Consider the following 144,179-nt stretch of genomic DNA (forward strand, 5'->3'; position numbering starts at 1 on the left):
CTCATTATTTTGACGCTGTTGTAAATGTTCTGGTCACGGGTCATCTGGAGATGGCGGTGGCGGTGGATGTAAACGATTATTACCAGCCACAAATCTGACTTCCTGGTCTTTTTTGTAGTTTCCCCGAGCACATATTTTAACAGAATATTATTCCATACGAAATATAAAATACACTTAAAATCAAAACTGTATAATTAAGTTCCATCAAGAACTTACAATACAATTAGCTAATTATGTAAACTATATAAATGATACCATACGTACCTATATCAATAAATTTTTCTCCAATATATAGCAGAAGAAATATTTAGAATAGGCGTATATATCCGTGGCTTTCCTCTTTATACTGAAGCTGGGAAAACACCAGCTAGAAATGAAGTGTGGTTTTATAAATGTTATTATTTATTTCCCTATGGCGTTTGTTGTTTAATAATAAATACGGGATACGTATTTGCTAGAGATTCAGTATTTAAACTGTTCATTATTTTAAAAACTGTATGGATTATAAATCGGTGTTTGTATTCTGCTAATTCTTCTAATATTAGCAGCTGACATGAAGCACCCGTAGTTTAAAGGAGCTTGAGCAGGGTGCATCGGTCCAGCTGGAGGTCCGTAGTACATTCCTGGCTGGTACATTCTTGTATTATAAAAGGCAGACTTCGCTGATTGATTGTAGAACCCCTGAGTAGGAGCATCGTGAATGGGAAATTGATGATAGTATGATGGACGTTGCATTCTGGAAAAGGAAATAAAATATTAATTGATTCATACATAAAAATACCAAGAAAAATTATTGTTATAAAATTCTATGAGAATATTTTATAAATATTACACTTTCATTATAGAGTACATCATCTTTATCTTCTGTTTATTTACATATGGGCATATCAGCAGTGTTAAATAATATTATTTATTTGAAAACGACACTGTATATGATATGAAAATATTACATTACTATTAATATATGCTATATTAGTAGTAATCTAATATTTTCATTTATGAACTCCGGTTATGTATACAACACATCACTAACCTTCATAAATATTAATTTATCATAGATAAGAAATATATAAGTAATATTTGAATTTTACTGTTATCTTTAGTTAAAATTAAATAACCACTTTTTTAAAATTTAATAAACTATTTATTATTTTACCAAAACTGTTAGATGAATATATACTGACTTGATAGAAATTTCAGGTAATTCCGAATGAGAACTGAAGGTGTAAACACTACACTGTATTGCTTACTTTGCATTGAATCATCGACTGCAATACGTATTTATATTAAAATGTTATCAGATAATATTTTAGATTATATCTATAACCATTGCAGATTATGTCAACAAAAAAATTGTATACTTATTACCACAGTTATCATTGAGTACATTTGTTAAGCGATTTTGGTAGGCAAATTCGGGAAACAATAGTAATATTGCACGTACTTATATTTAATACTAGCCACCCCCGCGGTTTCGCCAGTGTTAAATTTCCGTATATAAATTTCAATATAAAACATAGCCTATGGGTTATTCTGATGCAAAAGCTATATTACTGTAAAATTTCATAATAATCCGTTCAGTAGTTTTTACGTGAAAGTGTAACAAACATCCATACTGACAAACTTTCGCGTTTATAATATTACTAGCTGACCCGGCGAACTTCGTAACGCCTAACAGTCTATTCTTTATTTTTTTAATACTTATTCTGCTCTGATTTCTTTAATGTTGTACTTCGGTCAGTTGTTGTTCAGTCGATTTACTAAATACTATACTATGTTAAGTAAGTATATGCCAACAATATTTACACTCATCCTACAAGCTCATAGTCCAAACATGTAATTTCTAATAATATCTTCTAATATATAAAATTCTCGTGTTACAGTTTTTATAACAGAACTCCTCCGAAACGGCTTGACTGATTCTTATGAAATTTTGTGTGTACTTTCAGTACTTCTGACAGTAGGATATACTAGTAGGATAAACTATTTTTCATCCCTTATGGATAAGTCTGGTCCACCTAAAAATTATGTTTCATTACCTACATGGACATTATTATTATTTTTACCCCTCTATAATTAATCCCCATTTTTAATAGCAATATTATTACTTTAATTTATATGACAGAACAACAAGTCAGCGAGCTATATAAATAATTTAAAGATATATTTATCTATATAGCATATATATGTACGTCGATTGAGACATTAGTATGCATTAAATTCTTTAACAAGTTAACTGCACATTCCATCACGCTCAGTCTCAGTTTTCCGCAGTAAGTTCAATTTTTTAATTAAAGTTTAATTTAATATTCTGTTCATGTATATATTAGAAATTAACTATTTTGGAGTTTACCATTTTTCGAAATATGTAATTTGTATATATAATCATTCAAGTATGCTTATACTTTGCACTATATTATTTATTATTATTACACTCTAACTAGACTCAAAACTAATCGATACTCTCCATCCTATAAAGGTTGCCTGGAAGATTTCGCTTTTCAGCGTTACGACCGCCCGCTGTTGCCTCTTTCTCTTGCTCATTGTTTATTCTATTAAGATTGACAATAAAGGTTTTACATTTAGTTTCATTCTTTATGACAAGTCTTTTTCCAGTTTACATGGTACCACTTCAATGCAGATATTTATCTGTTACAAAAGCTATGCGTTATCCATCTAGACAGCGTCTGTTTCGATGCACACACAAGTAGGTATGCTTACATACAGTATTGTTACAAATCACTACATCGCATCAAAGTTTTCGATACTAATATTCTAACGACAAAATGTCGTCATAGTTTATTTACTTATGAATCGATATTCTGTTATTGTTTTACAATGATAAGTCTGTCTGTCGCTTTTATATCATTACTGTCAATCTGATAACAGGTCGTCCCAGTTACAGGCTGCATAACATTAATGAAACATTACATTGTTTGCATGCCGAACAAATACTAAATATGCATTGTTTATTTCAAACAAATCATGTTTAATCGTATAAGCATTTGAGTCATTGTCTTCAGTCATAGTACCAAAGATATCGTTTCAGTTTATTATAAAGTATAGTATTATATATTTTTTTAATAAAATCCCTGAACTATTCACACAGCACCATGAAGTCCCAAGGTAAGCAGGGCTTGTGTTATGGGTACTAGATAACTGTTATAAAGACGTAGATATTTTTTTATAAATACATACATAACATATGTACATAGAAAACACCCATCATACCCATGAATACAAATGTTTGTGCTTGAATCGTGAACCCGCGTCCATCGGAAGTAAAGCGGTATGCCAAACTGCTAGCATATCTAGTGTGCTAAACCGTCAAACATTATCTACCTATAATGAATACAGCACCCAATTCTGCAGCCAATAACTTACTTTGCCAACTGTAAACGCAGTTGAAGGATACGGAAATAAAGGTATGAGCTACGGAGGCATAGCACTTTATTCCTTCTGAGAAACCGCGTCATATTTTATGACGTCCTTAATGCTCTTTATGTACCCACATATGTATATGCCACTTTCTGTGATTTGCTATTCCAGTTTCATAAAAATTAATATAGGACTATCAGAATAGATAAAGAAAAAATAATTTATCCACTGTTTACAAAATACGAGCTGAGACAATAACGTTTTATTAGGTATAGTTACTAGTTACTAAAGAAAAACTACAATGTGCAACGGTTACCTGACAAGCTTGATATAGTAGCGAAATTTACCGTAAGCTTAAATAAAATTCAATATATAGGTATATATTTTTTAATAGCATCATCGCTTACACATACTTTGTTCTTTGTCTATAGGCCTTGAAATGTCTTTGTGACATCTTTTTTCAATTAATTACGTACCTTTATTACGTGCAGATACGGATATGGATATGAATTATGTTTGCAGATGTATTTAAAACAATATAACTGCATAAGTATTATATAGTTTATATGACATTTTTATAGCCCATAAAAATAAAATTAATAGCAAAATATCAGTCAGCCTTCCATATCATCTTAGCCTAATCCGAACATTCTATTTATAGAAACGTTTAAGTACTATTCACTGTTTGTTCTAAAAATGGAAACAACGTAAATGCTGCTATTTATTGTGATAAATTTAAGTACGACGATAAAGAGTAAATACGATAAGATTATTCCCACCTATTTAAATATAGTGTCCATTCAGTGCATTCGCCTAATTAATGCATACTCAAATGAGAATATGGAAATAAACTCAACTATCTATCCACTTTTGGATATAGGCCTTTCCTTTAGGGTGTTCGCGTAGTTTGTACAACATATCATTACAATAATTTATATTATAATTTTCACTTTCATTCTTAGAGCAATAGTGAAAGCAATGTGCATAGGTTATTTTATTTAACGGCTAAAATATTTTTTATATCCTAACTCACGACACAAGGCCATTTTGCTCTCTGGTTACTATTATTGTGTGTGGACAAAAATATTATCAACTCAAAACAAAAAAGTAGAAATTTTACTATTTATTTTAATTGAGGCGCTTCAAATGATTAAAACCAATTTTATACAAAAAAAAATTATTTATTATATTAACAAATTTGACTACTATTTTTCTAGTTCACTCGTATTTTTAAAACGCGATTCACTTCTAAGACTTCTGTTCTCGTCAGTTTCCTCATCTTTCCTTAATTTTCTGACATCATCTGATATCTCTAGCTGTATACTTTTTTTTTCGTTGACATTATCTTCTGTTTTTCTAGCCACTAATAATTTTGATGATGTATACGCCAACACTTGTATAATAGCAATGCCAATACCCGGTAGTAACCACGCATCAGGCATTGTTGATACGGTTCTGCTATAGAGTAGTGAGTAAAGGGGTGAAGTTATAGTTTGTGTTGCTGATTCCAGTGCTCCTAATACACTGTATATTTTACCTGGAACAATAGAAAATATATTACATATTAAATAAAAAGATTTTGTTTTATAAACGTAAGTAAAAGGTTCTAGTTTTTACAATAAAAAATATACGTATTTGAATCAGGTGTCTAGTACCCAAAACAAGCTCTGCTTGGCTTGAAACTAGTTTGCGCTGTGTGAATTGTCCAGGATTATTATTATACATATTATTAGGAGAAATAACAAAATGCATAAAATCATAAATCATAGGGCTATTAACCTTGTACATATTTGGGCATTTAGGTATGTAGAGCCAAAACTCTTAAGGATGTTAAGTTGCTTCCAGAAGCTTAGAGGTTTTCTTGTAATAATCTCTCTTCTCACTCTAGAGGTTTCGAAGCTACATACTATATACTGTTTAGAGAATTTGTTTCGGAGACCACTCCATTCAGGATTATATGAACTTTTAGTAATCTATCTATACTATAATGGCTCTATAGGCACTTTTCCAGTACATTAAATAATTTAAAAAATCTATCGGGAGACGTTGCAGAGATAGTCCTCAACATGTTATTTTTTTTAGAATTGTCCTTTGTTTAAACAGTTATCACTTTTAAACCGGTGAACGGTATTCACGGAAAGTATTACAAAAAATGGTATTAGTCATCATACAAATAAACCGTGTAGTACGTGTTATCAGATGTAAAATTAGTTCGTAATATAAAGAAATCAGAATGAATAAATCTTTATCGATGGTTGAAGTCGACATATTGTCTTTGTTTTTGTACATTAAACGCAATATGACATTCGTCATTTACAGGGAAAAATACTATGAGTAGCTGTTTAGCTGTAAACGCAGGCTGTAAACAAAGTAACGTAGTTTTCAATATTCATTAGTTTAATATCAGTGATAAATGAAAGGAAAAAAACAGTAAGTGTAAACAGTCTAAAATAATAGAGTGGTTGTCATGTATTCAGGAAATAAACAATACAAATGTTTATTGTTCTTCTCTATAGATAAAAATAATGGCGACGTGCTTACAGTCACAAGTAACGGTTTAATCATTGGAAGACATCTAACAATTACTCATGTCTCAACCCATGTGACCAATGCGGATTTCATATCAACTCATACGGCGCAAGTTTGTTATTATAAAACGGGAATGGTCAACAAGCTTACGGCCTGCCTTAATGGTAAGTGATAGGGGGAAGCGGGTTGTTAGTAATGGGAACTAGTAATCCCCATTGCTAGCAATGTACCATGTTAGGTCGGCCTCCACGCGGTTTCTCCTGGAAACCATTGTGATAAATTCCTGGTGAATTTGTCAAGATGGGCTAACTATAAAATTTCCATTGCACTGGAATTATTAAGTCATTTTGCATTTTTTACTCAGGAATGGTGATTATTGCTGACTCATGGTGACTACGCCAAGAAAACCTCCTCGCGGTCCCTCCTAACATTAATCGGACTAGATTATCCTATCATTGTTTACTGGTGGCCCGCCAGCAAATACCATTAGTGCAAGCGAGTGCACTGTACCAGTCATCCACAAAAATAAATCTACACGTGAAGAAACACTGCGTAATATTTTGTGTTTCTTGATTGTTATTTTATATTTCTGAACAAATAATGTGTTCATCATAAATAAAGGTAATATCCTGGAGATATATTGTTGTAATCATCAACAATTTATAATACTACCTTTAAAACAAAATTAATCAAATTCTAAGTAATGCGATACAATGAATCGTTTTTTTCTATATATTCAGTGAGTTTTAAGGTGATGAAGTAATGACGTTACTTGTTTACCCACAATTCAATAACTGTAAATACTGATATAAAACTGAGGCGTCACGTACACCTAGTTTATTTGTAAAGTCGACAACAGTTAATGGTATGATTTTGGGAATTTTCAAGATCACTCATAGAACAACTGTAGGTACAAAATGACAATAATAAAAAATGTTAATCCTATAAAATTTCGACATAAAAGACGATGATGAAAAATCTACAATTTTATTCAAAATATATAATATAATATATATTTTGTATAAATAATACGCATTTTGTTTCAAATCAGGCAAAACATTTGTGTTAAAACAGTAGCAGACATTCTGCTGTGAGCAATATAATGCATATTACCACAGGCGCACTCCACAACCACCTCTGATCGATGGCAAACGTCGCGTCGATGACGGCATCACACAGTCGACCAGGAAGCACAGTTCATCACCCGATATATATGAGCTCCAAACAAAAAGGCCCCCCCCTTTTTGTTTGGAGCTCATATATACTCCACCCCTATGTAATTTAAAAATTGTTAAGTTGTTGCAATAAACGCTTCATGAGAAGAGGTCACAAGTTTCATTTAGAACACTCTTCCTTACCACAAGGCCACTGATACGCACTCCAGGATTACGTGAGCGGCCGTTAAAAATTGTAGTTAAAATATATATATATATGTATAGTTAAGTACTGTTATCAGTTATCTAATAGTCTGTTTATTAACGAATGTTTAAGTATTATATATTTAAAGTAATAACTATATATGTATATACTCTTACCTTGTTCAGTTGGTAAAATTTGTTTATTCATTAGAGGTCTCTGCACCACTTGAGATCCTTGTGAAATTATCCCAACTATAGGAACTGCAAAAAAGAAAAGCATAATCTATATATTAATATATGAAGAAAAAAAATTTGTACCCCGTATTACGAATATTGCTCGGAAGAAGGAATATGAGTTTCGCACAAATACAGTTTATATAGAGCGCAATGTTAACAGTTAAAAAATATATGCCTAAAAATTATTGATGTAATACCTAATAATAAAAATATTATACACACTACAATACTATACTATACATGTTATAAAACAACCCGCTGCGTTTGTCTGTAAGATCAATAACCTCTAAAATGTTGGACGGCTTTTATACTGGAACTGAGTCTTTTATATATTCGTAATGTCACATATGATACAATACATAATAATACAATAATAACGATACTCGTGTGTTGTTATTCCAGAGTATTAAGATGTCTACAACCAAACCACAGCTTACAAAGTAAGCTGATTGGCGACTGAAATACGCAGACGACTTTTTACAGTCTGGTGAGTGATTTCTGAGGGAGGTATATATGTAATATAGTCAGGGCCGGTTGTAATAAATTAGAAAATCCTTTTTTTAAATAAACTTCATTAAAACATTATTGAATAGTCATAGTTTTTTTTTTCAAATCAACCACTCATTCGGTAAGTGTTATAAATTGTACTTACTTATAAAGACAGCGAGGGTAGTGGTAGCAAGAATGAGGCCAATCGAAGCAATCCCATGTGTCGCACAGCTGAGGGCACCAACAACCTCATCCGAGAGACGTAGTCGCTGTTTCAGAATCGACAAGATTATAAGAGTTCCTGAAAGACACAGTACGTATATTATAAACAAATTCAAAATAAAATTGTATAAGTAGCAATTATGCCTTAAATCTTATAATAAATTAATGTCTCACTACCTCGCTCTCTATAGCTCTGTTTAGTCATAGAACGAATGACGTTCACCACATTTATATCATACGTTAAATTCAAATTACTATAATTTGCAACAATATTATTCTAAAGATCTTCAATTGTAGAATAAATTTGCTACAAATTATTATTGCAATGGCTGTTTTCTTATTATTATTTAGGTATATTAATATTTATAAATAAACCGATATAATAATATAATCTCAATTATATCCAGTAAATTGTGAAAGTATCTATTGTTTCCGTCATTTCTTATCTGTAATAGTACGTGTAGAATTTGGTTAAAGTTGGAGAAATTATGAACCTGCTTTCTTCAACTTTAACCAAATTGTATAGAATACTGCTGTTTGTTTCCTATGGATGTCGAAACAATGATGTAGTAAACATTAATGTGATTATGTTAATGTTTGTGTCGTATGAATATCGAACCGGAAAATCATAGGATAAGGTAGTGTGTTAATTTATTTTAGTTTTTTCAAGGTTTATCAATCGTCGTAATGATTTTTATAAATAATTCCTTGACAATTATTTAAGACGTATTTACCATAAAGCAAGCAAAGTCTTTATAATATGTAAAAATATACTTACCGAAAAAGCTAATTACATTGCGATAAGCAAGAAAACCTCCAAATAAAACGTCATCCCAATGAAATTTGTATCTGTAGTACATATATGATAATAACACCTCCGCTGCGAACAACATGCAATAAAAAAAATAAGCTCTTGATTAAGTTTCATAAACCTATTAACCTTTCTCTATATCAGACCCTTAAATCAGTCAGCTACACACTCAGCCAAAATAATTTCATCACCTTAACTTTTGTTGTATCTTTTCTGGTGTTGTATCCATTCAATGATTAATATGAAATGTTTCCAATTCATTAAACCATGTACAGTTCATAGCTTTATACTGTCAATTTTTTAATTGATTGTTATGGATGTATACGCTAGTGGAAGGCAAAAAAAGAATAAAGTAATGCCAGTTAGCCACGATGAAGAATTGATTACGACGGTGTCCAGGTGATCTTAACCTAACCTCCCTAGCCCCTATTATCATTAATTATTTTTCCATCACTGCAATTACCATTAAATTAACAAGAAAAGACCAGACACTTTATACACTTGTTATTGGAATCTATATCATTTTTAAATAAAGTTTGTTAACGAAAAAACATCGTTGAAATCAAATCAAACAATTCCAACCTTGTGTCAATATTACATAAAGCCACACAAATGACAACACAAAATGAGTGATTCAGGTCTATTGATTAATTTTAGCCTCTCTCATTATTTTAACAAACTTAACTTTACGATTTTATTGTAAGTTATAGTATCAATAAGAAAATTAATTATGTTTTAATAAAAGAATAATTTACCAGATAGGAATACTCTATCTCCAAGAGTAACGATCAATAATAAAAATATTATTTTTCTTCGGTTGCCTTCTCTCTTCCGTGTCAGGCAATAGAATGCATTTAATGGTAGCTTCCAGTTTAAGACGGACACTTTGTTATCGCTGTTAATATTAACATCTTTCACGGCGTATATCACATAAAACAGGGATGACAGCTGAAAATTTAATTATGGGATAAATTATATCATAAAGAACAATATTGCACATAAGGATACTGAATAGACATACAAATTACTAAAATAAAATCATTACGTATAATATTATGATATCCAGATAATTATTTATCATTAATAGATTGATCTATATATCATTTTCCAAATTTCAGTTTGGAAACTCAATGGAACGACTTTTTAATTGTGGTGCAAAACTAAATTAAGTTTGACGGCCTCGGTACTCCAGCGGTTTAGCACACCACCTTACTTCCGTACTTTGGTTCGAACCCGCAACCATCCTTTTCCTTTCCTTGCACAACATAAACATTTGTTCTCATCAGTATGATTGTTGTATTGGTCTGGGTGTTTTCTATGTATAATATGTATGTATTTAGGAAAAAAATCTATGTATTTGTATCAGTTATCTAGTACCCATAAAACATGCTGTAACTATCTTAACTTCTAGATAGCGGAAACTTGATATAAATACATTATTTGGTAAATAGATAATATACGAGCACATAGAAACATCCAGACCAATATCTACAAACGATCATACTCAGGAATTGTTTGTGCCGTGCGAGGAATTGAACCCGCGTCCATTCGTCTGTTAGACCACCGAGACTATCATATGATCAATACATTTTAATGAGTAATCAAATGTAATACCTGTAGTAATAAAACAAAAGGGAACACAGCGTAGAATCCTAAATTTCGATACAGAACAGGGCCTAGTACTGCGCCCACCACCTGAGATATTTGTATAACGGCGCGATGTCCGCCCATGGTACGAGTGACGTCACGACCTGTTGCATGGCACACCTGAAATGAAGTTTAAATATATCCACATAAATACATTAATAAATATTCAAGCGCCTGCATATTATAGGTAAGCAAATATTTTTAGAAGAGCATTCATTATTTATAAACGGAAAGTGATATTTCCACACTCATACACATTTGCCGTAAACTAACTGAGTTACTTGCTAACTTCCGTTATTATTTTATAATTGATTCAATTATTATATAAATGCCAATCTTTCTCGACTTCCCACGGGTCTACAATTGATATAATATACATGTAACTATGTATTGCTACTACCTATTATTCATATAAATTATTATAACATAAAGGAAATTCTCGAAATGGCAATGAAATCTGTATCAGAATGGTAAACTTGAGAGAGAATGATCTCATTAATTTGTTTAAACAGAATGAATTAGTAATAGCGAATGAATACAATATAAAAATGGAACAAATAATAAAAATCTTGTTGGTGCGAAGAGATAGAAATTAATTACTGTTGTTAGTACATTATTTATCAACAATAGATGAGATTACATCTTATAATTCTCTACTTTCTAAATACCTAGTACAGTATAGTTTAAACCACGCAACGGATTTTGATTAGAATTTCGATTATAATTTTCGTATAATTTAGTAGTAGTAGTAATAATAATTAAAAGATACTTCAATCAAAGAGGAATATCATTTGTTTAATGTTTTATAAATTAATGTTAAACGCTAACTGTATACGGAAATTAGATTTTTTCTTACCCAATGTATCTCTATAATAAAGTTCATAAATTTTAGTATACCGATAGGTTGAACCTTGGCAAAGCACTTAAGCCACTTATTGTTATTATATGTGGTTAAAAATAACCTTGAAGGGATGAAATAGGGAAACAAGCTTGGTATAGCTATAGGGAATCAATAATTTTAAGTATATTGACATATGTAATGTATCTTGTATAAAACTCGTAATAATTATACATAACGGTTTCAGTATGAAGCATTTTTTGCAAAAATGTATGTGTATAATAATAGACGACCTGTTAATATAAGTTTTCTCACAGTCTGAGTGCTAAGCAATTTTTACTACACTCTGCAAAAGCGCTACGTAGCAAAAGGCGTACTAGGACATGAACACGTACTACGTAAATAACGAGTATCATGTAGTAAAATTATAAAAATTATTATACTTACATCTCCAATATGACTAAAAGCAGCTGCCAAAAGCAAACCAAAATTTCCACCCAAGGATATTGGTATCTGAACAGTATATAATACTTGTGCAGTAGAGGCCCCTGGAAATATAATCATCAATAGAACTCCAGTGGTCATGATGCTCATCCCTATTAAGGGCATTATGAGTAAGGGTTTTCGGCGCCCACTGCAATCGCTCCACGGACCCAAGAATAAGAGAACTATAGCGGAGATCAGAGAGCCAATAAAGCTCCTACTAACGTTGACATTTGTCACAACCACTTGACTTGCAGCCTAAAATTTCACAAATAAATTAGAAATGTAAAGAAATGAAGATAAAGTATTCTTCAATATTTATAAAAACGATTCTTTATATAAAACCTATTATATCCTGTTTTTGTAAATACATACATAATATACATAGAAAACTTCCAGACCGATACAAACAATCATACTCATGAATACAAATGTGTGTGCCGAGCGAGGAATCGAACCCGCGACTATCGGAATTAAAGCGGTGTGCTAAATTAATCATTAATCAATGTATTAATTACGTAATGCTAAACCCCTAGACCATGGAGGCCGTCAAAGTTTTAGTTTAAAGTATTGATTGATTGAATTCTTTATATTTGATTGCACTAAAGCATTATACAGTTTTAGTAGGAAAAATGTGTACTACTTAGATGATACTGAAGTAATCAAAATCATATATTTATAAAATATTGTAAGTAGATAAAATATAATTAAGGTAGTGCACTCATTGATACATTTGGTATGATTTCGTTACTGAATTACTTCTAAAGTCAATTCGCAAAATTAATTATACGAGTATTATCACACATACATATATTATAACACGATATTTCAGTGAAATAGACCTTCAGGTGCTCAATGCAATAAATGCCGAATGCTAAGATTGAAAAGATAGTTAGACCGTAACATCAAACGAAGCATGACGGAATATAGAGTTAGTTTTAGAGCGCATTGTACTGTTCAGTATAACTAAAAAAGATTTTAGATATATACGGAAGAAGTCTACTTTAGATGAATATCTACATCGATATGATTATCTATATAATTAACAATTGAAACCGGCTGTTAATTTTGTACCTAATTATGTAGGTCATAAGTACTTCAATGACATGTGTTGTAAACTGATTCAAAATTTAAACATTAAATAGTATTGTTTAATTACATAATATAAATCATACTACTTAGTCATCGTCTACATAATAAGTAAGAGATATATTATATTTGTTATGCAATATTACGCATTGTTAGATACTTATGTCTTTATATGATAATGAACCAAGGAGTTTAAATAGTATTGCGGAGGCACTTTCTTACGTATTTCAGCTGCCTAGCAGCTTGCGATGGCTTGCGTTGTAAATTGTGTTAGCTTTGAATGTTGGGGTATTGCATGAAATTACGGGGGATGCATGAAACTTTAGTGCCCTGGAGTCGGAGCTATATACAGCGAATGCCACTTACCATCAGGTGGGACATCAGTTTACTTGACAGTTGAGTCATTCGAGTTAGTTATATTCAATAGTGTTCTATATAAGTTGAGTCACTTATAATTAATTTCTTGAATGCTGGACTAGGCGCCTTCCTGAATTGGCATGTATTTTTAAATGCTTGGTAAAAGAATCTATACCAAACCTTACTCGTTACATCGTCAGGAAACTCTCATTAGTTAAATGCGCTCAGTAAAAAACAAACGAAACGAATTCGTCCCGCCAGGAAGGCGCCTAATGCGACTTTACTCGTGCGGAACCATTAAATTTGAAATGTACTTTTAAGGTAATATTTTCTTAGTAGAAAATATTACCCTAGAACTACCTCTAAGTAGTAAAGTAGCTTACTTTACTTTAGATAATGGATCCATGAAGCGTGTATATATATGTACATATGTTTTTCGTAATACACTCGACTAATTTTTATCTAACTTTTGAGAATGAAAAATGAAATTTGAGAACTGTAGACAAACATCAATATTTACAGAACTTTCTTAAATTTTCGAAAGTTACTAACATTTTTTAACACATAAACTAACTTTACTATGATATTTTAAGTATGTATACTTTTTTTTTTTTTATTGGGTTGTTTGGGCTATTGTCAGATGTGTAGCACCTGTAGCACTGCGACCTACATAGATCTATTGTGCTCGCCCTTTTCAGAGTACGCTACCTAGACCCGTCAGGGACAAGAATTGAAGGATATTCTTAGGAGCGATCGTTTTTATCTCCTCGGGAAAGAGTGTAAACTTTCCAAAGGAGATATTTCGTTTATGCATGAGTGGGCTACAACCACATAGGATGTGAAGCGGCGTTTCCTCTTCAGTTTGGCAGAATCTGCAGATACTTGACGTGCATAGGCCTAGCTTAGCCATATGCTTGTTCAATTTGCAGTGTCCTGTGAGGGCCCTAGTCATCATGCATATGTTGTTTTTACTCAATAGCAGTAATCTATTGGAGTATTTGGTCGAGAAGCCCGATATTAGGTCTTTTGAATGTATTAATCCTGGCATTTCTTTAGAAATATATATGCATGCATGTATACTTTAGAAATATATATTATCCATGTTTTTCGATAAGCATTTTTGCATTTAGTTGGCTATCATCTTATTAGTAGCTGCTACTACTATTATTGATTTATTATCTAGTATCAGAATGACATGGCGGATTGATATGTAAACTATAATAGTAGTATCCCAGTAGATTTACGAATTTTACGAAGAGAGCACAGAAATGGAAAATATAGTTATTCTTACCTCAGCTGTTCGAAACTCTTCTCCAACACCTTTACTACATATTTCTGTGGAGTATCCCAAATCTACCGTACACGCTGTGCGTAAATAAAAATTCTGCAGCGAAGTTTGTCCAAGATTTATCGCTATCATGGAACCAGCCAAAGCCGGTTCCAAAAGTAGTCGCCATTTTTTAGGATCACTCTTCTTTTGTGCGTTGTTATTCTGAATTTGTGATTGTGCATCTCTCGTTGAGTTTGGGCTAGAATTGAACATTATAATTTTATCATTAATAATATGAGATAATTAGACAAACTACACATTTTTACTTTGGAGTGGTTAGTACGGTTAATATTTGTATATTAAATATTATAGTAAAGTAGTAGAAATGTCGAATACGAATCAATTGTATGTTTTTTTAAATAATGCTATGGTAATACAAATTTTATTAAGTGACTACACCTCTCAATCCTTTTTTTTAAACCTCCCTATATAACGTCAATTTTATTTATATATGTATTTCTTAGTACCAGTTGACATAAAGGCACCGAACAATTTTGAAAATTAATCTTGGATTGCAGTACGTAATTTGCGTGCTGTCATATCGACACGCACAAAGGTAGACTAAAAACCTAAAAGCTGTAAAGAAAAACACGATAATTTGTATAGTAGTAGCTACTCGCCCCGGATTCGCACGTGGTGGTATTATATATATAAACCTTCCTCTAGAATCATCATTATCATCATCGCAGCCCGGAAGACGTCCACTGCTGGACATAGGCCTCCCCCAAAGATCTCCACGAATCACTCTATTTAAAAAACTGCTTTAAAAACCGTTGCGTAGTTTTAAAGATTTAAGCTTGCATAGGGACAGACAGCGACAGCGACTTTGTTTTATACTATGTAATGATGATGATGATGTACAAATGGGAGATGTATGTCAGCTTTTTGTATTGATTTATTTCTTTTGGGAATTTGCAAAATGGTTATCATCTAAATGATTTTTTTTTAAATATACAAGTGTACAGAAAATAAATATAATTATATAGCAATAAACTTACTATACAAATTAACATCTTATAATACATATTTAATGACATTGATAAATATATAAAAATAGAAAAGAATAATACAAACCTCAGTTGTTCAAATTCCTGCGGATCAGGTGTTAATTGGGACATGTTCAATTTTTAAGTCGGCTCAATGTAAAATATAAATAAATAATATTGCATAATAACAAATATAAATACCTAAATTATACCACACATCACATTGTAAGCGTACGACGCGTGTGTAGCGGCACACAACACTTTTACTAATACGACTCGATAAGATAGTGCTTGTTTGTTAGTTGCTAATGAAATGCTAACTCAAATATTGATAATTTCTTTGATCACACAATGAATGACCTATTCGAAGTGCACGAACTGTTGTCATATGACAGATAAAGGGGTACAGTAGCGCGATATTGAAGTTCATTTCAGGACAATTTAGCTCTATTGTATCAATTGAACTCGGTCAAAGAGATAGTAACAGATAAAGGATACATGCAACATTATCATGATATGATAGCCGGTAACCAAGTTATATCCTGTTTTGTTTTGTAAAGCATTGTCTAATCTTTGGTAACGCCGATATAATTAGCAGTGAGTGAATGTCCTATTAAAAACTGTGTTTTTTGTATGTGTAATATCTATTAAATAACCCTTATTTAATAGATATTACACACACAAAAAACAATGTTTATTCTCGGCTATAATGGTTTCCTGTACGACAGAAAGAGGTTAGATAGCGAAGAGGGACGAAAAGAAGTCTACATCTAGCTTCACTTCGTCACTCTTCGCTATGTAAGACTTTTTTTAAACCCTTATTTAAAAATGTGCATATATATATTAGTTATCTCAGATAGTCTAATCAGTATAAGTCAACCCAAATTATATGTATATCTACTCATACGTAAACATATATTTGTATAAGTACTAATACTTAGTAGTAATATATACATAACAAGTAAAATGTATGAAAATATGTAATAGCTGGAATAAATAAAAGGCTTTTATCATTACGCTTCCGTCATAGAAATTCACATATTTAATAAAAGGACAAATATGTAAAGACAGACTGACATTTGATGCACTGATAATTCCGAAAAAATAAAATTTTAGTACTTTTAGTATTAACTTTTTTTAACATAATTCCACAATCTTTTTTTATGTTTTGAATACATAAAAACATCTACAATCATTTAATTATAACGTCTTATTCTGGCGCACATATACGAATAATAGAATATTTATACTTTTTCAACATTTATCATATCATTGAGATTCAATTTAACAAACCACAATTAATTCTAATAATATACAATAATTATTAGAATTAATTGTGTATATATAAAACGGAAGATAATATGATATATATTAATAAACGCTAGTACAATCTTTTTAATTTACGCCAGTCATATTTAGTACCTACGTGATACGAATCACATTCACGCTTTAGTGGTCATCATTTATTTTAAATTTAAAATTAACAATATTGATTTCTCCTATGATATGTTTTCCTACATAGATAAGTCAGAGGCATCGGCAACCATGGATGTCATTGTTATAATCAACTGAACCAATATGCTCATATTCGGTGTGTATGTGTACTTAAATACAACGCAGAAGAAGGCGAATCTACCACCATCTCTCGAACTTTTTATTAGTTTTTTATTTAGCTGTCTATAACAAGAAAATGTGTGAAAAATGTATGGTATCACATTAAGTTTTATTTTGGTTTCGGGCAGTTTATTATAACTATTGAGTCCAAGTCAGATTGTAAACCACTAGGCCACGACATCATCTTATAATTACTAACTATATATGAAAGTTGTTAATTGAATGATTGTTAAAAATCAACTTTAATATTTAATTTAGTCGGAATATGCTATGTTCTGAGATTATTAAATATGTCACTTTTGACTACACATAGGATTTACTTTGTATAATCCGCAGATGAAATAAGTATCTATCATATATTTGTCCTTATTATCTCATCAACACGACAAGTCTACAAAGCGATTTCAATTATGGTTCATGTACATGTTTATATTCATGTATATTCCCTTCTTGTTTTATGAACAAGAAGGGATTAAAAAATAAATCTGCCCACAAATTTCGGATTATTTAAATAAGTAGATACTTTAGTCTCTTTAAACCGTCAATATTTTTTTAATTATTTTAGACCAAAAATAGAAATTTATCGAATTTCCAGGTAATACACACGGCCATATCAAATGTCTTAATGACAAGCTACTTAATATGAGTTCACTGACCGCTCGCATGTTGCAAACTTAAAGAATGTCATTTTTGATAATTTTTATGTGTAGTTCCTATTATCTCATAGAAAATAGGTACTTACACAGTTTACTATATAATATAGATTTTCTAACTCTTAATGTATAGTTTTATATTTAATCTAACTAATCATGATTTTTTTTAAATAAAAAAAATGAGCCCGATGCAAATAATTTCCATAGGACTCAGATGGTTTATTTATGTCACTGATATTGATAACAAGAATTGTACTAATGGGAACCAGGGGCCCTATAGGTAATAATGTATCCTGTCAAATTAACCTCCACGCGCTTGTTTATTGTTTATTAAACTTTTTATTAGAAACATACAGCGAATGTATTATAAAAAAAATATTTTGGTATGACGAAAACGTTCAAGGTTTAGAAACAACCAGTTTTCGAACAACTTTTAGTCATTGCTATCATTTTTGTTAATTGAAAGGATTTGCTACAATATTGATCTTAAAACGATTCTGTCACCATTGAAGACCGTTTGTTGGTAAAATTAAAACAATAGAGTCAGTTTCCAGATAATCTCATCAATTTTGCGTTAATTGTTAGTTATCTTTGTAAAAGCAGGCAGTTTACTAATACTTATTTATCTCTAAGTAAAGCTTAAACTATATATCTTATAATCTCTTACTATGAAAAATTACGAGATTTAGAATGTATTTTTTACATAAAATGACAGAAGACGTTTTCAGAACTACACCAAAAAGATTTGTAGAAATAACATTGAATGTAACATAATGATAATGTTCTTCGACAATTGACAGAACAACATTTAGTCACAATATAAGCAGAGCTTAAGTTATGAAACAACTAATTAATATAATTAGATTTTTTGTAAATATAGACATAATATACTTTGAAAACAACCAGACCAATATAAACAGTTATACCTACTGATAAATACAAATGTTTGTACAGTGCGAGGATCGAACCCGTTACCATCGGAAGTAAAGCGGTGTGCTAAACCGCTAGACCGCCAAAGCCGTCAAAATACTTACATAATATGTGTCCAAAAGCATTGATAAAATTATTAATTTAACTATACATTACTTTAGATATCGAGTTTTAATTTATGCAACTAGAATGACATTCCTGAAATATACCTTGGCAATAATTTAGAATTCGTAATGAAAAAAGAAAGAGTCGAAGTCATAACTCTCGTATGTGTCTTTAACAATTCGAAACAATACAACCGTAACAATCGATTCCACGCCTTTATTCTAGTAAAATGGCACTAATATATTTGTCGATTAATAATGTATGACAAACCACAGTGAATGAACGACACTGGACATTGCGCATAGGATCTGAATAGTAACATACACCTATGCAATATTTTCACGGTCGTGTTTGAAGCCAGCTCTAAAATAAAACAGTCGAGTATTCGAACTTGCGCGTGCGTCGGTCGGTTGGCACGCAACAATTTGCAGTTACGCGAAGTACGACCCATTATGTATTTAATTATCTGATAATAAACTAAGCATATCAATTTATTGCTTGTCTGTATATAATTGGCTATTATGACCTGTTTACTTATGTATCAAAACAACACAGTTACTAAGTGCATATAATATTTAATAGTTTGTCGTTCAATCATAATCGAGTCTAATAATATGTCTTGAAGTGTATTATGAGGTGTTGTCAAATTCGTTTATTCCTTTTGCTATTTTTGTTCCTTTTTTCAGTGTCATCGTTATTATTATTATTATTTTATATTATTAACTGATGTATATGAATTGAATGTATTTTGCACAGAATACATGACATAGCTAAGTCTTTCACTCACAGTATTCAAAGTTACTAACTTTAAAGCGTTTTTGAATTATGCGTATTTTAGTTTTAGGTTTATAGACAAGTTTTTGAATACTGTAGATACATTCATATCAATGGCAATCAGATGTACCGTGTAATACTCTAATATTACAAGTATGCATGAACTGTACCTACTACTCTATCAGACTGAACGTATGTTTGAATGATATTCATTGTATATTATTATGTAATAAGAGTATAATTTGTTCCACAAAAACTAGCTATAGTTTCTAATTATGCTTTAATTTATATATGGAAAGTAGGTATAACTAAATAAAAAATCTATGTTATTAAGAAAATCTTTTAGGGGTTAAATAGTGTAGTAGTTAGTGTGAAATAGTCAATTTTACGTGCGGTCAACAAAATTAATATTCTATATTATGAATAAAATACATATAATATCCAGATTCCATATAATTTCTAACGTAAATAGTCATATAAATATTTCTTACAACTAGTCAGTCAAATTAACGATGCCTTAATAATGTTAATTAAACTGCTATCAGTGTCTAAAAACAAGTTTAGAATCAAGTGTTTCAGTCGGAAAAGCATTTTATGCCAAAATGTACCCTAACTACAAAGTGAAGAAGAATCATTTCGTTTAAAAGTAAATAAATTCAGAGTCATACAAAACGACTTTACATATCCAGTTCGTAGGAAATTTTCGTTACAGGCAGCACACGTTTATAACTGAGTGAAATACTGTGTCATGTATAAGTGCAAGTGTAGTAATTAGTGCATATTCTGGATTTAAAAAATAACACATCATATAGGAGTTGGCCACAGGTAAATTTAATATAATTACCTATTTGGAAACATATATATTAAAACCGAAGCAAATTTATAAATTAAAACAACTGAATGTTTAATGAACAGATATTTATACAATGAATTTGCAATTTTTCAGTTGTAACGGTTGGATTGGGTACATATAGTAATGCCTATACCACAGAATTACAGTAATATAAAGAATTATTAACCAAAAAGTCATAGATTCCACAAATATAATATCTGCTGTCACCGCATTCCTTACGGGGTAGCTAGAGAGCACTGAAAGTCAAGGTCTCTATTCCTATGCACATAGGTATTGTGCATAATACACTTTGATGAATGTATTTTATGTATTACGGCATCCTTGGGAAAATAGTACAATAGTACTGTATCTCAATGTAAAGTATCTAACAGTAAAAAAACTGCGTAAAGTAATGATTACAACATAAGGACATAATAGCTACGACAATGAGCAGTAAAAAATTATAGGTATGGAATTCAGTTCTGAAAACATTTTAAAACATATAAAGCTTGTACATGTAACAATACATGAACAGCCAATTTTAATGTAACAAATCCTTAAATACTCGAATGACGTTCGCGATCATTATCATTGAATGTCGGTACTGTCCTTATGAGGCAGTAGCCGGCCTTGTAAAATCAGATGTACTCAAGTTCTCTCTCCTTCAAAAACTAGGTAATACTATGTAATATTATGTTATCTGTGGTAATACTAATTTTGTGTAGGTATTTATAGGTAGATATAAAATAACACATTATACAAAATAAACAGCAAAAACTTAAAAACAGATGTACGTTTCTCCTCACAGATAAAAACTACCGGATTCCAATAGTGTAAGCTGGATAGAAACTGTGCTAACAACCCCAATTTTGATTGATTTCTTGATGAATGAACAGACAACGAAAACAAAAGCAGGAACTAATTAAGTAGACATATTATAATGCTGAATTATCAGACATACATATTTCTGTATTATTTTCGTTCGTGTGTTTATTACTTTTCACAACGAAACAACAGGTCTTAATGAAACTCGAAATGAAGATAACATTGTATCACGAGTATGGGGAAACCTATTTTTTATCTTAAAAAATGCAGCCAAAGTCGCGGTAACAACTAGTACAAAATGTAGCCGGGAGTTGCCACTTGCCATCAAGTGGTCCATCATCCTATTTATCTTATTTATTTATCTACCATTTCAGTTACATGAAAAATATACAACGTGTATAACGTTATTATCAACGTTTGCGGGCCGCAGTTTATGCTCAGCTTCTAAATATTATCGACCACGCGTATTGCGCATCCGTTAATTACCTAGAGACTGACTAAGCCCAGACTGTTTTGAGATTAGGATATTATTTATATAACTTAAGAAATGACGATATTTTATATTAAAATTGCGTTTATTAAAGCGTTGCGTTTTGCGTATATTAACGTTTTAAAACTATTAAAAGAAAATCGTGAATGATATTAATTAATATAATGTAATTCAACGTCTTCAATATTTAAAATGTATATATAAAATAGTAAAAGAATTAAATAGATATATATAATAATATCAGACTTAGAAATTCCGAATATGAATATAAAATACAATCATACCGAGGATCTCTGTTCTGTCTGAAGTTAGTTGGAAATAAACATGTTATACGAAACTGATGTCTATCAATAGAATGGTATATAAATATTCTTATGTATGAGTATCTTCTAAACATTAACTTACATTTCTTCAAATAAAAAAATCTTATAGATAAATAATATTATCTAGTTTTGTAAATATAAAAGAATCTTTCGAGATGCAATTTTTGAAGGAGAGAAAAGTATTTATGGATAGAGGCGACAATAGTTTATTCTTCAAACTAAAAGGTTTAAATAAGAGAAGATCAGAACTACAGAAAATAAGAGTAGTTGAAATTTATAAATAGACCTGATTTAGATATATTTATAACTAGATGCATACCTATTTCCGTATCCGGAAATACATTCTCCTCACTCGCTCTCAATGGCATGACGTCATAATATCGATCGATCCTTCTGTCAGTTGGGATTCTGTAGTTGCGATTGCGTACTAGTAAAAAAATCTCTAATTACAAAATTTTAAATTTTACCCATATATAAAAACTATTTCGGTTGCAATATTTAAAATTTATTATATTAGACTGGTAACACACCACTGTAATATGGAGTACGGTATGGTAGTTAGTGATTGCTTCATACGAGAAAATTAAGGCGCATGCGTGAAAAACATGGCGACGACCTCTCCGCAGGGTGGTAAATTTCCAGGGACGAACTCAGTTATTTTAGTGTTCATTTATTAGTTAATTTGAAGAAAATATTTTTTATAATATTAAACACATAAGAAGTAGGTATAAGTTACTATACATTCAATGCATTTGTGCGGTTTTTGAAATTGTACGCTGAATGTTGGTATGGCATGCATCATTGCATTAGTCGTAAAATATCGTGTAACTATTGCATTATCGTAATATTTTACGCAACGTTACAAACAGTTAACTTGCCAATAACAGAACTTTGCTGTATTTATTTATATTTCTAATATTAAAATAATTAACAGAAATTATATTTTTATTGACAACATCAAAGTATTTACCGGTTGGTAGTAAATTTCTGTTAAGATATATAACATCATGTCGTTGAATCTGGCTGCCAAATTGTGTTAGCACTAGAATTCATAGCTATATCTACCTACATATACACTTAAACATACATGTAAACCTGATTCCTAGTTATTTTTTATCAGCTTCATCAGTATACTATGGCTTGGCTCTCTTTTAAGATTAAAGTAGTGTAAGAATTAAATTGAAAAATAGAGGTACTAATTGTTCTATTAAAGAGGTCACAATTCTAACTCCGACACTGTCTGACATTTACATTCGGCCCCTATCGGCAGTAGTCGGTTGTTTCCGCAGGCTAAACTTCCAACCCTTAACGCGATGCCTCTGCCATGGTCTGAAAAATCTTTACAATGTTATCCCTAATGTTTCCTTTAAAAACGTAATATTAATCAGTGAAAATCATGTGATTGTTAACCAGTATAAAGATATCAAACATAATTCTATGTACTTCGTTCAATTGTTTCCGTTTTGTGTCAGTGTTACTTAATCTGTTGTGCTTATAGTGTTTCTAACGAATATTTCGCAATTTGATAAGGTACGACTTTATTCGCAGTTCTGTTATTTTAACTACTGTTATAATGAAACACAATATTCTTAATAGGTACATAACTATGTTCCATGTAACGTAATGCTGTATTTTGACAATATTAGAATTAATATTATACTTATAATGAATGGATTAGGTACGTGCCTATATACGTACTGACTGGAAAATCGGAAAATCAATTTTTACCACCAACACCCTCGTATCTCCAAACGTAGGGCAATGTTACTTATTTATTTTTGTTTTCAAAAAAATATGAATATGTATACCTACGAAAATTAAATATATATATGTAGTTGTTTCATATATTTTAATAATATTTTTATTTATTTACAGGTCTAAAGTGTCGTTCGAAGAAATGAATAGCTTGGATGAAGAGGATGACTGAAAAAGGAGAAATTAACAGAATGTTGGGTAAGTTTTAATCTTTTTTTATTATTTTTTAGAAGTATATCAATATTTTATATCTTCTTATTCTTCATATTTCTATTTTGGTATATTACATACCTGAACCTGAAATCTAAAATTATTATGAAGTAAGAAAGAAAATAATGTTATTATATATATATTACAGTTATGGCACAAATTTTAGTCTGCTTTTACATTTTTTAGATCTTGCGTATTGAATTACAACATATTTGCAAATGCCAATACTAAACACTTTATTGTGATTTTCTAAATACAAAATTAAATAATATTGAATATATATACGTACAATAACTTGGTAATTAAAAGTTGTAACAAGTATAAAGAGTTATACTTATAAAGTAGGTAATTATAATACAATCCATGTACGACGGAAATCACGATAGTTCACGGAACTTACTCCCAGTAGGAAACTTACTGCTTAGATATACAGCGCAATAATAATTTGTATATTTTAACCATATCATATATGCAGTAAGAAGGTTGGCGCCATCATCAAGGAAATTATGACTGTTATGGTAAATTTACACTAAGCAAGTGTATCCCCACTTTTCCGGATTTCTTGCGGATGCACGCGCAGATTCTACATTCCAAAACGGAAAAGGGTTCCTATAAGCTATAGGACCTTTTTCCGTTTTATACGTTATTCTTGTTATAAAACCGGGTTTATTCTATTTTCTTCGTCTTGTTCTTCTCCATCTTATGACATTTAATTTCGTTGATTGTGGAGTACACTATTTAATTAATTAGAATGATGACTTCATATGTCTGTTTGTTTTGCACATGTAATGCTGTGTATATAAATGGTTATATTGAAGTTTAGTGTTCTATAAAAATCCATATTTTTTTATTAATAAATATAGCATATACTTCTCACAATCAGTGATAATGTAGCGTTCCCTTTAGAATGAAAGAATTAAATAAACTGTAATACAGCTATACATATATGACTTCATTGGGATATACCCAACTGATAAGTTATAATGGTACATTAAACCTTTACATTCATTTGACATTGACGGAATGTCTCGTCTATTCTAACGTAGATAAAATAACATTCCGTTCATTATGGAACTGCCCAATTTTCTCCTATTTTTACAATTATTACGTGTTATTTAACTACACCTATTACTAGTATTTATTAAGTGTTATGTCCCTGTGTATTATACCTCGTAAACCTATATTATGTATAGAGAATAGAAATCATAAATGCTATTTAATACAAAAACTTTCGCCCCATATATGACTTGGTAAAAGCGGACTGTTACACTTATGAAGTCAAAGCACATTTCATAGAAAGCAAATAGAATGTATTGACACTCTTATGTATTATTAAATGATATAGATATATTTATTTATTATAGTGATTAGGCGCCCACACATCCTGCCAAGTAAACGTGAAATTATCATTACCTCTCATTATTATCACGATTTTTTTAACCCAAAATTTCCCTTTTTTGAATGTCTAAGAGTATATTTGATATCCTGAAAAGTAACAAATTAGGTAGAACATGACAAAAAAACAGTCGTCCTGATGTGATGCGCTCAACAGTTGGTAATTAATTTTTGTTCATATAGAAGTTATAGAAGTATAGAGGAAGTATGAAAGTGGCACCGGTGTCAGAGAGGTTGAAGAGTAATCGTCTATCATGGTATGGACATGTAATGCGTAGGAACGAGGAGAATATTTTAAGAAAGGTGTTACATATGAATGTGGATGGTTATAAGGGCAGAGGAAGGCCGAAAAAGAGATGGATGGACTGTGTGAAAGATGATATGGTAAGAAAGGAAGTAAATAACGCGATGACTGCGAACAGGGATGAATGGAAGCGAAAAACATTACACCGACCCCAAATAAATGGGATAAGGAAGAAGCAGATGATGATAGAAGTTATAGAAGATTATCAATTTAAAATCAAAATCATTCTAAATTTAATTCTATCTACTATTACATAAGCCTTGTAATAGTAGATAGAATTAAATTTAGAACTAATAATTTGTTTAAATCCTTCATTTTCTAAATTCTACTATATGTATTAGCATACTTTGAACAGTAGTCTATGTAATCATACATTATCCTCTGTTTTTATGACTGGCTTTGTTATTGACATCCAAGTTTCATATTTGATTATATAGGACTCGGATATAACTAAATAGGTACTTATGTTAAACCTAAATGGCTTACAGTAAGTAGGTATAAACCTAGACTATTAATTAAATTATTATAGTAGCGCACACGACAGACGTCGTCGACTACTGGTTCCGTTGTTTTTAAACCATCCGTCTAACCGTTTAGGAGGATTCAGGTGACAAATACACGTATAGAAAAATATACCATCATTACATAGTGTTGGAGACCCACCGCCACAACTCTTTTGATATTTTTATTAGTTCGCAACTGTATTTAAATATATATTCTATACGTGTTTTCATCATTTTAGACACCCATACAGTCTACCGATCCATTACACATAGTATATGTAAAACAAAGTCGCTGTCGCTGTCTGGCCGTCCCTATGTATGCTTAAATCTTTAAAACTACGCAACGGATTTTGAAGCGGTTTTTTTAAAAAGATAGAGTGATTCAAGAGGAAGATTTATATGTATAATACTTGTATACCCGGGCGATTAACTAGTATAATGTAAAACAGAAATAGATACATTGTCATTTGTCAATAGAATCAGTCTCTCGTGTAGTGAACAGCGCGGATTATAACATTACAATCACAGACACATTGTTTTGATATGAAAATAAATCTGTTCTGAATAAACAGTATTAATTACTACACATTTTATCACAAGCATTATATGTACGTATTATTTATCTTTGTGGTTATTTCTTTGTTTTCTGTAATTTGGTAACTCCATTAGTTACCGTACTGTGGACTCTCATTTACTAACTAATCCTTATTAAGACTGTGAATATATGAGATTGTTTGTATCTTTATTTGATATCTCTTAGATATTTAAAAGATATATTATATTTTTAAAATGTGAATTACATAATAGACTTGATTGATACAATTTATTTTAGTGTAGTTATGAATTAATTAAACAGTTAGACAGTTGGTTCTTTCCAAAACCAAACTCCTACAATGGTATTGGGTTATAATTTTTTAAGTCATCTCAGTGCGGGCACGAGAGCACTCAATAATTAGATTGACATTGATCGTACTTATTATCATGTACATGATGTAGATTTCCCTTCATATCAATTATAATTACAAGAAATTATAACCTCGATTTTATTATAATATATCTATTTATCTAGTAAATAAATATCAAGTATGAATAATAGTATTAGATATATAAGTACTGGCAGATATATTATAGATTTATAGAATTGAATATTAGATTATCTGGTGTGTGTGAAGTATGCTTTGAACCAAGGCCACGGTAGCAATAGATCATGTTATGTTTACGCAGTCATTATGTACATTTCTTCGCAGCTCACGTCAGTGATAACCTGAAGATAAACTTATTAATTCGTGTGTTAAAAATAAAATTGAAGAGTTTTCTGTGAATCATTATTTCGAGGTGTGCAGTGCAGTATCACAATACATACGGTCGAGGTTATGTTGAGCGCAAAGATAACCTTATATAGAATAAAAATTAAGAAACACAAAGTGAAAAATTTTCCTCTAAACCTGAACATAAGAAAGAAAAAGAAAAGTTCTTGCGAAAGTGTTTTGAGATAAAACTTAATAACATTGCATAAAGGTATAAAAGACGTAAAATGATTGCTCTAGTGTTGTGCTTGTTCGAGAAAATTTTAGACGTTGCGCGAAATGTATATTCCGAGGAGCAATTACAAACAACTGTTATTATGACTGATTGCCTTAGAAGACAGAAGAAAAGACGAAACCATAAGAAACAACGTCAGCGACGTAAAGGTAATAAGCGAATAAGCTAAATTAATAAAATATAAACACCTACATAGATATGCTATCAAACAGATAACTCATGTTACATTAATTGATATAATTAAGTGAATCTGATGGAACAAAAAACATTATCATATTGTTTATTTATACTTATGTAACCGATTCTATATTGAGTCTATATTTATGACATTTAGGTGTTAGTTACAATTATAGTACCCAAGTGCATTTCTAATATCTAAGTAAATTTCAATTGTTCATTTTCTTTGTATATGTTTGTAACAGAATAAGTATTATCTTAACCTAAACTCTGTACAGATAGTAACCGATTATTTAATAAGTTTTATGATTCAATGTAAGTCAGTCTTTTGTATGTATTTTATGTACCTACCTAACTTCATTCTTCTATCTAATATTTGATGTAACGATAATATATTTACAAAATTATCAAAATACATAGGTACATTCGACCTTTACTTTAAACCTTATTAAGGTCAGTACACATATGATGTAGATAATTTAATAGGTATGAAGAGTTATTATGATTAACAAAACAGCGACAGTCGAAACGCTTGAAGCGACATCTATCTGTACATACTAACAATATATATCAAGATACAACACGCTACAGTCAGTGCAATACAGTGGAAGTTATTGATAGATTTATGCAATTGATACATATACATTACACCAGATGGCAGTAGTAATATATTGTTTAGATTTTAGAACACAATACAACATTTGTAAATTGATTAAAAAGGCCCTCATATATTTTAATACACTTTGGCAACGTAATATGTACTCAAATGGGGCAGGGGATAATTAAAAAGGTATATTAGGCCCATTGTTGGCAATGAAGATTATCAGGTCGATCTGCACGCAATTCCCCTGAAAACCAATATGGGAAGTTTCTGATAAATTCATCCAAATTTGATGGGCTTACTTACAGTATATTTTCAATCTTTTGTTCCCACTGGTGCCGCCAATGTATAAAGTTAACTCAAGCGGACTCAATTCCATTTTTCACCCATAAATAGACTTATAGTTATTAAAAATTAATCAACTAAGTGACCAATCTTTATAGAAGTAAATAAAGTAAATATTGATAATAGAATTTTATAGTTTGTTGTCAGTACCGAACAGTACCTGATTTTTATAACAAACATTTAGGTACAATCTGTTTTTCATTTATTCTTCCTAGATAAGTAAAAAATAGAAATGAACGTAGGAAAGACAAAAAGTAATCCTAGACAATTTAAAACTTTCATACATATTCAGGACATATCCGTGTTTTTGGGGTTCTTACAAAGGATTAACAAGTCTTGTTCCAAATTCGTGTCGTGAATGTTGAGGTCATTCACTTGGCTTCAACATCTTATTGTGACTGATTTGGCAAACATACCGTTACAATTCTTTTTACTGTAGGTACCTACGGTTTACGGCTGTTACAGACTTCTATAAATTGCATTTCATAAATTAATTAGGCATTTTAAGTAACTGAATTGGCTTCCCATTTTATGGTAAGTTACAATCTTCGGCACAATTTTGAGGAGAGAGTATGTCTCCATCTCCATACACTGTAATTTTACTTTTCAAACTTGTACTGCTTACAATTAAAATTGGCAGCTAGACAAGTGACACAGAGGTACACAGGTCCCTCTAGAACTACTAGTAGAACTCTCAGACGACCTCACACAAAATTTATGTCTGGTAAGGCTCTAATAAGGCACAAGAGAGAGAGAGAGAATTAAAAAACCAAAATATGACCTATTAACTCTATTTTATGACTACTCGCGACAAGTCCTGGGTCGCAAGGCTGCATTACAAATCATTGATTATTATAATACATACAAACCTCCCTCTTGATTCACTCAATCTATTAAGCGATTATTAAAGATAAGCGAACTGACAGTGGCGGCCACTTTGTTTTATAATAAAGAACTGTAAATAAAGATAATATTTTATTTGCTAATATGAAACCCATTTGTTCGTTCGTCTGAAAGAAATAGATAATATACAAATATTTATTAGAAATCAAAACAGGTTAAAAACAACAATATTATAAATTTACACCTGGTTAATATAGGAAGTCACAATGCAAAGATATCTAATGCATTTTTTTATTACATTTATTATGCACCCTTCTGCAAAAATACGAACCGCGAAAGTCGCTATTGGACTGGAGTGAAGTTTGCACGCAAGCCTACGTCAGTTACACGCGTTGCGCCTGCGCGTTTGACGTATACGGCGGTGCTGTAGTCGTGATCCGATTAACAACGTCAGTTTATTTTTATATTTTACTTTATCACATTAACACTCTATAAACATAAATAAAACGGGCCGATTAGCTTGATTTGATAATAACCAATACTAGTATACACCTTTCCCCATTAAAATATTCTTTGATTTCTTTTTTATTACCTGTAATTTGGCTAGCCATTACTCATTGCGAATACGGAAACCGTAATAAATTTTGCAATACATGACTGTTTTAAATTGCAGTAATGTACAACTACTAACATTGCAACTAAGTATCAAAATTTTAATGATGTACGGTCGTAGTATACTCTCCAATTAATCCAGTTCTATTTGCGTCCCGTCTCGTTCCCGATACGATCCCCAAACCCCACAACTCACTTCATTTCTGTTGGCGTCTCTCTCACACGTAGCGTGCTCATTCATCGTCCAATATTTGGATCGGGAATTTGGGATAGCACGCCCGCAGCTGTCAAATCAAGCAAATCGCGGCCTTACCACGCCGAATTCTAAATTTTAATATTTAATTTACTTTGCAGTGTCTTTACTTGTGTTTTGTCACGTGCAAAAACAATGTGAAAAGTGGTTGTTAATAATATTTTCTTAGTAACTTGTATCCTTTCTGACTTGTATGGTTTAATAAAATCAATCGGAGACGCAAAATGTGAGGTGTTTACCCTCAGAAGTGCTGAAGTGTAAAGTGATGAAGATACCTGGTTTATTGTAGTGCATTTATATCGAACAATCAAAAAGGATACATTGGGAAAAGAAAATGCGGATCAAGACCTACACAGATTTACGCCCAAATGGTAAATATACCTAATACCCACCTTTAAATTACTGTTATTAAATTATATTTCATACACTTTGTATTGTTGCACGTCAATACTATATAGGTACTTTTCTTTATCTCATGTTGAATTATTGACAAAATTAATGAGTAGGTAGGTATTTCTTTAACGATACCATTTTTGTATACTTACCTTAGATGTAGATATACCGCTATTTATAAGCTACTCACTGACAAGTAGTCTGGTGGACCGAAATAATGTTATCCACCAATTTAAAACTATACTATATAAGTGACCGAGAGTAAACTGTACCTTGATTAAAGAACCAAATCTGGCATACTGCGCCGTTAGGTACTTAGATTAATTTGAATATTGATATACAAAGTTTTTAGTGTAGGCTAAATTCTACCTTACAGTTTTAGTCGTATGGTCTATGTTTGGGTATAATATCACGGCTTGCTCGAACTTGAAAAACAATACAGTGTGCAATTCCACTACTTGAACAGATTTTTAATATAGTTTAGATGTATTTTTCGGGTTGATTCCTCATTAATCCAGTGAGGAATCAACAGAAACATCCAATCAGATTGGAATTTTGGGAATTCTCCAGGAAATATCGAGTTTACAGCGACGAAAAACTAGTAAGTATTATATATACCTACTAGGTGTGCCCGCGGCTTCAACAGCGTGAAATTTATAGCCTATATGTTATTCTGTTGCATAAACTATATTACTGTAAAGTTTCAAAATCCGTTCAGTAGTTTTTGAGTGAAAGAGTAACAAACATACATCCATACATACTCACAAACTTTCGCGTTTTTAAGAGTATCTAAACATAAAACATTAATTTAAAAATACACACGTGGTAAAACGACTATGAAGTATAAAAAATATATTTATTACCATTATAAGTACTTATGTATATAGGTAGGTACAATTTAGTATTCATACATACTCATCAAGGAAACAAGTCTTCCTTCTCGTTTCCTCCAAACGACCCATTGTTCATTAGAAAAGGTAACATACATCATTTTCTTATACTAAAATAAAAATATTGTACAGGATTAGTCGTAAATGAGTTCTGAATCAGTTATACTAGGATATAAAGTGGAAATTTGAAAATAAATATTTACTTAGCTAGGTATAAACTAAATTGATTAGGTACGTATTCATGTTCTCTAAATAGGTACCTACATATTTAAAATTACTTACTTTATCTAATTCGGTAACCGTAACATTAAAGTTCACTTATAATATTAGCCTTCAACATTTCACTCTAGCAATTAAATATATTATAGTCAAAATTATTTATTCATATAATAACACTTTCAGCAACTTATACAAGTCATATTATTTGTCTCTATCCCTACTGTCTAGATCGGCTAGTTGCTTTAGTTGAGAAGAACTGGCACGAAACTCAATTGGTACATTTTTTAAAAAGTAATGTAGTATACATATGTCCAATATCGAAAATACCTTGTCTGAACAACGAACACCATGCAAGGTCGCTTCGCAAATAATTGTTTACAGAGTAATTACAGAGGGATTATTCTTTCATTATATAATAATTTTATTTGTATTATATTCTAATAGTTAATATTTCAAGACAGTACTTATAATTAAACTGTCTTGTAGTAGTAGCTACCTAGATTTTTAAAGTTGTTCATGACTGAATGTTTGGTTGACGATATTTAGACTGCACTGTACATCAACGTTCATTTATTATAGCTTAGAGGCGCTCTAATGATTTAAATTGCGATGACTGGTCCCGGCGTCGTCTCATTGGCGCAATTGTGCCTGCGAGGTCGGGCGCGGTTTCATCACGATCATAAATACAATAAGAATGAAGCTATCTTCCATATGGTGATCCATATGGAATATATTACATTTGAGTACATAGACACAAGAGAACATCGGGGCCTAGAGGTTTGCTACTGACACTTAGACCGTAAAGTTCTGCGTTTGATATAATCTATATACCTAAGTTGTCTTTTTGACGAACTCTCTAGTCAAACAACAAATTTAATACCAGAGATAACAATAGACTCGCCCCTTGGCATGCTGAATTCAAATATATGAACTTCAGAGAAAAATGCGGGCATGTTAATTATTGCGTTCACCTCGACGACGAGTATTGACAATGCCTGCTATTACATTTGAAATAACAGTCATAAAGATATCATACATAGATTCAAATTACGATGATAAAGATTAACATAAACACACACATTTATAAAAAAACATACGAATACTTCTTTAAAAAATAAATGGATATTAGAATGCAATATTTAGTGGAATGCAGCTAGCATACAGGTTTAGAAACGCTATTTCGTTATATCTCTTAGAAATAACGTTACTTCTCTATTAATATATCTTAGTTGACAAGCTCTTAAAATTAAGTAACTAAATGTAAGTACATATTATGCTCCTACGAATTGAGGTTGGAAAATAATTAAGTAACGAAGTAATAAATTAGTAATAATATTGTTGATAAAAAGCAATTATTATCCAAAACCAATACAGCGGAACTGCTTTTATTACGTAACGGTACTAGTATCTATGTGTATACATGTTATGTTCTTGCCTCTATCTAAGACTTATGAAAGTAAATTCATGTGGAACCAATTTAGTGTTAGTGGGATTAGTCTATTATGACCGGAGCTTTAAACCAAAGTATTAAACAATAATTTAAACCGACTTCGAAAAAGAGCGGAGATTTTAAATCGATTTTATTATTTAATATTTGATACATCTGACCTAAAAATATGTTAAATAAAAAAACCAAACTGTTTCTTGAATCAAAATATCTGGAGAAAATATGTCATTTAGTAATGTTTACGTAAACTAAAATAGTCTCAAAGAATTGGCTATCTTCCGACTTCATTCATCAGATGATGAATGAGAATAATGAAATTGTATTAAAACAATATGAACTAGTCTTGTTTGTTAAACATTAAAGACACTTTTTTAAACAAATACAAAGTGTAAAAGTTTTGAGGACTGGATGTTAATACATTGCACATTTATATTGAACGAGAAGTATTAGTGAAGAAAATATACTCACGTAGATTGAACGGTTGTGCAATGAAACTTTAATGAAGTTTCACAAATACATAATGCATCGATAATTACCGATAAGATTCAAGATATACGACAAATTACTGTCAGTCACATCTTTATATGACTCATAAGTACTATTGGTTACATAGATTGTACATTCGCCTGATTAACTTTCTCTGTCACTATAGAATAGCGATGTTTAGCGATATGTTCCCAATATGCTATATGAAATATTGTAGTTTGGTCTATCTCTAACGTAGTGTTAATCAAGAAAATATTCTATATCATTAGTATAGTGTTCTGAATTCAATGAATTTGAAGAAATAAAATCTACACTACCATAGTACTGTATACTGTGGGAGATACTATTACAATTATGTTGTACTTACTATTTTTTCTCGTTATACTTTTATTAAAGAAATTACATGTCTTTGAAGTAATAAACAAAACGATCCATTCTCAACTTCTGAGCGATTCGTATAAATTAGTGATAATTTAAATGTAGATTTAATCTCTTGTTTACTCACAATGACCGGGGTCGGAAGTGAACCAGAGATCATGATGAAAGACGAAGGTTTTATAGTTTATTCAACACCCACCGATTGTTCACATAACAAGACAAGTCTTATTGAAATACTACAGCAGTCGCATCATAAAACATTTTTTGGGTAACTTATATGATAAACATGAACAATAACCGTTCAATGAGTATAAATATTGTTAGTTGTGTAAATACGCGGGTAAAATAGGTTCCAAAACTACTATAATACACTGTAATAGCGGTTAATATATTATTAGCAGCTAAAAATATACTTACGTTAAATTACCGATACATGTACGTTTTGTATTTTAAACGAAATTCTCTTTGTGCATAATTTTTATTTATTTTATTTACTTAAGTATAATAATAGACAAAAAGAGACAATCTATAAAATGCTCCAATTGTAATTGATAGATATCGTTAAATAATAATGAAGGCATTGTGTACATGAAATTTGCTAAAATGTAAGTACCTATAATTTAAATTAATATTTAGAATTATCAATATCAACGAGCACTGATTTGCAAATGTGTTAATAAACAATGTTATTATAATATTATTGACGGTTCCAAACAGTTTGAAATATTTAAATCAGTAAAGATAGTCATTCTAATCAGGTACCCACCAGGTAAAAACCTACAATATGTGAATATTGTAATTTATCATGTGGTAACGATGTAAATTACAGAAGAATAGAATACAATAGAGAATCCTTTAACTTAATTTAGGCACTTTAAATACTCATTATTATCTTTTTAAACTACCGCTCATTCGGAAAGCTTTTATGTCATAAAAAGAACGAAGTTGCAGCTGTTTATTGTTTATAACCCTGTAAATGTCTATACACAATATTCAAGAAGAGTCGTAAGCATATCAAATATCTACCTGTACAGTTACCCTTAACGTATTGCACACTGTCTGAGGGAAACCCAATCGATATCCTGCCACCCTCCTCCGTCGGCTCTGACGTAGTGTAATGTTAACTCAGGCTGTTAGCAAATCTTTCAGCTTGCTCGATTGCAACGATATCACGCAATTTATATCAAGGTTAACTAGCAAACCTAAAACATTCTGCACGGACTTGAATAAATAAAACTTGTTTTGTGTTTTCAAATAATGCAGCTAATGAACAACATTCGATAGCATTATACCCTGTAAAGATTTTCTACCTTTAAAACGAATGATTAACACAATATACTATAAAAGTAAAACAGTTGTAAATTTTGATATTTATATAAGTAAACAAGACTATAACACAAATACTCGAAGAACGGAGATTTATTTGAAGGATTGTCAAGAACTGAAGTAAAATCAAAATTCTACAAGAACATGTAAAGTATAGTTTATGTACCTATTCGTAATCTAATATTTTGTATGCATAGTATTGTATAGCAAATATTGCAACGAATGCCGTTGAAAAATACTTATCAAATAAATAAATAAACACACTTTCCTTTTAGATAACTACTGCAAAAATAAAAATGAAAATATAGTTATTTGTTACATTACCTTAAAATAAATCGATGTGATTATAGGGTAAGAGTAATTCCTTTTAATCTAGAAAAACAAAGCAATTAATCTGTTTAAGAGTGAGGTAATTCAGAAAACCTACAGTAAGCTGGCTTGACAGTATGGTATTACAGTAAATTCATTTCTTATGGGAGGATATCCGACTAAGAATCAGACAGTAAATAATTATCATGATATGAATCTTAAAATACTTAAGTACAATTTTTTTTATGGAATACAATCCGATTAAAATTGGCACAAGACATATGTATTTATTTAAGCGTGATCTTTTATCTACTTACTTACTTACATAAATTTTATATTTATTTTAATTACTTCAGGAAAACTTAGTCTACTTTATTAAAAATATGGTACAAACGAAGTAGTTAAAGAAAGTATATTGTTAAGAAAAACTGGTAAAATCAGATAACCAAGAATTTTGCATGTGTGAAGAAAAATTGTCGAACTGCGAAGTTGTGCGTGTCTGATTTTCAAGATTGCGACTCCGGCGAAAGTTCTCGCAGGTACTCCCGTGCTCATTGTGTAACGATGTTTGAAGAGCGCTTCATATTGTACCTTTTTCTTTACCTCCATATCATTATGTAATGCCACTGTACGCCCAATTTTAATTCTATAATGCTACCTACTGAACGTGTTCTACTTTATTTTAGAATGGCTATGCCATCATAATAGTGTCTTTAAATAGCAACTGTGAACTATAACATTGTTAGTGCTGTATTTATAGGTATGGTTTTAATATGAAAGTAACTTAGAAACATAAAAAATAATTATTAAAAATATTAAGAATGACAGAATGTCTACTGTAATATTATAAAACAACAAATTTTACTTTTTGTATTTATTTGTTTAGTAATCATCATTATAATAAAAAAAAAAATTAATAATAAAAAAAAACACCTATAGAAAGCTATTGATTAGCAACAAACATGGGCTGTATTTATAAAAAATAAATTGTTATCCTTATATTTGTAACATCCGTGCGGTGTCCCAAGCAAACAATATATTTCTACATAAAAAAAGATAAAGGTCGGTCGTGCACAACAACAAATAAAAAGAGTAACATATATAGTATAAATGTTACCAATTTTCAGTTGAATCCAAAGTAGCTGTTCAAAGTTCTGTATTACTTTAGGAAGATCTATCTTTAACACATGAGCAGACGTCGGCTAGACTAGACATACTGTTTTCTTTGTTTTCTAGTTTAGCTGCAGCAGTCTGGGGCTATTTAAAATTTACTTTGCTTATATTAGAAAAATAGAGATGTAACAACTTTTTTAACGATTGTTATAAAAGATTCGATAGTATAATACGATATTTTATTTATTCTGACGTAATATCTGATTGTTCAATATTTACTTTGTTAATATTGGAAAAGAATAATATTAAATCCTTGTAAGTTTACTCTTACTCGTAGTACAAACAGTAATGTCATCGCAGTTTCTTTCTGTACCTCTCAAAGATTCATGTAACCAGAATATCCTTTTTAAATGATCAATTATTAAATTATAGAATTGAAATTTTAACTGAAATATAATTAGTGTTGTTATTACATATAGATAATACAGTAATGTTTGACAGATAATTAATTTATTATTCCTGCTTGGTAATATTATAAATGTGAAAGTTTGAGTAGATGTTTATGATTTTTAATGTTTGTTACTCAATGACCGACATAGATTTGTATGAAATTCGGCGCCTACGTTAGAGTACGTTAAACGTAGGCGCCACCAATAATTATAATATATTTAATAACCATTGATTAATATGTCCACTTATCGCATGGTTTTTATTATTTACTAATATAGTTATGTAAGATAGCGTAACAGTTGATAATGATAACCGCTATACAGATAGATACATACCTATATAGTGTATATTATCTACTGTTTTGCAATCTTACATAATTGTAAACAATATTATTTTCTAAAGAGACGCACATTGTTCTATAAGGTAACGTTGAAATTATAGAAATGTCAATGATCGAAGTACTTCGCGCTATAAATTTTTTCATGTTCCAAAAATGGTATGATGAGAGAATGTAACAAGCAAGGTGTTCTAACAAGCAGATGGTTACAAGTGCCATCTTAAACATCATCATAACTTCTTAAAAAATATCTTTTTTATACACACATGCACATACTCTAAATGCTTTTAATTAACCCAATAAATTTTAATGCAATGTTTGCCGCGACAGAAGCAAAAATACATAAAGGAAATCAATTACGATAATTTTGCTGTGTTTTGGCTTTTGCTTATTTGGTATACAGAGTAAAAGATTGTACGTTACCGTTCTTAAATAATAGTGTAACGTATGCATAATACTGTTTTGTTATACTTACTAATTCACTCGGCAAAATTATAAAAACTATGTCATATTAAATTAAAAATGCAGTGTACAGTAGATAGAATAATAGTTCCATATTGTATTCCTGTTACTGTTAAGACATACACATTATGATATTTATATCCAAATATAAAAAATATCGTTGCATTATCACTTAAAATTACTGTTTTAGCTAGTTTTAAGATACGTAAGTAGAAAGAACTGATATCAAATCCACTGAGTAACGTTTATTATTTTGGAATTACCCGCTGTTAAGGTTATACCTTGATAACTGTTATATTTGTACTTACTAAGTTAGAAGTAATTAAAATAACGACATGAAGAAAATGTAACTTTCCCCTAAAATGTTCATGAATCATCGTGTGCGTGCTTCTAAAAAGAATCCAATGGAACCGTGTCTACACAAGATTAACGGTTAGGGTTTATAGCGTACACCCTCCCTCCACCCACGATCCGTGCAACAATATGACTACGAGGAACTGAGAATTAAGAAGGGAATACCCATTTTTATAGTATCGTATTAGAAGATGAAAAGAAACATTTTAATATTTGGGCAATTAAAAACTGAAATACTTACCGACAATGGCATAGCAAATAGTATTGTAGCATGTCTCAGTTAAATAGAAAAATATTATAGAAGTGAACATATTTATTATTTATACAATAAATCCAATACCTTAGTAATACTGGTGGCTGTAATGATTCGTAACGCCCTAATAGTTGCGTGGTGTTTAGTTGACCTTTTGCTTTATGGTTATACCCTAGCTAGCTAATATATTCAATCAAGGTCATAAGTATTAGCTGAACTAAAATTAGATTACAAATATAACATTGAATTGCTAAAGCCTTTCTATGTCGTAACAATAACATGTGTTATTATACGATTTTGCGTGTTTGCTCAGAAAATTGACTTATTTTGACCGTTTACCGAGAATTTCTTATTACTATAGGAGTTTATTTCATCTCCATCTGACTATACCTACACGTGTATGATTAAGTTAAATAGTGGCAAGTTCAGATTAGACTTAGTGGTACAGGCAATAAGAATCATTTTGGAAAGGCATGTACACCATACAATTACACATAGGAAGATAGTTTATTGACTAATAGCTATTGGTAGATTGTTTGTTTGCAATCCGAGGATATTACTTTTGCTGTAATTTTATCTGAATATCCATAGATATCTGGACTGAACATGGATTAATTTGTAGATTGGAGTAGATTTCAGTGATATATTTAAGAAACATGGACGATTCCATGTTCCTTAAATATATGAATGAAATCATGGAATAATATATTAGTCCCTTAATTTCATATCAGCGGTCAATAAAATGTAGATGAGGTAGTCAGATATTCTCGTTATGTGTGCGGGGGCGACAAGAGCTTCGCTTTGCGTGCACGTCGGCGTTGGATCGAAATTAATATCCTTCCTCCCCTACAGTCATTAAAACATTCAAGCAGCGTACTATAATTTATGTTATTACGCATGAAAAAACTTGACTTTGGAAGACCGAAAAACAGGAATTTGTATATGAAATATAAACATTTTCTCATAAATAACATCATCACGTGTTTGCTATAATACCGTCGTATAGGTGTACACAAAGAGCTACGTAATAATGTCTACAAAAATAATAATGGAACTTACTGCACCTTGTTTGTTTTTATCCAGTTTGTATGCATATGTACACAAACTATATTCATTATTGTCACTATATATTGTTACAATTGTGGCCTGAATATTAAAATCTCTCAAATGCTTAATTCTTTTATCTTTTTTACGTAATAAAATAGTGTAAAATTTATTAACAATCATTCTCTCCTTTGGACAGACTAATGTAATTATGAAATTGAAGTTATACGTAACCTAATAAAACCTAAGTATCTTTACTTCCTAGAAAATTGAAACTGTCATGTTTGCAAATGGAACAGTGTGTATGTATATACTTCATTAACATAGAACATTTCTTTTTCTGGTAGATCAGTATCTGTTAGTAGTGAAATAATTATATCTACGATCGTGTTGAAATTATAACTACGATCTGCATAATTTCATTAACAATTGAGATAGCGAAGCATTCTCGCTTTCAATATACGAAGTGTTGTATCAACATGAATAAGGAATAAGAGTTTCCTTTTCACATACAATAAATGTGCTATACGATGGCTGTACGCAGTCGACTGGCGCGATGCCAACTTTTCCTTGCAATTTTACTGCCCGTCCGGTTCAATACTTGGACATTTTGCAGTCGCCATCCTAGACTATGATGGCAATAACCTATCAGTTTTATTACTTTTGGTAGCAACTGAGGTTTACTTGTATTTTATATGAATCGTTAATACTTGAATCGTCTTCTTTAGATTACGCTTTGATGGTGATATTTTCGAATAAAGCATTCAATAAAACTGCCGACACTTTTACAGTTGATAGAAAGTTTGAAATGAACCGTTACCGCGTAATAAGAAAAATTGAAAGATAGAAATAGATGACATGACTATGAGAATAAATTTTATGTCACGTACAAAATGCACGTCCTACTTAACGGCGCGAAAGCCGTAAAATATGGTGTAATGTAGAGCAAGGCTTTATTAATCTGCATATTGTATGGGACAGGTTTAAAAATAATAAAACAGATGTGAAATCTAGTAATGAAGTTCATATATGGAAACTGTTAATTGGTGTAATGTCGTGATTGTATTGATATATCTTAATTAAACGTAAAATTTGTATAAGTACTAAAAAATACTTGGACAACGTTTTTAATATAACAAGTTTATATTTTTAAATATATTCATGAAGTAGGTACACTAGAATAGTTCTCGACGTTGTCACCAAAATTGTCTCCGCCCATAATATAGATCAAAAGACTTTTATATCAATCTGAAATTGGGAACAAGAATTCAGTGATGTTCACTATCACAAAACCGAATTATAACGGGATATTTACCGTTTTACTGTGAGTTTTCAATACACACATACAATGTGATATGAATAATAACTATTAACATTGCTGGGGATTCGAGTAATTCGCATCTAACCAAACATCTTTCGGGCTTAACTGGACCACGTATAAAGGACACGCCTACAGTACAATTGAAAACGTGTTTATTTAATGTACTGATTGAAAAACACTAATTATAATATACAGTTAAACGTTAAACCACTGAGGCATTTAGTTTTGTGCTAAAATAGTCATTATTAGAAGTTAAATCGTGAAGCTATATTAACAAGAAGTAATAACGTTCTCTATAATGTATTCTGAACAAAGATCGCTTGATTTACCGATTTCTCTATGAATATCTATCGCACACTGAACGCATCTATAAATAGCCTTAAAGAATCTGATTTCGAGCCTTGCTTGCGATGAAAAGCAGACGCGATGTTGAATGTCTAGCAGGTCTTATTAGGTGTGAAGTTCTATCAATGGGCCATTCAGATGGTGAATTAGATACAACGGTTATACAAATATTGATGTAAATAAAACTTTTTTTAAATATAACAAATGACAAACAATCAGAGACTTTGATGGAATCAAGTGACGATAGTGGCACCGTGGTCTTACCATCCGTGTGGTGACAATAGTATTCCTAAAAACGACTAATGTTAGTACCCATAACACAACGACTAGATAGCGCAGTGTGAATTGTCTTTGTCGCTGGTTATAAAAAATAAGAATATAAAAACACTATAATTTTAATAAGTAACAAAATCAGTGTAGGTTTTAGTAGTAAGTTCACGCAATTCTTTAGTTGTGTCAGGGTCGGATATGCGCATTGCGTATTCTTCTTTGAGTACTAATCATATCTTGGTCGTATTTTACACAGCAGTCAAATTCAGTACCTACTGAAAATTCATTATAGATGAATCTTAACTTTCGTAAAAGGACACACAAGGTACAGTAAATTATAGAAAAAAATACACACAACTACATAGGTTAGTTATTAATATGTAGAACTAATAATATATGTTTCTGATAGAATCTGCCTATAAATATATAATAAATCTGTAAGGTTGTTTCACAATTTATGTACAAATGTGGTCGCCTTTTGTGACTGTACAAGTAAGTGTATACAGTTATTAACTAATGCAGATCATGAACTGAAAGCACGTTGAAACGACGACAAATGACGTTCCTGCATTGAATCCACCTGGATCGATTTCGTCGGCATGCATATGCAAGTCATAAACATCTATTTATCCAGGATATAGTATTAATATAGCAAACCGTGTTATTTTTACCATTGGTACAAAAATATCACTGTTGGTTTCTCTATAATATATGTATGATAATTATGCACCGTAGATTTCTCTTCATGTCCTCATATTATGAATGCCAAATAAAAGGGCTGCCAAAGAGTGACGCCAACATTACAGGGCGCTTTCATGAGTAATGGTTATTTTTGGACAATTAACGAGTCAAGTATGAGAAATTCAACAAACTGTTCTTGTGAATGTTCGACATCTGTGTTGTTAAATATGCAATAATGTATTATATTATGTCGAACAAATTCAGGCTGTGAATACAATTCAACACGTGAAAGAATTTCCTATGAAGTTTCGTATCAAGTATTGTACTTGCTTGTATTGTATTGGCTTAAGTACTACTAATAAAATAACTATTCATGTTGTTAATCACAAAATATATCTATCTATCTATGTAAATATGTTATTTAGGTATAAAAAATTTAACAAAGACAATCTTTGTAAATTTTTGTGGGACAACTGTTGCTTATCAAGGATTTACTTATTTGGAACTTTCAGAATATAGGATATCGATATAATTATTCATGCTATTATTGGATTTAAAAAAAGGTGTCATAACTTGTAGATAACATGCTCCTTTTATAATTTACATTAAACTTATTTGGCATAGTAGTGTCAAATTTAAAATTTCTTATTTTATGTATTATTCCTTATATTATCTTAAATTCTACATAAATCTAGAATAAACACAAAAGCAGTAGCTATCTAATATGTCCCTTTAAGGTTCAGTCATTTTCATAATGCGTGAGGTTTTATTTCTCGTGGCACAATTTCAGGCAATGTACACTCAGCGATACCTACTCAAAACAAGTGCGCTGAATTCACTAAGGCTATTGAGGCCAGTCTAACCTGACCTAGTAGGAATGTAGATAGGCGTGCTATTGATGGATAAGGAGATAAAGTAAGAGCTATAGAATAAAAGAACGTTAGACAGCAAACTGTTTTCACATAGTCGTGTAAAATATGTCACATCTCGTTTGAAGTATACATGTGAATTATGAAATTACCATGTCAGAGAAAGTAATTCAATCTGTTATATACAAGATTGTTGTATTGTCAACATTTTATTTTGAAATACAAAAAGTATGAAATAAAATTTCAGTTTTATTTATTAATTTTAAACAAAAAATTGCTATGGAAACTTAGGAATGTTGGCTTTAACATTGTACTTGCCAGATATCATTATGTATACGTCTGTTAAGTGGTAAGAAAATTCTACAAAAAGGACATAAATAAACAATTACAATTTGAAAGCTGTAAACAAAGTAATGCGTATTTTAACTACAAATCTAAAGTATTTATAAAATACGAGTGTATATGAACAACTAGATGACATTAAATATTTAAAATAATATGTTCGTTGTTACTTCATCATCATTTAGATAACATATTCTTCTTCCTCATATTATTTTTAATGTAAATATTAATTTTATGTATTTTTTAACAAAGTACATATATTATACAGGCTATATTTTATATGACTCTTTGCGATATATATATCACAAGGAGCAATATTAAATATAAAACATACATAGTGTTGAAATGTGTCATCACGCATCACAACTTCATAATAAAGGTTTTTCTAAATTCACGACTGCAGTAGTGATTTCTATACAGGTTAGAGACTTATTGACAACTATACCTAGTTAGTATTAATAGATACTAAGGAAAAAGTTCCATTTCGGGTTAGTATTACATAAAATGTTATTTTTTGTCTTGAATCTATAATACATTTCTGTTTTATAACTTACGTCGTACCTTTACTGTTACTTTAAATGTTGTTTATCATGAAAAGTTATATAGATTATCAATTGACTTATGATTATCTTAGCGAAAATCTGCATTCATCAAGCGATAAGTTAAAATAATGCCAATATTATACGGCGGACACATGATAAAGGCTGATAAGAGAGTGACCTATCACTGATACAGCCTAGATTGAATCTTATATAGACTAAAGTACAATATTGCATATATCTTTAAAATATAGGAAGCTACATAGAAAGGGTATAGTATAACGATGTGGCGAAAGTTACTATAGTACAAAGAAAGTAACTATTGCGGTTTTTGACATCGTTACATATGTGAAAATGTGAGTAAAATAATGAAATAAAAATAAATATACAATGGGTTTTATATATCTTATAAAGAATTGTGAATAGAAGTGTGAAAAAATCGAAGCAAGACAATCGTAGATATATAGTACGTATAAAGTCCTATGCTTACGAGCTCTATCTTCTATATCGTCTATCGCCACTTTGAAGGATAGGTTTGAAGATATATCACTATTACCTATCGGGACGGGGCTGTCAGCTTGTTTGCCTATTTAAACGTGCACAAATTGTAATTCTTAAGTTTAAAACAGAATAATCATATAACATTTATAACTGTATGAACAATAATATGACATCGGTGGAGTGGAAATGATATGTCATTCGTATTACTCGGCCTGGCACCCACGACTTTTATATATAATAAGTATATCCAAAATATTAAAAGAGTTAAACATACATTTGCCACTAAACATTGACATTAACATATCTTTTTAACTGCCTGTTGGTATATATGTATATTATATTTATTTTTCTCTTATTATTCGTGTATCATTTATGTATATTTAAACCAAGTCTTTTTGAAAAGTACTTACCTATGTTGGATAAAATAGGTTTCTCATTTCCCGCCACTGCCCAATAGGCGCTTTCTGTTTGTATTATACCTAATGGTTAGCTGATAGAGAATGCCTTATGGCATTAAGCTCGTCAATTGTACACCTTTATTTTAAACTGCCTTTAGACCACTGTTTAATAAATTTTCTTTCACAAGTATTATTTCAATGATGAGCGATAAATACATGCAAATGTTGTTAGTCATATTATACGGTATGAAATCTCATGGAAATTTAATGAGTCATCGCCATATAATAACAGCCTGTACTAGAGATGTTTGCACATACTTTGGTCAATTCATGCTTAATTAAACGTTTAAAACTTATAAACCAGTACTAGAAATAGTCAACTGATGTAAACTCATATAACGGAATTGTACCTGTGTTTAATTTTAAAACTAGTATTTTTTTAGAACGCATTTTGAATTTTAATTACTGCATAGCTATGGGTTAATTGAAATTGTATAAAATTTTGTAACTCGTATACTTTTTACCGAGAATTTCACCTTTTTCATGAACAATAATGAAATCTCAGATGAAATATTTATAATAGCACAGAGAGCTGTAATAATAAACCTTAATTCCGTATCGATGTGAATAATATTTAAATAAATTTCTGTTATTTTATTTCAATTTGAAAATATGAACTATTTATCTTTGATTATTTTGTTTTAAATTGACGAATATTTGAATTCGAAACATTAAAATACCAAATGGTGGGTTGGATTCTGCCTTAATATAGTTTGGAGTCTTCGGCTCTATGATTGGAACGTCATTGTTACGAGGCAACCGCCTAATACGGCGCACTGAATCATTTCAAATGAGATCAGCGTCAGGTGAAATAAGTTGTTGTTGCCAGTTTCCATATTTAGGTATTTAATGTCTGGCCTACATTTAATTTTTGGACGTACCATTAAAATTTATTTATGTTATATTATACATGAAAGTACTTTATGTTTAGACTACATAATTTTATGCGCACGGTTTCTTTTTATTTTCTATTTCTTTCTTATGTAGATGTTTAATTTAAAAGATATTGTATGAGCAGCACTTCTATTTATTTTATAGGATAAAAAATTCTTACTGAGTTGTATTTCTTACGTAGCGCGTAACCTATTGCCTTTAAACTTATTAGTATCATAGATTTTCAGGGGGAAACACACTTTCATATTTTATTTAAGCTTTTTTCTTTTGGCAATATTTTCTCAAAAACGGCATCCCTAATCATAAATATCTTAATTACCTCTTGCAACTTCACATTATTAATAATTCTGAATACCGAAAATTATTTCGGAATTCAGAACTATAAATAATTTTGAAAAGCTTTACTCACATGAGTAATGTTGTGTGTACATGTGTGTAAAATAGTTCGGAATAATGTCGCGCTTAGTTAGTTGGGAGAGGAGGTTGTTAGTAATAGGCACTATTGGTCCCATTACATTCAAAGTATCATGTCGACCTCTACGCGATCCTCCTAAGAAATCATCGTGGTTATACCACCACTGGCCCAGCCACAGTACATAGCACCGGCAGGTGTACCATTCTAGTCATCCATCATCATCAGATTCCATTGTTTCACAATGACAGTATATATATATATTATATTGAGACTACCTAAAATGTGAATATTATTCAACACAATAAATTAGGTCATATAAGGAAGAATAATAACAGGAAGGATATACACATAATATATGTAGTCTTAAAATAAAATAATATTATTGTTTTCTTTATCTCTATTATATTTTATCATAACAGTTTGCATGAGATAACTTTATCAAATGACAGTGAATGATTACAATAAAAACAAATTATTGCACTGTGTATCTCATCTGTATAAATCTATACTGTTTTGATATGAATTCTATTAAAGTCTGTTCAGTATATTTTAGTATAACTATTAGAAATATATATGATACTGATTGTAAATTGTGCCAATAACCTCAGAATGTTGTTGTTTTTTTCCTGTAGATTACTATTTATTTAGCTGGTATACATCATCGTAAATATTATCAATTTGTTCTTTCATAAGTAATGGTTCAACATCATGATGTATTAGGTAGTATAATTTTAACTTGAGAGCGTCGTGGACTGGAAATCTAACTAATCCATCTCTCACACTGGAGGTTGTGAGTACAATTCTGGCAGACACCATAATATGTCAATTCATATTTTAGACAGACTCGGGTTCTGGAAAAAATATAACCAACCAAACTAATCCGATCCTCTACCGCATAAATTTGGTTAGTTAGTACTAATAATATATTGTTTGTTTGAAAGTAAACATTATATTATTTTTGCTAATGAGAGCACCATTGTGATTTACTCTGGCAGGAAACCAGTGAAAATTGATAGGATGAGCATAAAGTCAAGTCTGTTAGAACATCATGGTGAACTTACAAGATTTACAATGGCTTCCCGGAGAGACATTGCTAGTAATGGGACGCTTACTTACTTATCAATAATCGCCTACCATTCCAATATTGTTAGTCTTGGAAGTATATTTATTATTATGCTTTAAACGAAATAGTATATAATTATCTATGAAAAATAGAACGAACAGTTTGGCACAATTACGAGTTTCGTCATTGTCGGGTTTGTTTGATGAACGTTGAAACTGTGTCAGTCACTGCTACGTCGTGTGTATAGCGTGACATTCTTTACGATCATGATATCACTTATCAGTCTACGTTTAATCAATCAGATAAAGCAATATGGTGACCCGATAAGTTTCTATTGCCAGATACGGTTAATTTTAGCAATAGAAAGAACTAGTTACCCGCGACTTAGTCTGTTTTTTAGACAAAATACAGCCTATCTGTTCTTATGATGCAAATATATCTTCATATTAAATATCATTAGGATCCGTTCAGCCGTTTAGTTACTAAAAACAAACAGGCAGACACTCATATATAGTAAATGATACTTATATGTTATAGTAAAATAGATATACAGGTGTTTTTGTAATGGGTGTTTACCATTTATTTGTCAGTCTTATTTAAATAACTAATTGTATTTTGTTTAATTAATTATGTTTAAGCTGACATTTATTTTGTAATATAGTTGCATTTCTATAACATACCAGTAAATCTAAATCTAACGGTGAAAGTATCAAGCTATTTTAATAAATCTATGTAAAGTTCTATCAACTTGATAAATTCTATGCATAGCGATATGAATGTTGCTTTGCGTAATTGAGGATCCGGGTTTGATTCTTGACCGGTTTCCAGATATTCGTTATCTGGTATATCAGTACTGGTATTCTAGTACCAACCAATAATTTAATGCTTTGATACCAGTTACATTAGTTTAAATAACTCTTTACTTTTTACACAAACACTTAGAATCAGTCCGCGATTTCGCACACTTTTTACTATTCTTTTTCCATGATTAACCGTGATAAAAACTAACCTATATCCTTCTTCATACCAAATGTTCATGAGTACTGGCATGAGCCAGTACGGATAGGACAGATGAACCAGCTATCATTTATGTTACTTAACTGTATGTTTACTAAGCATTAGTTACATAGGAAATCATTTTTGTTTGATAAATGGGTATTAGTCAACAGTCCGTCTCTTATTTATTTTTCTTAGCTAAATATGATTTTCGAATTAGGTACTAGTAATAATACAAATCGCCATTCAAAAGTGCTTAATATAAAGTCTATTGTAATATAAATTATTTCTAAAATGTTTGACGAACATTTTCAATACGCATGAAGTTAGCTTAACATTCTCTGCATTGAGTGTTAAACAAAACGAAACGGCCATGAGACTGGTCGTTTCCGAGACTTTTTATGCAACACGCCAAATTGGCCGAACCGTCGGGCAGGCCGTTGCAGAGGGTCGCTATCGATTTGGACGCCCGCCACAGTAGGTATCTACTAAGTAACGCTGTTCAGCATTTTTTCACAGTGCATTATCATACCTATATATATTCTTATATGTATACGTATGATATTGCACTGTAAAACAAATGCTAATTTTATATATTTGTATGATAATGGTATAATGCCGTCTACGCTAACAGTTTACCCTGGCGGGACACCAGTAGAAGATTTTAAAATAAGCATACGGTCAAGTCATTCAACCCATTGTGACAAACTCACCAGGAATATATCACGATATTTTCCAGGGGTACCGCGTGGCTGTCAACCTAACGTCCACATTGCTAACAATCCTCTTCCCCCATAATACATTCCTGGGTATAAAAATCGTAAACAAGAATTGTCGGTAACTATATTTCAAGACACAAAAATTAAGCTTAGAATTTAATTTGTATATCTATGTATTTTCAGAAATGACTTGACTATTTTGTTCGTCCCGTACCGTAATAGTATTTGTTTTATCTCTCAACAAAAAGTTGTGTTATAGAAATATCTAATGTAGTACTCCAGCATATACTCGTGTTGTCTCCCATCTTTATGAATTAAGAAAAATGTTATGAAGTGGAACCTATGTATATCATAATATTTCTGTTAAAGAAACTTCATTTTTCAAAATTATGTCATTATAATATCTTTTTAACCGTTGATTGTAAGACTATCCTTCATATCGTCACTTGGCGTCGTGCCTTTCATGTTGCAAGTATTATTAGAGCATCAAACTAGTGCCAAGGTTGAGAGACTTTGGTATTAATAACTGTTAGACAAAGTGTCCGTTGTGTCGTGTAAGGTCATGACTCCAATATTCCATTATGAGGGTGAGACGGTAGTGCAATCTTTTTCACGATAGTCTATTGTTCTGCAAGGTAAATCACTCCATTACAAAAACATCTATTTAGTCCAATTTATTATCAAACAGCAAAATGTCAGGGCCTGATATACTACTTCGACTTATAAACTGCAGTTCAAATTGACCATAACCAAAAAAGTATAAATTAGTATTTTCGATAAAATTGTCCGCTAATTTTACGCGGAAAAGTCGATGTAAATATATTAATTCGATTAATCTGAGAAATGCATTCAGATTTTGTTAACTGTTATCATCATCATTGCCTTGCCTTTATCCCATTATTTGGGGTTATATTAATTTAAAATATTAACAGTATATTGCGGGCATGTGAAGAGTTGCGTTCACAATATTGAAGGTTGATAATGCCTTACCTCTCTAGAGATTTTGATCTAACAGTTGTACTGATTCTTGTTCGTGTTAATTCATGCGCAAATAAGTTTGACTGCGAAAATTTTTGGAAATTCAATATTAGTGTTGATATCAGAGCACGATGATTGAGAGTGGTTACAGTGCTACTTATATTTCTGGGAAAGCCATTAAATGGAGAGAGCTTGGCGACACGTTTGAGTTCAGTAAAGGAGAGACAGGTGATAACGTCGAGCCAACGACTAGATGCCTCAATAAAAAGTTATCTATATGACTTTCTAGTAATATTGATGTAACGAAATGACAGTATACATTTATTCACTCACTTTTATGTGTAGTCAATATATTTCCATTCAATTTTAATACGCCATTACGATTTAAGATGTAGTTTAATAAAATTTAAATTAACATAAAATAAATAGAATTTAAATAATATCTACTGCTAATAATACTAAAAAAAATCTGTCGCTAGATTATTGACTACTCTCAGTTTTTTGACATATCTATAGATTGTATAAATTGTAGGCCACATAAAAACAAGTTTGACTACATAAAAAAAACCATATCCAACAGGCTGACGCAAGTAACTGTACCTTGAACAACGTCCTCAATCATTGTTAGGGAAAGCGGTTTCTAATTATTATTAAGTTTCCTACTTACATTTTTCTAATTTTATTTGATATATCTACGTATTTAAGTCACGCCACCATGCTTTAAAAAAGTAATAGTACCTATAACGTTATAATAATAATATATTATTGAAATATAATAATCATGTTATAATTTTGAGTGCTTGTAATAAAACTGATGCAGGTGGTTTACGTGTTATATATATACAAAACCACATACTCTTAAAATTTTATTTATATAACAGAAAAATAATAAATAATAAATATGAATATCATATTCTAATATTTGTGTGGTTGAAAAGACTTTGCAATCATGCAAATGATGTATGAATAAGAATGTACAAAATTACTTGACACTTAAATTTTGTTTGTGTAACGGTTATCCAGCAAACTATCTACGAACTCGATTCACCGATAAGCCATATCGACTGGGGTACGCCTTCATCATTAGCATAATTTGAATCACTGAACGTTCGCCTGACGAACATACATAATCTGTTAACCAGTTAGTTCCGTATGTAATTCCTTTTGTTTTTATTCGGCTTTCGCCGAATACAATGGGCGGACACTGACACCCACCGTGGAAAGTGGATGACGACCATCATTATGCTAGCTGTGACATTCGCGAAAGTTAACTTTTGTTTAACAAAATTTTGTCAAACAAATCCTTTGCTAATATTTGCTTAGGATAACGACAAAGCGCAGTTTATGCTTGAACACGAAGTTCGCTTTCTTATTATAAACAACAGAATACTAAACAAGATTGTGTTACGACATTAATGTTAAAAATAAAAGTACTTATCATTGCATAATCTGACAAAGATTGTTGTGTACTCAAATTTCTCGAGGTGTAGGTTGAACAATAACTTCTGGTGTCGATCATTAGAAATGGCAAGTATTGTGTACTGAGGAGTGAGGCAAGCTCCATTGAATTTTGTCGCAGTCTATGCTTTCCACTACAATAAAAGGATTTTATTACAATAAAGTTCAAAGGGGAAAATAAATTCAAAGGACATGTTATACTGATTTTGAAACGTTATATGTTATTCGTTATACGGATACGCCATTTATTTCATGTGCTTTCGTCGTATAAAAAATTGTTATACTTACACATCTAAATCATATAACTATTAATATTAATATAATCTAACTTCAATTAATTGAGAGTAATTCATTTTTTTATTCTACGTATATAGAATGTAGATAAAATAGTCCTATTATAAATGTTTGTAGAAAATTAAATGATTTTGTTGTTTATTCAATATAATTGTTTGAATTGTAAATGTGTACTGTGAATGCAATAATGTCCTGTCTGCGACATACGAGCAAAGGCGCCTTTGCGTGTGGATCAATACTCTCTATTCATTCATCTACAGTACCCGCATTGAAAGCCCTTTATCGTTACTATTTAAATTCTCATTGCCACTAAAACATGTCGATAGAATGATTTAAACCCTTTTTATTATCCACGCATTGGTAGTCTATGCGATAGACTACGTGGTTAATTTAAATTAACGTGAGGTAGTTTAAGGTTTTTTGTGCATACCGACTCTATTATCAAGCATTATGGTAAAACCACTGCGCTCTATGTATTTTTACATATTTCTACACACATGTATCTGTTATATATTTGCCTGATAAAACAAGATTTTTAATTTTACTGTATTTTTACGCGATTTACGCGTACGTTTGACAAATAATATAAATACGTAGAATATTCATTTTACGAATTAATGTATTTAAAATGTTTGTGTATGATTCCATATTGAAATTGATACTGCAAATGTGCAGCAGTGTATTTGAAAAAACCTCTTAGATATTCATGATTCACAGCAAACATGCCACACGATTCATTATGTGATATCTACTTATTTGCTTAAGACTTACACTGTGTCTATAACTACATACGTTATTACTACATAAGTATATATAACTAGTACTTTAGTGTCTTCTTTTCATACTTTATGCTTCGCTGCAGTACACTCCGTGATTGCTCTTGCGTCACAAGAGTCGCATCTTTGAATTTGAACTTTATTCCTGTTTTGTTAGAAATTGGATTACCATGTAGGGTGTGTTATCCTGTGATGTATGGACGAGGTGAGCAACTAGAACATAAAGGAGAGTGTCCTTCAACATGAGTAGTTTCCAGGGGAAGGACATGCTTCGCGGTTTTCGTTTCAGTCGTTGTTCAGCACGACACTACGCTCGTATGTTAATTACACACGTTTTGCGATAATTTACTCACTAGATAAATTTTTGTGTGAATATTTTATGCTGTTGTGGTAAGTTACTGGGATTGATTGTGAACTATAAAATGTATACTCACACTAAATAACGTTTTTAATTCAATTGTATTATGTTTATGCCCTTATTTATATACACCATGGGGAATTAAATTGTTATTATGTAATTTAAATTATTCTATTCTTTCTTTTTATCTTCAAATTATCATAGAATGAAATATACACAAAACCCGGCACCTTCTAATAAAGTAATTAAAAACCGGACTTAATGCAATAATCAAGAGGCCAAGCTCGTTCAGTTTATTAAGCTTTTATTAATTACTTGCATGCTGAATTTCACCGGATATTGTGTAATGTGCAGACAGAGATATAATGACGTCTAATTCAATTGCGTAATTAATCTCTTTTATAGCGATAAAGTCATGCATGGATACCATTTGTAAACGTATCGTTTTGACATCATCAATTCAAAATATTCTCAGATTACCATGCTTGACATTTCTATCAATAGATTGTGTAATGTGCGCTTTCTATGCAATGGATTATTGCGTTAGCTACGGGTATGCATTTGCATACGATTACAATTGAAAGTGTCTGCTTATTAAGATATAATTTTTAATGCTTTGGTACGTATCAGCCATACTAATGTTTTTTTTTTTTTACAGGTAAGTTGGATGCTATCGTTTATTTGAAATCATCAGTTGGTATGTATACTATATCATAGAGCAGATCACTTTAAGTAAAAATCTAAAGGCTTTTTTAAATAAATTAATAATAATCTAATGTTAAGAACGAGTAGTAAATTAATCAAGCAAGTTAAAATTGTAATTGAATTATTTTCTACAATTGACAGAAATTGAGGAAGGAGATATGCACTTATTGACTTTACTCTATATTTCCTGTCAAGATTAAACCGTTTATCAATGACATTTGTAGGGTCCTAGAAAATGGGTACATTAATACTTCTAATTCTCTTTGTTGTACCTACTACTTAAGTCTACTTGAACTCTTCGGGCTAACGTTTAAGAGAACACAAGATTTCAAACAAATTATATCGTGATATTTAATATATGACAATGCTCAACTGTAAACCTAGACAAAACCAATGTGTCACAGATTTTAATATTATTATAATATATTATAGAAAGTATCACATGATGTAAGATATATTAAAAGGGACGTCTATAGCATAACCGCAATGGAATCGTGACCATTTCAAGTTAGATAAAATCATAGTCACTGGAAGCAAAATTTAATTTCCGCATGGTTGATATTATAAAAATATAGTATATCTAACTAATGGTGTATTTTATAATACAATATATATTTAAGACATTTGGTTATATAAATGTGAAATCGAGAATGAGCTTTGTCATTATATTCAACACCGGTTCTCGAGGATTTATAAAAAAATTATATAATGGGCTCCATTTTATATGTTAGAGCTTTTTAATTCTAATTCAATGAAATGATGTATTCTAGCTATGACTAACTCAGTACTGTTTCATGTATATATATTGTAAAGGCTACTTATATTTTGTTCCGCAAGTCAAACGGGCTTCAATCATTATGAAATTAATTCAGAACTTATTCAAGAATACGTATATAATCCTTATCAATTTCAAAAAATATTTATTAAAATCAAAGGTGAATTTGTTTCTCATAAAATCTCCTACTACTCCCACTACACAAAAATCGTATATAGTATCGAACTGTGTTTATTGTCAAAAACAAATACGAATAATGTTTTAAAAAATCTAACATGCGTAATTATGTGGTTCAAATTTATGATAGATTAGTATTACTTTTTAAAAGCCATTTCAATTTCCAAACTGTTTAATCACAGCAACAACACAAACTTTCTACGAATGTATAAAAATATTAATTACTAATTATAATTTTGAATTTTAATACTTCAGAATTCTTACCTAAGTCCGTAATGTAAATAACTCACATTTTAGTACAGATAACGATTATCGCCTGACCCCAGGATCATCAGTAACAATTTCTCTAGCTCTAGGAGTCAGTGACATCTTACTAATAATTAAATGCAATCTTCTATGACTGCATCCTATAACATTTTTGGTTAAAGAATTTGTTATTCCAAATTTATTACGTTGTACTGATTAGGTAGAATTATCACGAATTGGGGTCAGCAATTATGTATATCCGTCATATTCATCTCTATTTGAAGCCACTCTAATATGCCACCAGCCGTATAATACAGTGCATCTATCAAATTTTAAGGCTTCTTTTACGTCATATTCAGATATATATTTAATAAATTCCATTCATTAGTATATATATACATTTCATGTAGTGTACCATAATCAATGAAACTCGTAATTTAATTTAGGTAGACGGGCTTCGTAACAAACGGAACCCGAATATCACTCCCACGTCGGGTATTATGGTATTATAAACTATAATAACTGTAATTTTGTGAACCAACATGATTGGTTTATCGCTATTAAAATGCTTGTAATAAAACTACAAGGTATTGTAAACAGCGTAGCGTGTTGTGAAATTCTACTAACGTAACTAGGTATATGCAGAATCGCGCCTCTATTTTAAGAACCAGATACCTGGTTTTTTCGTTTCTTGTATATTTTCACATAAATCCGGTTATTATGCATAGCTATCTCAAAATCAAGCAACTTCAGACACTATTAGGCTGCTAAAATATGTATTAATATTTTTAATGTGAAAGTAAGATTTTTCTTTGATTTTAATCTTTTGGCGTTACTACAAATTATCCATATGTTTTGAAACATGGTATGGAAATGGAAAAGAACCGGATCTATCATATTTTAGTTATGCAGACTAGTCATAGTTAACTACTAGCAATACGTTCCAGTAATAAAAGTTATATTTCTGATACATATATAGATATGTATCTATATGTACTGGTACAATAAAATGAAAAAATATAGTAAGTATATTATTCAGTTACATCAATATTAGAATGCTTGTACGTCGTCCTATAGGAGCATTACCACTTATTGGGTCAGATTGTACCTTCAAAACATCCAGGACCTTCTAAAATATATACACAAAATTACATCCAAATCGGTTCAGATGTTTAGATGGAGTTAAAAAATAAACACAGGTATAGAAGAATTACTTAATTGTTAGGTATAATTATTTAATTTAATAGGTATACATACAAATATGTAATAGATATCAGAATTCTTCTTCTTTTTGTAGTCTAAATACATACATATAAATATACATAGAAAAAAGAGTACTTAAAAAATTTTAGGTATATTTTATATAACCATTTTACTAATTGTAACCCTTGTTACTATGTTATTTAACATGTTCTGCATAATGTTCAACCCAAATAGTCTGCAGACCGTTAACATGTTATGCTATCCGAATTAAAAATGCTCTATTATTATCTAAAATAGATGCAAGCGCAAAATGTACTTCTAATGAATAATCACCGTTATAATAATAATTACTGGTTATTTAAAATGTAATACAATGCAGTAAGAACAGTTCCTATAAATTCATAATATAAAATGAAACAGAAGAACTGAAGTGGAAACAAGTGAGACATTTAGATAAAAAATTAAGACTTTCCCGTAGTGCTGCCCACTATAAATAAGAATCAATTGTGTCCTTATACTCAGATTAAAACCTGCTATTGATAATGCTCTCACAAGGACTAAAGGTACTAGTAGATAAGCAGAAATATTTTTTATGGAGTAATCCGATTATGGTAATCGGATTCTCCTGACACTGGACTCCGTTTTTTAATAAGTATAAGTAAGTATACAATGCATTTGGTATGGTTATAAATATATCTTCACGCAAATAAATATATCACAATAATTTCATTTCACAAGTGTACTTCTAGATTGGCGTAGTCAAAAGTATTTACGATCAATGGTCGTGTGTTTCATAATATGACATTTCTACTTTTCGAGAGAGAGAGCAATTTGATTCCAACATATTAGGAGCGAACCTACCGCGTTATCTATTGGATTAATTTAATTTGTTATCCGTGTTTTTATCACCAGAGATTATGAAATATAATATAAAATAAGAAATCTTTATTAACGACTAAATTTGACCTTTGGAGATTACCATAAGTCGATGTAGGTAAGCTAGTGGTTACCTAGTCCGCCGGAATCGCGGTAGAATGCTAACGAGACCTCGCGACTACGGCATTGGCACTCGTAGGTACATCGTGTGATTTTTTAGTACGTAAGAATCCCACATAACCAGTCGTTACCCCTCTGACGTTGTCGAGTTAGGTAACCCACGACGGTCTCAGTTGAGGATGGTTCTCTCAATAAAAGGAATTATCAAACCTCATCCATTCTCTTAAAAGATATACGGGGTTATCCCTATGGACAGCGTAGGAACATCATAAATTTTAGGCTTTAGGCATGCCGAGTAAGCCGATATAGAAATGTAATAGACCTTGTAGGTTTCAAAAGAACTTTATATAATAATGTTATACTTACTGTGTGCACAGCAATCACACCTTACCTTGAGTTATCATGACATTGACTGTTGTATCGGTGATTGCACTTTCTTGACTTTTAGATATGAATAGTCACCTTTTGATAAATTAACTATGAAAAATAACTAACAAAAAATATCTCGGCGGCTACTGTGGGTTACCATAGACAAATGACGATTCGTTACTAGCTAGTATAAGTAACCCTAACTGGCCATCAACGCATAGCAAAAACCATAAAATCTAGAAAGCTGAAATTTGGAGCAAATTATGAATACATAACGCATGCATTTAAAGTTGTTGAGGTAATAATCTAATAATATTTATTCGTTAATAGCCAAGACCTTACTGAGAGCAACAAACGAAAAATGCTAATTTCCAATCAAAAAGTAAAACAACTCTTTAAATTACTTTTACTATTTTTTTTTTAGTGTAAGGGGTTCGTTACAGCTTCTCGCCTCGCACTGGTATTTGTTCAATACAACAAGTCACTTTCATCAGTTATCACATACAGATAAAACGTACAGGAAACTAAATAATGAATAACCGTCATCCCATTTCTTTCAACCGTATTTTCACTGCGCCTAAACAAACATAAACATTCGATAAGTAATGATGAACAGCTGTGTTACATTAATTCATATATATATATATATGTATCAATTGATTTATGTACATAGACATAATTTTAATCTGCACTTTAACACATAAAATAATAATAAAATGGAAGTATCTAACTTAGCTGTTGAGTTCTAAGTGTAGGCGTTACCGTAGCCTCGTAGATAATTGATCAAGATGATAGATTAAAAGCTTCACCGACACACTTATTGCTACAAACATGATTTAAACTCCTACATACAAAATATGAATACGCGGGTAAGAAATACCTTGATCTTAATATGACGCTTGTTGATATTATGAACTCATTAATACATTTAATTATTATTGAAAAATATTCAAGGCAAGATTGCAAAAAATGTCAGTTGCGTTTCTTCCTATTTTTCTGATCTGAAGTAGCACTATACAGTGACAATTATAAATTAATTTGATATGTATTAGTGGAAAACATTGTTTTAAACATAAGCATAAGTATGTAGGTATGCATTTTTTTTTTCAATTTTCACATTGACTTTAATTTTATTATCTCTCGTTATAAAATACTAATTTATTTTTTAATAGCCACATTTAAATATAAAATCCTTTGAGTGGTAACGTATGTTTTTCAGATTATAAAACAGTGTTAAACATGCATATATACCGATATACTTACACCACAGCAACAGAAAAACTATAATTAATCGAACCATCTATTTTTATTTCAAGTATATCTATAATTATTTAATAATGTTATAGTTGTTAACAAAATGATTTATTTTATTGTATTGTTTCTTTATGTCACCATAAAAAGATAATTTATTACTCTTTTGTTATAGCCGGTACCGCTCATAACGGTACCGTTATAGAAATTATTATTAATATCAATTACCTACCATGGTGACGATATAGAGTTCTTGACTATTTTTTAAATTTGAAATATAAATTGTCTTTCTTTAAAATATCCTCATTTCATAAATTCAGTGTTTATGTACTTTTATTGTTTCTCTTCACATTGCATAGAATCTTAGCTTTTTTTTTCTTTATTTCAATCATCAACTCGGGCCGTAGACAATATTGCTAATTCTGATAAGTTCCTCACTATTTTATGTTACACATTTTTATTTTTACTGTCGGTCAATTTTGAAAAATAAATAGGGAGAATTGTGATTCTCAACATTATTGTGTGGTCTGTAGTTTTAAGAGCTGTAGTTAAATGAACTCGGTGATTTGTTTCAAGGCTGTAGTGCCAGGAATTTGTGTGATCTAATTTTAGCTTCACTGGAATTTACGAGTTCACTTCACACAATGCGTTCAAACTACATAGTCACATTATTAATGCCTAGGTTTTTGCATATAAATTTACATCCTACAAGATAAATATCGTTCTTACAATTCATAGATTTTTTTATAATTACAAAAACTACGCGAATTGTGAAAACTAAATTTGTCTTAAAGTATAAAAATCGGTTTATTTTCTTAATTGTTATAAAATCGTTAATCTATAAATATAATATTTATTTTATGTATACCTTTAGGATCATAAGTACTGTGCCAGTATGATGTTAATCTATTAAATGTTAATACATATATTAGAAAATATGAAATTTCTTTATATTTCATAAATCTAAAAAAAAGGTTTTCAATATATAGCATATGAAAATTTTATAGTACACATCATAACTCTTATCAAGAGCAAGGTCTTGGGCGTCGCCCCGCTTAACGATGTCATTGCAGACTCCTTCTCGTATATAGATAAGAAATGGCGTCGCTGAAATCTCAACTAGCTACATTAGCATATCTCCAGACTTCAATTCAAACCAAGTCTATGCATACTATAGAAGACTATCACTTAAATTACATTATTACTTATTACTTTCTTAAATTGTAATGGTTAAATTCCTTTAATTTAAAACTTAAACATTTTTAATTATTATCATGCTTAGCTATTTTAAGATAGACTTTAAAAAAATCATTCAAAGTGAATGTAATATATCTAAACATATATTTCGTGATAAGAAATGAGAATGAAAGTAAAATTTGCTTTTCGTGATTATTTATCTTTTGTATGAATTTTAAAAGGAGAGAAGATTAACATGTTATCTGATTACGATTGAGTTATTAATCTTTAACCCAGATATAAAATGAAACCACCAACCATAACGATCTTAACAATAGATACAATCAATATCTCGTTTAGAAACCATCAATCCACTTCAAGGTTCGTTAAAGTCGATAATTAAATAAATGAAATTGTAGATTGATATGTTCATATGAGGAACTTTCTAGATTTAAAAATTATGGAACATTGAAAATTTGCAAAGTATTTTTATTAACAAAGATAGTGCTAGATTTCTGCGACATCAATCATATTTGTTGTCAGTAATCACCATGAGAATCCTACCGTTATTAAAACTGCCATCACTGTTATTATCAGGATTATGTTCCTCATAATTTAAGATCTTATTCCACGAATAATCTTAAATTTTATATACACTATATCTATACAATTATATAATCAGAGTGTACGGGTTAGCCTTTGATATTTTATCGTATATGCCCTTTAGGTGTTCATCCATATGGAACGCGAGTCTCGACTATGGAATCCATTGTCCACGGCGAGTAGATGCCCGGCTATTCTATTTATATGTTCCAATCAACTCCCACATCGGGAAGTTTACATCAATGCTTTTTTGACTGGATTAAATAATGCGTCCATTATTCGAACCCTAAATAAAACCATCGAAATTAATATTTTTATTGTTATTAAAAAAATAGTAAGTAGAATTTTGTAAAAGTCAAATATTGAAAATATTCTAAAACTGTATTGTTTTAACTAATAGTTAGAAGAGTTTAACGCTTGTTTACTAACTATTTCAGCTCTTATGCTTGACAAATATAATTGTATTCATTAAATAACTGTGTACTATAAATATGAATACATATTTTTATTATTTTCTAAAACAGTATTCAACGTCTTTATTGGCAATATATGATTAATCGTTTGAACACTACTATAATAAAATTTATATTGACGTGAAAAAACTATCAGAGTTGCAACCGAATGCATTGTCTTATACACGCAACAGCCGTGATACAATCTTGAGTACTTGACATCAGTGCAAGATTATAAATTAAATATAAAATGGAATTCTCCTTGACTCTCAGGAAATGGTATTTCGGTTAAGAATTATCGTAAAGGCTGTTATTAACTTTGTTAATGAAAGAATGTCCTTAATTTGGACATAACTGTTTTTGTACAATATAATAAAACTAAAGCGATTTTAGAGTACCTATTATGAAAAAGATAATGGCGCATTTTTTAAATATTATCCTATTTTTCCTGCCTTCATCAGTCATCTCTTTCTCTCCTCTCTCTTTCTGCATATGAAAATGTATACAAGAACTGCGATCACCTATTTTAACATCATATAACCCAGATCATAGTAATGTAATTTTACTCTGCATTGTATCATGTGCATCCTCGTAACTCCCAAAAGAATGCCAGATAATTAATTTTTATAAAATCTAAATATATATAACTTAAAGGTGACTGACTGACTGACATAGTCAATAGACAACGCACAGCCCAAACCACTGGACGGATCGGGCTGAAATTTGGCATGCATGTAGATGTTTTGACATAGGCTATTTGCTAAGAAAGGATTTTGATTAATACTACCTCCAAAGGGATGAAACTTTGTCAATTTTAAACCGATCGAGCTGAGACTTTACATGCATAAAGCTACTATGACGCAGGCATCTCCTAAGAAAGAATTTTGATAAGTTCCACCCCTAAGGAGATATATTAACGCGAGCGAAGCCGCGGGCCATAAGCTAGTTACTTATAAAATCAAAATGCAGTGTCCCAACATCTTCTCCTAAAATAGCCTATCTCTTGTATCCATGTGCAGTGAAAAGTAATAATAAATTTTACTTCAAGAGACTTTAAGCAACAATGTAACGAACGTTACATTGTAATTATTGTAATGTAACGTTTGCGGTTAGATAGTAGTCTGTCCTAATCTGGCATCGCTACGAGTAGCATAACTAACAAAATAGTCATTACGGTATTTGCGCCTCATGTTAAATTGTGGTCATTGACATGACTTTACCGTTCAGTCACAACTTACCCAAAAGGATTGTTTTAAATTACCATTTCAAGATGACCATACGTTACTGTACTTGAGCAACCAAGTTATGCTGATTAGTTTTCATTTAGTTGACATATGTAATTTCAAACGCATTTTTATCAATGGAAAAATATTAACGATGTTTTACGAAAACTTAATGCCTAGGCATACGAAATAACATTTCAGGTACTTATCGTTTTAGAATCTAGGATAACTTTATGAACCAGATTAAACACTAAACATATCGAGAAGAGTATTTTATAAAGTCTCACTGTTATTAATAATTACCAATACAAGCCGTATTGGTTATTCCAGGAAATCTCTTACTTTTTGTTTGCTGACATGCACAGATTCTGCATTTACATGCTTACCGCCTTGTTATGTTACCGAACTCACTATATATTTACGATGTATACACACAAAATACAAGTCCCAATATAGTTCATTTAATACTCAGAGTATTAGAGTATTATAGAAGTTCCAAAGCTATGAGACATTTAAAAGCCATCGGTATAATGTTACGAGCTAAGTAAACAACTCTATGAGTAAATAAGCCATCAATCAGGCAATCGAGGACCCTTTTCACAGTGATTTGCAAACTATAAATTACTGTTTGGTGTTGGCAATGCTAAATATAATCATAGAGAGGGGGAGAGCCGGTATACGAAGGTGGAACGACGGCGCAAACGCGACGCACGATGGCGCCAGCTCGCGAGTCAAGGACGGCAACCGATATCGCGGCGTATGTCTTGTATTGTTGTTTTGTTATAAATCCGCCTCTGGGATTAACTAAGGCACAAGCATTATACCTATCTATATTTACACTTTGATTCGTATTTCGTCTGTTTCATATATTGTAAATTAATTACTGTTATTAAAAGAGTGGAAAATGCCAAATGGTGTTCCATTGCTAATTGTTCAACATTATCATCGGTTTTGTTTATGAGTAATGTTGTTTAATTTACAGTTCCATCTTAATTTTTCACAATGAGATTATTATATTCTGGGTAAGATTCGTCATGTAGTACATGCCATTAAGTAAATTCTTTACATGTCTATGTACTATGAAATATGGAAATTGTAGGGTCATGTAAAAATGTGATTGACCTTAATAATTTGTATTCAACTATTGTTTTAATATACATAGTAATTAAAAATTAAAATTGTATTCTAATTCTTATAAAGTAGTGACTTGACACGAACAGAGTAATAAGGTAATATTTCACCACAGCAAAGAATAATAGTTTAATTAAATTTAATCTGTATTTAAATAATCTGAATACATTTTAACAAATGATTGCCTACTTAAAATAATAATAGTTACAAGTGAAATTTATTCGTCAACTTTTTATTATGTATACATTTTTGAAGCCACACTTATCTTTATTAACAATAGCTCTACCATAGTCTCCACTGATGTGTCTACTTGTCAACTAAAGTAAGTTCCCACCTACGTCTTTGTACATTGTGACTACATATTGCAGTCTTTTCGGTACTTATTAATTCTGTGAATTTTGCGATAGCAATCACCCGTGCATAGGGTAATAATGAGAATATTTCAATGCCTAAAGAATAAAACACAATAGTAGTGGTAGAGGTGGATTTACATTAAGGAAGTGAGACGACCGTGAGACAATAATAACATGATAAATTAAACATAATTAACTTGCACAGCAGTATTGTAAATTAGTTGCATATGTAAAAAATACATAATAAATTTAACCTCTTATGTCTGATGTAGCAAACTCCTTGATGCGTTTTTATAATAATAATAATAATAATAATATATTTATTATTATTATTTATAATTATAATATAATTATAATATAAAAAGTATAATTTATGTCGCTGTCGTACTAGTCGCATATTTCTATTATCTCCATTTTTCCTGTAATAACCCTCAAGACGTCTCATTCATTAGATCATTATAGTATTAGATATCTACGCTTCATGTGGTTTTTGTTGTTTTAATGTATGTAAATAATTAGAATGGTACAATGGTCGTAGAATATTGTATTTAAATTTTCAGATGTGTAATTTTTCTGTTAATAATTCCGATTATTCAAACAGTTAAAAAGATAGCCAGTGTTAGGGATAAAAACCATGTATCAAAATATTATTTTAATCTATGGTAAAAATCAACAGATAAGCATTAATATTACAGCATTTACAACTGCTGGATATGAAAAACAGAGATAGATTTCATGACTTTTTACAAAAAACACAGTTTCATTAGGTTACCTTTAATTTATTATATTATTTACTCGTTTATTAAAGCACTGGTAACATCATTTAATGCAATTATACTTTCCAAGTACATGAAACAATGGATTCTGCTTTGTCATTAGGGACACGATGTACGTACGCACAATGAAACAAATCCAATACTGTTCTTTGTATTCTAACGAAGGTGTGCCACGCATTAGCCCATGTAATTGATGCATCGGTCCCAAGTAATGGATCTATTTCCCTAATGCATTGAATAACGTAATGAAACGTTACGAATAAAATGTGGCTTTAAATTTTATTTTATCCTGTTTGTCGTTTACCTCTTTAAAAGTTATCGGCAGTACATATACTTACTAATTAACACTTACTAATTGGAACGATACTACTATTATATTAATAAATATTGAAAGAATAATAACCTAAAATTTGTTATTAAATGAAAGCCACTTTAGTGCCGTCTGCCAAAAAATGTGTTGCTCCGCATTCCCGAACGATGCCTAATGTGTTTTTTTTATGTATTTAAAACTTTTATAAATATTTTTAAACATAAGAACTTCGACAGTATATGTTTATTAATTATCAATGATTTTTTGGTAGGTATGTATGGCTAGTACAATCATATAATATAATAACCCTGGACAATTCACACAGCACGGTACTGCTGTGTGAATATAGAGTTATATTAGGTAAAGTTTTATATAAAGTGGTAGGTTAATTCTTAATATTGTAGATTTCATATACCTACTGTTGTTTTTTACTATACTTTGCTAGATCGAATCACTCGCGTCAGTTTTAATAACACAAATTTGTTACATACATCTACGTTTACAACTATCTACGATTTGCATTCCTATAAATTGTACCTGAAGGAAGTCTTCCATTTGCTATAGTGCTCAATTGCCAGTCGCCGGTCGTTAGATTGATGTGAGTGGCAATGAGGTTTACTGCAGATAAGCTCAATTAGTCATCCGCTTTTTGTCTATCGGTGTGTCATTCTAAAGAGTCGGATATGTCGATGCCCACCCACGTAGCCCTAAGACATACATATAACAATACGAATACATAACAATATTATCTAATATGCAGATACGGAAATCATTATTATTATAGTTATTACTAAATTATTTATTTATTTATAGATAATATGATGTTTCCAAATAAATTTTAAATTACGAAATTAACACTGGCATTAAATGTAAATACACATGTTGCGAGTAAACTTTGCAAAATGTGCATTTAAAAATTACCTTTCATTACTTAAACTTACATTATCGAAACCGAGTAATGTATAACTAGTTTCTATATTTTCAGACATTAGTATCACAGAGTAGATAGGTATAGAAATTTTAGAGACAAAAATTTTAATTCTTTAGGAAAAAATCTCATAAGAAAATTGTTTTTAAGCAATAAGGAGCTCAAATGAAAATACCGCGTTTACTAGATTTCTACTTTTAAAATATTGCGGTTATTATGAAAAAATAGCTTTTTGTTTCAGTTTTGCCAATAAGTAAAAATTTCACTCATAAATACAAATTATTGTAATTGCTGACTACACGAATTTATGTCTACAGGTAGATTTAAATTGACATATAAAAATGGTCGCAGTTACCCAAGGTCTGTACGCGACCTCAGACGGTCGTTGTTCTGACAATGCGTAGGAAGGCTCCACACAACTAATTGTTATTGTATTATATTACAATACAAATATAATAAATCGTTGTCAAATCATTGTGCAATAAATGTAGGAGTACCCACACTTGTGTGTAAGAATTCATTCATTCCAATTTCACCGAATGGCACTAATAAATCGTTCCTTAGTCAATATTAGAAACCTTCACCATGTCATAATATATTGTTTAGTTACAAAATTATATTTTCAATTCGCCTTTAATATTGGCTGCATATATAACTTATACTTGTTGTTAACGCAGTTATGTTACTTTCAGAAACAGTACTTTCTTTTGCAATTCCAGAAACAAGCAGCTCATGTGCTTATTTTTTTACATCTGAATTATTCAAAATACTATTACTGTAAAATCTGATTAAATGTTCCACTCAATTTAAAGAAAAACATGTGTAGAATATGATAATTAATTAAGTAATAATATTGTTTTGTAATCTATGTGAATATTTTATAAATGTATATGTGCTTATGTAGATTCTATTTTCTTCCTCACAATACATCGCTTGAAACTGCTTCAAAATAATTCAAGATAGGTAAGAAAGAATCATATCTCGATAAAAGATATTATACATTATATATAAAAAAGTTATATATAATGTATAATATCATAAAAAGTTCGATGTTAAATACTCATTTGTACCTAGTTGGCTGGTAACTAGTAGTAATGTTTGAGTACCCATTGGTAGCTACCAAGCTAAAGTAAACTGTGTTACTTATAGTATGCTCTATTTAAAATAAAGTACTCGCTGTTTACTCACTAACAGGTTATAAAATTAGAGAATTGGTCATGCAGTCGGCCGCGGAGAGAGCCTATTTGCGTTAAGTTTTTTTTTGTTCGCGCCAAACTCTCGTCTTGAGCACGAGCGGTGAAATTATCTGGCGCCTTACGAGTTTTCTTTTATTGTCGTCTCTTACATTACGCTATTCGTTTTTCCTCTGAGTCACATTGTAACTTTAAATTTATCCCCTATATAAGATTTAATATTGGGGATAAATTTAAACTTCTGTTTTAATAGGTTATTTTCAATAATTTACGTACATAAAAATAATGCAATTAGACGCTGAGATGCGTTCATTCATATTATCACAAATCATAATCATGACGTCCCACTTAAGTTTTAATTTAGCAGGATGACATTTAAAGTAATTTTGCTATCTTGTTTGGAAGTATAGATTGTGTAGGGATTCATAAATTTAAAATAGATTTAATTACTGTGAGATAAACACGAATAAATAGTTTAGTCTAAAAATATTAATTGATTTGTTGAGACCGACTAAAGAATCTGTAAATATATAACTTAAACGGCTACATTTAAAAACTTGTTTGGACCATATTCGTATTACATTGTGATCCATCATTCACTAAGAAAGAATTAATAGAAGAATGAAAGAAAGAATACAGATAACGAATTCAGTATGGTCGAATTCCTAATAAAACAGTCAGTAACTAATAAAATAAGTAGGTAGATAAATTTCTTTAATAACCTCATAGGTAGACATCTATTGTATCGAAGTAGTAGCTTTTTAAGGAGATATTAATTTATCCGCACAAGTATCGTGTTAATAACAGTTACATAGAAATTTATCAGCAATAATACAAATTGCATATCATATCGTGAATACTATCTATTCCCGGTATGAAACACAGTGCCCACATAAATTCTAAGAACATAGTATTTGTTCGATTAGCGTTTCTCAGTCGCGTCGGTGGTCCGAGGCGCCGGCGCACCATGTTTGGAATGTCCTGGGCCTACGGCGAGGTGAAAGGTTGCTTACATATAATAGTTTGTATGCCTTCTTTAGACTAGAGTCCTCGCGTTTCTCTTTAATGTTTACCTCTTGTAACTAATGATTTTCACGTTTAACTACCTACTCACGTCTGTCCTCGTATATGACGTGCCTACTGTATATGATACTTGCGTAGAGTCATTAATCTATTGTATTACGATACTATATTTAATAAATTATCGTCTGTTCAAACTTTGATTGTGTGATTACTATTATTATTATTATTACGTGTTGTAAGTACAGTAAAAAACAAACACACAGTCGGTGTGTCAGACTCAGACTCAGACAGGCGCGGACTCAGAATTTTCTATGCAAAGCACTGGTACTTTTCCAAACTAAGTCCATGGTAGATGAGTAATTATTTTAATCCAGGAAATTTGAGAAGTCTTGTGTTTTTACAAACTGTATATAATCTACTTAACTAGCAACGTCCCAAATTATTATTAGATCACGTGCGCGCAAAACTGTTGAACCGAGTCAGCAAAGCTTTCTAATCTTACAATTATATTTTTGGTTTATCTAATAAAGTAGATACAGTAGATTTTATGGTTATAAAAATAATAAAATTTAAATTTAAATATCAACTAGGATGAAACCGTAAAATCAGAGTTTTAATGTGACTGGTAAATTTATACAGACTTGTACAATAACATCCGCTATAATAATTAGTCAAAGGATTATCTCGATATGCACTAGTGACTTAAATCCTTTTGAAAAATGACACTTCCCTTGAGAATAAGAAATAGAACGCACGAACTGAGCGAGGACACAAATAGCATTTCTTTAGATAATAAAACTCATAAGACCCTGTAAACACGGTTAATGAATGTATTAACCGTATTTACAGGATTTGCGTTTTTTTGTGACATTAATAAATATATCTCTGAATAGACTTATAAAATAGGAAGCGACATTATTTCACTAAACGGCTTTGGCTTCGCGCCATTGATTAGAAGAGTAGTGTTATCAAAACAACAGAGAATCTTTTGAAAACTTTCACTAACCTTTTCCGTGAAATTTAATGTAATGATTCAGTTTACTCCATTTACTAAATAGACTAATGTTAGTGTGAATGGCAGGCTAGTTACGTAAACATTCTTGTAGGTACTTATATGTTCTTGATTACAATTTATTGAAGTAATTTTCGGTAATGTACTTACAAAAATCTATTTCAAAATACAAATTTGAGTAAGTAAGTACTTACTAAGTATATTTTTTTTAACTTATCAATCACAGTTCCTATTCTTGTGTAGCTACCTCATCATCATATTTTTATTTCATTGTCATTTAATTATCTATTAGATTATTTTCAAGTAATTTTAGGATCTTCCACCTATGTACATGTATTTTTATATGAAGGAAGATAGAAGAATAGAGGATAAAAGAAACTATCCAAAATTAGAAAGTGTTGTAAGATATTTTCTAAACTACTACGAATCAGCCATGCAAGTGTTGTCTCGAATCTAAAATTCCAATTCAATGCAACGCTAAAATGATTTCTATCCGTGTTTGTAAATTGAGAACATCGCCCACTAGTCAGCATCGCCTCATGTTATTATGAAATGCTATAAAATATAAAAAATCTTTAATAAAATTATATCATGTGATGTTTCATATTGTCTGACTCAATAGGTAAACCATACAGATGTCACACAAATGATATACAAATTAATAAAATCGAATGTCCACAAAATTTATTAATAGACACTTCTAGAATTTATATAGTGCAACAAGTCCGCCTGTATACACCCACTACGTATATGTATTTCTGAACATGGTTTTAATGTGATTTGTATTGTTTAGTTTCAATTGAATTTGAATGTATAGTATTATCATTACTTATCATGAAAGAACGAAAATGTATTAATCATAAAATCACAGAAATACATACTAGTAGTAGTACTTAGCTTATTTGTGTAATTGGGACTGTTGGGGCCTCTTTGCTAGCGATGTATCCCGTTAGGTCAACCTCCACGAGATCCCCTTGAAACGATCATTGTTAATTCGCTATTATAAGCTGAATAATCAGACCACGTTTATTCTATTATCATCCATTGGTACCCCGCCAGGGTATACGGTTAGCACAGCACAACATGGAGTTGCTACCGCGCCGTGGCTATAGCTTGGGCGTTACGCAGGAATACCTTTTCTTGAGTAAGAGTTTCACACGTCTGTTTACCCTGGAGAAAATTCCTCATTCAGACCCGAATGAAGAATTTTCTCCACATAAAAAAAGGCGGGTACACCATCGTACACGGTTAGGGCAGGTAGGTAAACCATTCGATTAGTGACCATTAATATAATATATTAGTATAATAGGAAGCTATGTTCAATTTAAAATTTATGTATAAATTATGTCACACGGGAACAAAAACGTTTATAGAGTCAGTCATTTAGTGGCGATGCACGGTGAGTCAGCGTGCATCACGTTAAGCTCCTAACCGGCCCCACTCAGGATTCTCCGCAGCCTTTACAACGTCATATTAGATATTGATAGGTATATATTGTATCGCCGGTACTTCAATATATTATTGTAATTATCAACGTAGGTAGCATAATTACAATAAAACATTAAAGTACCGGCGATACAATGTATACCAATATTAATGCATATTTGTATACCATACCATGACGATTATTGACCTCAATGCTGTCGACCGTGTATTAGACACATTTTTTTATAGTAAAGATAAATATAAATAACAACTCTTAGAACAATCGCCACGCCATCTAGTCTTAAATAAGCTGCTCTCAATACATGTATATATGTTTACCTAGTATATGTTTATAAGCTAGTGGCAAATCTAATTAAATATTAATTCCTATATACTTATGTATACGTATGTATATGTAATATGCAGATTACACACGGACAATACAAATAGACGTACTCATAAATAAATAGAAATCTAGTATTCTAGGTTTGAACCCGCGACTATCCATAGTAGCGTTGTGTTAGAGCACTAGAGCACCGAGAACAATCAAAAGTATAAAAATATTGTGCCTTCCACTCGTAGTTACTGATTTTTATTACTGTTTTATACCGACTGCTACATGTAGCATTTACCCCCATTCCAGATATGTATAGTACTGGATGTATTACAGTGTTCATTGTGCCCAACTGCTTTCTGGATGCACGTCAACATTCCCTAAAAGGCATGTTGTCCATCGAGCTCGCCCACCCACGCATGCGCTGCAGGATAAACAGTACTTACGACTACATTTTAGCCTTTCAATACCTCGGTCTCGACAGCCTAATGTGCCACTATAGGGTTGTTCAAAAAGTATTTAACAGCACTGTTTGAAAACTATTCCTAGTTGATATACCACTACGAATTTTCATTTTCTATTATATATTTAAAAAATAGCACATTATCGAATAAAATACTCTTCTAAGCTAATACAGAAGTAAGTTTTGGTAATAGATAAACTTAAAAAATACTTAATAGAATTTAGAAATTGCTTCGTTTATTGAAAATTGAGACTTACAATAATCTTGCACCCATTCGAACCCGAGACGAGTTGCTAGTAGAATAAAAGTAAATATTCGCCCACGTTTGTGGATGGTTTGTGGAGACCTGTCTGGTATAATCTTTAGTCTGTTAGGTTAACGCCCACTATTGTAATAAACCTTGTCAATAGTAGGTACCTATTCGTAATTGTATTAATAACAAATACGATAAACGTAATAATGCATCTAATAAAATAAATCGTTAACTAGGTTACAACCTGAACCGAAACCGAGTTATTTAGGTACTTATTATAAAATACATTTGTGAATAATATTTTTACGAAACATAAGAACCGTATCATTTACTTTTATTAAATTTTGATAAAGCTAGCTTTCAAATAAAGAAATATTAACATTCACAATTAGGTACTGATATTGATCCATCAGTACACGACATCGACTAAAGTCGACACATAACACGTATTTACCTCAAGGGCTATGGGTAATTACGGACATCTATGTTTTTGTTTTTAAATTGAAATTTAATAAATGTTGATTGATTTCTTAAAATAATAAAATATTACATCTTTATAAAGCTATGTATATTACGTATGTGTGTAATGTGTCGTAGCTGAAAGAAAGGAATAGATAAAAAAAAATTGAATTACACAAATATAAGTAAGGCATAAGGTAAATTTAACAGAAACCTTGTCTGCATTCCAGGGCCACCGCCACGGCTGGGGCTGAAGGCGGCGAGCCCCGGCGTCGCGGGCACGGACGAGGACTGCAACAGCAACACCAGCCTTGCAGGGAGCCAGCATTCGGCTCACGATGACCTCGACGCGCACTGCGACAACTCCGGTTACTTGTGGTTTCTCGATTATAAGTGAGTACACTTTATTTTCTTATTAGTTTTTTTCGGACTACTTAAATGCTGATGTCGATAGGGGTCGAGTGCAGATGGCACTTAATTCCCGTAGAAGAACTCACGGATATTACTACACAACTATACAATTGGAATTACAAACAAACTGTTTGTCCACCTGATGATAAGTGTGATATTCGCCGCCTGTATACATAAAGACCTAATGCGAGCATAATTACGATTTTTCAGATATTTATGTAATGTTCTTCTAATATATAAAAAACTTGTCACAGTGTTTCTTTAAGGAACACATCCGAAACAGCTTGACCGATTTATATGAAATTTTTTATTAAAATATATATAATGCACGACATGTAATATATAAACAATAAAATAAAGGTAAACCTGATAAAAAGTTCTATGCTAATTTTAAACACCTAGATGAAAGTGGAAACCAGAAATCTACTTAAGTAGAAATAATTTACATTCGAGAACAACATTTGCCAGGTCATCTAGTAATAAAACAAGTTAAATTCATGACGATATCGACAAACCTGGCTTTATAATTTATATACTGGTATGTCGTGATCTGTGAATGCTCAGCTAGGCATTGTCTAATCTGTACTTCCGATAACTACAATACAAAACGGAAGAGCATAACACACGAATGAGTAACGCAGACACGATTGTGCACAATGAATAAAATTAATATTTTATGATGCCGTGTTGGGATAAGGAAATTTTATGCCTCCTACTTATTTATCTATCTTTACCCAGCCAGGAAACCTGGCTGGGTAAAGATAGATTACGGTTACAGCGTAGGTAGGTAGAACCGGTCATCCAAGTAAATAGAATACCAACGATATATCCTTATGTACACTTCTCTTTCAGAACAAATGCTGCGTAAAATTTTATTTGTAAAGCAATATTTTAGAAGAATCTCTGTTATTTTAATTGATTATAACTACCTACGTCGTGATCTAGTCTATTTCAAACCTAATTAACACCAAGAACACTTTTTTTGTGTCATTATATATATCTTAATGACCGATGACGATCTGAGATGGCGACAGGCTCATTTCCTACCACGTTAGAAACATGGCCTGTTAAGTGTTGCATTTCACAATGACTCTATGTATCCTATCTGGGATAACAAAACAGTATAATTTATATTTCGTGGCTTGCCTTAAGTTTAGGATATAAAATTATTTTTATGTCAATACTAATGCTTTTTTTATTATTCGCGTTTCAGCCCGATTTTTCGAGACAGTTCGTGTCACCACACGTCAGTGCTGTCCTCGGTGTCCGCCTCCTATAAGGGTATAAGCGACCTCGCCGCCCGCTTCGAGTTCACGTCCCGGTATAACGACATCGCCCGGGATCTGGACGCGAACCTCGCCGAAGCCGACATGGAAAGCTTCAAAACCGAAGATATACACGCCCTGCTCATGACCGCCAACTTGCCACACGACGCCATAATCGATGAAAGGGCGCACGATGTGAGTGTCGACGTTCTGATTAGTTTAGATAACTAGGATGGCATCCTAATTGATGGCTTGCCTGTTCGTAGTTTGTAACCGTCGCCTACATCCAGGAAGAGCACTACAGACATCACGTTATCATGTGACACCCGTGATGTCTGTGCTTTGTGCTCCTTGTTATTCTGAAATACAAAGAATCATGCCTCCGTACTGTGTAAATTCCTTGGCTTATCTAAACATAATTTCCCATCAACCTAAACGCATTTTACTAAACAAGCGGCTTAGCGTTAGAATTGCGTAAGTTCTAGATAAAAACATTTGTATAAAGTCTACCTAGGTAGACTTTATACAAATAAAATCTACCTAGGTAAAATATAAAATGTTTAAAAATACGAATGGAAATGTACAAAAGCGATGTTACAAATCACAATTCTTCAAGATAATTCGGTAATGGTAATTACCATCCTTTATCGAATTCACGTGTAGGTATATCTGTGAAAATATAGGGTACACAAGCATAAGGTCTCAAGTCTTCTGGAATGGCAAAAATGGGGGGCACCACACCACGCATCGCGTGACTATGGGATAGCAATGATGTTGTTCATGTATGAGGCAATAGTTGCCACTTCTCATCGCAATCACCCTCTAATAGGCCGTCAGATGTGCATTGTCATAAGATAGGCCGTCGATTGTTTTGCATTTCTGTTACATAAAAAGAATCATTAAAAATTATATAATTAGCATTATCGGTTATTATAGCTCGTAGTTGTGTTTTATAATTATTAAATGACAGTGAACAAAACTGACAACAGTCTCGAAATAATTACCCGTATGTAGTATTACCACCAACCAATAGACGATTAATAATATCGAATGCCTATATTTACTTAAATTGTATGTTTTATGTTTAAAATATTATTATTATTTGTATTTTACAGGGTTAGTCGTAAAGCGTCAAAACAAGGTCAGCTATAGAGTTTATGAAACTAACCATATCACACCACCTTAGTTTCTGATGCTCGCGGGTTCGATATCTCGTATAGTGCAAACGTTTCTATTCACGAAACATTTATATTCCTGGAATTCACGAAAATTAGTATGATTGTCTGTATTGGGCTGGTTGTTTTCTATATTTATTAACAAAAAATGCATTTAAGTATTTATACATTGTTCAGTATCAGTAACTCAAGCTCTAAATGATTAGATGGCGCTGTGTTGATTGTCGACTATTACTATATTCTTTATGGTATGGAGTGTTTGCATAGGGACTTGGCTAGTTAACGCATTTATATTTGTGTACAGTGAATTGTATCAACAACTGTAAGTAGTAATTTGAAAATAAATTTTTGCCTTCATAAAGAACAACATTTATTTTCAAATTTCAACTTTGTTTTTCGGTGAAAATGGTTTAATTTCATGAGTTATAACTGCTTGGTCTTTATGACTAACCTATTTAAGGTTAATAATATATTTGTTTAAAATAACTATGAAACTACTTATTGGAGACTATTATATTACATGTATATATATTATATATTATATTATATCTAACAGAATCATACAAAGAGAAATATACTCTTTGTATGATTCCGTTTAAGTAATCAATCGTCTTTGGAATTTGTTTTGTTGAAGTTAGATTCCAATTACCGATAAATGCTCAAGAAATCTCTCACTGCTTCAAAAAAGGAAATGTTGAATATTATATGTGTAAAAAACTTGTAAAAATAACTATGGGACATAATTCCATTCTGTTGAAACGAAGACATTGTTGTGGCCTGCAAAAATCAACATCTCAGGTGGCAGTTTTAGAAAAAAAAAATTATTGTTGTATTTTATAATGAAGTGTTATATTATATTTTTTAATTAACCAAATACCGGACACTCAATCAACGTAATTAGATATTAACAATACTAAGTAAAAGTTCTATTTATATTCCTATTTCTTTACTGACAGCGCTCTTACGTCTGTTAATCAAGCCAACTCGCAGCTCGAGTTCTTCTGTGACATCAGCTGTTTTAAAACAACAACTGCTTTAAGCCTTCAGTATTTTACTGTGTATACGGTAATAAGTAGTACGGGAGGTGATTGAAGTTAAAAATATCCTAACTTCAACCTACTTTATAATTATAATCTGCGTGAAATCCAGTTATAATAAGTGTAGGGATACCATGAGTGCGCTGAACAATCTAGTGACGGTAGTAGAAAAAAATGCTAGCACCTACCGCCATTTATATACTGTTACTGCAGTCAGCTCATGACCACTGTTAGTGCAAATGTTTAAAAACTGCTAGTAACAGTATGCCAGAACCTATTATATTTATTTACATTTTACGTCAGTATACGGAAAATCGATTTGTCGCTAAGTATAGATATATTCTAGTAGGAAGATTATTAGTATTTGACCAGTATAATATAATAACTTGCCATCATTAATAATATAATTATTAATTGTGGCACGTTATTATATTATATAATTAACCAACGTGTTAATGATACTAAAAATCGTGAACCATTCGTTACTTACACACAAATATATAAATAAGTCTACTAATTTCTTTAAAGTATATTTTTATATCAATCTATGATAATGAAGCATACGGTCCATCCGATGGTAAATTGACACGTGCGCGTTGCCTAAGGCTAAGGTAAAGGCAAGCAAAGAAACGTTAAAGTACATTCTACTACTTCTTGAAAAACCCCAGTTTGTAGTCTGTAAAGAAAACATCGGCAAATAGTTCGTAAAACAATCAAAGTGTGTGTAACAGGAAAGTCCTCTGATATTGTACTGTTTTATATTGTTCGTGTGACATGACTTAATAGCAGAAAATTTCCTTTTGTCTGAAACTGAACGATTATTGTGATGGAATGTTTTTCATTATATTCAGTACTAGCTGTTCCCGCGACTTCGTCCGCGTCGAATTTACTTTATTTTTCTAAAATAAAAGTAGCCTAAGTTACTCCTTATTTTATTTATAATATATATACTGTATTTATTTACTTTATTTTTCTAAAATAAAAGTAGCCTAAGTTACTCCTTATTACATCTACCTGCCAAAAAAAAGTCCCGTCAAAATCGGTCCAGCCATTTCAGAGATTAGCCGGAACAGACAGACAGACAGACAAAAATTGTAAAACATGTTAATTTGGTGTATGTACTATATTTTATTTGGTGTATATTTATATTCATGTGCATTTCGTAAAAAACGGTTATTTCAATAATACAAACAGACACTGCAATTTTATTTATATGTATAGATTTCAGTGTGTTAACAATGGTGCGGTGCTGAAAGATTAATAAGTTTAATAATACCAGGAGTATATTGTACCTGCCCACGTCTATTATTAAAATGAACGTTTTGATTGGTTCGTAAATTATAAAAATATATATGAACGTATAATGGCATATAAAGCAAAAATCAAACTGATATATTCTAAATTTAAATTTACTGTTAATACAATAACGGCACTAAATAATACCTACGTATTTATAACTTTTAAAAAACGTAGTGTTCATTGCTCTGTAGTTTTAGGGCCGTTTTTGTTCTGTAAACATAGTTTAAAGTTCATACATTTGAAATAATGATAGTATAGATAACCATACGATATTGTGCAAAAGTATTTTTGGAAATTTGCAATTGATTTTCACAATATTTAGTTATTTAGTATCCGTACTTGAAAACTCTAATGTTATTGTGTTAGCTTTTTCTCTATTCATATAAGATATGATATCACATGTATTTACTGACATACCTGCAAAGAAATTTGCTTTATATATGTATCATTACAGGTATGTTGGTAAATAACAAGACTATATTATTATTTATTTATGAGTATAATTACTGTATGATCTCATTAAACCGAAAGGCATCTATCTGGAAGTTGCGAAAATCATTTCAATCTTCCAGTATTAACAATATTATAGTTACTTTTTACCTAAGGAATATGAACAACAAAGATTTAAATAATATCAATTAGGCACACGTCCTATTCCCATTATTTGTTTAGTATATAAAAATATTATATATTATTGTTACAGTATGTAACAGTTTTTATATTGTGTAGGTAAATACTAATTATACTCTTGTACTTTGTACTCGTGTATGTTAGTAGACGCCATCTATTGGTGATAAACGACGACAATAATAAAAGCAAATATACGACTGTATCTGTTATTTAAAACAAAATAGTAGGTTACACATTAAAAATATTTCCAAAAATAATCCTTTCACTTCTTTCTTTGATATTTTTCTCAACTTTCTTTAGTCTACATGTAGTATTTTAACAACGTATTATTTTTAAACATTCATCCTAATTGCTCCATATGTTATTATATGAAACACAAATACAAGTACTTATAGATGTTTTTTGTCATAACGATTTTGCATTTATTTATATGTAAAAAATGTTAAATCTTACATTAACAAACCTTTCCGACCAATCTATGGCTAAATCACCATCATCAGTCACAAAAGACCAATCAAAGATATGTGCCTCCATTCTCCTTTGTAATACAGTACCATCTGAAATCTAATAACTAATGACGGTGTTGAAAATCATATTTCGGAGTTCTTTTCAGTAATCTTCGTTATAATTTTATTATAACACTTAATAATCTTCTTAGTCAATGAATAAATCCAAAAAATGTTTTGTGTTTTTAATCACCCGTTTCTTCTGTATGTGTAAGCATGTAAGGAAATTCAGATGTTTAAATTTTATATTTAGATATTTATTATTCTACTTTAACAGTTTAGAATTAAATTTCATATACATATAAACGAATTATTTTATCCTATGAACGCAATCATAGCAACGGAACGCAACGATTACAGTGATTATGATGTAAAATATAAAAAAACTGTGATAACGATGATAACCACGCTCAATATAAACGCACTTGTCACATCCTTATCAAATTCCTATATACCGTAATCGTAGGGCTGTGGCATAGATTATGTGGGGCAAGAATAACTATGCATTTAATTCTGTACTCATATTTTTGCATAATCTGTGGAATAAGATACATTGTTTGTTTTTTAATGATTACAATGCTTGTTAAGGCGTGTTTCAACAACTGTATTCCGAAATAACTAAATATTAGGCAATCATCACATTATAATTTATTAATGATTTTAACTAGGTGCTATCCTAATTACGAAAATTATGTCAAATATTGTTAACATTTACATGTATCCCGCATCGCTGTCCACTTGATCTATAAATCAGCTATATTCAGGTGTTTTTTGTAATCGACTATTTTTTGTGTTTATACAGTAAAAACTAACAAAGAATCGAATCACTCACTTTTATATATATAAAAGTGAATGATTTGAATGCTTTCTCAAGATATGTTATTTCCTCATAATGCTATGTATCTAGATGAAAAAATGTTAAAAATTTTGTATTTATGCATTACAAACAAACAAGAAATCGTTTCCTTCCTCTTTATTCATAGCCGACATATTTTCGTAATCATCGTCATTTATTTATTATACCTAAATATATTATTTTTCAGTTCATACATAGAACCTAACCTGGTGCGTGGTTTATTTATTTTTCCACATGATGTATTGCAGACCAACCCGCGTGGCGAGATGTTCGCCAGCATCTCGAGTTCTCTGATGGAAAAGTTTCAGTTCGAGAGCAGTATCAGTTTCAACAGTAGTCTCCAGGTTCGCCCGCGTTGATGTTCAGTGTTCAACTCGCTAATTTCATTTTAAATAATCATTATCATAGCTGTTCCATTATTCACCCCATATTTTTATTAGCACTGTCTTTTATGTGATACTCTGCAAACTTTACACTGACGTTGTCTATCTCAATCGCAATAGCTTCAATTTATACATTTATCATTCTAGAACCTCCCTAGATTTTTGGAATTGTTGTCAAGTTAGTTATTTCGAGGCCAGTTCTTAGCTTCTTCTACCTCATTGAGCGCTTAGTTAAAATTACTATCAGTTAAAACTAGGGTAAAATGGTTTTCTTATACCTGATGCAATTGATCTCCGGTAATTTTGCATTTAGCGACATTAGTTTTCGAACACTCCATAATTTTCTTTGCGGAATTGAAATACCCTGAAACGTACAAAATAATAAAGACAACTAATAAGCTGTCTTAAAATTTTTAGTAAACTATCATAACAAATATTGTCAAGATAGTTTACATTTCTATAATGGAATATATATTCTAAATTGAAACATACCAAACTAAGAAAAATACATTTTTCAAAATGATTACACTAAATTTTATTCCTTGTTGGCAAAAAAAATGGCAAGTGTTCTCATATTAGATAATATATTATAAATAAGACCTATAATAATATCTAATCATATAGATGCACTTATAATACGTAATCTAATCAATTAGAATAAATTATAGCTTTTTTATGATTAAAAACTTCTTATCGTCACGCCATTTAATAAGCATTCTTATTTTTATGTAAGTACAGTGACCTTGGACACAGTAAGACACTCGGAAGCCAAAGAGCTCTTTCGTATTCAGAACTAATCTTGCTACAGAGCGCCCCCAGCACATTCGTCCCACGGGATGTAGCAGTAGTAAAATAAGAGCATTGTCCAAGTGTGTGTAACGTTCACACTGAATTGCGTCAATCAGTTTAACCATGCTCGTTATTCCGCCGGTCATACAGTCATTCCCTCCTAGATACGTCTGTATGAGTGCGCTATATTTAATTGTCAGTATGTGTGCTCGTGCACATGCCGCCGCCATGTGTGCGTTACCAATGAAGTCTCTCCTCTCAGTCAGATGTTCTCAAACTGTACAAGCCTACTAAAATATAATCCAGTTGTTTTACTACCAATTTTTCTACTACGTTCAATTTACACATTGTCAATAATTTAAATTTACACAAAATCAATCAGAACTCCAAACCTATAAATTATAACTCATATGAACAAATTAAACTCAACACAAATATAGTATTCAGTTATTTGCATCGTTTCACAATTCACAAGAGTTTGCGATGTTTACTTACAATGCTCCTAAATGCTTTAAAAGTGCCAGTGATACTAACCTTGAAAGTGTTACAACAATCAACGAATAATTAGACAGCCCTTAATAACTTTTACATGCTAATTGACTACATGCATGTTCGCTGCCCTTTGCAAGCATTTTAAACACAAATGAACTTTATCAGTCGTGTTCTGAATTTAGCACAGTGAGCACGTGGGTTAGTTAAGTCGATGTTTATTTGCTTAACTGTGAATTAAAGTTTGAGCAACACATGCAGTGGCTAATATTAAAATTAATACGGGCAGCACCAGTCGCGTCCAGGGCTCTTGGGAGTGTTCTACGTTATACTTGCGATGAAGTCAATCACATATTTCAATACTAGTGACTCTTTGAGGGACCTTATTGATAACTGTGTTTGCGTAAGATAGGGCATTTACTTGGACCCTGTGTGAACTGTTGACTTTATAAAATATAAGGACAATCATAATGAATTGGACAACTCGTTAAAAGTTGCTGAATGATTGAATAGTGTGGTGTGTGTTAAAGACAGTAGACTGATAAATTTCTAAAAATGGGCGTGACCGACTATGATTGGGATTCTTATAATGGATATTATTCAGTAAGTGATAGTAATAGTGTATAATACGTCAATAATTAATTATCTAAAAACAATATTTTTCTTACTTATACGTTATCTATTTCTATTATTACCCATAATATATATTTTGCTTTTGTAATATAAACACGAATGGCTTAACAAGAATTGTCTTAAGAAGTACATAGATATTATGACTATTTTCATAGTTAACTGCGTATTTAGACAAACTACACAAGATCTCACAAGATTTGCAATAGATAATTTGTCTTACTAATTCCCTGTAAATATAAAATGGATAAGAAATCCTAATACAGAGAATATGTATTTATTAAATGCATTATAGACTTCAAATAATACCTACTACTATGAAGGTATAGTTCTTAGATTAAAGTAAAAATGGATGCCTACCCTCATTAGTAGAATAATAGTAAAATAACTAGTAAATTCGTGATGTTTCAACTAGTACGTATTGGTTTCATTTGTAGAAATTATTTGCAGTATACACAGCTTCATCAGTGACCTCATTTGTAGCAGGAAAAGGAATTACTTGAATTAATGATAACATTCATGTTGCGCCGCCATATTGTTATTTTGTACATACACACAATTTAATTATTGAATCATTACTTTGAAAACAAAATTCCTTATTAAATTTCATAGAATTACAGATAGATAAATAAATTTAATAGGTTCTACATATTAACAGCGATAAACATATGACAGAAATATTCGTATATAACAATGCTAATCTTTTATAATCTGATATCAAATAATGCATTATCGAAATCTTCAATAGATTACAAAAAGTATAAACAGATATAGCTATCCAAAGTATGTGTTGGTTAGCTGCAAGCGGACTGCAACTCCTTAATTTAGAAACGCCTTACATCCGCGTCCAGAATTACAACTAAACGTAAATGTTTATATCCGAACATACGTTTCGAAATCTTCTTAGAACCATAGCGAGAACGTGCACTATGTAACGCTATTAAAGTAGGAAAATGTAGGTATACGACGACCCATGTTTCTCACAAAATTCATGTAAATGGTTTTCTATTGTTATATTTAATTAAAATAAGCTTTTAAATACACAATATAATTAATGAGCAACTCGTTACTAAACGAGTAAACACATTACAACTACTCAATAATATTAAGTACATATGGATTACAATGTACCTACACAATGTACTATAAGTGCATAAGAATTTATCTGTTACGTATGTAATTCTGTATTTTATTTCAATCAGGGAGAAGAGTCCGTTGGTTCGATCAACACGATGTCAATATGCAAGTCAGAGTTGTTGTTCTCGCCTGTAAAGGAGGGTGCACACGGCGTTCATTTCAGCGTGGACAGCCTCGACTGCGAATTACCTACAGAACAGGAACTCATCCTAACATGTCAGGCAAATAAGGACAACTATACCATCGCTTTCGAGGGCAGCCTCACCACTTATTCCGAGGACAGCGAATGTATTGAACCAACCGTCAATCAAAAACATGGTAGTTCATTTTTATTTCACTAGATCTAGATATAGAAGATTATTGTTCAAAAGTCTTGTTACTTTTATTTTCTTTAAAAAGAGATCCTTTTTTATATAACTATATCTACACATAAGAAAATGCGTACAATTATAGAATTGTAAATGTTTTACATGAAAAGTTTTTTTTTAATATAAATTACTATTTATATTCTGAACTAGAATGGAAAGTAACCATAAGTAAATGATATCAACGACAGTGACGTAACGTTTATTCGTCTTATGATTACAAGTACAAACTTGCCATACTGATTCATCTTTATTAGGACGTTAATTAGTCATTTGCGATAAGTTATAAATGTTTTTCATCGTTTTCAGACAAATTGAAGGAAGACGAGAATGTAGTTTTAGATAATGATGAAAGAACGCGCAGGAATTTAGAATTATTAGAAAGATGTAAAAAAATAACTAATAAACTAACTACGTCTATGGCTAGAAGCGATTTAGGATTAACTACTTGGAGTAAGCTTAAAAAACAAAACAGTCAATCTCCTTTAAGAAGGTAAGTTACTCAAATATAAATATTTTTATATGTATTATATTTGTACAATATCGCAAATAAAATTAATTCAAATTTTAGACATCCATCTGGAAATAATAATGAAGACTCTAATGAAACGACTGATGCTACAAATGAAATGAGTAATTCTGTTATTAAAAGCCAAAGTTTGCCAAATCTTTATAGGAGAAAATTAATGAACAGTTCCATTAATTCTGCTGCTTTAAGCAACTCAACGGTAAGTATTAAAATATTTTTTTAATAGTCAAAACTGTAATTTTTATATGAAATCAACTTTATTACAATACTTATGTGTACTTATTAGTCTTTGTAACTTTATTTTCAGATTGATTCATTTACAACCAACCAAAGATTAACAGGTAATTCGATGTGCATGAAAGTTTACGATGTATCACAAAATCGTTCTTCGCACGGAAGCCAACACTCAGAGCCAATGAGTACATCTTCTACAGATAATCAAAGTTCATCTGATAAAAGTCAACCAAAACAACAATTCAGTTTAGTAAAATTGTTCATGAAACAAAAAAGCATGAGCAATGATGGTATCGTCAGTATGGATCAATTAGATCGATCAGAATGTTGGCCCTCTAGTGAAAGTGGAGATTCAATGGGAGAACAAAAAACTATAGATTTTAAAACAACTGAGCGACCCCAAGCGGAATTGCCGACTAATGTTGAAGAAATTACATCCGTTGTGTATGAGGAAATCCATCCTTATACAAATAGAGTATACGATGATGTTTTGATCGAGGAAGAAGAAACAACGGATGGGGCTAAACTAAGTGATAGCGATATAAACTTATATGCTACTGTAAATAAGCCACATGTAAAGAGAACAAATATTAACATCACAAATAGTCCGTCTAAATTAAGAAGTCATCGCAAGTCATATTCTTCACAATCTTCGGCTACTAGTGTTAGTATTTCAAGTTGTTCTGAGTCAGATGGTACACAGATCACAAGAATGAATAAATTATTGCAGCGGGAACCTTGTGATAATAAATCTACATCTACGCATTTTGAAACTACTACAATTGATAAAAGTATGCAAACATCTTGTATGCAAATTTCTAAAGTATCACATGACCGTGAATTACTTAAAGTAGTTGAACCATCGTTTCTAGAAAAACTAAAAGAAGGAGACTACGAAAAACCCGTATTTGTTTTATATCCCAGTTATACATTGCCAGACATTAGCTTTTTAAACGGAAGACCAAATATATATCTCAATCCTGTTCATGTAAATTTGTCGCCAAAACGTAGCGACAATAAGAGAAACAAATTGCAAAATAAAAATAAGAGGCCATTTTCCTGCAATGACGTTGAGTTATTAAAAAAGAAAGGTGTCGGACATATTAAAGACTGGGATTCCCTTAATTTCTTATTACCTGTAGAATGTAAACAAATGTTATCAGAGCTGCCTGAAGTAATGCAACATATGAAGGAAAGAGAAACTTTATCAAAATGTAATAAATATTGTAACGCGTCGCCGTCTTCTAGATCTAAGAACAGACCGATGAGCTGTGATTGTCATAATTTGACTGGAAATAATACAGCTATATCTTCGAGTTCTAGTACAGCGACTCAGCCATCTTCAGGATATCGAGGCTCATCTACAATGTTAACAGACTCCTCTGCTCAGAACAGCCCAGCGCCTGCAGGGAACTTTAATCCGTTATTTGTATATCGATATGATAGCGCAACAAGCTCCGAAGCCAGCTGTGTTAACAATGACGGCCAAAGAATTCACCCTGCTATTCCTAAACGATCACTTTCCTTAGCAGATCAGAATAGAACTGTAAAACAAGGCGAAGTGCCACCAGCAAGACCTCCGCTACCAAAAAGTATATTACGAAAATCAATGGATAAAACACGTAAATCAAATTCGCATGCAAAGCGTTATAGTATGTTTGAAATAGATGACTTTGCACAAGATCCTGTTGTTTGTATGACTGCAGTAACAGAACATAAATCGAAACGAAGATCACTTCAAGAACCTTACTATTTACAAAATCAAAATATTGATTATAGAAAGAATAACGATATAGCAGCCAAGAGATTGTCCCAACAATTTTTAGATGCAGCTGAAAAAGATGCTGATTATAATGAATATTATCAAGATGAAGGTGTTGGTACTGAAAGCAGCCTAGAAAGTGGAAAATCTAATGAATTAAAATTCAATAGGCCTCATACACCTCCATTACCAAAGCCAAGAACAAAAAAACTAGAATACACCGAATTTCCGCCACCTAGTGCATTAATCAGCAGTGCCGATTTACAACAATTAGAAGAGTTCTTGAAGCAAAGCGGAGTTCAATGTCAAAACGTGGATGAATGGGATCAAAATCAGGTACAAAAGGTAAGAAGTCAAGTGGCCAAATTCCTTCAAATGAAACGTTCGCAAGAGGAGAATCTGAGGTCCATAGAATCTAACGGCAGTAGTTGTAATAGCAAGAAATCTGTGAGCTTTGCCCAAAAATCAGAGGCAAAAGTTGACGTTACCCAAACTCAATTGAAGACATTAGAAGAAATTAAAGGTGGTACTACTCCGCCAAATTCACCTAATATATCAGCAGTCATAGCACAGAGACACTACCAGGTAACATTCCTTACTTTAGAATGCTATTAACGCACATCATGCCCGTTGACTTCTGTGAGTACCTTTGGTTCTTTGATTTCATTTTTTTTTATTTTTTTCATAATTGTCGTTATTCATGTATGTTATATCTTTTGCTTAATTTTATTTTTTACATCTTTTAATTTTGCTGATTTAATATCAGTTTTCTATATCCTTTGACCGCCTCTTTACATAACTATATTATATTTTTATAAATTTACAGTTACATATTATATTTCACTTACTTATTCTAATTAATCATACACAGGGCAAAAATCTTGCTGAAATACCAATTTGCGAAGAAGCTGAAGTAAGTCCAGATGAGTTTGGTAGTCCCTTACTGCACGATGGGAGAGGAAAATATGATTTCATTGACATATCACAAAAGAGAGGTGTGTATAAAAAACACAATAATAGTATTGAATTATCAGACTTGCTAAAAATACAGTAACACTTAAAATTATTGGTTAATTAATATTAACTTAATATTGTTTCTTCAGCCTTAGTCTCAAATGTTACCGATGCGGTGGAAATGTTGATTCAACACTTTTCGTCAGCGACAGATCAGGCTGAATTAGCATTCTTAGGAGATTCCAAACAGTCTCCTATTTGTGCTAAAATAGCACTTAATGCATTATGCCCAGCTTTATATGCAATATTCAGAGATGGACTCAAGGATAGTATTGAAACATCATTTGGAGCCGTTAATAATTCGGTTTGGCAAATGGTCGAGGCAACGGCAAGACAAGGTAATTTATAACCACAAGTATTTAAATTAATTCCTAAATTGTAAGATAATCTCTAAGTTTAGACATCTCTCATTAGCAATAGCGTCTTACTATATAATAATACATGACCACCAAATTCAGAATTAACAGTGTATGTACTTTACAGTCAGGTCTTGTAATAAAATAATGCATAATTTGTCATTAGGATTTCTTGTATTATAATATAGAAGTGTTAGAAGTTAGCTTCTAGTTTTGATTATGATGACAATCACGTTTAAATTTATTTTAGGACCTATTACGAAATCTCTCAACGAACTAGTGCTGAGAATTAACAGCGAAGATGCTGTAACAGAAGGACTCGTCAAGTTCAACGCATTCATTCTGGGTTTACTCAAGTAAGTATATGTACTTGAAATACAGTTTTTAATTTATGTCTAAGTATACATTACTGACTATAACGTAGTTATATAATTGTAACTTCCTCTCACTTCATGGTATATCTATACACAGTGTATCTAAAGTTGCGATGTGTATTTATTATCTTAGTCATAATAAAAGCGATAGCGACATATCATTTTGTACAAGTCGTACTTATATGACTGAAATCAAAAGAATGTTTATTTGAGTTTTTCTCTTTGTTTATACGATTGTGTACGTACATATCATTTTGTACTCTAATCTCAAGGACAGCGTATATGATTACAATGGGCCCTTCACTAATTAGCAAGTTTTCTTAACATTTTGTGAATCCCATTCACTTTCCCATTTGATAGGTTGTTAACAATTGTTTTTTTATCTATTAACAGTGCACAATCAGTGGATGCTTGGGTATCATATGTAAGGACTAGAGAATCAGTGTTAGCTAAGCATTACGGCCCTGATTCCATCATGCTCGCTGGCTGCGTCGGTGAGCAACGCTGCCGAACACTTTTGGATGCCTTGTTGGACAGTTTGGAGCCTCTAAAATTATTACCATTTTCTCTGGATCTCATGTTTGAGATGCGGGAACTTCATCGAAGTTTCAAGAAGATCGAAAGCGATATGCGGGCCGCAAGCCGGGTAAGCTAAATTATTCCTAATATCAATAGATACTTATGCATTATTTTGAATAAAAAATAAATCACGGTATTTAATTGTTTTTGGGTAAGTAGGTTACGATAACATGTTGTCTACATATCAAAACCGCTATTTCATACCCGACTGCTGCCTACAAATGCAAACATCGCTTTATTTGCATTTTATTGTTTACTGCATGTGCTTACGAATCACTACTCACAGCATTCGCAATAGTACATGCTGGATTATTTTGGCATTTGTGTTCGTGCACAGCTTCCATAAAATGCAAATAAACGACGATCAATATCATAACGACCCTGTCATCATTGAGCCACCGATTCCTATCGAACTAACGTCGAACAGCATGATGCATGGTGCTAAAAAACTTTAATGTATTTAACAGCCCACTTCGATTAACACACCGCCACTAACACTGAACCAACGGAACTTGCTGAAACTGGTCCGGTCGATGCAGTCGAGCGGACTTTCAAGTGACGATTGCCAAACTAGTGTAATAATGAGACAGAAAGAGCCTAGACACAAAGAGCCATCCACACCAGATCTATTAAATGATTCTGCTAATGTAAAAACAACAGTGGAAAAGAATCGACCTCGGTCATGCGTTAATCCTACATCTATCGGTTACGATATCTGTCCGAATAACAGTAGGATCGAGTTAGAGACGAATCGCCGATGGTCCGGAGTACAACTCGGTTCAAAACTTATGCAAGCGTTCGATCGGCTCGTTTTCGACGATAGTGATGATTACACTGATAGTCTTGAAAACAATAAAAGTGGCAGAAACACAACAGGCAATGACCCGAAGGTAACTCGACGAAGCTTTGTGTGGACATTGTTGTGTGTGCTTCGTTTCGTAGACGTTTTTTCTATAGTTGCGTTGAATTAGTATCACCGAGATTATTAAAATTATATATGCCTCCTAGCTTTTAATATTTTTTTTGCATAATATTATTTTTCGCGTAGTTAGCAGTTTTATATTTCTTTATTTTTTTTTAGTATACAATTTCATTTACTAGTTGTATATTGTAGTTTTTACGATACGAAAACATAGTACAAGATAGTAAGAATGAATAAAACTATGTGGTTTTAGTTATATCACTCGAATGACAAATAACAGTAGTCACCTAAAGACTAGTATGATACCATATACAATATACAAAATACTAATGACGTATTTACACTGCAAGATACTAAACATACATATACTTAATTACAAAAAATGCTAGTGAAGTAGTACCACAGAAATGTCTATTTCAGTGAAATTTGTCATTTAGTAAATTGAAATTTAGTCCCTGACGATTTGACCTGAATGTTTCTAAAATGTAAATACTATGTTTAGTCTAATATAGGTTTTTTTATATTTTAGAAGTTTTACGTACCATGGTTTTTTATCTTGATCTTTTTCTGTAATGTGTCTATTTAAAATTGGTTTTAATTTTTTGTTACCTCACATTTTTTTAATCTATAGCCATTTATCCAGTGCAATAATTATTATATTCATTAATACGATATTATCTTTCAGTTGGAATGCAGTGGAGAGGAACAATGGCGACCAGGATCTGCAGGAAGCTGTGCGAGCGGGAATACAGGAAACGGAAGCGCAAACTCAGGGGGCAAATTCCGAAGGTTGCAACTCAAGTGGGAGCTACTGAGTAATGCCGAAAGTCCCACTACACCATCAGGTAATAAATCATTGTATGAATTATTTAATATATTAGATACTAGTTGACCCGCGCAACTTCTTCTGCTTCACATTTTCCACGTTATAACACATTTTTGGTATAAAAGCGAAGCTGCAATGAAGAATGTTAAGCGTAGCTGAATGTTAAGCCTATAGCTAACTATAAATAATTAATCCAATCCAAAACCAACACTTACTGTAATACACCTACTGCACATCTATACAACTCTACATTAGAACTTTTAATATATAAAAAGAACTTAGTTTTTAAAATATTCTTTGGTACCTACTTAGTATATTATATGCCTACATTGGTATTATATTTCAGCGAATAAAACGTAAATTCATTTATCCTGGTATGTACACTAGTGTAAACTTGTGAGTTTATACGCGATATCTACTGAACCTAGTCATGCGAAAATAAATTAATATTTTCCTTATGTTGCTCATTTTTTATGAAAAGATTATGCTTTATAATAAAATCCAATCTACATATTAGGTGGTATTAGGCACTGTGCTTATTCTAAAACGTGTATGTGTCATATAACCATAGTAGTTGCAACTTCAAATTCAGATGTGCCATAAATATTTATGAATTCCTCAACTGTGTAAATAAAGCGCTGTTGAGATACATATTGCAGTTATCGTGGTTCACAAAGCTTATTTAAACGTTATATATAAATTTGCCTGATTTTCAGCTAGACCAAGCGATCCCCTTTTCTTTAATCCGTAATTCCTTGTGCAAATGTGTAAACATTCTAGAAACATATCACGGTGCTTATTTGTATGCCATATTAGTAGCAAATCATAATTATTTAGTTTCTCCTTGCTTTGGTAAAGCTTGCGATCAAAATCGATCTGTTTCGAAATAATAATACTGAAAATTTTCAGTAGCATACTTTGTATAAAGTAATTTTTTTAGTATCACTCATCTTCTTCTATGAAGCACTTGCTTTGTTTTAGTTTGTAAGTTGAGATATGTCAATGAAATTACAGGGTAGACAATCAATACCATATTCCTCCAAAATAGCACAGGTTTCCCATGACGATATGATGTAGATACATCGTACAGTTAATATATACAATGCGATGCTTGCTGTACTTCATCAAGACAGCTTGTTTGCCATTTCAGTTGCAAAAAAAAATATATATTTCAGGAGAAACATCACCCGCGGCTGCTCGGGGCTCAAAGATACCTCGGCCCGTGTCTTCACCAGTACGACCGCAAGCCCCAACGTTGCAGTCACCGGCAAAGAACACGCACCGGTTAGTATAATTATATATGTATATATATAAACATAAACATAAACATATAAATATTTCATCTAAAATTTCATTTACTTTGGATATTTATGCTTCGTGTCATATTACTAAATTACTTATAAACTATGTTCTTTCATTTACTTCGTCTCGTTTGTTTTTTAATAATGTTTTGTAGGTATACTATTATATGGTGATTAAGTAGATTAACTATCTCCTATCATGACATTGTTTTCCAGTGACCGATATACAAATAACATAATTATAATTTACAATATGTTATTAACACTTTCTTTGTGTAGAGAATATAATAGATATTTAGTGTCCTGATTATCAATGATACATAATTAATAAGTGTAATAAATATCTATAACATAATGGCCGTATCAGGGTCAGAACTGATATTAATTCATTTGACGTAATTGCAAAATAAAAATGGCGACATTCTCTATTTGTTGACCTATGTAATAAAAATCTATAATTAACGTAACAAACCATTATCATATATAGATGATATATTAACACCAAATAGAAATCTGTTTACTATAATACTGTTTTAATTCTGATAAATTTGTAATGTCACCAACTTACGATATAATAATAATGAAAAGGGTTCGGCAGAAGGATTGTTAGTAATGTATATATATAATAACCCCAATGTACCATATCATATTGACCTCCACGCGGTATCCCCTCGAAACCATCGTGCAAAATTTCATTATCATACATTAAAAAAATAATGAAAGGGAATGAAGATTTTATTATATCCTTACTCTCTCTCTCTCTCTCTCTCTAACATGGATTGCAAAATATTTGCTTGTACACAGTGGAATACCAGTCCCGGTGCGTAAAGGCACATCTCCAACAGCAACGCAACCCCGCACTTCGTCCGCGCGTTCAGGTGCCCCATCCGCCACTTCGGCCACAGTCGGTACAACTGCTGGCAAGCGACCGCAGCCCGCCAACAGGTAACTAAACATACGTCCATCTACAAGGACCAAAACTGTATACACGGATAAAATTACCAAAATAAATACCATATTTCACATTGTGCTATATAGGTGTGATTTGCTTCTGCAGTAATTATCTATTTTGCTTATTCGTTGTATTTGAATGGACTCCATATTTATGGTAATATGTAATACAATTACCGTTTTTCTATACAACATAATGGATGACGATCGCTTGTGTGATCATTGTGGTTGTGTTTTGTGCATTAAATGCACGTACACTTCACAATTTTTGGTTCAGCCCTAAGACATTCAAAAAAGGAGAATTTTATATAGAATATTATTAAAATGGTGGCGGTTTCTACGCACATAATATTATATTATCTGCACTTTATTTATTTTTAATATGTTTCTTTTCTGGTAAAATTCATTTTGCGTTTTATGTTCACCTTCATAGTGGTTGTAGTTGCTTTATTTCAATATCTATGCACAATATCTCCAGAGTTATACCTGAAGTAACATCGAAGAAAATCATCATGAACAAACCACGAGTATCAAACGAGGGACTTGTTAAAAAGACCAGTATAAAGAAAACGCCGTATGTACTATACACACCTCTGTGGAACTAATACTATAACCACACTAACAGAATTGACTCATTCAATATTAGTAATCACATGAAAAATACTTAAAATAATATTCATCAGTCTACATATATAATAACCTAAAATAATCGCATGGCATATAACGCTTCTAATGATATTAAATTTCGCTTTAATTGCATGGTGGACCCATCATCGTTATAAAACTATACTGTAGTCACCACTAAATATGATGATTAACGAAGAGTTAAGTGTAACCTCAGTTCGAGCAATGAAGTATTCACTTCCGATCCGATTATAAAGGTATTAGTCATAGATAAAGTATAGATGGTGATTGTAAGTGATTTCCAACTACAGTTTTGTTGATGTGCGAATATAATAATATTTGCTTGTCATTATCATCTATACGTGTATGTATTCGTAAAAGCCATAGTAAATTAGCCGATTATATTCCTATAGAAAAGAAATAGATATATGTGCAACCCTCCGTAAAACAAACAAACAGTAAAAGTCTATGGTTTGCCTGTAATATTAAGGACGTCATGAGTTTCCCTAAATTCAAATTTTATTAACAAATCCAACAACCTGCGATTCAAACGCATGTTTAACAACGTTTTGGTGAAAACAGGTATTTAAACTCCAGAGTAAAAATCGAGAACACTACGTGCAATAAAACTATAACCATTGTTTCATAAATATGTTAGGCAATTGTTAACTATACAAATATCAAATAGCTACATTTGATAGTTTGTCCTCAACAGAACAGTCAGTGAAATTACCTATACATATTACATATATTCATCATTAATATTTATCAATATAAAAAAAATCTTAAGATATATGAATAGATTGTCCAATTTTATTGTACTAATGATATATGTTTAGAAAATTAAAAAAATAGAATATAAAGTTCCTATTATATTTTAACAAATGTCCACTTATTAAACCGAGGCTCCCATGTTTGTTTTTGACTTCATTTTCATCGTACACGAGAGCGAGGGTGCGATATATGTTTTTAAAAATATTTGTTTTAATTATTATGATACGTAGCGTTATGCGTGTCGGTCGTTCTGTGGTTGAGGCACGTCGTGTGTGTGTGCGCAGGACGTCCCGCGTGGACCAGGCGAGGCCGGGCGGCGGCGGGGCGGCGCCGCGGCCCGCGTCGCTGCCGTACGGCCGCGCGGCCGCGCCGCCCGCGCCGCCCGCGCCGCGCCGCGCCGCCTCCTCGTCCGCCTCGCGCACGCAGCGCCAAGCCACCGCCAACCACAAACACAAGTGAGGCCTCCCAACTCCTACATTTTTTTTCTTATGGCTGATAACAGAACGTTGCTCCCGCCTGCGCTAACAGTTTACGCCGGCAGGGGGCACCGGTAGAGGATGATAAGAGTTAGACCATCGTGTTAAATTCACCATGAATTTATCATGATTATTTCCAAGAAGCGAAAACTAGCGAAGACATTTGTCTTGAGATCTAACGTTAGATCTCTAATCAAATTATATCTCTAGAAACAGACATATTTTCCTTATCTGAGAGGCGGTGACCATAATTTTACAAAGAAGAATTAATAATAGGTATGTTATTACAGATACGTGAGAACACTGTGGCACCGATTGCCGTCAGATTCCGGCCACTTAGCTTTTAACGAGGGCGAACGTCTTCGATTGATATTGGAAGTCGACGACCAGTACCTACTGTGCTGTCGGGGTGAACAGAAGGGTTTGGTTCCCCGCGACGCTATCCTGCTAGAGGACTTCTGATATTGGCAACCGTAGCACGATTGGCAGCCGTGCTACCGGCCGCTGCGTTTGAACGGTAATTTTGGAAAATGTTAAAAGACGTGTTGTGATATTAAACAGTTTACTCTTTATGGTTACCAAGTATTATTGGATTTTTGAGCAATTAAAATAGTGAGGAGAATATCTTTGTACTCCACTCAAAGATGACACTTTTTCGTTCCTTGAAAATCCAATCAGATCACAGTATTATTTAAATCATAAAGCGTAAACCAAGAGTGTTGTAAAATAAGGAACCTTTTGGTATCGAATCAGGGAAACAGTGATGTTCGGTTTTGTTGGACACGATTTATCAAAAAAAGAAGAAAAAGTGATGAGAACTGTACCGGTACTATCGATGTATATATTATAATAACTTCTAACTTTTAGTATTATCACTCGTATCCTTCGTCGTCGTCTTCTTACTCCTGTATTTTAGTGTAATAATTTATTTAATTTCTATATTACGTTCTACATAATTAATCATCATTTTCGCTCTCGTATTGAATCTTTGACATCACTGAAATGGACTCTCGCATTTCTCATTACGTAGTAAAATCTAGTCTTACGTTTTAGGGCACGATGAAGTCTTGGACTGTATATATTATTAAATATGAAAGAAACACAAGTTGTTGAACATTTACTGGCAATGTAGCGGTAAATAGCACTGCCATTCATGAACAGTAAATGTATTCTTCAATGAGATGTGATATAGATAATTATTTACTTATTCTATAAGGACAAAATCTCATAATCTTAAGAGCAAACTCCTTGTCATGCTAAATTAATAAAAATCACGTTGCTGAGAGAATGACACCCAATATTAATTCGATGTTTAGATAAATTACTTCAATATGAATTGATGTCTAAATTTACCCCTATAGTATTAGAGTTTTTGTATTATAATGTTATACTCATTGGCATATAGTGTATTATACTTGCACATATATTTTATAGAAATAACCGCGTTGCTTGTTTTTCTAATAACTTTTTAAGTAAATGGATGTAGTTGTTGCATGACAGCCATGCAATAATAATATAATAACATCGGGTCCCCACGGATTCGTGCTTTAACACATCTTTATATTTACTAATCGCATGCATCCTTTCCTATATCACCCTCCTCACACGGTCTGTGGGATTTACTATCAGTAGAAAACATCTGTAGGTAGCTTCAACATGGTATATCATATTAACATACCCAGATCCATCGTCCTGTCCTTAAGGCTAGCCTACTAAATATAAATAAATTATCACATAACAACGGTGCTGGATTTAACACATGAGTCATGTCTAAACGCATGCGCCTATCCACTCACTCCTTCCTCAGACCAGCACAGAGCAAAAAAAGTATGCTATAAAGATAGATTTTTGATTGGCACCTACTTTATGCAATAATGATATTGTACAAACATGCAACGACTACCAATCCTTTACTAATTATATAAAAAAGTTACATTGTTTTGCTTGCCGCTAGATGAGTATAAAGATATTGTGATATAATGATCATATCACTGCATAAATGCGGTTTGCAGAGAAAATGATATTTTGGTACGAATTTGTATTGCTCAAGTTGGAACAACAACATTATTCGATGATATGATATTGATATTCGCAAATAAATACTCTTAGTGTAACCCTTTCTCGTACTCGTCTATTCCAGTATTGGTACGAGTGTATAAGATATTGTGTACATAATATTCTATGAGAATTATCATTATAATAGTGAAATTAGATGTCAAAATTTGTAACAAACCTTTTGAATGCACGATACAGTTCCTCTCGTAGTCGGTCGTGCTGTCGAGTCACAACGTCGGTGAAACATTAGTTGTAAATCGTAGTATCAAAATTATTGTATGCTGTGTCTTCTCCAGCACACGTGGCATATCGAAACTTGCCAGTGTTAAGAAGTTTAAAGTAAAACAAGAGGCTCGTCGATAAATCTCATTACATATAAGATGAGCATAAGTTGACACAAATTAGAATTGTACAATAGACGTAATTAATACAATAATTAGTATACTTGCAATATTTAATAATTTTATTAGTTGAAATAATAGATCGACGTAACTGTAATAAGTATTTCCTTTTGTAAAATTGACATGTCATTACCCATTTTAGTGTTAATTCGCGCTTTGTGACTGAATGATGTGATGTGGCCTTTTGTATGTATATTAAAGTTATAATAATGTTATTGTGTTGTGGGTGTGCGCTTGTTGCATCAGTCGGAGTAATCATTGTAACGTCTACTTAATTACGAATAGCATTGGGGATTGCTTCCACAAATTATTTAAATGTAATTATTATTATAATGGGAACTCCTAAATAGCTGTATTAGTCGAACAAACATGCCTTAAATAGCGTTGAGGTGAGCAGGCACTCTGGCGACAGCTTCCACACAATCGCTTGGCAGTTAGTGTAACCTTTCACAGTAATATTTAGAGGAGTTTGTTAGTCGTAAGTTTTTATCAACAGTTTGTATTGTCGAATGTTAAAACAGATTTTTATAAGGTGACTTTAATCCCTGCGCGTTCTGTTTAAGATGTTGGCTAGATTATGGCGAGTCAGTTGTCCCTATCGGTACAAACGGTTAAGTTATTTTTAATATTATTACACGTAAGGTTTAATTTATAATTTACGATCGGGATCAATATGTTGAACTTGGGTTTAATTCTTTATTTTCTTAAAATAATATTTAAAAAATATATAAAAAAGAAGCTTTCGTTAGCTTACGAAACGCAACGAACGACTGAGAAATTAATTCCGAATATATTAATTTAAGTTAACCTCATAAATCATGTATATTTATATATTTCTATAAGACATTATCAAACAGTGTATGTATTGTTTAAAAATATTTTATTTGTATTAAGTGCCATAATTTAATGAATTAACATTGATAAATATTATTGTATTGCATAACCATGTACACCAATTAAACCAATATATAAAATATGTTGTTTTATTATAAACGACGATGTTATTATGAGTCATCATGTCATCGAGAAAATTTACAATCCTCAATTATTTTTTTTTAATATTTGAAAAGACTATGAAGCCTCTTCAACTTCACCCGATTGTAAGTGGTAACTGTATATACATGAACAGCACTATGGACATCACTTGATCATGTGATCCTTGATACCACTCCTGCGTTGCCATTCTCGAGGACTCAGATATCAAACCTTGTATACTGTAATTTTACTGCCTCTTAAATTTCCTTTTAAACCGAAAATCTATGAAACTAAGGATGAGCTAATTTTAGAACTTAAAATATTATAAATAAAAAACATAATTGTGACACACACATTTATTTTTTAAAACTACACAAACTATTTACTTCGAAATACACGAGTGTTTTCTTGCTTTCGATATTGATTATCTATATAAAGTATCACTAATTCACGTGTTCTCTAAAGTGTCATGTGTTTACATAAACCCGAGGTCTTAGGTAATCGCTACATATACTGAAAAAGCTGAGAATAGAAATCAAACAACAAAAAACATTCGTTTCGTCTCACCGACCGAGAGCGATTCACACTTCACACTACTACTATGCTACGCAATTGATTAATATTCCAATACGGACAAAGGCACTATTTTCCTCTGTGTTAAACATCAAGAACGATAAAGAAGAACATTAAACCTACGACGACGACAATCTAACGACATTCTAATTTTATATGCACCTAATAATGCGTTTCTTATAATATTGACTAGATATAAACCTATCTTGTGTTTTACTAAAATCTACAGCTTTATTATGGTACCAGTTGCTAATAATTCTCTTATACAACACATTGAAAAAAAATGTTTATGTAATGGGAATGGTAACCAAGCTAATAGCCTACCTGATGGTAAATAGTAACAGTCGCTTAGGTACTTACATGAAAAGAACTACGGGCATCATGTGACACCCGCGAAACCATTCATGCTAAGCCATTCATGAGGACTAAGATGCCATGCCACGTAACCTTTGATTTCACTGGTTTATCTCACCCGTCAACTGAAACTCATCTTGTCGGCTGAAATAGGCTGAGGTATACACGCAAACCAGTTGACAAGTCTACCTTCCTTGTTTTAAAAAAAAATTATTAGCAACTTTGCACTATAACTCCCTAACTAATAACTCCCTGATGAACTACTATAGTGTTAAATTTTAATACTATAAACACCACATTCATGTAAATTCTTCGTACAATTAATAACATCAAAACTCAGTAACTACACATAGAATAAATCTATCGTATGTATAATACCGACTTATTTCGGTACCTTGCAATATTTTGTAAGATTTATTGCTCTAATTAACAGAAGGGAAACTGGTGAATAATTCTGAGAAACCTGACAAGAGACCTTTTATTTTTAAATATTGTAGCCTATTCTCTACAGAAATAATTTATAATATTATTCTATTGTAATCTGAAATATACCAAATTTTTAATAAATAGCAATAGTAATTTCAGAAATATAATGTTAGTAGACATATAAATGGACGGACCGACGGATAAAGTAGCAAGTTATATTTTACTTATTTAATTAGGGAACCTAAACATAAGATAAATAGTGAAATGAAAAATAAAAAACTGTCGCTCTATTTAATTGTATTATCTAATTGGAAAATATTGAGGGAGTCATCTTATGAAAATTAGTTTTGCTAATCTCATAAAATAAGGCTTTAGAATAATTTTCATCAAGTCTTAGGTACATATTTCACTTATTAACCTAAACTAAGTTTTGCTGCATTTAGTATATTAAATAATATACTAAACGAACATTATTATTATCCTCTAATCACAGTATTCTAACTGTATAACGGCCCAACTGAAAATCAGCGCTGGAATATATATTTTTAGCATTACGCTCAGTTGTAGTCTATCTTGACTATGTATATATATATGAGTTTTTATAGACTTCCTATTTTTGTTTTGCTTTTAATATTACATAATTGTTCGTTTTTTATTTTTGAAGGATTTAATAAATGTTATTCTGTTTAATTCTAATCAACTACCATACGAGAAAATCTACAATGGTCTTTATGACCTACGATTGCATTATTTTTAATTGACAAATCTTTTTATAAACCTATTTAATAATATCTCTTCATAATTATATTTTAAAGTGAATCTACTACATATACTTAACTAGTAAGGCCTGTGACTGTATCCATCATTGGATTAGTATACAGTGAACGCAGGGCGTTGTGAGATGGATGTGCGTCTAGAGCAAGTGGAACGAGGTGGGTCACGAGCACTCGCCGGTCGTGCCATAGATGGACGTCTATTTCTCTCGTTGTTACGCAAAACCTGGTCTTCATCCTCGTTCTCATACGAAGCAACGTATTTACGCCGAGGAGAGAGTGTGCGCGGCGTCCGCGGCGCTCTTGCAGAACGACATCGGGACATGGGGCGTTCTTCCTCTGCCCATTCGTGTACCGACATGTAATATTGATCCTGTTTAAACAAAATAATTCTCTATTATGAAACCATATCTATCTACATATTATTTCTAGAAGAAAACTTTATAGATAATAACTGATACACCTGAAAGAAAATTATATGGATTTTAAAGTTGAGATTTGTAATTAATTTAGAACACTGTAAAAGTGTTTTCATATAATAATTAATTTTATGACATTTTCTACATATATATTTTTTACATCTATGAAAACAATAAATAAGATAAGAGTGTGTGTGGTCGTAAGTAAATATCTACTTAATATATAGTGTCCAATGGGAGATTTCTTTTAAGTATAATTTCTATTTTCTAAGTATATGATATTCATAAATTATGAATATCTGAACTAAAAAATCTCCCTCCGGATACCCTTTGGTTATACAACAGTGTAAATATAAACATACAACTTACCCACATTTAGGCGGCATTAAATCCATGGACTAGGTGCGTGTTGTGCAAAGTGTTGTAGGTTCTAATATAGCACAATTACTAAGTACTACAATAACTTGAACAAATGGAAACTTGAATTCTTATATTTTATGTACAATTAGCGTATAAATAAAACGAAGAAATTGGTGTTAAATTATATTCAATGATTACTAATTGTATATAGACGTTCCTTGCTTTCACAAAATATTATACCTACTTAGAAATAATATACTAATATTTCAATATACTAATAACTTCGAGTCAATTTGCGGTATGTATCATAATTAGCACAAACATAAATAATAACAAACAGCAGGTACCTTTAAGGTTATGAGTCTGAAATTAAAAAGTAGTGTAACACAATGAATGTAACTCGAGACAATTTTGAATGACAAATTCTAAAGTAAGGCGCGATGTGTTTTATAAAAGCTAAAAGCAAATACAAGGTAAAATAACAATACGCGTCCTTATAAGGACACAAAGATGTTGCCTACTTTAAACTTAATAAGAACATTTTTAACAAAAATGGGATTTTAACGGAAATATAATAACGAAAATTGTTATAATAGATTGATACGCACTATCTAAAGCTATCTTAGGTGTAGGTAATAGTAATTACATTTATAAAACATTTACTTATTATTATAATCATATTATGATTCTGGTCAGTCGATCTCGAGCCCATTCCATTCTCATCACAGCAAATAAGCAAATATCCAGTTTTATAAAATTAAAAAACTTTTCTGTACTAGTATCCATAAAATCATTACGCAAACTCAAATATAAACACGTTCCAGATTACTTAATTTCAGATTAATTTAAAAACAGTTTTTTATGTAACTGGAATAGCGTACAAGCTGGCGTTCCACTTGATATGGTAAGTGGTAATCATCATCCACGGGCATCAAGTTATCATGCGACGCCCGCGATACTATTTATAAGTTGTCATTTAAAAGGACTAAAATGTCATGCTTCTATATCGTGTTCCTAGAAACTCAGTTGTAAGATGAGACAGAGAAATATGAGAAGTAGGAGAGACAGAGGTACATACGCAACTTTTTACAAAGTCTACCTCCGTACCTTATCTTTAAAAGTTCAGACAAGGTCAACAATCTCCTATAAATCTGATTATTATGAGTTTCTCTATAAAAGTTATTGTGTTGCTTTAATGACTTTTTGCTGTGTCAAGAACTTCGCCCTACCTTAACACTCCAAATTATGGATATACTCTATCAGTGCACGCATCTACGAAGGTAACAAAAGTGTTGTAAAAGCGCCAATACTTATTATATTATAGCTACAGACAATTTAATAATAGTGAATTACATAAATATCACTTTCAAATACCAATTATTAACATTAGCGGTAATAAATATTTTTGTGTTCCTATCAAATATCAATAACTTATCGTAGATGTCCAATTTATTATATTCTTGTTGGTATATTTATTAATAAAGATTACAATGTGGCATCTTAAGTGATTGTATTTCAACGTTATTGTAAGTATAATAACAGAAATGTTCAGTATCAAAACCAAGGAATTGCTATTAGAAAAGTAGCGGGTAATATTCTTAAGTATTGGCACGCACATGATATACTTAGAAATCAATATCTATTACCTAAGTATGTATTTAGGCAAATTAATTATTATCAAAAGCAAATATTTAATGTTACGCATAAAACACATGTAAATTGTACCTAGATTTATATTTCCGTTACACTTATACAACATAGACTGTAACAATAATTGATTCAATAAAAACATCCAGTGATTAATGAAATAATTCACAACATATTGTCAAAAGATATGTTAATATCATTGACGCTGAATATGACATAATCCCGAACATCCATTGCTACAATAACAAGCACTCTATAATCATTCAAACTGTAAACATTAACAAAGATAAAAAAAATGTACAAAATTGGACTTTTGTTTATAAAAATTAATGTCGAATTCTGAAAATAAGAAGTCTTCCAGAGTGTTCCTTAACACTGCTGTTGATTCAAGTTCTCGTCAGATTTTGGTTGCTGCGCTGTCGGTGGCAGGGGACTCTACAACACAAAAACAAATTATTTGAATAAGTGTATTGAACAACATAACCTCCTTTTTTATTCCTGACATATTTAAAACCAGTATAAATAAAGTAAATTTCAATGTAAGTATAACATTTTAAGAATACATAATCAATTATTAGGAACAGGTTGTTTACACATTGTTATTTTCACCTCTGTTCTCTAGTTATTTCCATATGCCATTATGGTACCTATACTAAATATGTCAAGTATAAAAACTAAATAATATAAATCTTATCAATCACAACAAATATTCCATTCATTTATAAATAAACACAATAATAAAAGTTAAACAAAACAAAAACCAAATGCAACCAAGGTGATATTGTTAGTTTGATTTTAGATTTGATTATTTTATGGTCATGTATATATAACACCACACATTTTATGTTACCTATTTAATAAAATGTGTACAAATATTGTGGCTGAAACAAAAATAATAAATGAAATAAACATGATGGCGACCTTCACCGGAGAAGAACAAAAAAAAGCAGAAACGTCAACGAAAATTGTTACAGGCCCAACACAATGGAATACTAGGGGCCTCACCTCCTGCTGCGAGCGATTGTAGCCTTCTGGAACTGGCGACTGACCACCCATCTGCTTGATATACTCCTTGTCGTCAAATATTTTGATATCACCACCTCCTGGTTTGTGTTTTACATTGTCCAACGAACCCACTTTACTTTGTGCTTTGAATTCCAATTTTTGATTTTCAATCTGTTCGAAAGAGTCATTATACTTACTAATAAATTATGTAACTATATTTGAAATATATATATAATTTGATTTTTCCTTAGGATTTCGTAGGTCGTTCCTATATTAATATGAATAACAATAATTTATTAATTGCATTTCTGCAATTATCTATAACTCATTATAATTCACACCTACGAAACCCTGGTGTTATACAATAACCTGTGCTCTCAAATAATAATAATAATTATATGTAAATATATAATTTTATAATTTGTGATAGTGGCTTAGAATATTATATAAAAATTTTATTCGTGACCCATGCTGCTTTTTTAAAGAGAAGATGCATGTATGTATGACATTATCAATCAAGGTTGATATCAATTGCCATGCGAGTCGTCCATGTTCATGTGAATTGTGTATGAAGAGATGTCGCTCCTCTACGATCGGCGTGTCTTTCGAAGATTATTTTTATTTAAACACTAAACCGGCATTCTGTGATAATAAATAACGTGTAAATAAAATTATAAGTGTAAAAAAATAAATATTTAAAATTTAAATAAATAGCACAAGTAACTCTGAAACAATCCGGACGTCTAACTTCTCTATGGTTGCATGACACATTCACTGTTATCATTTCACTTGAAAGCAGAACATATAGCGTGTAAATATCAGCCGCAACAAATCCCTAGGTATCATCACATGAAACGAGAAGGTTCTCGAAAACCTATATACCACTTTCGATCATGATGTACCAAACTGACCTTACTCCATAAAGAATGGGAGGCAAAGTGTTTATGTGATGCCCTCCACCTTGGCAACGCCCACTTTACATACTAAAAACAATAACGACACTTAACTATATTTTCACCACGAACGACTGTCAAGGTATGTTAATTACCACATAGTTATCGACTTAAAGTAAATTATACGTAAACATAGTGCATCGTGTGGTGTGATCACACATTAAAACTTAAGCGGACATTTTGAATATAAGATAATTTTACTCACGGCTCTCGTTCCGTTCTTTGTAACTGTTGACTAAAGAATAACAAAGTTATATATAGTAAGTTACAACCTAAGAGCCTGATCTATCTACTAACTACGAATACGAGTCTACCTACGTTTGCGTTAAGTGCAGTGTACTTTATTGTTTTGATTATTGCATTTTTTGTAATTGCACGTAACGGTGTCTACCTACTTATTCCAAGTTCTATTAATGAACATTTTATGTGTTTCTATATGAATAGTTTTAAAAGTTCTCATACTCACTGCAGCCCTGTAGTCACTTGAAACGAATACCTGATAGTGGATACTACATTGCTTGTTTTACATTCATGGTAAATATCTATTATGATATTCAGAACATAGTAGTTACCTTGACTGCTCCTCCGCCTGGTTTGTGAGTGATGTTGACCGTCGACGCTACCTTGGGCTTCGCTTTATCTTTGAAATCGAGTTTGACTGTTTCAATTTTCTTATCACCACCACCTGGTTTGTATGCAGCATTTTGGAGGGAACCGATTTTAGATTTAGCATTCCATTCCAATTTTGTGGTTACGATCTACACATAAAAAAATATCACTATTAGTAATTATGTAATTATATAATATCATTGTTCATTATTTACTTTATTCGTTTTTATTTATTTTTTATTACTGACCTTCTTGCTACCACCACTGGGAGTATAAGCATCATTTTTAGCTGCAATTTTGGGTGTCACATTTCCGAATTCTAATTTTCTGTTTTCAATCTTTATTTTGCCTCCTCCAGGTCTATAGGTTGCGTTATCAAGAGAACCGATCTTTGATTTTACTGTTTTAATGTTGGGCGAGGGCGCGTTGCCCACTTGTACTTTATTCATAGGGACTTCTGTAAATTAACAATAATTTTCCGTTATAGTATATAAAAGAAACAATTATATAGTTATAATTAGTAATTTATTTTAGCACATTTTACTGACCTAAAGAATAATTAGCAGATACAAGAACAATAAGTCACAAGGGAGTAAGGACAGTCTTAAGATATCCATTTTTTTCTACTGACATTACAAATGTTCACTCAATCTAGTCCAGGTCAGTATGTAGTTATTATTCATAGAAATCAAACAAAAATTATACCACTTACTTTTCTTTTCTGTAGGCAGAGGATTCTCTGGTGTTTTAGCAGTAGCACTTTTGCTTGAGGATCTAGACAAACTGGGCTTGAGACTGTTGCTAGATTTTTCTTTGGTTGGTAATTTGGTCGGCACCTTACTTTTATTTGGAGAGCCTGGAGAACCATTCAGGTCCTACAAAAAGTAAATAAAACAATACTCTATTAAGAAATTACTATACATTATAAAATTAAAATAAATATGTAAATCTAGCTTACTACGATAGCTCGACTTTGGGAATGGAATATTACACTTTTTAGCTGCATAATATAAGTTTATGATCTGTTATTACAGAATTCTCAACATTGTGTAATATCACTGATGTCCTCACTAGGCCATTATAATAGCCTTGATGAAGGACATCTAGAATAATATTAAATAATAATATGTACATATCATGAAAAGTTTTTATTAATTTTATACATATTTAATTAATAAATTGATATAAATTAAAAATAATCGTTTATTTGAATTCATTATAAAATCAATCCTAATAATTGTCAACATACCTACATACAAAATACCCTATAGACTAATTTAATTTTCTGATTTATAAAATAATAATATATATTAAGGAAAAACTAAGAAATAGGTTCCATAATCAGATTCTTTACTTACATTTCCTTGTGTGGATTCATCTACCCCACTGTCATTGTCGCCTTCTGAAAAGTGAATATAAATTTTATTCATATAAAAATAAATATATAGTGTACTCGGATATCAGTAATAATAGGGGGGAAGGGGATTGTTAGTAATGTGAACTCATGACCCCATTACTAGGAACGTACCATGTCAGGTTGACCTCCACGCGGTTCCCCTGGAAACCATCGTGACAAATTCCTGGTAAATTTGTCATGATGGGCTAACTGACCTGACCTCATGTTCATCTTATCATCCTCCACTGGTGCCCCGCCAGCGTAAACCATTAGCGCAGGCGAGTGCATTAATGTAACTGAACAACTTCCACTGATTACGTGTTCGACATAATTTTTAATATTTCATAAATGGTATAAAAATATTTTCATATTTCTTGATGTTTGTTCAGTTTCATGGACGCTAACAACACCTTGTACCGATTAATAAACAAACATTTATTTGGCTCATCTCAAAAAAGTTATGCGTTACCTTTAGGCCTAGTTTTTGGTGCTGAAGCTACTCTTCGAGGAGTGGATTTCTTAGAATCTGTTGGCGTTATGGGCATATTTAAATCAATTTGCTTTTTATTGAATGAATGGGATTCTAACACTGGTGACTTTGAAGTAATTTTACTTGGTGTTACTGGTGATTTAACATCTTTATTTGAATCCAGTTTTATATCGAGTTTAGGTGTTTTAGGACGCTGGGGGTCTGGTGTTACACTTTGAGATTTATTTATTGGCGCAGGACTATTTGAAACAAATTGTTTCGGTTCGGGCGAGTCATCACTTCGGGTCAATGAAGGTGAACGATCCAAAAATTCATTTTTCTGCTGATTATTTGCCGCCTCCTTTCCATTTTTAATTGATGTCAAGTTGTTTTGCAAGACCACATCTTCATCGTCGTCATTTTTTTTCTTAATATTTGAATTAGACAATGACCCTATAAATGATTCAGTCATTTTCGAACCAGAAAGTCTCGATTCCGGACGATCGGGTATATCTTTTCCTCCGTCGTTAGAAGCTTCTGATCTAATGCTTTCTTTAGAGCTGCGTATGTTATCTCTACTATCAATTTTTCCCTCTTGAATCAAGCCCAATCCCGGACTGCGACTACAAAATTCTTCCATCTTTCCACCTATGGAACTGACAGATTTTCGTCGATCTTCGTCCAGTTTAAATGGGTTAGGAGACCCAGGAGCGGCAGCAATGCTGTAACTTCTGCCTTTATTAACTCCAGGAATTTCAATGCCATTTTCGGTCTTATTGATGGCTTGAAATTCATTTGAAGCACTTTGATTATCCAGGTTGACTGGTTTATTTTGCGGATTTGTATAATTCAAGCCCTTTGCAGAGCTTTCCGTTGTTTGTCGGGACAATGATACTGCCCCAGAAGCAGGCGAACCGTTCCTAGGAGCACCGTTAAATTGTTGCGGTATTTGTGGTCTTGCAGCGTCTGGAGTGGTAGCAGTACCAAATATCGGTGGTTGTCTAGGACCAAATTGAAGATTATTAGGCGGTGGACCTCTTTGTAGTGGCTGAGGAGTATTAACCGGTTGAAGAGGTCTCGGCCCCTGCTGTGGAGCTATAGAATGGGGACCAGATGGTCGCAATGGAGGCTGCTGTGGTCGTGGTTGTTGCGGTACAGATTGTCCCGATGGCACTGGACCTCGTTGTAGCGGTGTCCCTGGACGAGGTGCAAGTTGTGGTGGGCTAGTGACCTGCCCTCCTGGTTGAAACTGAGGTCTTGGTTGAGCTTGCGGTGGGACTCCTGGTCTTAACAACTGCTGAGGAAAGGCTGTCCTTGAATCAGCTCTATTTAATGTTGGACGAGCAGGTTGGGCTAATCCTGAGGACTCCGTACCGTATGAATTAGCACTTGGAGGCCGTGTCTCTCCCGGTGCCTATACAAGCAAATAATAAAAAAAATATTAACATACCTATATATACATATAATTACGCTGGATCGAGGCAAATCCCAAACTTTAATTAATTTTGTATTAAATACTAGGTACCTACATAATGTACATGAAGTTGTACCGTATTTAAGTTCTAACAAACAAGATTTTCAATTTAGATATCATAATCTCTTGAATTAAAAGGAAACTCATTATATTGTAACTTGTTCTAAACTACCTAACTCATACCTAAAAACAAATTTGTATGTTGTTACCTGTTTCATCTATGTAGTACTTTGTACATAAACCATGAAATAATATGTTTCCAGTAAACTAAAGTTATTTATTATTTATGCTTAATTTTGTATTACAATAAAATAGTATTATAAAAACAAATATATATAAAGTTAAATGGGGACTATATTTCTTGTCACCAAAATTTATATTTGTCATCAAGTTGTATCACCTAATAAATAGATCTATCGCCACGATATATTTTCGTTCTCAGATACACAAAAATTATTCCCAGATATGAATTATCAAATTAATGTTAATATATGTGTAAAATAAGAGATGGATTACCAAAAAAATTGTAGTGAGGTAGATGAATATAAACTGTAATCTTATAATTACAGTTTTATTACTTAAATAATAGTTTTGTGCTCAGTATGGTAGATCTGTCACCAGATAAATCGATTATCGATCCATGACTGTGACTCCTTTTTATTTGTTAGTTTGTCCCAATACAGTAGTAACATTTTATTTCGTACAGTTATTAATTTAATTCGTTACCAATTTAATACATCAAGTTATTACGTTAATGAAAATATGTTCAAAGAGGCAGAGACATATTTAAAAATTGACCTGCATTGAAATGCAACTGCCCTGATTATTTACTTTAAGTGTTTTATTTACTATTTGCTAGAAACTTTATTAAAATATATTTATGCTACCTGTGTAAATTACGATCCTTGGGGATGCATATCTCTAGTTAAGTAGTAGGAACTTTATGAAATTTTCCAGTGACATCATCATGATTTATTGGTGATCTCTTTAAATTAGTTTGCTTAAATACTTATTAGGACAAACCTATTATAATACATACAAAACATTTATTTGCTACTAGACCCTATATCCATCCATCCACCCTACTTCCACCTAAAATCCAACCATGATTTTAGGTGATTTATTGTGGTATTGATTTTATATTGTTTTGTGACTACATTTTGGTGACAAATCTACTATTTTGCGGGCAAACGCTATTATTTAAGAAACAAAAAACTAATTAAATTGGCGATAGCTTAAATGATACCCAAGTTAAATTATTTAGATTGGAGGTCCCCAAAATTTCCTGATTTTAAGTAAATCCGACACATCTTCATTTTGTAAAGTTAAAATTAATAAAAGTTATAGACCTTTAGAACTTTGGGAAACATTTATTTCTATTAGATAATATTTATAGATACAACAAAAAATTCTGTTAATAAGTAGATATAATACTATGTTGAACTTTTAACGATATTTAGTTTATCAAAATTATATTAATATTCGGGGCAACGAACTAAGATATTGTCACACAATCAAAATGTCTATTTAATATTCGCGATTTGGTAAAATGCACGAAATAAGAATGATTGAACACGATATCGCATCGACACAGAAGAGGGGCGGGGCGGCGATGGTCGCGCTGTCACCACCCCATAGGTCCGTATATACTTGAAAAATATGAAAAGAAACTAAACATGACCAAAATTTTTGAATGATCTACATTAAAGCAAACTCCTCATCTATCTATACAGAAAATAAAATTAATAATACCAGTAGGTACTGTATTTTGGACTTATTTACAGTAATCAACGCATTACTTTCATGATTGTAATCTTGAAAATAATAGATACCCTACACATACGTTACGTGCGTTCATAGATAATATTTACGCAATTATGCTTGAATATTTTACACTTAATAACATTCAAAGAAAAATACTTAAAATCATCAATCGTATTATACGGGATGGCTAAATATTTAATTCGGAAACAATTTAATCAGAAACATATCGTTGTAATAAAAAAAAGTCGTAAAAATATTAAAAATAGAATGGATAATAGTGAAGATCTTCGATACATTCGATAGATGCCTTGTCAGAAACTCGGTTACTAGGTCAATAAGGTATAAAAAATATAAGTTCTTTGAGTATGTACCTACCCATAGTACAATCTGTTTCTTAGATGGCTTCTATTTATAGAGAAAAACTTCTATATCTTTGTGAGAAAGAATAAATATATGCTACAGTATCAGATATTCAAATATTTCTATAGTATTTGAGTATCTGAAGTAGGTAGGTATATTAACAAATAACATATTTTATAATAAAATATGTACGAATGAGGTAATCATTTGAGCAAAAACTTTTCATATATAATATTTTAAACGATGTTAATTTACAAGTATTAAATAAAACAATAACAACTCATTTATAATAATGGAAAATTATAATAATGTTATCTGTTTAGAGGTAAAGTCCATAAAGACTATCGTGAAAAGTTATTCTGTCATCGACGATGATTCGGTAATTCAAGATAAGCGTGACGTACATCTTAAATAAAAGACATGAAAAACAATGTAATTAAACTGGATTATTATCAGCAAATCCTTGATACTAGTCATAGCCTAAACATTGTAACTGTAATAAGCTGCAACATATTTTTCCATAGGATAACTGTTCGTTTGTAAAATATATAATGACATTGAAGTATCGGCCGATCTAATCAACATTGTATTCTTTACCTAAACCACGAAATTGCATTAGAAAATACACTTTTCTTTGTTAGAGACGTCCTCATCGCGTGATTATTCTTGTACTTATTGCTCTCGTCAACGAACTCTGTCAAAATATCAAATACTATAACCGCGAAATTCATGTTTTACTTCGGCACGATATTGTAAACCTCCGATTTATTTGATAATAAATCTATGTAGACGAAGGACAACATTGTATCAGTAAAATATAAATATCTCGATGAGTATTTTTTCTTTGTGGCTATCTCTGGCTTCACGAGAATGTTAAAGTAGTAGTAGTAAGTCTTTATTTATTATATAATTAACTTTAAAATAAGTAGATACTTATGGTAACCTAAAAAAATATTTAATTAATGCTTTATTATTTATGTTAGATCACAATTATTAAATATTTATTATTTATGATCTAATATTGCAAATAATTTTTAATTTGCCTTTTAATTCGGATAGTCGGAAATTACAGTTTCAGCAGTTTATAAGAATAGTAGGCATTTCATTTAGCTTATCATGGTAAGCAGTTTTCCAATTGATTACTTTAATAGTACTGGAGCGTCTGAAAGCTTCAGTAGGTACTTTTATTTTATCCAAACATAGAATTTCTTTTACAAGGGGTTTCCACCGATTCATTACAAAGCGAACAATAATGAACGACGTTTAAGCGCTAAATAAAAGTTGGTAAAATTCTTTTATGTCCTTCGATACAGATAGTTACTTCTATTATTAAATAAATGAAAATGTTCATATAAATGTTGTAAACGTTATTTTACTTTAGATAATATATGTATATGTCAGGGATGCTAACCGAACTAGGATTCACGAACAAGTCCAAAACTTTTAGTCTTCTGTACGAGGACATTCTCACAACCTTGTTCGAGATTTGGATTACCAAAATCTGTCAAAATACAATGGTTGATGTACAAATCAAATTCAGCTAATATACGAGATTTTATAAGAGTTAAATAGTTGATAAAGGTTGGCAACCCTGGTATATGTGAAATATTATGTGCAATAACGACATTCGGTGCTCTCGTGACGTCACGAGGCTTACCCGATTGGCGTTGTTTGTCTCCATACTTGAAGTTCTACTTTAAAATCTTCAAACTATAAATATTGAATAATATGTCATAATTCTTCAACCCGGCGAGGCGATCGCTTATTTGCGATATCTCCTTGAAACTATAAAAAACAAAACTTTATTAGTTACGCAGTCGCGCATAAAATCTACCAATACATAGTGATGTGCTTTGCTGACGCTTGTAACAACGACAAATCTACTGTTTCGTGACAAGTGTTGAAATGAATATGTTATATATATCCAGAGGCTATGGTAAATATACATATGACACGTCACCATATTGTGGAATGAACATAAAACTACAATAACCGTCAAGTGCCACTTTTGTGCGGTACATATATGTACGTCTGTCAAAATCTAACACGCTACAACGGAATATACATAATAAAATCTACTTGGTATCGCTACATTGTTTTATTATGCCTATATATAATATTACTACATAGAAAATCCTACTAATATTATAAACGTGAAAGTTTGTGAGTATGGATGTTTGTTACACTGCAAAAACTACCAAACCGGTTTTAATGAAAGTTTATAGCAATGGAATTATACATCAGAATAATTACATAGGCTACAAATTTTATGCGAGTGAAACCGTGGGCACAGCTAGTATTATAATATATAAAGTGATAATAAATTGTCTGCACGCCCTGGCAAAGAGTGTTGTGTTAATCGTACATATTATTACAATAATAAAGCAATTTCATGTCTTGGTACCATTAAATTGTTTAAAAAAATATGTCACATCAAAACTTTTGCACATAAATAGACCTTTAATTATGTATTAAGGCAGTTAATTGTTCCATTATGTAACCTATCAAAGCATACCTTCTATTCTGTCTAACGCCACAACAGCTGTTTTTAAAGGCATATACGCATACACAAAACAAAATATATCTACGCATAAAATAAGGATATTTTTATAAGAATAAATAAAGGATATTAAAGACACGAAATCATATCATAATCAGAATACATCAAATACTACATCGTATTGAAATGAATTCAGTCAATTTAGTAGCAAAGTAATAGTAAAACGATTGTAAAGTAAAAATATAGGTTATATTTTGTATCTAGTGTTGTATCTATATTATATTCATGGACATGTTATTGGGTGTTGCTCACTGATAATTCACTGTCGTCAATTGATATTCTAAATCCTAGGATTAGACATAAGATAACCACAGACGTACAATGTACGTAAATCAACTCCGAATTGTTCATCACTATAGTGATTCATATGCAAATAAACATTTCAAATGACGTGAAAATTGACAAACTATGAAATGAATATGATATGAATCAAAAGAAATCATTAAATTACAATATTGAACTTTAATTCAATACATCATCAGGTAAATGTTCAACGGAACAAGATTATATTTTTCACTATCGGTGTATATTTTACTTCAATAAAGCCTGCTCGTAGCTACGTCTAATTGAGAAATGTAAATAACGATTTTCTTCACTAACTTCTACAACTGTTAATATATTTACTGAAATAATGTTGCATTTTATTATACGAGTAATAATGAAAACTATTTAACTCACATCACGTTTATCATGTTTCATCAGTGACAATCATAGTCCAAGAACAATCAGAAGATTTTTTAATATTTTACTTAAAATAAAATGTTTTTAACAACGGCTTTTTCCACTCATTGTTATAAATATAGCCTATAGTCGTCCTTGTATGAACTATCTTTTCGTCAAATTTTATTAATATCTGATAAGCCGTTTGGCCATGTAATAATAACAAACAAACAGACTGACAGACATTTTTGCATTTATAATATTAGTTTGATTTAGTAAAACTATCCCTAGACGTTTATTTATGAAAAAACATCAACAACATTCTAATGAAAAGTTTATATTTATGTATGAAATTAGATACTTACGTCATGGGATAAATTGAAATAGACTTGCTATGTGTAATGTAAATAAACAAATATACATAGCTATTATTATAGTATGCGAAAACTCGAAATCATACACATAAGTAATTTTTAGGATAAACGATCGATTTGTTCAATGTTTAATTTTAATACATTCTCATTTCTCACTATGTAGTGGCATATTATAATGAATCATCATAACAAAAATAAACACTGTGTACTATACTGTAAATGTTCAGTAAGAATGTACTTTAAATTTCATTGAACAGTTTTTTTTAAGTACACGTATAAATGACGCGTTGGTTATGTCTCACAGGCACTTTACAAATATGTAACGTAATCAATTGCGATAATTTCTTTCTTTTAAATTATGCCGTATCATAATATAATTTCTTGAATTTTCAAACTCTTCATATCATGGGATTTATGAGTCATCTCCTGTTGTTTATACTCAGATATTTTCATAGACAATAAATATGCACAGATATGATTAGAAATTACTGTAGTGTCATTTCGTAAAAGAATGTATATCATATCTAAGTAAGTATCTAAGGGTAAGTAATCTATATCAGATTACTTACCCTTAGATACTTCACTTACTAACAACAATGATTACTTTTTATACAATTCCCACCAATATTATAAATATAAAATATATGTTCAAAACATTATTTGCCACTTGATGGCATATAGTAGAAGAATTTAAGAATTTAATCCCTATCAATCATCATTATCAATATCATATATACCACACCATAGAGACGAAGTCGTGAACAAAATCTCGTCATAAATAAAGTATAATATATAATAATAATAAACTACAGTACGCACCTTTTGTACGTACTTATATGTTTCTTTTTACGTGTACATTAGAATGAACGTATTCATTTCGAGAACATCTGCAATGGCATTGCATGACGCAGATACATTTCTCGAAGTTAAGTATGTAATAAATATATTATCTTTACCACATAATGAAGCGGAGCTTTACAACATTATCAGACAGCTAATCAAGTATTTATATTGAACTTTAAATAGCATAGATTGTAATTTTAGTAAAAGAATCTTAATACATATATGTTTTCATCACGTAGTGAGTAGACTGATTAGACATGCAGGTACTTCGGCACTCCTATGAGTTACTCACTTTGGGAGGGCCCGACCTTGGCAACCTTGATATTACACTATCACGAACAACGTGTTATACAATGTAGGTGAACAGTAGGCCTTCAGTGAAGACCGACAACGACAATATTTGCAAAATATCAGCTAGCGTGACAATTACCTATGTCAATAAACGTTCCACGTGTTCTCATAACTTTTTAATAATATTACACTATTATTATAGTTTGAATCCTTATTTATTTAGGTAACTGAAAGTACACTGTAGTAAACTGAAAGGTAAAGGACAGCTATGAACATATGAGAAGTTAATTTAAATTATATTATTTACACTTTTATTAAAAATCTAATAAATCTAGTATTATAATATGACAATACTCATCGCGCTACAACAACAATAATAAATTAATGAAAATTCACACGTCTATAACACTATTTGGATTTTAGTACTCAAAAAAGTAAAATTATATTTTATACAATATACAGTATATTGTATAAAATATAATTTTTCTTTCGTAAAAATAATTAAAAAAAATAACAATTTATTACAAATATTTTCATTATATCTATTACTTTTACTAAGTTGTAAAATTTTATTATAAAGTTGTATAAAAATATAGGATTATTATACTATTGATAACTCTACATTTTTTTGTCTATTTATTTAGATTAATTGATTAATGTGGCATAATAATCGTGATTACTGTGACAGCTAGTCTAGTATCATAATATAAGAGGCATAATAATAGATAAAGGAATGTTTAATATATTGTTTGTTTTTGTAATATGTGCATTCGAATTGCCAAACAAATAAACAACCGACCGTTCACGAAGGGTAAGATACCATTTACCATTGACGTCATAGTATATTCGTATTACCCGTGACGCCCATGCTCTATGTTGGAGACATTAAAATCGTAATTAGAACAGTTACTGTTGTCATTTTGATTGAAATTACAAACAAAGAAACCAGACAACAATTACTCGTGTTCCGAAATCTGAGGTGCAGTTTCTTAAAGACATGTCAATAACTAAAACTATTGTTTTTTTGTCCGTTTATCTGTGTAATTAATTTGACAAACTTTTCTTAGGGAAAATAGTCTCGTAAATCTGAATATATTTTATTCAGTTATACGAGACTAAGATCTGTCATATTAGAAAAACTAGTTTAATAAATAAAATAGAACACTATATAGTAATACTAAAAATATCGCTAATATTATATAAAATAGACAATATACATGGTACGCCTAACAGTCAAATAGATAAAATAAGATTTGTTATAAATATGCGAACATAACATTACGTTATTAATCGTAATAATAATGTCGGAATAATACCAAACCACAAAATGTTACTTATGTAAATAGAACTAAAAATTGTGCGATACAGTATTTACTATATTACGTAGATGTCATTATAAATGGTTTGAAATGTACTGTAGGTACGTAGCAAGGAAAACTCGATTGGCGTCATTCTATCTAGCGTCAGTGGCCGCCAGCGGCCGGTGACGTGGTCTCAGATAGAGTCGTTCTTGCCAAATGTGAGTCAGTGCCGATATAAAGTAGCATCGTTTGCGAAACCCTCGTCATTCCGTATCAAACCACTGCACGGTGCTAAGTGAATTGTTAATAATCAAATAAAATAACCAAATGTTCGTAAAAGGTGTTGACATTATAAGTTCTAAGTTGGAACATATAAGTTTGGACATTCAAAGTAAGTTTCTATCACGTTATGCTATTATTTTCATTATGTCATGATATTATTTATTTCAGTCGTTTAATTTATTTCTAATATCTTTATTCTATTGATATACCCTCTATAATAGAGTCTTTAGAAAATTTAATATTAATTAAATTATTTTCAGCATCTAATACATATTACATTGGTTATAAATATTAGTTTCATTTATTAAATTTCTCTATGCACTAAATAATCACGTTATTACGATTTCTTTAGTGTAAGTCACAAAGTCTTAGACACAACTCTTGCTTATTCAAGAAAATATAATGATCAATTAATATTTGTTTTTTTTAAATAGACAAAATGCAGCCAAAAGCAGATAGGCAGCCTGTGTGTCCGAAAAATCAACTACCCCTTCTGCATTTGACACCAGTCAAAGGTCAGAAGAATGGTGAAGTCGATATGCAACAAGAAACTGGTGACCCTTGCCTACTGAAGCCACAACATGACATTCCACCAACACCGCCTCCACAAACCAACCCTCAACCTCTCGAATTCTTTCCACAAAGAATAGGGTAGCTGCACTTTACCCCATTACTAGAAACGACATACATTTTAATGGCATCTCGCCATTTCAGTAGACTTTTCAGCAAAGTCGTATAAATACGCTTCGTGCTGCTATTACAGAGAAAATACGCAAATACCGTAGACGAAACGGTGGAACTTTTTGCCAAATTATGAGCCAAAGTACGTCAGTGGACCGATACCTCGTGTTTATTTTGCTCAAGCCTTTTGTTGTGATTGACATGAAATTGTATTTTATACAAGAAATTTGTTTTGAAACATAAATATAATGTTAAACTATAATGTTCCTATAGCTAAAGTAAGTTTATAAGTTAATATTAACATCTATTGTAAGCAATATAAAATCCAGCAATAAAACCAATAAGACTTTATGATTAACCATTGTTGTGATTTTGTATATTACAATCTCGAATAATATAATATTGTTATATTTATAGATATTAAACTTGCATTACTAATATTGAATGCTCTATTTCATTAAGTTATTTATATATGAAGTAAGTTAAACAATATACGTAATAAAAATACACGAAATAAAATTATGAAAACATTGAGTTGTTAATTATTTCAACCGAGAGTATGCTGACAGGTATACCCCAATTAATCCGTTGTGACTAACCCTTTCCGTTATGACGCCCTTCCATTTTAGTTGGATATGTTACGAACAGTAGGTATTTTTTTTATTAATATTAAGTATGTTGGTTGAAGGTTCACTACCAGCTACCTTAGATTCGAATGTATTTAGGAAAGTGCCTATAAATTTAACATTAGGTCGTTACCTATTCGTCACTCTTGACATTGCAATAATTCATAAAGGTAATTCCTCTGACACCCCATCTGTATCAATTAAATTATGAGAACCACATATGTTCTAACTATTTATTTTCATTGTCAATGACTAAAATAATCTGTCATCGAAATGGGATGGAAATAAAATATATATTGTACCTATTACCTATATAGACAACAGTAAATAAAACCTACATAATTAACTATTTATACGGCCTCTGTAATTCTGTTAGCTCTATAATACTATAATCTACATATTTTTGACAACATTCATTGTGAGATGTGAGATCATTGCAATAGAATTAATCATTGCAATGCAATATTATAATTTTGATTTCATAAATTTTTTAACACTGTGCGTACCATCCAGTTCATCTAACTTCTTATTTAGAGAAAAACTGACCAGAAACTCAACTGGTTTTATGTATTTTTCATTATATAGTTTCAATTATAAAAAAAAAACATAACCGCTTATTCCGTAAGTTTTAGCAATTATATATTAAAATGAAACAGATACAAACAATTAAAATACCAATATTTTTTAAGAAAAAGATATATATTTATATATATTAATTATAATTTTAATAATTCAGCTTTTAATCGCAAGGCTATTTACGAGTAAATTCTCTATTTTTAAATGTTTTTTCTTACAAGCTACAATAGTTACTTGGCCAATTTGGTCTTTGTATAGTCTGTATCACAGATTAAATATTAGTTCTAGATCCTACAACATTTTGACGTATAAAGGAAAGAAGTCAAATATGACATATCGTTGAGAACTTTGACGAGTCAAAGAGTATAGTTCAAATCCTGAGCTAACGCCACGGAACAATCAATATTAAAAGCATGAGTCGCGCTAAAAATAGTTTTACTTTAACTTGAAAGTTTAATATTCTAAACATTAATTAATCAACAGTCACATTTTAAATCTTACATCGTTATAAATAAAACCTGACTCATGACAATACCGTGACTCATGAGCACTAAATAACTATGTTACTCACTCCGTCTCATTGAAACAGAGAGAGTACCTATTGCCCCTAATTGACATAAATTTATAGAGTACCTATGAAACATATGGTCCGCCTGATGGTAACCGGTCTCATTAGCGTATTGTTATTTTGAATCACAGTACACGATGACTTTTTTTTTTTTATAACACGGGACAAACGAGCATGCGGCTCACCTGATGGTAAGTGATTACCGCCGCCCATGAGCACCCGCAACACCAGGGGAATTGCAAGTACGTTGTCGGCCTTTTAAAAAGGAATAAGCTCTTTTCTTGAAGGTTTCAATATCGTATCGGTTCGGAAATACCATTGCTGGAAGGTGATTCCACAATGTGGTTGTGCGGGGCAAAAAGTTTCTAGAAAACCGTACTGTGGAAGACCGCCATTCATCCAGATGATCAGGATGGTATTTCAGTTTCTGGCGGGTGGTACGGTGTTGAAACTCAGTAGCTGGTATTAATCCGAACAATTCCTCAGAACACTCCCCGTGATATATGCGGTAGAAAATGCACAGAGATGCAATATCTCGCCGCAAAGCCAATGGGTCGAGTCTGTCACATAGACGTTGATTACCAATGATTCTGGCTGCTCGGTTCTGAATGCGGTCAAATGGAAGTAGCTGGTATTGTGGTGCTCCCGCCCAGAGATGAGAACAGTATTCCATATGCGGCCGGATCTGCGCTTTATATAATTGCAAGCGATGGGCCGCCGTGAAATACCGTCTCACTCTACTGAGCACACCAAGCTTTTTTGAGGCTATTTTAGCCTTGTCCTCCAAATGACCGCAAAACTGAACGTCACTGGATATATCAACGCCAAGGACCTCGAGATTTGGCTTCACATCAAGGAGAGTGTCTTGAAACTAAGGAGATACAATAAATGGAATCTTTTTAGCGGTAAACGCGCAAACTTATGTCTTCTTGGGGTTGAATTGAACACAATTTTTCAGACCCCAAACCGAAACTTGATGGAGTGAAGTTTCGATTTCAGACACAAGTTTGTTCCGGTACTCTATAACTTTTGCCTGCGACATATTAGCATGGCCGCTGTACAAGGCATCTCCGGTACTGTCATCCGCATAGCAATGAATGTTGTTGACTTGTAACATGTCATTGATATGCAGAAGGAACAGAGTCAGAGATAGCACACAGCCTTGTGGAACACCAGCATTCACAGAGTGTGGGTCGGAGCAAGCACCATCGACAACGATCTTGATGCTCCGATCAGCGAGAAAGCTGGCGACCCAATTGCATAACTTCGCAGGCAACCCAAAGGATAGTAGCTTTGAAAGAAGAGCCTTGTGCCAAACCCGATCAAAGGCCTTCGCAATATCCAGACTGACAGATAGGGCCTCCCCCTTACTCTCAATAGCCTCTGCCCATCGATGTGTCAAATACGCTAGAAGATCACCAGCCGACCGACCTTGGCGAAAGCCATACTGACGATCCGAAATCAACTGGTTCACTTCTAGGTATCGTAGGAGTTGACGGTTGACAATCGACTCCATGATCTTTGAGAATAAGGAGGTGATGGCTATGGGCCTATAGTTAGCTGGATCTGAGCGTTCTCCCTTCTTAGGGATTGGATGAACCAAAGCCGTCTTCCAAAGTTTCGGGACTACACCTGTAGAGTAGCAGTACCGGAAAAGACGCGTTAGTACCGGAGCCAACTCAGGTGCACACGTCCTGAGCACAATAGCAGGAATACCGTCAGGCCCACTCGACTTGTGGATATCTAGGGAAAAAAGAGACTTACGTACCAGCTTTTGGGTAAATTTTACCTCTGGCATAGAAGTCTCACACCGCGAGATTACCGGCGGTGATTGCTCCCTTTCGTCCAGTGTCGAGTTGGATGCAAAAAGAGACCCAAGGAGATCGGCCTTCTCTTTAGCATGTTGGGCCAACGAGTTATCCTCTCTGCGCAGTGGTGGAAAAGATGGCTGACAGAAATTTCCCTGAGCAGCTTTGGCAAGAGACCAAAAAGCCCGGGATCCAGATGGAAGACTGTTCAGTCTCCTACCAATTCTGTTGATGTGCTCCGACTTTGCTGTGGCTATAACTCTTTTGAAGGACCTGGCAGCGGAGTTATACTTCCTTTTATGGGCACTGGTATCTGGATCACTCGACTTCACAGCTGCAATCCAGGCACGGAAGCATTCCTGCTTATGGCGCGACGCCGATCTACAGGATCCGCCATACCAGGACTGAGATCTACCACCGACAGGTACCAGGGAATTAGGAACAAACATCTCCATTCCCTGAAGTACTACATCGGTGACAGATTCAGCTATTGCATCAGGATCGTCCAGTGCGAAGCAAACTCGCCCTCATGGGTAAGATGCAAAAAAACTTCGCATCTCATCCCAATCTGCCGACTTAAAATGCCAAACACGACGTCGACCAATAGATCGCGGCAAAGAATGACGCGTGAGAGGCACTTCGCTCCGTATCAGACAATGATCAGAGGATCCCAGTGGGGCTTCCACAGAGATCTGATATCCGTCCGGATGAGAAGTCAGCAGAAGGTCCAACAGTGAAGGTATATGGTCAACAACATCAGGAATTCGCGTAGGCGAGTATACCAGTTGCGTCAAACCATATGCCAAAGCAAAGCCATAAACAGATCTCCCCGCATAGTCGGTGGTACGTGAACCGAGCCATTCAGCGTGATGGGCGTTGAAGTCACCTAGAATCACGACCTCAGCGGAGGGAATCTGTTGGAGCAAAAAATCTGTAGCCATTTGGACGTGTTCAATGAGTCGGTCAGTTTCGGTGTTACCGCTATGGGACCTGTATAAGCATGCATAGATGCGGGGGTGGTCATCGCAATCTACACGCAACCATAAAATGGACAGGTCAGTACCTTCAAGTGTACCAAGACGGCGACAACAAATATCCTCTCTGACATAAGCGCACACACCGGCCCGTGGAATAAAATGGTGTTCCAATTTATATCCGGGGTAGGTCAGGTACGAAATTTCGTCGGGACAGGATATTTGGGTCTCCGTAAGGAAGAGCAAAGCCGGCCTCGCCGTCTCTAGGTGGTGGTGAACGGCGTTGAGATTGGAATGAATTCCCCTGATGTTGCAAAAACTGACTATGAGCAAGGGAAACGCCGATGGAGATTTGCTCGGTTTCCTTTTGGCCAAATTGAGCGGAGTATTGCCCACCCCAGAATACGCAGGGCAGCCTGAGTGTGATATCTCAGGGGTGGATTCTCCAGTAACATGGTTACTGGTACCACCCTGGGGTAAAAATCTCTTGTAATCCGCTGCCATGGTATGTAAGAAAGGGGTGGGTAGGGGATGGAAGTAGGAAAGGGGGAGGGCCAGGGGCGTCCGGAACCTACAGCTCACCATGCGAAACGCGATAACGCTTAACGCCGGTTTTCTGCCGAGGTGTGGTATTTCCCGGTTCGAGCGGCCCAATCGAGCTGAACAACCACGTGTGGTCGTACAGCTTGCTCTACCACTTCAGTGCTATGTTTCACTATTTAAACCGGAATACACGTCCAAGCCAAGTGCATCCAAGTATATCACGGTGTTGCGGTATACTTCCATGTACTAGGTTACAATACAAATAGATTGTACAAAATGTATTTCTGTATGCAATATTCTCTTATCTGCGGATATTTTTTTTGCAGAAAATATAACGACAAGAAACAAACAAAGAAACAATAAAAAAAACTCCTTTGGTAAAATAGTGCACATAATAATAATATCCTTGGACAAATAACACAGCGCTACCTAGTCCCAAGCTAAGCAGAACTTGTGTTATGGGTACTAGACAACTGACATGTACTTAGATACATTTTTTATAAATACATACATAATATACGTACAAAATATCTGGTTATTTATCGTGCTAGGAATTGAAACCGCGATCATTGAAAGTAAACGCAGTGTGCTAAACCGTTAGACCACCGAGACCGTCCAACCGACGTATAAGAATATAGTATTACCTATATTTAATATCTACGCCGCTATATTCATCCAAAAAGATGTTTGTCGTGGGTGTCAATAGCGTGGCGGCGGATCTGTCAAATGATCCAATTGCTGCAACGCCTAGCTCATTGCCAAATATAACTTCTTTTCGGGTATTAGGTGCTATGACATATTACTAGGTCACTTAACTATCGTAAGGAAAATTAACCGCTTATTTTTAGAGCTATTTTATATGTGAGTGGAATCACCTGGTGTAAAGTATTGTACTGATCGTTCTAAATAGAGTAGAGCGGTATGATGATTATCTCTAATGGAATTAAGACACCCATTATATGCGTTACTATGCGTTCCCATTCCTATGGTTTAAGGTATAGCCTAATATGTAACTTCATAGTTACTACCACTTATTTATAGAGCTTCTGTTTGAATGTGAATGAAGTCACCTGGGATAATATACGAGCTGTAAGAACGGTGTGATACATATCGCAATTCGAATAGTGACACCAATGACTTGCTTCATCACACACTAATGTGTGCCATATCTCTGTAATTTGTCTTCTTCTGTGATACCTACTAGTTACCTACATCTCATCCTTCAAAGTGCAATACAGCTGGTAAATTGTTTAGTTGTTATACATTAAAAATAAATTATGATCCCCGGACTTCTCTTGGTATATCTCGAAATTTTGTGGATATACTATATTAAATTGTTTTGTTGTTATTATCTACTTCTAAAACTTATCAAAAATATAATATACCTATGTATTAAAATTGTAAAAACAATATAAATAAAAAAAACTAATGTATTTGTTTATATCGAAAAATATAACATAGCCCAGTGGACTAAAACATATTTAGACCATACCAATTATTATATATTTATAAATAATTTCCCCAAATTGCCATATAAGTAAGTATATAAGTGCTAGTCCTTATCATGACATAGTTACAGTATCGTTAACCCTATTCATACAAAACTCATAAACAACTAACCTTAATTCAAGTAAACATTGACTACCTAAGCCATAATGACAAATAATAAACCCATAATAAACGTTGACCGAACCTACAAACAAAAATAGATCCTTCTTTAAGGTTTTTATAAGTTTCTATATTTGTTGCAAGTCTTTTGATAAACGACGTGCTTTATATGTATTAAATATACATATATGTATACAAAATAAAGTGCAAATTGACAGCGTGAAAAATTAGTAATATCAGGTATACCTAACGATAACAATGAGTGGAATAACATGGTATACAGAGCTAACCCTAAATAACATAACAAAATTTTAAACATGTATTTTTCATTACTTTTCTTTTATTTTGTTGACTTGCTCAAATTTAATTTCTTGAGTTGAAATCAGATACCTATTTAGATCAATAGTAGATGTATGAACATAGGTAGAGTATATACACGCTGTGTAGTGTTGACTCATAAATATATTTATTTAAATACATTACACATTAGTTATTCAATCACATTTGTCACAACCTACAGGTCTGAATTTTTATATTACTTAAGTAATAATATATACATACGTATATAGTAGCAAGATTTATATTTGAATAGCTGCCTACGTCAGAGAAATTAAATTGAAAGATTTATATCTCTGAAATTATAGCTCTTACAAGTTATTGTATTGATTATGATTATAGACTATTTAGTGAGTAATTCTTTCTTTAATAATAATAAACGTAATATAAATCGTGATTGGAAGATCCATGATAGGAAATCGTGACTTTTTATTACAAGTATAGATAACGTACAGCAGACTTTGATACTAATAATTGTCAATCTAACCAAGATAGTCATGGGAAAAGCCGGCAGCGATAGATCCAGTGCGCGTGTTCCTACTAAAATCACGTAAAATACCCATTTGTTTTTTTTTCTTTAGATAAGAAAAACCGCCATTTTACGTATTTCATGTACAATAATAGATAGTACGATATCCTTAACTCTGGAACTAAAATAGATACTAGAGCATACATTTTTTATGATCCAAATTTTTCCGTCCACATTTAGTGACGACGAAACCACATCTATTACCATGTACCTCCCATTAAATAATTAAAGAAGTGCACGATCGATATATACACTAGTAATAAACCATAACTACTACATTTACTGTAACAACGGTAAGTGATATTGTACTAGAATATTCGTTGTGTTGTATCAAAAAGCCGGAGCAGTGCTGAATTCTTGTAATATATCTAGGTACTTACCTCACAGATGGCTCACTATAGTCAACAATAGAGGATGGCTCCTGATTACTTGACTTTTATTACTCAAGTTGAGGTAAAAGGGACCTTCCGCGACTGTCGCCGACAAAGCCTGCTGTGCCGTGACTCGTACGGCCTCTATCGGCTGAAGTATACGAAAGAGTGTATAAATGTCCAGATATGACATCTCTTTTTTAAATAACAGTTTTACTATAGTTTCAGTCATTTATTTTAAAAAAAGTGTTATAATTATTTTGATTGTTTATAATTTTATTATATTACGTTAATATATACCACCAGTGTGCTATCATTTTTCTAGTTATAGAATTGATTGTAATCTGTATAATATAAATAATTAAATATAACCCTACCTGATATGAGGTAACAGTATGTGTATATTAATTATTTATTTACATAAGGCGTCCCGTCTAAATATTTATAACACTAGCAGAAAGTGCGTCCTGCGCTCTGAAAATGATGCGCGCGCATCCATCCCGGCAGTCCCTACGAGCTGAATGCTCTACCAATCGCTTAACCGCCATTGATGATAATAAGTACGCAGTTTCTTCGACTTCTAAAAACGACTACGCCAAGTATTTGCGCATTTCATATTAAAATGTGTAATATCTATGTTTGAGATGAGCCAAATTACAAACTTATTTAACTTACAAATTATCTTCGATAAGTAGGATGCAAAACTACCTGTAACAAAACAAAAACAACATTAGTTTTCATATTATTATAATATATTCTTTCTCATAAGCTCTTACATCATCCACTTTCATAACCACACAGAACATCAGAAAAGCTTTATATTTATATTAATCCTACTTCTGTCTAATACTTAACTCTATGAACAAACGACTTCAAAGTATTTCATCGTTCATAATATAATAATAACATTAATCGTTCTTAATATTTTTATATTAAAACAGTGGTCATCGTCTAGACCGTTGTCATTCAGTATGACATGATGAGGGTTATGATGACAATGGCACAATATTTACGTCCTATCAATGTATATAATCATAAAAATTTTGATAAATATACAAAGTAACTTACACAATATATTCTAATTATATTCTTACCTTCTGTTTCTCTGAGGGTAGGTAAAAGACTTGCAAACTTTGCATTATTAACATGATTCGTTGCGAAATAAGCAATATAATAGGGCCCGCCTTGCTACACACGCAAATCAATTTAAAAACTTTTCCAGGCAAGCTAAACTGATGTAAACAAACAATTGGTCATGTTCCAACTATCCATATATTTTCCCTATATTTTCATTAGAAAAGTGGAATATTACGTATGTATCGATTTAAGTAAATAAACCTAATAAAATATTTTTTATGCCTATGTTTTTAGGTTTATCAGCCAATATAACATATTATGTCATATTCCCTTCATTTATTAATACGTTCCGAATTTAATAATATATGTTAAATAATTATAAAGTGTTTAGATTATATATTACTAAAAATATATTAAATACATATTAATTAAAAAGCAAATGCTTAACACTTAACGAAATTTATATCCGACTGACACAGAAGTAAAGCCTATCGATTTCATATAATGATCAAAATCCGTTAAATTTTGGAAAACATATTACTTAACACCAAGACACAAAAAATTAACACTTTCTCGTTTTGGTAGACTTGCTAGCAGAAATATTGTAAACCACACGCAGTGTAAAGTACTGTAGGCTCCTTGTATTCTTAAAATCGTGTCATAAAGTTTATTATAGTAATTTATTTTAGAGAGTTTCGTAGCTTATAGTTTATAGTCCCAATTCAAACTCGACGAAGTTTTTACGAGTTTATTCTCTTTTAAACTCCCATATAGTCGTTATCAATTTAAATACTAGATTATATATAGAAGCACGCTGAGCTAATCCAATTTTCAATCAGGGGTTCCTTTCGGAAAATTTAGAATAGATTTTTTGTTCTGATATATAAATAAAAAATACCCTAAACTACGACAAATCAATTTACCTAAAGTAGTGGAGAAATACAGAGGGAAAAAAACCGACGGAGGAAAGATTAAAATTCACTTTGGAATTTCTAATTGAATCAATGTAACTAATTAGCACGTCATGCCATACACAAGTAATGATATAACTAAAATGCTAACTTAATTATATAACGAAAAAAATTAGTACATTAGTTTTATTTATAGTTTCTGATTAGCCTATATAAAATAATATTATACTCTGATGACTTTATGCATTACTATAAGATAGATAAAACTTTTATTTGTATGTGCCACACATGTATTCACACATTACTGAACATTTTATTTTAATAGTTTTTATTAATTATAAATTAAATAATAGTACCCTGCTAAATGTAGTTTTTTTTACGATTACAGGAGAGGAATCATTATAAAATATATATGAAATTGCCTTTACTTATATTTACCACCATAAAATTACGAGATATTTTTGATACTGTTATACATAATATTTAACCTAAGCGAAACTGCAGTATGTTATTAGAGTTTTCTGTGTAATAAAAATAATAATCATCAATATCGGTCCTCATTGTAAAAACCACAAATAACACAGGGCTATTCATCTGGACGACATCCGTTTAAATGCAACGTCAAGGTCAGCTACAGTCTTTCGTCAAAGATTACAATCACCCTTCCGACCAAAAATACAACGAAGAACGCAGTTCTTCATTATAGCAGAAATAGGTAATACAGTGTGACAGCGACTCACTCAGGTCACGCAAACCACTATCCCCGATGGATCTATAAAAAAAAGTATTCATATAAATAGTCATTCACAGTCGTAATAAGATGTAGCGTCGTATTTTAATGTTGTTCATAACATCTGCAAAGTCTTGCCCTATTGAACTGATTTTAACTGTTATTGTTAACAAGTCCTTGAATATTACGAGCATTCGCCCAAAACCAGGAAGCTACCGCCATCGCGTGCTCACTTTCATTACCAAGTTGTGCGTGTCGTGCTCCCAGGCGTTCGCCTGAAAATGTTCCACTGAAAATGCTCTACATCGCATTGTCTTTTTATCGGTCAATCGATAGTTCTGCTCAATAACCGGGAAAACTTCAACAATCTATGCAACTCTGTAACTTATATCGTATAATAATGGAACTGGGAAAATTGTCTACTGGTGTAACATTCAATCATAATTAAAATTATGTACCAATTATACTTAAACAAATCAAATTCGTTTCAGAATTAGTATTACCAACGATATCATACATACATACATACATAAACATTTGAATAAAACAACCTCTCTCGGTCTCCTTGAACGGTTAAATACTTTAAATTTATAAAATAGCTAGATAGCTACTCGTATCAATATAGGTATGATGATATTTAAATCAAATATCACAACATATTTATGTTGAACACGTGTCTATCTAATATAAGAGAATGATATTTGCTGATTATTATCATGTTGGTCAGGAGATTTAGTAAGAAATATTACTTAAAGTTTTTCTTCTTGCTTTATTCTCCTTTCCTTACACAACTTCCTACCTTTCACAACTTCCTGGGATGAAATGGAAGTAGTGACACATTGTAGGTACTCTTATTACTCCACCAATATGAGTAATTTACGATTATAATTGAGATAGATACCAAAATCTTAGGTACATTTTATAATAATCTAAAGCAGATCCCTAACATAACCAAGTTAAATTCTAAATAAAAAGAACGAAAACAAAATGCACATGAGGGGTAAAGCCTTGTCAGATCATCGATTTATTATCAACGAACATCGAAACTGCGCAGCCTTGAAACTTGCAAATATTTGAAGTAAACAACAACCTGTACTTATACAGGTATACCTATATCAACAGAATATGGTTGTTTCTTGAAAAATCGAGGTATTATTTGCGACTGACTGAAGTTCGACATCAAGAAACAACTAGAATATTTTACACAGTCTAACACGGTGTTATAAATAATTTTATTTATAATAATATGTATATACTATATATATATATATATATAAACACCTCTTTGGGCACTTTGTTGATCACGCCACAACCTAAACACTTGCCGATTCCATCTTTTGCACTGAATAACTTGACTCCTATCGCGTATATCTCAGGCGGTATGGCAACGTCGCATTCTATTTTGCGATGTGGCCATATATATTCGTCGATAGTACGATATACTCGACACATTTTTTACTAAAAATTCGTGCATGACTGGCTCCGAACGGCTAAATTTTTGGTATACACAAAGACTTTTTGGCTCTGAATATATTTCAAAAATCAATTAATTATGTTGATCACTTTATATACTCGTCCTTACTGCGATACTTATTTTCATCCGAATATATATAGATACCGTAACGGTCTATCAATTATGAATTTATTCATTTACTAATCTAGATATTTTATATTCGCAATGCTCCATACATAGTAACTCCACCGTTGCAGGGGGGAGCACCGTACACCGCACCCCGCGCACACAAACAAATTAGATATTTTTTGAATACACAAAGACTTTTTGGCTCTGTATATATATTTCAAAAATCAATTAATTGTGTTGATCACTTTATATACTGGTCCTTACTGCGATACTTATTTTAATCCGAATATATATAGATACCGTAACGGTCTATCAATTATGAATTTACTAATCTAGATATTTTATATTCGCAATGCTCCATACATGCAAGCTCCAGCAACGGTGGAGGCAGGGGGGAGCACCGTACACCGCACCCCGCGCACGCAAACAAATTAGAATAAATTAAATTCATAAGATTATTTATATATTTCGACTGCCTCGGTGGTCACACCGCTTTACATCCGATGGTCGCGGGTTCGATTTCTCGCACGGTGCAAACAATTGTACTCATCGGTCATCGATTGTTTTCATCGGTCTGGGTGTTTTATATGTATATTATATATGTATTTACAAAATAAAAATATCTATTTATATCAATTCAGTATCAGTCTGTGTTAATTGTCCAGGGCTATTTATTATATTTTTTATAAACAGTTATCTTTTTCCATCGCACCGCTCGCTATCGACAGTGAATTCATAGAAATGTCACTCTAAAAACAAAAATAGTTTTGTGTTTTGTATTTCAAATACTAAATGCAAAATAGGTATTTTCAAAATACTTTTTCAAAATAAAGTACCTTTTGAATTTTTGTCCAAACCTCAGATATTTTAGGTATATCAATCATTACATTGTGTAGTATAAAACAAAGTCGCTGTCGCATCTAACAGTACATAAATAAAGAAAGAAGACTTTTTGGCTCTGATACCGTAACGGTCTATCAATTATGAACTAAATAGTTGAATAAAACTGAATAAGCAGTTGCTCCACTCTATAGGTACTGCGTCGTCGTCGTATGCTGTTCATTTTTTCACTCGTTTTGGCGCCAAGAGAGGGTCACATAGTCGTGGTCAAGTTAAGAACTTATAATTTAATTTTGATAACAATAGATACAAGTAAAAAGTAGGTATTATATTAATGTACGTAAGTACTGTACTTAAAAATATTTATTCTTTATTGTACATTTGAAAAACTTAACACTTAAGGACTTGTACATATACACGTACATACTGCCATTTTCTCTTAAAGACATCCAGAGAAGCACTATTTATCAAATACGCGGGGTGCACCGACCTTTGACCTTATAACAGCTGATTCGCGCGTAACGAATTACATTGCTATTTTTTGGTATTTTATAGTGGATATTTCACTATAAAATATTATTATTTCTTTAGATTATGACGTAATAACATAGTTTACATGATTTTAAGGGAAACATACGATAAAAAAAATTCCCGTAAAATGTAAAAGATAAAAAATGGTTATTGTTGGTTATCCTTAAGAGATAGACATATACCATCACGGACTTTTTTGTTGACCTTATATTGATACATCTCAAAGCACTAGACAATACGCATTTTCATTAAACAGTAGTGTATTTTTATTTATTTATTTAACTTTAATGCACAAAAAAATTTGTACATGTGGTGGACGTAATATCTTGCCGCGTTAATTACCAGGCAACTATGAGTGGTGCAGAAAAAGATTATTGGCGGTGCACTAATATAAATAAGAAATGTCAAAAAAAGATATATAAATACAAAGCAAAATATAAATTTTTATAAAAAAATAACAATATACATACATAAATATATATGTAAATATAACCCATAAATGTATAAATATTCTATATAAATAAATACATAATGATCCGATAATCAAATTATAAGTACAGTCTCAAATTGAAAGTAAGAAAAACAGAAAATATAGACAGAACTATAGGGATATATCAGAAAGACGTGAAAAAAGGAGGACAGTAAAAAAGTTAGAAATTTAAATAATGTTCCCGCAATTTCTGTTTAAATGAATTTATTACATTATTATATATATTAGGCATACGACTAGCCTTGTGACTGTTACTTTTTTTTTAATCTATACATCTATACATGTAAATAAAATTGGAGTGTCTGTTTGTAATATTGAAATAACCGTTTTTTACTCCTTGCATATGAATATTTATACGGTACATACACCAAAATAACATATTTTACAAGTTTTGTCTGTCTGTCTGTCTGTCTGTTTGTTCCGGCTAATCTCTGAAATAGCAGGACCGATTTTGACGGGACTTTTTTTGCCAAGTAGCTGATATAATAAGGAGTAACTTACGCTACTATTATTTTAGAAAAATAAAATAAAATTTCACGCGGACGAAGTCGCTGGGGCCAACTAGTCTATAGATATACCGAGATTTAATGTTTAAGTTGCTATTATGTTGTTGACAAAATTTTACTGTAATGTTACTATTACGTTATCCTACACAATTTGTATTATTTTGGATGAATAAATAAATAAATAAATAATAATCTATACATATAAATAAAATTGGAGTGTCTGTTTGTAATATTGAAATAACCGTTTTTTACTACATGCATATGAATATAAATACGGTACATACACCAAAATAACATATTTTACAATTTTTGTCTGTCTGTCTGTTTGTTCCGGCTAATCTCTGAAATGGCTGGACCGATTTTGACGGGACTTTTTTTGGCAGGTAGCTGATGTAACAAGGAGTAACTTAGGCTACTTTTATTTTAGAAAAATAAAGTTAAAAACCATGTGGACGAAGTCGCGGGAACAGCTAGTGTATAATATATTAGAGATACCTACGTGTTTTTTTATTGATGATTAGCTGTACACGGGATTTCGTCCGTGTGGAATTTCACTTTATTTTTCTAAAATATAAGAAGTTAAATTCCACGCGGACGAAGTCGCGTGTACAGCTAGTTGTCGGTAGTCTAGCGATTTATCTAGCACACCGCTTTGATTCCTGCTTGGTGGTCGAGGGTTCGATTCCTCGCACGCTGCAAACATTTGTATTCATGAGTATGATTGTTTGTAACGGTCTGGGTGTTTTCTATGTATAGATAATATATATGTATTTACGAAAAAAAATCTTTGTATTTATATCAGTTGTCTAGTACCCATAACATAATCTTCAGCTAGCTTAACTTGGGTCTAGATGAAGCTGTGTGAATTGTCCTGAGATTACTATTATTACTATAATAAATCTTTTCAAATCAGCCGATGTTTATTTTTGCCATAATACGTGCTGTTACCATGTGATAATATTACGTACGTACTTATTACTGTTTTAAATGTGATGCGTTCATTATTTATATTTCCTTTGAATTAAAGACAAATGTATATATATATATATATATACACTTGCTCACTTAGTTGATCCAGCCACGATCCGTAGATATTGCTGATTCCACTATCTCTCTCTTTCTACCACTATAACGGTAGCGTGGCGGAACGGCAACATGTTGCCGTTCCGCGTTCTACCACTATCTTTGTATTCTAATATGCGATGTTGCCGTTCCGACCGAGACCATGCGTTGTTGCCAAATGTATTCGTCGATAGTAGTAGATACCTATACTCGATATATATTTTTTCAACAATTTCCTGCAATAGTGAATCCGTATCGGCAAATTTTTTTAAATGCACAAAGATTTTTTGGCTCTGAATATATTTAAAAATCATTTACTTGTGTGTTGATGAATTTATATACTAGTACATGAAGTACCTAATACTTGTTTTGATTTGAATAGGTAGCGATATTATGAATTTATTATACGTAATCTAAAAATTTTGACGAAATAAAAGTAATTAGTTATCTGTTAACCTTGACTTCATGCTGGCACCAGTATTATCAGATGATGAACATACTCTTCGAAAACTTACAGCAGAAATATCGTGTTTGGACTCATTAGATAAGTCTCGATGAATAGAGTTTAAAAAACTTAAAATAAATGGTAAATTAGAAATAACGTATAAAAACACTCTACGTAAAATTCAACCACTTTAAAACTTAATAATAATAATTAGGAAAAGAGCAAAGCTATAAATGCACTGAAAGTAATTGATGCCTTCCACACAATATTTTCAGTATTAAACAACTCTGTTTGTTCAGTAAAAGTGTAAATACACTGGTAGGGGGGAAATGGGATTGTTAGTAATGTGGACTAATGAACCCATTACTAGCAATGTACCATATCAGGTTGACCTCCACGCGGTTCCCCCTGGAAACCATCGTGTTAAATTCCTGGTGAATTTGTCACGATGGGCTAACTGACCTGACCTCATGCTCATATTATCACCCTCCACTGGTGCCCCGCCAGCGTAAACCGTTAGCGCAGGCGGATGCACCATTCCATTATCATATACAAAAAAAAAAAAATACACTGGTAACCTTTAATCCTATTTTATATGCAAACATTACATATGCAAACCCTAAAGTTTTATTTCAGAATGGCCAGTAGTTTTGAAGAAATAAGTCTTTGAAATTGTACGTGTAACTTATATATATACTAGTTTTTTCACCATAACAAGCAACACCAATATGGCCTAGTTAGTAGTGTACCTGTGTACCAATACCACATTACCACACAGACACTCCGAGTTCGAATTTCTTTCCGTCCGTTTACTTTTATTATTTATTTTTTTGTTTTTTTTTTAATTTAATATTTTAATAATCAATTTAATTTATACGACTATTAATTTATAATAAAAACGTAGTTAAGCATTAAATTAATTTTACTAGTTAGGAATGTACCTGTGTACCAACTTACCACACAGCCATCCCGGGTTCGATTCCTACCATTGGCTTTTTTTTGTTTTTTTTTTTAAAGTAATATTTAAAATTAACTATTTTAATAATTAAATGAATTTAATCGATAAAAACGTCGTTAAGTATTAAATTAATTTTAAGTGATATTAACTATTATATTATGCATAAAAAATATTTTGTGATAATAAAGAAAATACATTTAAAATGTTTTACTTGTTGTGTTAATTATTTATAAGATCTTACTATAATTGTTAGCTGCTTTACAATTTAGAAAGTATAATAGGTAATGTAAATTAAAATTAATTTAATACTTAATAACGTTTTGTTCGATTAAATTCATTTCATTATTAAAATAGTTAATTTAAAATATAAAATAAAGACAAAACAAAAAAAAAATAAAAAAAAAATCGGTGGCGGGAATCGAACCTTGAGCGTCCGTTTGGTAAGTTGATTTGAAATTCAAAGGCTTATTTCTTCGAAATTACTGGTCATTTTGAAATAATACTTAGGGTTCGCATACCCTTATCGGATACTACTACTACACGGAGTCTCGTCAAAATAAAATATCTAGGTTAGGTATAATAAATTCATAATTAATAGACCGTTACGGTATCTGTATACATTCGGATCAAAACAAGTACTATGAAATAAGAACGAGTATATAAATTGATTAACACAAGTAATTGATTTTTGAAATATATTCAGAGCCAAAAAGTCTTCTTTCTTTATTTATGTACTTGTTAGATGCGACAGCGACTTTGTTTTATACTATACGATGTAATGATTGATATACCTAAAATAAATAAAATATGTGAGGTTTGGACAAAAACTCAAAAGGTAATTTATTCTGTAAAAGTATTTTGAAAATACTTATTTTGCTTTTAGTGTTATAGTACTTTAAGTGTTATATTTTAAGTAACAATGTTTAATTATAATTAATACTACTGCACCAACACTCCGATCGTGCAAAAAATTTTGCTGTTTCATTATTTTTTAGTTCAATTAGTGGTCTACCTAAGTCCTGGGCTAAGCGGGGGGGGAGTCATGACCCCCCATGACTCCCAAGACCTCCATGACGCTCCCCCCTAGATCCGCTGTTGCGTCTTCTCTTCATTCGCTCAGTACGTTGTTACAAAAGGAAAAATTCCCGTCCAAAAAATAACAAGTATTGAGTTTTGATCTGGAGTCACGTTACTCCAGACTGATTTCTATAAATATTTAGATTAGATAGACTATTATTCTTGAAATACTAGCTAGACATTATTAAGTTACTGTAGCCATAATGTAGTAGCCCAAACGTGCCAATGAGGAAGCCCTTGGCAAATGCTGCACCCTGATTGGCCCGTTTGAATTGGATCAAGAAGTGGTCGTATGCCAAAAAGGTGGATTTGTATAAAATCGTGTATAAATCGCTTAATTATTATTATTACTCGTCGTGACAGTTGTGGCTCAAAACGGATCAACATTTATATATGGTCAGCTGGCATTAGATCAACAAAAGGCCTCCGGATCAACAAGTGAAAATGGATCAACAAAAAACTACCTATACGGCACGTCTGAGCCACAAAGTGCCCAAGGGGAAATTATATATATATATATATATATATATATATATATATATAAACACCTCTTTGGGCACTTTGTTGATCACGCCACGACCTAAACACTTGCTGATTCCACCTTTTGCACTGAATAACTTGACTCCTATCGCGTATATCTCAGGCGGTATGGCAACGTCGCATTCTATTTTGCGATGCGGCCATATATATTCGTCGATAGTACGATATACTCGACACTTTTTTTACTAATAATTCGTGACTGAATGGCTCCGAACGGCTAAATTTTTGGTATACACAAAGACTTTTTGGCTCTGAATATATTTCAAAAATCAATTAATTATGTTGATCACTTTATATACTCGTCCATACTGCGATACTTACTTTCATCCGAATATATATAGATACCGTAATGGTCTATCAATTATGAATTTATTAATTTACTAATGTAGATATTTTATATTCGCAATGCTCCATACATGCAAGCTCCAGCAACGGTGGAGGCAGGGTCCCCCCTGCACCGTACACCGCACCCCGCGCACACAAACAAATTAGATATTTTTTGAATACACAAAGACTTTTTGGCTCTGTATATATATTTCAAAAATCAATTAATTGTGTTGATCACTTTATATACTGGTCCTTACTGCGATACTTATTTTAATCCGAATATATATAGATACCGTAACGGTCTATCAATTATGAATTTACTAATCTAGATATTTTATATTCGCAATGCTCCATACATGCAAGCTCCAGCAACGGTGGAGGCAGGGGGAGCACCGTACACCGCACCCCGCGCACACAAACAAATTAGAATAAATTAAATTCATAAGATTATTTATATATTTCGACTGCCTCGGTGGTCACACCGCTTTACATCCGATGGTCGCGGGTTCGATTTCTCGCACGGTGCAAACAATTGTACTCATCGGTCATCGATTGTTTTCATCGGTCTGGGTGTTTTATATGTATATTATATATGTATTTACAAAATAAAAATATCTATATCAGTTCAGTATCAGTCTGTGTTAATTGTCCAGGGCTATTTATTATACTTTTATAAACGGTTATCTTTTTCCATCGCACCGCTCGCTATCGACAGTGAATTCATAGAAATGTCACTCTAAAAACAAAAATAGTTTTGTGTTTTGTATTTAAAATACTAAATGCAAAATAGGTATTTTCAAAATACTTTTTCAAAATAAAGTACCTTTTGAATTTTTGTCCAAACCTCAGATATTTTATTTATTTTAGGTATATCAATCATTACATAGTAATATAAAAACAAAGTCGCTGTCGCATCTAACAGTACATAAACAAAGAAAGAAGACTTTGGCTCTGATACCGTAACGGCCTATTAATTATGAATTTATTATACCTAATCTAGATATTTTATATTCGCAATGCTACGTACATTGTAATATCCGCCTCCATTCATTGTAACGGTGGAGGGACTAAATAGTTGAATAAAACTGAATAAGCAGTTGCTCCACTCTATAGGTACTGCGTCGTCGTCGTATGCTGTTCATTTTTTCACTCGTTTTGGCGCCAAGAGAGGGTCACATAGTCGTGGTCAAGTTAAGAACTTATAATTTAATTTTGATAACAATAGATACAAGTAAAAAGTAGGTATTATATTAATGTACGTAAGTACTGTACTTAAAAATATTTATTCTTTATTGTACATTTGAAAAACTTAACACTTAAGGACTTGTGTGTGACATATACACGTACATACTGCCATTTTCTCTTAAAGACATCCAGAGAAGCACTATTTATCAAATACGCGGGGTGCACCGACCTTTAACCTTATAACACCTGATTCGCGCGTAACGAATTACATTGCTACTTTTTGGTATTTTATAGTGGATATTTCACTATAAAATATTATTATTTCTTTAGATTATGACATAATAACATAGTTTACATGATTTTAAGGGAAACATACGATAAAAAAAATTCCCGTAAAATGTAAAAGATAAAAAATGGTTATTGTTGGTTATCCTTAAGACATCTCAAAGCACTAGACAATACGCATTTTCATTAAACAGTATTGTATTTTTTTTATTTCTTTAACTTTAATGCACAAAAAAATTTGTACATGTGGCGGACTTAATATTTTGCCGCGTTATTTACCAGGCAACCATGAGTGGTGCAGCGAAAGATTATTGGCGGTGCACTAATATAAATAAGAAATGTCAAAAAAAGATTTATAAAGAGAATAAAGATAAGCAATATATACATTTCTATAACAATATACATATATAAATATATATGTAAATATAACCCATAAATGTATAAATAAATACATAATGATCCGATAATCAAATTATAAGTACAGTCTCAAATTGAAAGTAAGAAAAACAGAAAATATAGAGAGAACTATAGGGATATAACAGAAAGATGTGAAAAAAGGAGGACAGTAAAAAAGTTACAAATTTAAATAATGTTCCCGCGATTTCTGTTTAAATGAATTTATTACATTATTATATATATTAGGCATACGACTAGCCTTATGACTGTTACTTTTTTTTAATCTATACATCTATACATGTAAATAAAATTGGAGTGTCTGTTTGTAATATTGAAATAACCGTTTTTTACTACTTGCATATGAATATAAATACGGTACATACACCAAAATAACATATTTTACAAGTTTTGTCTGTCTGTCTGTTTGTTCCGGCTAATCTCTGAAATAGCTGGACCGATTTTGACGGGACTTTTTTTGGCAAGTAGCTGATGTAATAAGGAGTAACTTACGCTACTGTTATTTTAGAAAAATAAAATAAAATTTCACGCGGACGAAGTCGCTGGGGCCAGCTAGTCTATAGATATACCGAGATTTAATATTTAAGTTGCTATTATGTTGTTGACAAAATTTTACTGTAATGTTACTATTACGTTATCCTACACAATTTGTATTATTTTGGGATGTATAAATAAATAAATAAATAATAATCTCTACATCTATACATTTAATAAAAATTGGAGTGTCTGTTTGTAATATTGAAATAACCGTTTTTTACTACATGCATATGAATATATATAAGGTACATATACCAAAATAACTATTTTTATAATTTTAGTCTGTCTGTCTGTCTGTCTGTTTGTTCCGGCTAATCTCTGAAATGGCTGGACCGATTTTGACGGTACTTTTTTTTGGCAGGTAGCTGATTTATAAGGAGTAACTTAGGTTACTTTTATTTTAGAAAAATAAAGTTAAATTCCACGCGGACGAAGTCGCGGGAACAGCTTGTTTTTAATAAAAACGGTTTATTTGATAGAAAAAACATATTTTTTGTGGTACTTGAGAATGTTGAAGCCTGTTGTTTGTAATATTGAAATAACCGTTTTTTACTACTTGCATATGAATATAAATACGGTACATACACCAAAATAACATATTTTACAATTTTTGTCCGTCTGTCTGTTTGTTCCGGCTAATCTCTGAAATGGCTGGACTGATTTTGACGGGACTTTTTTTGGCAGGTAGCTGATGTAATAAGGAGTAACTTAGGCTACTTTTATTTTAGAAAAATAAAGTTAAAAACCACGTGGACGAAGTCGCGGGAACAGCTAGTGTATAATATATTAGAGATACCTACGTGTTTTTTTATTGATGACTAGCTGTACACGGGATTTCGTCCGTGTTGAATTTAACTTTATTTTTCTAAAATATAAGAAGTTAAATTCCACGCGGACGAAGTCGCGTGTACAGCTAGTTGTCGGTAGTCTAGCGATTTAGCTAGCACACTGCTTTGATTCCTGCTTGGTGGTCGAGGGTTCGATTCCTCGCACGCTGCAAACATTTGTATTCATGAGTATGATTGTTTGTAACGGTCTGGGTGTTTTCTATGTATAGATAATATATAGGTATTTACGAAAAAAAATCTTTGTATTTATGTCAGTACCCATAACATAATCTTCAGCTAGCTTAACTTGGGTCTAGATGAAGCTGTGTGAATTGTCCTGAGATTACTATTATTACTATAATAAATCTTTTCAAATCAGCCGATGTTTATTTTTGCCATAATACGTGCTGTTACCATGTGATAATATTACGTACGTACTTATTAAACTATTAACTTATTATTAAATTGTTTGTAACGGTCTGGGTGTTTTCTATGTATAGATAATATATATGTATTTACGAAAAAAATCTTTGTATTTATATCAGTTGTCTAGTACCCATAACAGAATCTTCAGCTAGCTTAACTTCGGTCTAGATGAAGCTGTGTGAATTGTCCTGAGATTACTATTATTATTAATTGGTACACAGGTACACTACTAACTAGGCCATATTGGTGTTGTTTGTTATGGTGAAAAAACTAGTATATATATAAGTTACACGTACAATTTCAAAACATATTTCTTGAAAACTACTGGCTATTCTGAAATAAAACTTTAGGGTTTGTATATGTAATGTTTGCATATAAAATATGATTAAAGGTTACCAGTGTATTTACACTTTTACTGAACAAACAGAGTTGTTTAATACTGAAAATATTGTGTGGAAGGCATCAATTACTTTCAGTGCATGTATAGCTTTTCTCTTTTCCTAATTATTATTATTATTAAGTTTAAAGTGGTTGAATTTTACGTAAGGGGTATTTATACATTATTTCTAATTTACCATTTATTTTAAGTTTTTTAAACTCTATTCATCGAGACCTATCTAATGAGTCCAAACACGATATTTCTGCTGTAAGTTTTCGAAGAGTATGTTCATCATCTGATAATACTGGTGCCAGCATGAAGTCAAGGTTAACAGATAACTAATTACTTTTATTTCGTCAAAATCTTTAGATTACGTATAATACATTCATAATATCGCTACCTATTCAAATCAAAACAAGTATTAGGTACTTCATGTACTAGTATATAAATTCATCAACACACAAGTAAATGATTTTTAAATATATTCAGAGCCAAAAAATCTTTGTGCATTTAAAAAAAATTGCCGATACGGATTCACTATTGCAGGAAATTGTTGAAAAAATATATATCGAGTATAGGTATCTACTACTATCGACGAATACATTTGGCAACAACGCATGGTCTCGGCCGGAACGGCAACATCGCATATTAGAATACAAAGATAGTGATAGAAAGAGAGAGACAGTGGAATCAGCAATATCTACGGATCGTGGCTGGATCAACTAAGTGTGCAAGTGTATATATATATATATATATACACATTTGTCTTTAATTCAAAGGAAATATAAATAATGAACGCATCACATTTAAAACAGTATAAATAGTTAATAATTTAATAATAAGTTAATAGTTTAATAAGTACGTACGTAATATTATCACATGGTAACAGCACGTATTATGGCAAAAATAAACATCGGCTGATTTGAAAAGATTTATTATAGTAATAATAGTAATCTCAGGACAATTCACACAGCTTCATCTAGACCCAAGTTAAGCTAGCTGAAGATTATGCTATGGGTACTAGACAACTGATATAAATACAAAGATTTTTTTTCGTAAATACATATATATTATCTATACATAGAAAACACCCAGACCGTTACAAACAATCATACTCATGAATACAAATGTTTGCAGCGTGTGAGGAATCGAACCCTCGACCACCAAGCAGGAATCAAAGCAGTGTGCTAGCTAAATCGCTAGACTACCGACAACTAGCTGTACACGCGACTTCGTCCGCGTGGAATTTAACTTCTTATATTTTAGAAAAATAAAGTTAAATTCAACACGGATGAAATTCCGTGTACAGCTAGTCATCAATAAAAAAACACGTAGGTATCTCTAATATATTATACACTAGCTGTTCCCGCGACTTCGTCCACGTGGTTTTTAACTTTATTTTTCTAAAATAAAAGTAGCCTAAGTTACTCCTTATTACATCAGCTACCTGCCAAAAAAAGTCCCGTCAAAATCAGTCCAGCCATTTCAGAGATTAGCCGGAACAAACAGACAGACGGACAAAAATTGTAAAATATGTTATTTTGGTGTATGTACCGTATTTATATTCATATGCAAGTAGTAAAAAACGGTTATTTCAATATTACAAACAACAGGCTTCAACATTCTCAAGTACCACAAAAAAGATGTTTTTTCTATCAAATAAACCGTTTTTATTAAAAACAAGCTATTCCCGCGACTTCGTCCGCGTGGAATTTAACTTTATTTTTCTAAAATAAAAGTAACCTAAGTTACTCCTTATAAATCAGCTATCTGCCAAAAAAAAGTACCGTCAAAATCGGTCCAGCCATTTCAGAGATTAGCCGGAACAAACAGACAGACAGACAGACAGACTAAAATTATAAAAATAGTTATTTTGGTATATGTACCTTATATATATTCATATGCATGTAGTAAAAAACGGTTATTTCAATATTACAAACAGACACTCCAATTTTATTTATATGTATAGATTATTATTTATTTATTTATTTATTCATCCAAAATAATACAAATTGTGTAGGATAACGTAATAGTAACATTACAGTAAAATTTGTCAACAACATAATAGCAACTTAAATATTAAATCTCGGTATATCTATAGACTAGCTGGCCCCAGCGACTTCGTCCGCGTGAAATTTTATTTTATTTTTCTAAAATAACAGTAGCGTAAGTTACTCCTTATTACATCAGCTACTTGCCAAAAAAAGTCCCGTCAAAATCGGTCCAGCTATTTCAGAGATTAGCCGGAACAAACAGACAGACAGACAGACAAAACTTGTAAAATATGTTATTTTGGTGTATACCGTATTTATATTCATATGCAAGTAGTAAAATCGGTTATTTCAATATTGCAAACAGACACTCCAATTTTATTTACATATATAGATGTATAGATTAAAAAAAAAGTAACAGTCATAAGGCTAGTCGTATGCCTAATATATATAATAATGTAATAAATTCATTTAAACAGAAATTGCGGCAACATTATTTAAATTTGTAACTTTTTTACTGTCCTTCTCCAATTTTCACATCTTTCTGTTATATCCCTATAGTTCTCTCTATATTTTCTGTTTTTCTTACTTTCAATTTGAGACTGTACTTATAATTTGATTATCAGATCATTATGTATTTATTTATATATAATATTTATACATTTATGGGTTATATTTAAATGAATTTAATCGATAAAATCGTTGTTAAGTATTAAATTAATTTTAAGTGATATTAACTATTATATTATGCATAAAAAATATTTGTATTAATAAAGAAAATACATTTAAAATGTTTTACTTGTTGTGTTAGTTATTTATAAGATCTTACTATAATTGTTAGCTGCTTTACAATTTAGAAAGTACAATAGGTAATGTAAATTAAAATTAATTGAATACTTAACAACGTTTTGTTCGATTAAATTCATTTAATTATTAAAATAGTTAATTTAAAATTAGAATAAAGACAAAAAAAAAATAACAAAAAAAAAATAGGTGGCGGGAATCGAACCTTGAGCGTCCGTTTGGTAAATTGATTCAAAGGCTTATTAAAATCAAAATTCAAAATTCAAAGGCTTATTTCTTCGAAATTACTGGTCATTTTGAAATAATACTTAGGGTTCGCATACCCTTATCGGATACTACTACTACACGGAGTTTCGTCAAAATAAAATATCTAGGTTAGGTATAATAAATTCATAATTAATAGACCGTTACGGTATCTGTATATATATTCGGATCAAAACAAGTACTATGAAATAAGAACGAGTATATAAATTGATTAACACAAGTAATTGATTTTTGAAATATATTCAGAGCCAAAAAGTCTTCTTTCTTTATTTATGTACTTGTTAGATGCGACAGCGACTTTTTTTTTTATACTATACTATACTATGTAATGATTGATATACCTAAAATAAATAAAATATCTGAGGTTTGGACAAAAACTCAAAGGGTAATTTATTTTGAAAAAGTATTTTGAAAATACCTATTTTGCTTTTAGTGTTATAGTACTTTAACTGTTATGTTTTAAGTAACAATGTTTAATTATAATTAATACTACTGCACCAACACTCCGATCGTGCAAAAAAATTTGCTGTTTCATTATTTTTTAGTTCAATTAGTGGTCTACCTAAGTCCTGGGCTAAGGGGGGGAGAGTCATGACGCCCCCATGACTCCCATGACCTCCATGACGCTCCCCCCTGGATCCGCCGTTGCGTCTTCAGTAACGTTGTTACAAAAGAAAAGATTCCCGTCCAAAAAATAACAAGTATTGAGGTTTGATCTGGAGTCACGTTACTCCAGACTGATTTCTATAAATATTTAGATTAGATAGACTATTATTCTTGAAATACTAGCTGGACATTATTAAGTTACTGTAGCCATAATGTAGTAGCCCAAACGTGCCAATGAGGAAGCCCTTGGCAAATGCTGCACCCTGATTGGCCCGTTTGAATTGGATCAAGAAGTGGTCGTATGCCAAAAAGGTGGATTTGTATAAAATCGTG

The 144,179-nt window shown here is 31.8% G+C and overlaps 4 protein-coding genes across 9 annotated transcripts; 2 read left to right on the plus strand and 2 right to left on the minus strand.

The window, feature by feature from the left end:
• Positions 1 to 4,582: 4,582 nt before the first annotated feature.
• On the minus strand, positions 4,583 to 16,071 carry LOC131847896 (proton-coupled folate transporter-like). The gene is made up of 9 exons (XM_059197593.1): positions 15,843 to 16,071; positions 14,730 to 14,967; positions 11,957 to 12,250; positions 10,639 to 10,791; positions 9,780 to 9,972; positions 8,992 to 9,093; positions 8,155 to 8,292; positions 7,443 to 7,526; positions 4,583 to 4,915 (listed from the first exon to the last, which is right to left on the minus strand). Exons 1-9 carry the CDS (start codon positions 15,884 to 15,886, stop codon positions 4,584 to 4,586), a joined length of 1,578 nt encoding a protein of 525 aa, XP_059053576.1. The 5' UTR covers positions 15,887 to 16,071; the 3' UTR covers position 4,583.
• Positions 16,072 to 24,182: 8,111 nt separating this feature from the next.
• On the plus strand, positions 24,183 to 95,819 carry LOC131847891 (uncharacterized). 6 transcript variants are annotated; one of them, XM_059197584.1, is made up of 19 exons: positions 30,372 to 30,424; positions 30,942 to 31,211; positions 72,645 to 72,807; positions 74,039 to 74,285; positions 79,842 to 79,937; positions 83,087 to 83,339; positions 83,696 to 83,879; positions 83,958 to 84,114; positions 84,223 to 86,496; positions 86,783 to 86,906; positions 87,015 to 87,263; positions 87,532 to 87,637; positions 88,049 to 88,301; positions 89,842 to 90,001; positions 91,158 to 91,266; positions 92,088 to 92,228; positions 92,713 to 92,808; positions 93,917 to 94,087; positions 94,399 to 95,819. In XM_059197584.1, the coding sequence occupies exons 2-19, from the start codon at positions 31,175 to 31,177 to the stop codon at positions 94,568 to 94,570; spliced, it is 4,992 nt and encodes a 1,663-aa protein (XP_059053567.1). In that variant the 5' UTR covers positions 30,372 to 30,424; positions 30,942 to 31,174; the 3' UTR covers positions 94,571 to 95,819. The 6 variants fall into 6 exon arrangements, with proteins under 6 accessions (XP_059053568.1, XP_059053566.1, XP_059053569.1 ...); XM_059197583.1 differs by lacking the exons at positions 30,372 to 30,424; positions 30,942 to 31,211 and adding an exon at positions 24,184 to 24,253; XM_059197586.1 differs by lacking the exons at positions 30,372 to 30,424; positions 30,942 to 31,211 and adding an exon at positions 24,186 to 24,253 and having other exon boundaries at positions 84,223 to 86,256.
• A 4,801-nt stretch (positions 95,820 to 100,620) lies between these two features.
• On the minus strand, positions 100,621 to 111,874 carry LOC131847964 (microtubule-associated protein 2). The gene is made up of 9 exons (XM_059197694.1): positions 111,779 to 111,874; positions 106,524 to 107,937; positions 106,017 to 106,060; positions 105,371 to 105,533; positions 104,907 to 105,115; positions 104,622 to 104,807; positions 104,255 to 104,284; positions 103,097 to 103,267; positions 100,621 to 102,526 (listed from the first exon to the last, which is right to left on the minus strand). Exons 1-9 carry the CDS (start codon positions 111,800 to 111,802, stop codon positions 102,461 to 102,463), a joined length of 2,307 nt encoding a protein of 768 aa, XP_059053677.1. The 5' UTR covers positions 111,803 to 111,874; the 3' UTR covers positions 100,621 to 102,460.
• Positions 111,875 to 116,398: 4,524 nt separating this feature from the next.
• Positions 116,399 to 117,624, plus strand: LOC131847963 (uncharacterized). Its single transcript, XM_059197693.1, has 2 exons — positions 116,399 to 116,541; positions 116,867 to 117,624. The coding sequence occupies exons 1-2, from the start codon at positions 116,478 to 116,480 to the stop codon at positions 117,085 to 117,087; spliced, it is 285 nt and encodes a 94-aa protein (XP_059053676.1). The 5' UTR covers positions 116,399 to 116,477; the 3' UTR covers positions 117,088 to 117,624.
• Positions 117,625 to 144,179: the final 26,555 nt, after the last annotated feature.

The sequence above is a fragment of the Achroia grisella genome, unplaced genomic scaffold, assembly GCF_030625045.1.
Source record: "Achroia grisella isolate CSIRO2021 unplaced genomic scaffold, CSIRO_AGI_Agris_v1 utg544, whole genome shotgun sequence".
NCBI classification, from domain to species: domain Eukaryota; kingdom Metazoa; phylum Arthropoda; class Insecta; order Lepidoptera; family Pyralidae; genus Achroia; species Achroia grisella.

Coding starts and splice junctions, on each gene's coding strand:
- LOC131847896 (XM_059197593.1), bottom strand. CDS start 15,886: ATGTCCCAATTAACACCTGATCCGCAGGAATTTGAACAACTGAG. Junction 12,251..14,729: donor AAGAGTTTCGAACAGCTGAG/GTAAGAATAACT, acceptor GTGAAATTTTAG/GCTGCAAGTCAAGTGGTTGT. Junction 4,916..7,442: donor AATTTTACCAACTGAACAAG/GTAAGAGTATAT, acceptor CTATTGTTCCAG/GTAAAATATACAGTGTATTA.
- LOC131847891 (XM_059197583.1), top strand. CDS start 24,211: ATGAAGAGGATGACTGAAAAAGGAGAAATTAACAGAATGTTGG. Junction 86,497..86,782: donor TAGCACAGAGACACTACCAG/GTAACATTCCTT, acceptor AATCATACACAG/GGCAAAAATCTTGCTGAAAT. Junction 91,267..92,087: donor CCGGCAAAGAACACGCACCG/GTTAGTATAATT, acceptor GCTTGTACACAG/TGGAATACCAGTCCCGGTGC.
- LOC131847964 (XM_059197694.1), bottom strand. CDS start 111,802: ATGGAGACAAACAACGCCAATCGG. Junction 105,534..106,016: donor ATGAATCCACACAAGGAAAT/GTAAGTAAAGAA, acceptor TACTTTTTGTAG/GACCTGAATGGTTCTCCAGG. Junction 103,268..104,254: donor CAAAGAACGGAACGAGAGCC/GTGAGTAAAATT, acceptor TCTTTCGAACAG/ATTGAAAATCAAAAATTGGA.
- LOC131847963 (XM_059197693.1), top strand. CDS start 116,478: ATGTTCGTAAAAGGTGTTGACATTATAAGTTCTAAGTTGGAACATATA. Junction 116,542..116,866: donor TATAAGTTTGGACATTCAAA/GTAAGTTTCTAT, acceptor TTTTTTAAATAG/ACAAAATGCAGCCAAAAGCA.